The sequence below is a fragment of the Parasteatoda tepidariorum genome, chromosome X2 (assembly GCF_043381705.1).
Source record: "Parasteatoda tepidariorum isolate YZ-2023 chromosome X2, CAS_Ptep_4.0, whole genome shotgun sequence".
In the NCBI taxonomy this organism is placed as follows: Eukaryota; Metazoa; Arthropoda; class Arachnida; order Araneae; family Theridiidae; genus Parasteatoda; species Parasteatoda tepidariorum.
Genome location: NC_092215.1, coordinates 27,429,706 through 27,573,884, shown reverse-complemented (window position 1 = coordinate 27,573,884; position 144,179 = coordinate 27,429,706). Strand labels below are relative to the sequence as shown.

The window sequence follows — 144,179 nt, the reverse complement described above, 5'->3', positions numbered from 1 at the left end:
GGAGCTCCAAAATGTCTAGGGCCGGCCCTGGCAGTTATGAGCAAGGCAGGTATTAAAAATATGTGTGATTTTACAGATATAGTTGTTTGGTAATAGTTTAATCATTTTATTCTTTATCCCATCCTCTCCTGGAGCTTTATTGTTTGTCAGTTTTTGTATAATGTTGCTAACTTCTTGATTATTTATTGCTGAATTGTTCCTGGGATGAGGAGTTTAGTTTGAAAATTATTAACTTCTTCTGTGACGATATTGTGAAGATTTTTGCCAAAGTTGATACTCGGGAGAAATTGATTTTGAAGTGAATGTGCGAATATTTCGATTTTTTCTGCTTGTGCCAGATGGTCCATTCATTGATCCGTCTATTTGAGGATTTGTTTTCAGTTTGTTGGCCATTTTCTGTATAGAGTTGTCGGTGATACAGAGAGGCGACTTTTGATTGCCGCAATTGTTTTTTATATTTTTTACTATGTTTTTGAATCTGGTTATTGAGTTGTTTTATTTCGTCTAGGTGTGCTGGGTCGTAAGTTCTTTGGTACAACTTCCTGTGCGAGTTCCTTAATCTTATTATGTTCTTTATTTCAGGTGGTAATCAGTAATGATGGGCAGCATACTTGGCTTCTGTGGAAGCATTTTTGAAAGTATCTGTTATTTCATTTTGGATTTGTTGTATATAATTTTCTATTGCAGTTTCGTATCCAAGATTGGCAGGTCTGTTCCATTGATTGTAAGAATGTTTTGATAATAGTTCTAGTCAGTTTTATAATTTGGTTCTTCATATTGTTCTATAGTTATCTATGGTTCCTGGTTTTGCTAGAAGTGCAACACCACCCCCTCTGTAAATTCTTACACCTTCTATCTCTTTTAACTGCTTGTTGTTTTCCTTCGTCACTGATTGTTTTTCGTTGATTGTTATTCGTATTGGCTTTTGTTGATAATTTCTTTGGATTTTTTCTTCTTAACTGGAGTATCTATGGAAATCGTTTGTTGATTTCTTATAGATTTCTGCTCTCTTTTCTTAATTCGGCATTTTCAGCTTGGAGTTTATCGATACTTAGTTGTAATGTGATAATCTTAGTTTCAAATATTGTTTTGATGTCATTTAATTGCTGAAATTGAGGTTTATTGATTTCGGTTTGTTGTTTTACTAAATCCATGGTGTCCATTACCCAGCTGGGAACGGCACTTTCACTGATTTTGACAGTATTGGACATTATAATGTAATTGTAAGCAAAGAGTAATTAAAGAGTAATTGTAAGCAAAGAGTAATTAAAGAGTAATTGTAAGCAAAGAGTAATGTAAATTTATGAATTATAAAATTTATGAAATACAGTTTATCTGCACTTACTTGAAATAAATGTAGCTACCGCTTCTCAAAAAATATATCCAGTAATGTAGAAAATGAAATAGTGATTTGGCATACACTTTATGATGATGAAAAAAAAAATAGTCTTAGTGCAACTCGCACTATGCAGTTGTATTTGTGGATTTGTTTGGAAGAATTACGCGTCGATGTATCACCGTTGTAGCACAAAACACAAATACATCAGTTTAAATAATAGTTCACGGCAATATATTGACAATTTCAATTTTTTGTAACGCAAGGATTGCAAAATTAAACACACGTCATCAACACTCCAAATCAAATGGTCAATAAATTATCAATGAATAACATATATCAATAGCAATTCTACTAACACATAAGAGCAGCTTGCGTTCACGATCAATTTGCATTTTTTTAAAGTATTGTCTTGTCTTGCTCTTGGATCACGAACGCGAAGCGATCCCTATCCCATTCATCGTGTATTATTTGTCATTTTGTTTGGTTTCTTTGAGCTTATCAGGCTTTTTTTTAAGTAAGTGAAAGAAATTTATCATATATACAGAGATGCCAACTTGCTCCGGACAACAAATATATATTTTCAAGAGGTTGTTTATCAATTGTAATTCTTGGTTTAATAAATTCAATTTAGTAGATTTTTATCCACCACTATTTCTAAATAATTCGTAGGCTTAAATAATACACCACTTTATAGTATTTATGTTATGTGATACCTTCTAAAAAGCAAGGAAAAATAGTCTAATATTTGCAAAATTTACTTGTTTTTATTTACCGTTTTTCTAATAATTTAGGCGTGTCCGGAGCAGTTGGCATCTCTGTATATATTCGAGAATTGAATCCTCAGTGGTTGACAAGTAATTAAGAAAATCCTATCATATTCATAAATTAAACAAATTTTAAGCATATATTTTCTACCACTTTCTTCGTTTTATTAGATGTTCCATTAAATGGCTCGTTCGTAAATCGAACTGGTTACTCTCTTGTCATACGTGCAATTACTTCAAAAATTTTGATTTTGAGCTCATCAAAGACCAACATAAAATATAGTCCGGCAACCGCCTTTTTCCTATCCGACGGAGTTTTGTCCCGTAAATTTTGTAAATAGCTGTAAATACTTGTAAATAATTTTGCGCATTTATTATGTATTTCTCCTTTTCTCTAAGGCTATGTGGCTACTGTGCACCTGCGAAGCTCGGGGGTAATACCTCGGGGGGAGGCGAGGCANATAGTACTAATTACATGCTTTACATTTTTAAAAGCAAGCAAATATTGTCAACTATTTGCAAAATTTACTTTGTAGTTATTTACTGTTTAATTTATTATTTTGGCATCTCTGTAATAACATAACGTTAACTTGCGAACTTGTTTGCTCCAATATTGCTTGATAGGCCAGCTGTGATAGTATAGGAGCCTTACGTGTGAAGGCTTTCAGTTACAGGAGACATTGATTTCGTCCACTTTTCACATTTTAGTCGCTTGCGGCATCCTTGTGTCTAAGCTTTGCCAAATATGAATTAATATTTCTGCTTACTGTTTACAAATGCAATTTGATTGTCAGAAGGTTGCTAACATCTCTCCTTTCTGAAGTACTAATATCAATAGAGTAACTATCCACGTTATCGGAAATCTTTTTCTATATTGCCCTGCAAAATTTAAATGCTTAATTTATAAAAATCAGTTGTATTTTCGAACAAAACATCAGAAACCGACATTTTGAAAATGTTATAGCGAATAGAAAATATGGAAATCTGATGGTGTAAAGTCGAGCACTTATTATGAGTGATTGAAATACTCCTACCTTATTCATTAAATTTTACATGATAATTCAAGATCCCACTAAGCAAAGCAATACCTGAAAAAAACACGAATATGGGTGGGGGGAAAAGTCAGGTGAATAGAATAATAGAATCTCTAAGGTGAATATAATAAAGAAATGTGCTGATATTCATAATAAATATTTTGCAGTGAATTCACTTAGTGAAAAAACTTATGAATGAAACATCTGTATACATCTGAATAACTCAACGAATTTTCGCAATATTCCGATCATGTTTTGTATTTTGGCAAGCTGAAATATGAAGTAAAACAAAATATTACCCCTTATTATTTAATTGCTTGCGTTTATATTAATTTAAATAATTTCAAAATATAAAAAGAGAGATTTATTTTCGTATCCAAACAATACTTTGTTTCATTTAAGAATACCAGACATAGATAAGTAGATAAAAATGTAAATTTGAAATAGGTATCCAATATTATGATTGCTGTTCAGAAATTACTATAAGTAGGGCTTTTCCTCTTCTTTTTTTTTCGTGCTGCTCTATTTGAAGGAGAATGTTTAGCGTCCTCTGCTGTAAAAATCACCATCAATAACTTTTTTTTAATTCAAAAAATATCATCTTTTTGTTTTCTTCTATTATCATTGTTTTTCTTCTTAAGAATATGGAAGTATAATGTGCTAGCTCTTTTATTTAACCATTCAGTATTTTTAAAATGTATTTTAAACTAGATACTTTGCTATGTTACCTTCCCTGATTTATAGCAAGGTCCTACCTAATTATATCGTAAGGTCTTATTGTAAGACCTTCGAAATATTTCCTTAGCACTTTACTGATTGAAATCCGACTAACAGTTTAAAAGTCAAATGGTGATCGGTTTCTTAACATCCCTTACTTCATCCCCTTGCATACATAATCACTAGAAAATTCAAAACAGGCGAAGTAATAAAGTGCATAGTGAAAACTTCGCACGCTTAACGCTCAAGAATTTCAGAATAAATGGCTTTCTCTGTTGAGAAGTCACAGGTTTGTCTAGTTCTTCTTATTTCTGCTAGATGGCAACACCTCCTTGACACCGAAAATCCATAGAGCTTCATTTCGCACTGGTACCTTGTCAAAATCAACAAAAACAGCATTAAACTGTAACTGAAGAAAATAAAACAATCTTTGAAAGATAATACTAATAACGTTAATTGGTTCTAATTAGTCACAACAAAAGTAAAAGATAAATTTATTAGACCTCCTTTACAGCTTTACTGAAACTCCAAAAGATGGCGTACTTATATGGGGAAATAAGTTATTCATATCCTCATTGGTTCACTTTGATAGACTTCATTGTGACGTTATGGTCGGCTGTGGAGGCAATTACTTCTTAAATATCACTAGAGGCAAAGCTGAAATATTTGTCTATTGAGCAGTTAATATGACGTCAGTTTTCAAAAGTTGCCGTCACATGTCAACAAAAGTTTAAATGCCCGTCTTCTATGATAATTTAAGATATGATAAAGGAAGTTTAGGAGCAGTCGGCATAACTTTGTAATTTACGTATCACTTTTGTTGAACTTTTAAAAAAAACTGAAAGCTCTATTTTGTTGAGGTAATTAGTTTTCTTCTGAAAAGTATTTTTCTTTTTAATCTCATACGAAAATATTTCTGGTATTCATTTTTCTGTCATATTTTGTAGATATTTGTGAATTGCTTGTATCTGATAAATTATTTTATCTTTATGTTATGTGATAGAACTTCTTAACATGTCAATAATTTGATTCAGAAGTGAGGAATTTTGTAGTTCTGGAGTAACTCGTAAATATTTTATTCTAATTTATCTTATAATATTCGCTAGTGCACCAAGATAAAAAACATGCTTTACATGCTGTTTTTCCGAGAAACATGCTTTTGTGAGAATAGATGGCTACATAGAATTTTTTTCTGCTTTCACTTAAGACTCTTTCCTATTTTTTAATACACACGGAAGCATAGCTTTTAAAAAAAAACTGTGCTATTAAATGTGCTCATTTTGTTTAATATTCGGGAAGCTGTGTTGAAGGCAAGAATTTCATTTCACAAAGAACGACAATAGTTTCACTCTGAGTATTGCTGACTAAGAACGTAATGCAAGAAATTGCATTATAAAAAAAAGAAAACTATAAATATCTATTAAGGAACTTAAATTTCACATATTAAATTACATAAAAAATAACTTGGAATGGTTTTAAAAATTATTACTATAAATTGATGCAATTTTGATCTTGACATGTGTTTAAAAAAAGCCAAAAATGTGAATAAAGCACAAATAATGACACAAAACTGATCATTCAGTAAGTACATTATTTGAGCTTTATTCTTGTTCAGTTTTTTTTCTTCATGCGTAAGACAAAATATGCCCTGTTTTATTTGATTAATGTGTGTTATTGTGTAATTAACTTAGAGATGGTTATAGTAATGCATATTTTCACCCTTATGCAACTGAAATGCAAATCTATAATTAGAAACTCTTATTCTTCGATTGCTATTCTATCATAACTGGTTATTTCCATTGAACTGTAATATTACATCATAATCAGATTGCAACGGTTATACATTGAGAAAATGTATCCTTTTTTTATACGTCACACATGCAATATTCTTTCTTTACCGAAATTTATAAGTATTTTAGCAAATGTGGTTTGGGGAAGATTCTCTTACTGTGACTTTTGGATTAGCGTCTGTGTGCTCATAGTTTTGGTGTTATAATATATATATATGTGTGTGTCTGTAATTTGTGGAGATTCAATGCCATAGAGTAATAACTGCGAACATTGCGTCATCCACCATCATGAAATACTTAAAGATAGTTACATCATCCTCCTTGTCATTGAGAGGTTCCAGCAATTCCCGATAGGAAACTCCTGAATTTATAATTAACTCTTGACTTTATACCATAGAACAATCTAATGCGGCACTAACTCCCACAAATAATGGTGGCTTGCGACTGGAATATGAACAACGAGCTGTAACTATTTCTGAACTTTGAAATCCCGAACAGGGGATTTTTCAGCCAAATAGCTTTTGAAATCACAATAAGGGGATATTCACCGAAAAGTGAAATTCTACTCTCGTGTAGGAGCTGTAGATTTTGTTCCTGTTTTAAATCCCGTGTAGGGGAATCACCAAAATTCTACGCTCTAGTGGAGGAGCAGTTTATCAAATTAACATTCACTCAAATGTTGTTCCTGTGTAAAATTCCGTCTTGAATCCGCCGAGTAGGCCAATTGGAATCCACAAATTTTCCAGAGTCATACTAATCGAGAGCAGAGAAGTGCAGACAAAAAATCAGCGACTGGAGAAAAGCAGCAGAGATTTTTTAACACTCCGAAATTAGCAATAACTGAATCTGTTGTGAAGGACAGCGTTGCTTCAGAAACATTCTGAAACCATTGGAATATTTTGTGCAAATCATAAGGGCAGTCAACTTTTTCGGGAAGTATAGCAATCGGTGAAATCCTTGGACTCACCCAAAAGGGAAGAGAGATAAATCATCTGGTTTGAATCAACGAAATATTGGATTACCATTGGACACTGGGAGTCTCTTCAATCAAGGTAACTGTGTCTGAAAATGAGGACATTCTGCTGGCAGGATGGCCGAATATTATGGATATTCAGTGCCATAGAGTAATAACTGTGAACATTGCGTCATCCACCAGCTCCTGTGAAAATCGTGAAATACTTTAAGATAGTTACATCATCCTCTTGGTCATTGAGAGGCGCCAGCAAGTCCCGATGGGAAACTCCCAAATTTATAATTAGCTCTTGACTTTATACCATAGAATAGTCTAATGCTGCACTAACTCCCACATACATACATGTGTCTGTAATTATGTGATATATTACTTAAACTCTTCAAATATTATATAGTATGTATGGTAAAATAGAAGTAAAAAATTATTTTAATTTAGAATAATTATATAATCATCTTTGGATAAAGTGAAGATGAGTTTTCAATTTTAAGATTTCCTTTATTAAAAATTTAAGCTCTCATAATTATTTGTTTTAAACTTTTTATAATGTGATGAAAATATTTTTAACATTCATCTTATATAATAATCCGTAATTCTCAATATTTTGACTACTTCAAAATATTTATGCATTTAAAAAGGCTTAGCTAACCTGGTAAAAAAAATGTGAATTTAAGTCAAAAATATTTTGTTTGTAAGAATTATATTGATATAACACAATTTTAATTTCAGTTCTCTCCGTAAGCATTTTTAGAAGGGCGGCCTGCCCGACGTATGATCTCCATAAATATGCCCTATTTGTAAAAATAAAGCCACCATTCCTTAAAAACACTGCCTTTTTATTTTATTTTTTCAGGAAAAGGTTATTTTCTTAATTACCTGTTTCAATGAAAAGTCCACTTCTGATTTATTTAGTTATTGATAATTATTTAACTTAAATTTTTAATTTCTTTATATTAGCAAACTATTTCTTATGCTATCTAGTTATGTAGTTAAAATTTGCTTGATTTTCAACCCCAGAGATAATCAATTCTTTTATTTGGAGGTATATTGATGAATTATTTAGTGATTTTTGAATTTTACCATTTTTTTTATTAAATAAAAACCTTTTATTTAAAAATGCACCTTTTTTTAAATATTTATTTTCTCATAATTTTCAGTTTCAAATAAAAAGAAAGCTTTAGAGTTTATCAATTCATCTTTTTTTTTTAAAGAAAATTTCTACACAGAAATTGTCTTCTAGCTTAACTTTAATTATTTTTCAAAAGCTCCAAATTTTTCTATTTCAATAATTAATGAAAATTATTTTGTGACATGTGCACATTAAGTAGTATAAGAGGGTAATCGAATAATCTCAATTTATTTTTTAAATTGGTAATTATTATTAAATTGGTAGTAAATTACCAATTTAAATTAATAGTGACTACCAATGAAGATTGAATTGTAATTTTGCATTTCTATCTATAAATTATTTTATAAATGTCAATAAGTAATGTGATACATTTCTATCTCTTATATTGAAATTTATTACATTATTGAACTAGCACATTATTTACATAAAATTGTCTCTGAGTTGAATTAAACATTTTGCCAAGTTTTTATTTTCTTATCACTTGATTTTGTCCTTTACTGCCATTAAAAGAAGAGTATCTGCCTTGTGATTGGTCAGAAACAGTTAAACTTAGTCATCAAACTCAAGCTTGTCACATGATAAACATTTATAATGCTACAGTTGTATCAAAAAGGACATTTTTTTTTTTTTAATTTTTTTTTTTAGTGAATCAAGTGAAAACCAGAAGTTAGATCAAATTTTGTTTCACTTTCATAAGGTCCTTTTTTCTCTTCAAGCTTGCATTAAGTCATACAATTTTGAATATTTTTTTCTTCTTTAAACATGGTGTTAAAAAAATATTTTGCATTTTTAAAATTGAATTCACTCATTAAAACTATTTTTTAAGTGCTCAATTTTGTGTGTTACTTAATAAATTTATTTATTTTCATAAAACTTTGATAATTTTTTCTAGTTCCTTTTGAATAACAAGATCCTATGGCTGCTCTACTTCGAGGTATGAAATTTCATCAAAATATATTTCTTTTTATTTTAACCCTCTGAGTGTAATTTCAGTGCTTTTCTTCTGGTCTTCTCTTTAAAAAAAAAAAAACTGGTCTTTATGAAATCAATCTCTCTTTTTCTAAATCGGATCTCTATGAAAATCTGGTCTTCTCTATGTTATTTAACAGGCAATATTGAATATAATTTTACTTCACTGTCCCAAATTATACATTTTTTCAAAATACATATTGGTGTTTTTACAATGGCATGATTAAGAACAAAATGTTTATAGTAATTTAAAAAAATTATATATGATTTTTTACATTTTATGAATAATATTGTTTTCTTTAAAAAATAATTTACTTTAGTAAATGTTTAATTTAAGAGTTTCTTATTGAAATATTGGGTTAGTCTTGTGTAACTTGTGGATAGTCTTATAAAATAAAAAAAATTAAAACCAAGCTAACTTTTAAATTTTTTATAGAAAAGAATTTTCAATGTATTAAAAAATATTTTAAACCAAAATTATTATGAATTTGTCTTTATTTCATTGTTATTAATTTTTCAGGTGTATTTATTATTGGTGCTAAAAGAACCCCATTTGGAACATTTGGGGGTAAACTTAGAGATCTTACTGCCACTCGTTTAGGTGCTATTGCTAGTAGAGCTGCATTAGAGAATGCAGGTATAAAGCCTGATGAGGTTAACTCTGTTACCTTTGGAACTGTTCTTCAGGTATTCCATACTTACCTTTTTCTACAGCACTTGTTACAGAGTGCATAGCGTTTTCAAAAAGTGCTTAAAGGTGCTTGTTTTTTATTTACGTCTTTTAAAAGCCCTATTTTTATTCTTGGTTTGTGAAAAGTGCTTAATTTTCTATCTTTTAAAAGAGATTTTTTTTTTTTTTATTGTTGTCATAAATTACAAAAAATGCATGAGTTTCACAATTTTTTCTGCAATATTTATCAGAAACTAGTTATTTTATCATGATTATGTAAAGTTTTTAAAAATGTTTTTGATTTTTTTGTTGAAAAATCTGGCTACGCACCCTGTTATTATATTATATGTTATTATTATTTACTAGACTAAAATTTTTATTTTTTTCAGCATTTCTATGCAAGCATGATTCTTACTTTTTGATATTTCATGACTAAAGTATCAAGTTAATAATAATTTTAGATTAGAAAATAAATAGTTAAGCATTCATTACTAGAAGTGATAATTTGTGATTAAAGAATCATTTGTGTTTGATCCTAACAAATGTCAACTACATCTTCCGTTGAAATTTCAAAAATTTAGTATACAGGACTGTGAAAAACTTATGCCTGCAATAGTCTTTCTAGTCTCATCTCTAAAATTTCAAAATTAATTTCCAGCCAATTAATTAGTTTTATTACTTTCAGATCAGATCCATTGTATTAAACAGAATGATAACAAGAAATCAATTTATTGTTTAAGCTAAGAAACTTACTAATATTTAAAAATAATTGACACTATTTCCCTGGACCATTATTTTTTTTTTTTTTTTTTTTTTTTTTTTTTTTTTTTACAATCTGTATTTTTTCTTGACGTTCTTCTGCAGATTCAATTTGTATTATCATTACATCATTTCTTTTGAAAAATGTTTCTCTTATCTTGACTTTATTTCTGAAACACTGATTAATTTGAAATTACGTAGTGCAGCATCCTTCAACAAAGTTTATAATTGAAAAGTTTTAGATTATCTTAAACATTGAAAACCAAATAATTATAAATATTTTTTGCATGAAATTATCCTCGAAGCGAATATAATAGTAAAAAAAAATTTATTTCTGCATAGAGATGTTAAGAAAGGGGTAAATATATCTTTTTAGAACCATACATACTTAAATACTTTTTTTTTTTTGCTTAACTAATGCAATCTTTTCAAGTTTGAGGCACTAAATTATTTATTTTGTGGACTAATAATCTTGTTGTTGTACTTGGTTTTATATCTTTGTTTACAATAGTTGACAGATACTAATACAAACAATTCTAATTTTACTACTTTATTCTAACAGTTCATATAAATTTCCTTTACAGGCTAGCTCTAGGGATGGTCCATATATTTCTAGACATGTTGCTCTAAGTGCTGGAGTTCCCGAATCTGTTCCTTGCCTTACAGTTAATCGACTTTGTGGTTCAGGATTCCAGTCAATCATCACAGGTTCTCAAGTGAGTATTTAAACTAATTTACATTTCTGTAATAAACTGGATATTATTCAATAGGCCTTTAAAGTAGATTTTCTCTAAATGTATGATCAAAAGCCTTTAGAAAGCAAAATTAAATTTTAATAATGTCATAATTTGCCTCTATCATTGTATGAGCTATTTTATAACCGACGTTAGGAAATCTACCCAATTTTCAGTTTACAAATAAGAATGTTTAACTCCGTAGCCTTGTAAGTTTAAACCCAATCCAGAAAATGTAAGAACTCCTGGATTCAGTATTTGGAGAAATTGCCCTTCGTGGAGGACTTTTTAATGGAACTGACCCGTATTTGCTTTACATGGATTGTATGATTTAGTTATTTTATAACCGTCGTTGAACAGCCGACCCAATTTTGAGTTTAGGACTACCAATGTTCCTCTCTGTAGTCTCATAATTTTGAACCCAATATCCTTCATTGAGGACTTTTTGTTGGAACTGATCCGCGTCTGCATTATATGGAGAGGTAAACCTCCCACAATTAGCTCGATGGCAAAAGGATTCTTATCCAAGATACATCGAGGATTAAAAGTATTTTATGTCTGCACAGTTGTCAGTCAGTGTAAGTCAAGTGCAAAATTTGTAATGTTTTTTTTTTTTCAAGAGCTTAAATGTAGATAAGATTTAATTTCATATTTGAATGTGTTCTATGTAGTGTGCTAAATTTGCTGTTTTATTTTCAATATATTACAATTATACCCATTTAATTTTATACTCATTTTTTTCAATACAAGTAATTTTAAAACTTATTAAGTATGTAGTTAAGGTATCTACTTGTAAATAAGAAATAAAGACTTGTTCTGCCAAGAAAAATGTATTTTTAAAAATGTTTTGTGATCTAAATTAATTCATTTTTCATTCGATGTGTTCTGCCTTTGCAATTAAATGTTTTTAGTTTGATAAAAAAAAATAACTGACTTCTTTTATTCAGTAATTAGTTTGCAATAATTATATTAACCCTTAAATAATTATATTAACCTTTTTTTATTAGTGATATTAAGAATTTTAGTTGCAGTATTATTATTAAATAATAAGTATCATTTATACATTTTGTCAGTTTTAATCGTAAAATGCGAAAACAATAAAAAATAATTCTGTTTGAAATAAAACAAATGAAATGTGTAATACATACCTTGTCAAACAAAACATGATTTTTATTAACCATGATAAAATGTCTCAATGTTTTGCCCAGGACTTGTAAGACCCTGAGCACGTGTCTGACACACACATAGGAGGTTTGTCATTTATATTAATTAACAAAATTAAAATGTCAAAGATATAAATAATTAATCTTTGGTAAGAACTCTTAATGCTATGATTCGCCACTTCTCTATACTTCACAGTTTGCATGACTCATTTTTCCCCTTTCTCTTTTGGAAGCATTCAAGTGTGACAATATATTCTTGATTGTTTAAAAACAGGGGTGTTTTATTGTTGTTATTCTCATTGTAAGTTTTGCCTTTCTATATGATGTTATATTCAAATCTGAATATGTTGGCAGTAACAGTATTCTGTCCCACTAAATCATGTTATTTATTCTTAATTTTAAAACACTCTTTTCATGGATTGTTTTTTTCCTTCCTTTTTAATTTAAGAGCTAGATTTGTACTTTTATTTTCTATTCATATGCATTGTACAATTATTTTTTTCTTTCGTGAAATGAAGTTGAAATACAAAATAAAATGTTTTCAATTTTCTTTCTTATACTTTGTAAGTAAAGTCTGAATCATGCATACTTATTATGTGTCATCCGATGTTTTTATTATTATTTTATCACTTTCCTTTTTCTTGAACATTTTTTCGTTCCTTCTCTTTTCCATTCTTTCTTGTTTTAACTTTTTTTCAGCTTTTTCTGCTTCTTTAAATTTTTTCCATTTTTCTGAAGTTATAGCTAATAGAATTTTTTTTCTTCTTCTGATTTGACCTTTCTCCTATATTTGGTCAATGTACATGGTCCTTCCAAGTTTCCTTTGGTTTTCCAGTTACGTTTCTAGTTTTCTGCTTGGGTAAAGAGATGGGTTAAATGAGTCTCTCTAAATTTGAGGGAAATCCATCTCTTCTTCAGCAGTGCTTAGTATTTTCTCCCTTTAAGTATTTATTAGAATCATTTGTTTCTTTAACTATCAATGCGTCAAAATTGTTTAAGTCAACATTTCTGACATCAAATGAGAAGCCATGCCAAATCATAGTTCACACACATTGTTCATTCTCTATGAAATCTATTTCCAGTGAAAGCACATACCTGCTCATTTACTGGTTTTAAGATGCTTTCAATATTTTTATTAATATTTTGATGTGTAATATGACTAAAAGTACGTAAGTTTTTCTTTTATTTTCATTAACATGGAAAAATCCCAGTTAGTGAGCATGTGTTCTTTTGTTGGTTTTTCATCATTTGGTAATCCAGTTAATTAATGCTACCAACTCTCAGTATTTGCTTCTACAGAGTTCTCTGCAGGAATAAAAAAAAAGAGCAGGAGGCTTCTTAACAGAAAAGGGCACTCACTTAACACTGTAAAAATTCATCAAAATATGTAATATTATGTAATTACTGAATTTGATCCTCAATAATTTTTAAGTTACCATTTGATGTGGGTATTTCAACAAGTAATTCTCGCTCATTATCAAAGTAAATGAAAAAAATTTAATTTATAAAAAATAATTAAAAGCATGCTAAAAGCAGGGTGCGTAGCGTTTGTAAAAAGTACTTAAAGGTGCTTTTTGGGGGATTTCGTTTTTAAACGCTTTTAAAGGTGCTTTTTTCAGCTGGCGTTTTAAAAGAGTGCTTTTTTTCCGAAATTTTTTTTCTTTCCCTTCAGTGATATCTGGTGGATCCCATGCATTTCACGAAAAATGGGGAGTTTGCTACGTAATCATTCACGCGGACTTCATGTCGTACCCACGTTATGACTTGCGCATGCGCGCACACTTGAAACCGAAACCCGAGTGCTCCAATTCGGATAGAGAATATCAGATCCTTATGAAATGTTTTTCTTTTTAATTTATTTTAATTTTGTTCTTGTTTATTTTATTTTACTTCTAACACTTTTTTTGACGTAGGGGGTACGGGTACTTTTGTTCTGAGTTCAGGGTCAAGTTGAATTCACTCGGTGATGTGGGAAAGTACTGATTGTTTCGATTTACGCCCGTTTCTTTTTGGGGTTTTTTTAACGCTATAACTGTTTATAAAAAATTTTTGTTTTGTCAATTTTGTTTCAATTTTTGTTTTGTCATTGATTGAATATGAATTTTTTGAGTGCTTGAAAATTTTTGTAAAGTGCTTGAAAAGTTTTTAAAAAGTGCTTATTTTTGATTCAAAGATTTGGCTACGCACCCTGTAAAAGGCAATCTCTGCATAAATTATTTTCAAAAAAAGTAAACTTAAAAAATAACTAATTGATAAACAACTTGAAAGATTTTTTTTCTGTAATTTAAGCTGAAAATTATAAGAAAATGAACATTTAAAAGTGCCTTTTTTTATTTAAAAAAAAGGTATTTATTTCAAAATGTAATTTTTTATAAAAAATAAAAAAAAGGGTTTAATTTTAAAATCACCTAAAAAAATTCATGTAACCCCCCCCCCCCCAAAAAAAGAGAAATTTATAAAAATTTAACCAGTTGAGAATAATCCTAACGCAGTAAATATTTGTAATAGTAATCAGAATTAAACCTATACAATTAATTCTACTCTAAGCAGATTACTACAAATAGTTACCTTATTTTGTCAAAGAAACAAGGTGCTGCACTGACTCTTAACAAATTCAAAAACTTTTCCAGAGAGGACCATGAGACTAGGTAATCCAAAGAACCAGGCAGTGTTAAATGACTTCCTAATGTTAGATAGTAAGTTTTGTTGCCAATCAATCTAAAGAAAAGCTTTTTTTAAATCTTATTTTTGAAGGATATCTATTAAATGTTTATTCACTGTTCAGTCTTTAGTTGATTTACCCTACAAAAGATTTGATTAATTACCTATAATATTTTTAAGTGCTGGTGAAACTAAATTGTCATTTCACTTCCACAAAAACTTAAAATTCTACTGTTATGTCTATGACATGATACTATGTATATGTCATGCACCTTTATTAAAATTGTACCAACAATTATTAGAACCTGGTTCCTATCCTTTTTAAAGAATTTTGAAAGTCATCACCTAGTTTCATTCTTTCCTTCCTAATAGCATTGAAAGAAATCATTTTGGTTTTCCGCTACCTCTTGTTTGCTAGTGCCACTCTTTTCTCCCACAAGCTGGCTTTTTTCACCCTTTAGTTTCATTTCTCTACCTTTTCATCAACCTTTATCATATTGGTCTAGGATGACATAAATATTTTTCTTCAATTGCCCAATCAAGAGCAACACTAGGAATTCAATCAGTGTATATTCTTATTGTATGGCCAATAAAATGTCATCTTTTCCCTGTTCTAATCTTGTTTGGATCCATAATCAACCTCAAGGACTACCATTGAACAAACTCAAACTTTCCCCTTTTGACATCCAACATGGGTTTATTTTGAATAACTATTGTATCTTAAAAGATTTTTATTAATTTCCAATAGTTTGCTTTGGAAAGAAGCCAAGCTTTAAAACTCTTCAGTTTAATATAGTGTGTGCAGATTTTGTGTGATTATAAATAATACTTTTTCAAAATTTATTTTTCAAAAAAAAAATTATATGAAATTATTTTGTCTTGGAAAAAAGCTTCTGCGACATTCCCTGTGGTAAACTATTTTCTTACCATGGATAAAACACAGCAATGAATTTAAATTTGTTCCCCCCTTAACCCCTTAATATTTCTGAAAAATGGAGAGAAAAAATTTACTGTTTAATTTTGTTCTTTATATTATTATAAAAGTTAGAAAATGGTTTTTATTACAAGAATAAAATTTTTAATGCAATAACTGCTGTATTTATAATTTTTACATACACATAAAAAAGTAATGGATTACACACACATCTTATTCAATTAGAGCAAATTAAAAAAAAGTTTTGAAGCTAAATATAATATAACTAGTGTAATATAATATAAAAACACAACAGTATGATTTTCAAAACATAAATTTTACAATATGGTATATCCCAAAATCCCCATCCACATTTCCCCTCCTCGACTGAAGTCTTAATCAATGAATAACTAAGACCACTAATGCCATCTATTAGGAAAATAGTGAATAAAGTATCCTAAAGTGGAAACTAACTCAGCTGAGGCTTCACAAAATAGAAACATTAATTTTTCTCCTGCCCGAAGTCAGTTCGGGCATCACTAATACTGCAACTATGTAGTACTTGCCCGCACTGGATTCGTGCGACACTGGCAAGGTGCTAATATTACATGGTAAATGGTGTTTGTTCAATAAATATTTCTGTTTCAATTTTTAATTCTTTAAATATTTTTGGATACTAAAAATTTACTATTGTAAGTTGCTTAGAAAATTTTAATCTATTTGAAACAGCAAGCATCTTTTTTCTCATTCCTGTGATTACTTTTTTTCCCCCAGGAAATATGTCTACGGGAAGCAGAAGTTGTTTTAGCTGGTGGGGCAGAAAACATGAGCCAAGCTCCTTATGCTGTGAGAGATATCAGATTTGGGACTAAATTTGGTACTGACTATAAGGTAAAAATTGCTAAAAAAAATTTTTTTTCTAATTTACTGAATTAGTGATTATAATTATCTTCCTTTTCTAAAATTTAGATGCTATGAAGGAAAACACCAGTGTGTTGATGAATATGTTAAAATTAAGTCCTTACCAAATCTTCTCCAAGAAAAATAAAAAATTGCAGCCTTTTTTTTTTATATTACGATTCTTTATTAAATGTAGGTGCTGGCTACATCAAAAAACTAGACATTGCATGATAAAGATTTTTTTTAGCAGAGAGTTGCTAGTAATCTTTATTAAAAGAGGATATTTATCCTTTTTTTAATAAAGATTACTAGCAACTCTATTAATGTGTTATAAAATTTAAATATCCCAATAAGATATTAGGCTAATATTAAAGGATCGAAAGATTTAAAATAGATTTTTAATAACTAGTATTGTGTCTTAATAAATTGCTTGAAAAAAAATTATCTCTTGAATAAAAAAAATATTAGCTGTTATGGTAAAGAAAGATTAAAAAATAGAATTTGACTTCCACTCATTATGTGAGATTGATTAAAAATTTACTCTTTTTATTTATTGAGAAAAGAACTATTGAACTATTAATACGAAGAAACTATTAACTATTGAACTATTAATAAGAAGATTAGAATATTGAATAAGAAGAAATTTAAGTAATAAAGAAAATTAAAATGCTGAGAAATATGTAATATTTATAATGCTATATTTTATGTAATATTTATAATGCTATATTTTATGTAATATCTATAATGCTATATTTTATGTAATATCTATAATGCTATCTGTCATGCTATATTTTATAGCATGACAGATGCTATAAAATAACCTCATAATCAAAAAATTTTATTCTTTAAGAAAAATTCATTTCTCTCTTTAAAAAGCTAGTCTTAATCTTTAATAATTGAAATTTTAATGTAACTTTGAATATTTATCTTTTGTGCATTATACATTGTGTTAAAAGTAAATGGTTTGTAAGAGCAAATAAAAATCTTTTAACTCATGAGGTTTTGAATGTATGTGTCAGTGACAAAAAAAATTTCTTGAAAATGACAATGCACATAGATTTAAGAAATAGCAATTGGTGTTAGTTTTTTTGGAACTGGAGTATTTTTTATTGTGTTATTACATTGTTTTGATAAAAAAAATTTGTAACAATTATATTATCTTTTTTAATATATGTAGCTTGAAGATACACTATGGAGTTCTGTTTATGACACTTATGTTGATATGCCAATGGCTATTACTGCTGAAAACTTAGCTACAAAGTATAAAATTTCAAGAGAGGAATGTGATAAATTTGCACTTCTCTCACAAAACAGATGGAAACAAGGTGAGAAAAATTTATTTCCTAAGTAAATATTAATGTTAAATTTAATTCTACAGTAGGGAACCGATTATCCGGAACGATCGGGACCATCGCTATTCCAGATAACTGATTTTTCCGTTTTTCTGAATCGCTACAGAAAGCCGTTTGTTTATTCTTAAACCCAACAAAAAAATTTTTTTTTGGAAATAATCTTAAAAAGAAGAGAAAACGATGAAAGAATACACTAATAATTTCCAAAATGATGGTAAGGTAAACATCTTTCAAAAAAAGAAAAAAAAATCCTAAAATCTTATGAGGAAAAAAAATTTTTTTTTTAAAAATAGGCGCNAAAATTTTTTTCTTCAAAATGGCGCGAAAATTTATCGAATTTTGTTCCGGTTTTTTGGTATTCCGGCTTTCTGATTTCCGGATAACGGGTTCTGTACTGTATTTGTTTTAAACTTTTAGTTAATTAAGAGATCTTACTTAAGAATCTGAAAACATTTCGTACAAAGTTTTTTCCTATATTGTAATAGAATATAATTTGAATTAGTGCTAAGCAAAGGGAAAAAAGACAATAGAAGAAAGAACAAAAAATAAGCAATTTAAGAAGGAATAAAGTTTATTTCAATAATTAAACAAGAATATGGTTTAAATTTACAAAGATTAATTATAAAATGAATTGGAATAGAATTTTTTTTTCAAATAGTCAACAATATTTAAATTCAGGATATCTGCGCACCTGGAACGTCATGAGAAATCCTGGAAAGTATTGTCATGATTTTAACCATTTTTTTAAAAAAAAATCATGGAAAGTCTTTGATTTAGGCTGCCGAAAAATCTAATTTTTAAAATGGAATTTATCCCCCCCCCCCAATTTCATGGTGTTCCGAATATCTGAATTTGTTGCAAAATTCCCACTCACAGTCATATTTTATTCAAATATAAAATGTTTTGATCATGTTCTTTAAAAATTATGGTGTTCTTTCAAAAAATAAAAGAAAAAACATCATTTCTAGAGCGAATTATGTTTTAAACTTCTGTGATTTCAGAATTTTTGTTATTTATTTCATCAATTTAAAATTCTAGCTGAAGCAAGCCAGTCATTGGCGAATTTTTTTTTATTCCGAAATGAGAGCAGAAAAATTGGGACTATTTCTTTCCTTTCCAATGAACAAAAAAGAATCTTTAGAATATAATTCTGCAGGGAAAAAAATAATTTGATTTTTTTTCAGCTATTTTATTGCTTCAATTTTTTCTTTACTCTGTTTTTTTAATTTAAAATCTATAAATATGAAGGTGCAGAGTATAACAGTTTTGGTTATACCTATCATTTCAATTAATGTTATTATAATGCTTTTTTAAATTTATTGTTGCTTTTCTGTTGGAGAAAGTAACTTCATTAAGTCATGACAAATTCTTGGAATTAGTCATGAATTTGAAAATCTAAAATGTAGCAGTAAATGTATCCTGTAAAATATTTGCTACAGAATGACAAAATATTTCATAAAGTTCAGTTGCGAACAGAATTATTATGCTGATGCAATTTAAAATTATTATGAAATATGTTAGCATAAAATTGATTCAAAAGTTTTTATGTATATTATTTTCCTAGAGCTGTGATGTAAATAGGGTGAGTGTTGCAGGATGATTGTCTCAAGAATGAAACCATGTGACTGGTGGACAATTAAAGAAGGGGGGGGGGATTTTCCACCTTCCATTTCTTGTTAGTTAGAAATATAATCTATGGACAGATTTTATCTAAAAAAAGTCTTAAAATATGATCTTTTTTTTTTTATTCTGCATTTGGTTGTTTAAAAAAAATTTGTAAAGGGAGTACCTTATACATTTCATAGGTAAGTTACTTAATAATTTAAATTTTAGCATGTACTTTTCCTTAAAACAACATTTTAATCTAAATTATTCTATTTTATTCATTTTAATATCCAAATTTATTTTATTAATTATGAATATAAAAAGGAAGAAAGCAACTTACTTAATCATAAAGTAGTGATTATACAGAATTATTCATTGTTAATATATCATTTTTTTTTTAAATTTCCGTTATAAAATGTACAAGGCATTGTTTGGCAGCATCATTGTTTTTATTTCCTGTATTTACCTTTTTTTTTTTTTTAAATTATTTTTTAACTTTCTCTCATCTGAAGAGTTTTTTGGCAACTCTGCTTTTGAAAGAGAAAAATCCTTCAATAATTTTTAAATTCAGAAACTTGTGTTGGGTTTGTTTAGTTCATAAAATACATTAGTTCAGAGAAAATCGAGACTATAAATGATTATCAAAAAACTATTTGATAAATAGGGCTATGTTTTTTAACACTTATTAACTCTTTGATGAAATTGTAGATCTTTTTTTGAAATAGTGAGTTTTTTTTCAATTGTAATAATATGGGGAAAAAATCATGAGTACTGGCTGATTAACCGTACTTTAACAAGTGTAAAGTTTAAATAAGATCAGAAAGTTTTAAAGAGGAAGGTAGTTTATTTTTTTATAGGTCATGTTGGACTTTTTTTATTCTTAATTTTAATATAATTCTTTCACTCCCTGGCATGTCTAAAGTCATTTTTAGAGTATATTTTCAAAAATTCTAAGTATCTGAAAAAATATCTATGATTTTACAAGATGTTGTACTATTGTAAAGTCTATGTTTGATTTAATTTTAAACGCAATTTTTCATACCATCCTTCATAATTGATAAATTGTTGAAAAAATTTATGAAATAACAGAGTTATAAAATAACTTCAGGTGCTTGGTGTTTCGAGCCTTATTACTAGAATCATTCAAAAATTAAATTTTTCTTAATTTTGTAAAAGTATTAAAATTTCTTACAGTGATATAACTATTAAAAAATTTTAATTCTAAAATACAGGGATGTGATTCTTTTGCGAATTTACGCTTTTTTTTTCTTCAGATTTTTCTATCTTTCCCACTAATTTCTGCAGAAAGTTTATTTTTTTTTTTTTTTGCACAAGTTAAAATATTTTATGAGGAATTTAATTTTATGTGGAGCAAGAGCAAAAGTATTGAAATCCTCATCCCTCCCTCTGAAGTTTCTCTAAAAATCATTTCCTTAGGATAAAACTGGTTGACCTTTATGAGATTTTTCCTCTTTTTAGCGGATTTTGGCTTTTATCACTTGAATTTCAGCCTTTTTATCAAAAACTCCGATTCTTTAAAAGTTTTTTTTTTATAAATATCCCGCTTTTTTTTGTGAAAATTCAGTTGAACATTGTATATGGATTAATCAGGGTTTCCGCTACGGTAGCTTTTTTCGCAAAATGCGANTTTATGAGATTTTTCCTCTTTTTAGCGGATTTTGGCTTTTATCACTTGAATTTCAGCCTTTTTATCAAAAACTCCGATTCTCTAAAAGTTTGTTTTTTTTTTATAAATATCCCGCTTTTTTTTTGTGAAAATTCAGTTGAACATTGTATATGGATTAATATTTCCAATAAAGCCATATGTAACAACAACAACATATTTTAGGGTGGCCACCCACCTTGAAAACCTGGAATTATCAGGGAATTTTTTTATACTAGAAAAAACCTGGAAAAGTCAGGGAAATTTTGGCAAAAAACTGGAAAGTCAGAGAATTTTAAAGAAAACCTGGAATATTTCTCTTAATTTGAATTATTTTACCATCTGTTTAATCCACTTTTATTTAGACGTAAATTTATCGTAAAAAAAGTTGAAATAGCATCAACTCAGCAATACTTTTCTTGCATTTCTGACTCTTAAGTAAAAAATTTCAAATTAATTGTGTACCATGTTTCACAAACAACTGCATAGAATTTTTTATTCAAATGACAGCTTCAAATTTCAGTCAAGTTTGCATCTGAATTACAAACAAATTCACAGAGTTTAGACAATTTGTAATTTAGTAATAATTTTTTGCTTTCTTGCGATTTACATCCGACATCAACAATTTAATCCATTTAATTTGAACTTATAATAATCAGTTTTTATAAAACATAAATTCTTTTTCCATAGGTTATGATAAACTAAATTTTTAAATGTAAAAATTTGATGGGTTATGATAAACTAAATTTTTAAATGTAAAAATTTGATGATTGTAAACTTTTGTTTTATAAGATAGTTTTTCTAAGAAATTAGTGTTAATTTTTTCCCCCCAACATCATGGAATTCCCCAGGTGTAAAAACAAAAACAATTAACTCATCTAAGCTAGGAAATCATGTTAGATTGGAATTCTTAATATATTCTAATTTCTAATAAGAAAAAAAAGAATAACATTTAAAGTATTTTATCTAGTTTTTTTCCTATAGAATATGCAACAAGAAATTTGACAATTTTTCCTTTACGAATAATGAATATCTCTTATAGTGCTAATTCAACACAAATAACATTATTTAAACATATGACTTATGATATTGGTTTAAAGAAAATTATTTCAATGAATTTTATAAAAAGCACTGTTTGAATAAAATACAGTATTGGCTCTATATTGAAATTTAAATAAACTTAAAAATTTATTTGTTTCTAATCACCTGGAATTATTTTTATTTTGCTTATAAAAATATATTAAACCGTACTTATCCAAGTTTGTTTTGGGTCATTGCTATTTGGTACATTTTGTGCAGAAACTATTTAACACTTAAATTTTTATTCATTGAAAGCTTATTTTCTGCAAGCTAAACATATTGTTTCCTCCACATCTATTCAAAATGATATATTAAAAAAAGAATATTTTGAATGAAATACTACACTATTGACTAATACACTAACTTTGCCCCTTTTCTTGTATCTATACTACACTTTAGCAGAGAGAAAAACACACTGACCTGGAAATTTTCTGATTTTTACTGGAAAAATCAGGGAAATTTGATCCCTGATTTGAGTGGCCACCCTGTATTTATTTACAATTTTCAAAGATAAACACAAAATTCAAACTACGTCCTAGCTGCTAACCCTTCCGCCTTTTTACTTATTTTAGCTACAGAAAATAAGATTTTCCGTATTTTTATCCGTCCGCCGGATAGCTCGTATTTTCTTATTTCAGACGTCGCTGCTTCCTGTTTTTTGGTGTGAAAGCAAACTATAAAAAAAAATGAAGGTGGATTTGCTGCGAAAATATTTATTTGCTCATTCAATTAATCTTGTAAATTTTTATTTATTATGTCTAAACAAAAACAATACAAACAAGCCTTTTAGAAATCCCAAGTTCAGACTCTGCGAATATCTTGATTCTTATTCATGCAATTTTAATATCAATCATCGATTTTCGTATTTACCTGAGTTAAAAGTTGTGCATTGTAATTCTTATCTACGCTATTTAAATATCGTACATTATGATTCTTATTTACGAGATTTGAAAATCTAATATCGCGATTTGTATTTATGCATTTTTAAAATCGCGATTTTTTTTTCTATCAAGCATCTATTTTTGTATTTATTTATCTGATTTTAAAAGTTGGATGTTGTGATTATTATTCAGGTGATTCAAATATCCTACATTGCATTCTTATTTACGAGATTTAAAAATCCAATATTGTGATTTATATTTACGCGCTTTTAAAACCCTGTGTAGCGATTCGTATTCACGCATATTTGTATTAAAATCCAATGTCGTGATTCGTTTTTGCGGTTGTAATATCAAACATAGATTTTCGTATTTATACATGCTTTAAAAATTAGACATTGGCATTCGTATTCGCGCAATTTAAAAAGTATGCATCGTGATTCGTATTCAGGGAGATGTATAAGCATGTCTTCTGTTTAACATAGCCTTAGAAAAAGTTATTAGAGAAGCTGGCATAAATACTATAGGTACTATATTTAATAAATTAGTGCAGATTTTGGCATACACCGATGATGCAGACATCATCGCAAGATCTAGGACTGCACTGAGTGAAGAAATTTTGGCACTGGGAAAATCAACTAGTAAAATGAACTTAAGAGTAAATGTGGAGAAAGCAAAATATATGTATTGTAGTACAATGGAAACCATCCCTGAATTGTTTGAAATAGATTCTTTTAAATTTGAATCTGTAAGAAATTTTACTTATCTAGGATCAGAATTAAACTATGAAAATGACATTAATCCTGAAATCAGAAAAAGAATAATCGCACCCAATCGCTGCTTCTATGGTTTAAGATTATTGTTGAAATTTCACTTAATAAAAAGAAAGACGAAGATTCTACTTTATAAGGTATTAATCAAGTCAGTTTTGACTTATGCTTCAGAGACATGGACTTTAACAGAAAGGGAAGAGATGTTATTAGCAACCTTCAAAAGGAAGGTTCTACGAACCATCTTTGGTGCTATCCTTGATAACAACTGGAGAGAGATATATAATTTTCAAATATATAAGATCTTTAATAGTGATGATATCATTAAATCTATTAAACTAAGTAGAATGAGATGGGCCGGGCATGTAGTGAGAATGAGTCCTGAACAAAGAGCATTAAGAGTCTTTAATGCAACCCCGTCCAATAAAAGGCCAAGAGGAAGGCCCAAAAAGAGATGGAAAGACTGTGTCAATTAGGATTTTAACATCCTAATTGTAAAGAACTGGAAATCAATTGCTGGAAGAAAGGCAGAATGAGGAAGACCCAGGCTCACAAAGGGCTATCGTGCCAATGCTGATGATTCGTATGATTTGTATTTTCTCATTTATTAAATTCAATATAGAGTTTCATATTCACGTGATTTAAAAACCTCTTATCTGGAATCATACTCTCTCAATTTATAATCATGCATGTGATTCTTATTCATATATGTAACATAAAAAGCTTCTATTAATCTTTTTATGTTAGTTTCTTCACTATAAAACAACTCCTATTTTATTACTAATTATTTATTCAAATCGAACTGCTTTCTCACACTTTTAAGAGCCATATCCTGTTTCTAAATCTATTTTTGGCCTAAGTATGCATAAATTTAAATAAAAACATTTTTCCCTTTAAACTTCGTGAGAATAACTCGAACTATTTCTTAAACCAATAGTAATATCTAAGATTTACCTCTTTTCCTTAAATACAGACATTTTCGGATTTTTTGCAAGATTTTCCCTACCAGAAAGACTGATCGCTCATGGACTTTTCTCTTGCCACTCAACAAAGTATGACATAAATAAATTTCTTTCGCTTTCATTAAAATCCTGTGTCTGTTTTCCTGCTCGGTCCGACTGCATCATTTTACATATATATTCATACAATTTTAAAATTAACCATCGGGATTTATAAGCACATGGTTTACAAGTTTTAAAATCGCACTTTTTCTGTCAAATTTTTGAATATGTATATATATGTTGAATTTCCTCTTTTTTAGTTTCTGACTAGTCTCATCCCTGAAAATAGTTTTTAATTTTTCAAGATTTTGCTGAAAAATGATCAACTGTTGCAAGACTGCTTATTTCCTCCAAAATTGCCAAAAAGAAGGAATTTGATTTTTGAAAGAGATAGTAAAATAAAACAGCGTTCTTGCTCTACCTACTATTACAGCTTATATAACTTTTTTTTTCCATGTTAAATGATGCCAACAATTTTTAAATTCAGAAGCTTGGTTTTCTTAGTTCATAAAATAAATTTTTTCTCCGAAAATAGTTGATATAAAAGATTATTAAAAAACTATTTCATAAATTGGCTAAGCTTTTTAACACTTAATTATTGACTCCTTAATAAAATTGTAGAAAACAATTTAAATTATGAAGGTTTTTTAATTGAAATAATACAGGAAAAACAATCACCAAAAAGGAGTCTAATGTTTGGAACAAAGGGAGATAATAAAATTAAACAGTGTTCTTGCTCTGCCTACTATTACAGCTCTATGGTTATTGTGCATTAGAAAAACAAATAATTGTTTAATGAATAATTAATCTTTATATGTTTTATATCTTTATATTTTTAACATCTTTTTCATATTAAGTGATGTACAAAAAAATATTTTATTTATATTGATATGTAGCTCAAGACAATAACCGCTTCAGTGAGGAATTAGTTTCAGTTGCAGTAGTAGTAAAAGGTAAAGATTCTCTCTTGGAAGTTGATGAACATCCTAGACCACAGACAACAATGGAAGGCCTTGCTAAGTTAAAACCAGTCTTCAAAAAAGGGGGAGTTGTTACAGCTGGCAATGCATCAGTATGTAAAAAACTTTTTTTAATTATTTGTATTTAAAAAAATCAATGTACCAAATAGTTTGTGCAGCATTAGCACTTTTCATGTTTCTCTATTTTATCAGATTATTTTTTTTTCTATGGTATATTCTTATATTAACTAATTGTGATTGTGTAAAATTGATAAATTGGTTTGAAAAGTGGATTTAAAGCACCTAATCTAATTAAACTCTCTCACTTCTTGAAAGTGCTTATCTTTGCATCAAAAAAATAGTTCTTTTTTACTTAGATTTTGACCACAATTATGTATAATCAGTTTAAACAAATGTATCAGATCTTTGAATAGGGCAACAAGTTCTCTAATGTTGGCAGATATTAAACAAATTAAGATTTTATTTGTAATTTTGCTACCTTTTTAAACATTGTGAGGTGTTAGAACTTCGGGCTTAACATCTGTGTGTGTGTGTGACTTAACACAGTAAAAGTCTTTTAAAAAAAAGTTTTTATCGTCTGTCTTCGTTTCTTTTCTTTTTTTTTTGTTAGAAATATATTGTGTCATCCTGTTTCTTTTTAATTTGAAAATAGCTAATTGTATCTTCTGTGAGTTGTGGTCGAAACATTCTTCTTATAAAGATTGGCTTGAATCAATTGACAATATAAGGAGAGCAAGATGCAAAACTTGTAACAAGAACATTGATATTGCTCAATATTCTTGTAACCAACTCTAATCATCTCAATATGAGAAGTATTTCTAACCATTTGATGGAATGTGAGTGTTTACCTCAAAAAATCCTTGACAAGATCATTTGTCAATCCATGAAGGATTTTCAAATAACGAAGAAAAAATATTGCTGCTATATCTAAACCAAACCACTATAGAAAGTGGTTTTTCAGTTAATGAGTCCCTAAAAGTGGAAAATTTAAAGGAACGTCTGATACAATAACATATACAATAATGATATGGAGAAAAAAACTGATTAAAGATTTCAAAGTTTAGTGGGGGTCTTCATATCAAAAAGTTGTTGCAATCAGTGGGATCAGATAGACAAAGATACATGTCTTGAAGAAGAAAAGAAATAGCTTATTTATAGCAGCTTCAAAAAGTAGGAGCTTCAAAAGGATTTGAAGGCTTCAAAAAAAGAAAGTTTGAAGTGGAAGATGATACAGCTCAACTAGAGAAATCTATTGATAAATCCACTGAGATGGCAAAAGAAACAAAAGATTTTAGAACTAATGTAAATGCTCTGAAAAAAAGTGCCCATATGAAAAAAAAAAATTTAAAAGAATTGACAACATAATTAAGAAAATTTATAACCTTAACTTTTAATTCTTGTTTATCGATATTATTTATCTTTTTGTCTAATATAATAACTTATATTATTCTACCTGAGATTGCATACCTAAGATCTGCAAAAACTGGTTTAAATATTTTTATGTTTCTTTAATTTTTTTGATGGCTTGCTACGTTTTTATGATTAAAAATTATCTAATTATAATTATCAATGAATACTGCCTAATATCATATTTTGCCACGGCTTAGTTATAATAAAATAGTTATTACTTCCACATTGAAAGAGTGCTAAGGAATATACACCAGAAAGTGTAAATTAGGTTGAATTGTTATAAAGGTTGTTATAATTGTTTAGGTTGAATAAAAAATATTTGATTTTAAATAGTCAGAAGCAAATTTTATGAGATCAAAAGCCATGAACGAAAAAATTAAGTCTCCTTCAAGTAAATTTTGAAACCAAAGTAATTATTTAAAAATATGTTCATTAATTAAAAAAAAACTTTGGTTAACTTTTATTTTAAACAAATTTCAAAAGGATTTTAAATTTTTTTTTATTTAGTTTAAGATAAAACTAAAGTATGTTAAGAGCTTATTTAGGGTTATCAGGGAAATATTATTGGTGTTTGAAGAAATTACTATTTGTTGATTGGAGAAGATTTTTTTTATCAAGGAACTATTTGATAAAGTTGATGATTACTATTAGTTTGATATAGTTGGAGGAAAGGCAATATTAGTAAAAACATTTATCTTGAAGATGTTGATGTAAAGTTTCTGTTGAAGAAGTTGATCTATTTATTTTCAAATGCCGATAGTTAGTTCTAAAAATCAGATTTGATAAACAATAAAGAAAAATGTTTTCCTTCAGAATTATTTTTAAAAAATACATCATGGCCATGTGCAATGGATTACAAAATAAAAAGGCTGCTCCCTTTTATAAGTATAAAGAAATGCATTATTTTTAACATGAAGATTTTTTGTAAAGTAAATGGTCAAACCAATTAGCGAACTCCCCTCCCCGGTCCTAACGCCAAGAATTTAAAATTAAAAGTAACTGAATTGTTTCCAATGGACAGTTAGAAGCATGGGAAGAGATCCTTAGTTGGCAATTTGTGGAAAGATAAAATAGCCGAAAACAAAGCCAACGCCACATTATTAATATTAAATTTTAAATATTGCTTAATCAACAAACAGATCATGAGAATTGATATTACCCTGTAACTGAAACATTTTTGTGGTAAGAGAAATAAAGTAACTTAAGGAATAAAAGATTAAAAATAGATTTTGATGTTTAATTTAGTTGTGAATTAATGAATTATGAATAAGTAAGTAAATTTAGAATTATACATTTGTATTGAATTAAAAAGTTAGCCTTTACATTGATTGTTAAGAAGAGAATAAAATATTTATACATTACAGAACCTCTTATCCGGAAACCAGAAAACCGAAACAAATTCAATAAATTTTCCAACCATTTCTAAAAAAAACACCTGACTCATTGAACACCTGTTTTCTTATCAGCTCAGCCTTAAGCAGGCAGAGTCATAACTAGGGGCTTCTCCCAATAGGAGTCTTCACATCTGTTCATTGCTTAGGGCAGGAGAGTTAAAACAAATAATTTTATTTGTCTTCTTTGATTCCTAGAAATCTCTTAAAGTACTCCCTAACTATTCAGATTATATAACCTATAATTCCTATTTCAGATAAAAAAAAATTTAAAAAATTTCATTAATAATCTTTAAAATTAAAGAAGTGTAAAATTAAAATAAAATTATAAAATTCTGATGCGTCTAAAACAAGTTAAGAAACAAAAAATTTATCATTCTGATGGTAGAAAACTTTTTTTATGAGTGAAATATAGAGAATTATTGTAAAGGTGTAAAATAAAAAGACACAAATTAAATCTTAATAATTAAAATCAAAATATAAATAAGTGTTTGCAGAACAGTACTCAGGGTTGCCACAGGCTACTAAAATGAAACTATTTGCTACTATTTTCGGCTTTAGGCGACTACAGCGACTTTTTTTTTGCCTGAAAAGGCTTAAAAAAAAGCAACTATTTTCAGGAATAGGCGACTATTAGGAGACTTTTTTTACTCTTGGCAAAGTTTTTTCGCAAAAATTAATGTTACTTTTCAGAGCATTAACAAAAGAAAGCAAACTTTTATTACAATCATTTATGTCCTAAGAGCCATAAATTTAAATTTCCATTGGATTTAATAAAGTACTTGTTATATTTTCTCTCTGAGCGGCAGTTTTGTTACTTTTAATTGTTTTTTCCTTCTATTAACATTCATATTTTATTGTAATACGACTTTTATTTAGGTACCTATTTTCTAATATGTATACCTTTTATATTTGTGCAAAACTTTTTTTTAATTGGAGCATAGTTAGGACTGGGCAATAAATCGATGTATCGCAAAATATCGATTTAACGCATATATCAGTAGGCCGGTGTAGTGAGTTTCGTTTTAGGCGATGCATCAGAAATCTGATTTAAGCCGCCGGACTAAGAATACAATTGCGGTTTAACGATTTAATATGCAAGGATCCTTGACCAGGCTAACGCTGTTACCACACTAACGAAGACAATTTTGATTTCGTCTAGCTGCAGAGACATAGATAGCGTTTTGCTATTAGGATGATGTTAGTTTCGTGATGTTGAATGACGAAGAGCGAATTGAATCAGAACTCCCGGTTTCGTGCGAGGATCATCGTTGTAATATAGAACGCAATGCATAGTTTCTTTATGTCCATTTTTGTCTTTGGGATTTTGCGTTTTTTGAAGATTATTTTCAATGGGACTTAAGTCATTTTGCGATCGTTGTGCATTTTATTTCGTCAGAAATAATTGTCTGGTTTCTTGTAAATAGTTTTCAGTGAGACTTTTGCAGCGTTCGTTTCGTTCTGCATTATTTCATAACGATTATTGTCAGTTATTTTTTAGAAACCTACTGTTACTTTGCGATTGCTGCACAATCGCTGTTATCTTAAATTTTCGTTCTGAACTCAATAGATCAAATCATTGATTTTTTCAATTATTGTTTATTTTAAGCGAAACAATTTAATAGGGGTATTTTGTATTTAACTTTGTTATAAAAAGTTAGTTTTTTTAAATTTATTAAATGTAGGTAAGTAATAATTTGATTGTTTTTCAACCAATAAATGCTTAGTCGTTTTTAATTATAAAAAAATTAAAACGAAGCTTACCTTTATTTAATTTGCTTTTATTTTTGAGAAAATGAAAACAAAGTTTTAAAAAAATTTGGCTATTAGTTAAAACAAATTTTTTTTAAAAATTAAATAAAAAGTTTAGTAATGTTTTGAGGTTTCTAATAATTTTACATTAGTACTTAAAGTATTTTTTTAAAATTTTTACTAAAATTCTTTCAATACTTGTTTGTTTTATAATTTGTTAGATAGTCAGTATCATTTTTAAACAAATAGATCTTTAGTTGATTTTATTTTCAAAAATTAAAATAATAATAAACAAGTAAAAATATTTGTACATTTATTAAGTACAGAATTTGACCATTAGTTAATACTACTTCTTATTATTTTAAATAAGTAAATAAAAAAGGGTCTAATGATGTTTCAAAAGCATGTTTTTTTTCAACAAATAATAAAAAAATTTTTTTTCTTCCTAAAGTCAATATTTCTTTGGTTTGTTTTCCACTTCCCTTTTTTTCCTTCTTTTAATTTTTAATGCATGTACGTAAAATAATTTGTTACAGTATTATTATTTTTAAACCAATAAATCTTAAATCATTTTTAATTTAAGAAAAATGAAATAAAGCTTGGGTTTGCTTTTACTTTGACTTCTTTATTAATTTAATTGAAAAAATTAAGCAATGATATTGATGTCATAGTAGAATATGTTTAGAATTAATATTTTCTTTTGTACTAGATTTATTCCTTTTTATTTATTTTTGATTGATTTAAAGATTTCCCATAGGTAATTTTTGAACATATGCTAAATTGCGATACATTACTATATCGTGATGTCTAACTGACGATGTATCACGATTTAAAATTTGACATCACCCATTCCTAATAATAGTATTTGACAATTAAACTATAATTTTAGTTATTTGGCTACTATTTTTGATAAATTTTTGTTCCTGTTCAGGCAACTATTTTCATAGTTTGAAGCGACTATTTTCATGCTTTAGGCTACTAAAAGCAACTATTTTTGTTCAATTTTTACTGTGGCAACCCTGAGTACTCCATCAGGGGACACACTGCCTGCAAACACACAGGAGCCTTTCCGTTAGTAGATTAAACCAAAACTAACAGTGCCCGAGGCCCCTTAATGAAAAGACAAAAATATAACTTTTACCACAATTTAAAAGCACTAAAAGTCTGAAAATGAATCACACCTAAAAGGTACTGTTTGTCTACGATAGGTACTCTGACCGCCACAAAGTCTGTGACAGTCTGGTGCTATTTAAACAAGAAGAGGGCATTTTAGGGAGGGTAGCTTCGATAATAGCTTGTATGGGAAGTATATCAGATTGGCTGACTCAGCCACCAGTAGGAGACTTATTTTATCTGATTCAATAACTTTTTTAAAGATTCGCATGGATATTTCTTTCCTACTTAAAAAGATTATCTTTACTCAATCTTTTGCTATTTTTTATATACAAATGAAAGAAAAAGAAAAAAAAGTGAACAAATTCTGACGTTAAGGGTATAGCAGGTTTTTTTAATGTTACTTTTTAATTTTACGTTTATTATGAATGATCATTGATTGTTAGATGGTTTAATTTCTAAACTTGCACATTTTTTAAAGCAGTTAGTTTCTGTTATTGAGTTTTCTGGAACTTATTAACTCTGATTTTAAAGGGAGATAAAACTTTTGCTGAAAATAGAAATAGTTCATGTTATCTGTGCTGAAAAAATATTAAATATCTTTGTTTTTATTATTTATATTTTACTTTTTTTTAAACTGAAAGCAAGTTACTGCAAATAGGATGAAATCTAAAACTATCAACGATGATTTTTATCAACACCCATCAAACCATCTGAAATTATCTAAGTTTTTTTTGTTGCTTAAATTACGTTTTCTAAGTATATATTATGCAAAACAATAGCCCCAAAGGATTTTTTTTAAATTTAATTTATTTTAAAAGATGTTAACAATTAAATTTTAAAGCTCTTTTTAATTAAAAAAATTAAATATCTAAGGATAGAGTAAATGGATTTTAAGAAATTGTATCTCATTTTACGCGGAAGTAATTGAAGTTTTTGATAAAATAGTTATAAATAAAATATATTCTTTTAGTTCCAAGTTTGAACTAAAGAAAATATGTAAATAAATTAAAAATAACTAATTATTCATAATATTATTCACCTAAAATTATAAATTTATTATTTAATACAATGTTTGCTATTTTGTGTAACTTTAGTTGAGGTTTTTAAATTCCCTCCAAATCAACTGATACAGAGCGATCAACGGAGTGGAGTGGCGGAGTGCACCGCAGAGCAGCATTTCGCGAAAAGAAGCTATAACTTTTTATTGAATTAAGATCCATTTTTTTGGAAAAGCCATTTTGTTCAGAATAAAATTTACTTTAAAATGGGTTTTGTTTGAACTTTGTACGACATTAACAACATTTTTGTTTTTCATTTTACAACTTAATTTTGCAATAAAAATTAAATTTTTTAAACATTTGTTTTATTATAATTATTTTATCAAAAACTTCAATTATTTCCGCGTAAAATGAGATACATTTTTTTAAAATCCATTCATTCTATCCTTAGATATTTATTTTTTAATTAAAAAGAGCTTTGAAATTTAATTGTTAATATCTTGTAAAATAAATTAAATAAAAAAAAATCGTTTTGGGCTATTGTTTTGTATAATATATACTTTTTAAAAAACAACAAAAAATGTAAAAATTATGATATCAAATTTTGGGTGCAATCGCTATTAAAATTTTAACTCTTTTAAAAAAGAGAAAATCGGACGATCTAAACAATGTTTCAAGTGCGAATACTTAATTCTCTTCACTTTAGAGCTAACACAGTAGACCGAAGAAAGAGGGGTCATTTTCTCTCGCCGAAACCAGTCTTAAAGAAGGACCAGCACCCCTGCTGGAAATAATCATAACTCGTTACCATAGTCACCACCACACCTCCAGACGAATGTCTGTCAGAGTACCTATCGTAGACAAGTAGTATAAATTTTAAACCAATTTATGAAACGCCCCCCTTCAAAACACGTTATAAATACAAGTAAGTAAAATGAAAGTTACAGTTAATAAAAGTAAAAAAAATATAAAAATATTCCGAATCAGTAAAAGAAAAAAAAATCAAGTGCTGCCATCTGTTTTGGAAAATGAAATCCTATCTGTTTTGAAAAATGAAAGGTGTATTCTCAGAAAAGAGAAATCGTCAAAATCGCGAGGCGCACAGCATTTATTAGTGTTGAATCAGTGCTTACATGAAGGGACCTGGAATAAAAAAAATGGAAGATTTATTTATTAAATAAATAGCATTCCCTATCATTTACACGCATTTACGTTGCCTTGGATATGTCAAGTAAGAAGTCCTGAATTTTAAATTTTGTTTAATACCTTTAGAAAGATGAAACTAAAACATCGGTTTCGATTTTCTAAAGGTTAATTTTATATAGTGTTTAATAAGCATATTTTGCATTGTGACTTTATATTTGTGGATTATTTTTCTAAATCACGCCTTCCTTATTTTTACAATTAAAAAAAGTATACAAAAATAATGATTATAAATAAAAAGAACAGAAATCATTAAAAAAGAAAGCGGGGGAGAGAGAAAGTTCAATCCTCCTAATTCTTACTTAAGTAGCATTTGTTTTTAAATTAATTCTTAAATTATTATCAAGCAGACTATTTTTTTTCCTTCTTTTTATTCAAGTGTATCCAGTTCACTTATTATTCAGTATTCATTTTATTTTTCAAAGAAATATATTTCGAAATATGGTAATTAAGGATTCAAAACAAAATTAATTACAATGATCAAAACTTTTCCTTCATTGTTTTTTTTTTTTTTTTTTTAAAATAATTCAGTAAAATCCCTGAAATTTTCCATTAATAGTTCAAAATGCACCTAATTAATGTTACTTATAATCAGAAAACCTTAAAAAATTCTTCAAACAGGACAGTCTTAAGAGAATTTCCTGTAATTAAAGTTATCTATAGCACAGGAAGTCTGGTGCTGATAAGGCATTGGGAGCGGAGGGGGGGGGGGNTAGTTCAAAATGCCCTGAATCTTTTCCATTAATAGTTCAAAATGCACCTAATTAATGTTACTTATAATCAGAAAACCTTAAAAAATTCTTCAAACAGGACAGTCTTAAGAGAATTTCCTGTAATTAAAGTTATCTATAGCACAGGAAGTCTGGTGCTGATAAGGCATTGGGAGCGGAGGGGGGGGGAGACTTGCTCTATAAATTGTATATTTCCCATTATTCATTCTCTAGTCATTCAAACTCTAGCCTAGCCAGGCTAGAGTTTTGAATGGCACACCTTCAATTGCTGACAAGAAAGGGGAACAATTTCAAGAAGGGGGAATGTCACTAAATGGCCTTCATGCTGATAAGAAGGCTGTATTCTTTCCTGCATTATCTATTACCCCCTCCCTTTTTTTCAAAGCTTTAACATAAGTTATTGATAAAATTCCTCAAGAATAATAACCTATTTTGAGAACCTATGGTAAAACTAATGATTTATCTACACTTGGTCTAAAGAGCATTTTTGCTACTTTCTATGGTGGTCTTCTATTTTGAGGTAAAAAAGGAAATCAGATTAAATATGTTCTCTTCCCACTGAGAATTGCAAAGACAGTGAGAAACTCCCTCACTCAATCTCCCAATGACATATTTTCTGAGATCTTGATCAGAACTGGGGGGTTTTCCATTAAGTCCCAGCTCTTCATATAATGAATAATATATATGTCTGAGCTCTTCATAACTGAGTGCAATCATTCAGAAAAATTTGTTTCGCTTTTACTTACTTTTTACGTGCTACGTAGGTCTTATGTCTTAGTCTTTCGCAAATTTCTAAACTAGTTGCTGCATCGTCGTCTAAAAAAAGAAAACTCTTCAGTTTATCTGTAAAAAAATAATTTAGAGATTTTGAAAAAGTTAGATGAAGGTTCATCAGTAAAATTGCTAAGCAAGTCTTATAACGCCTGTTATCAACGATTTATGACATCAAAAAAAGGATTTAATGAAGTTTTTTTCCAGTTGCGAGCAAGTAGACGCATTGAACTCTCAAAAAACATTGCATCAAGCTCAAAACAAAGATCTCGATAAAGTGCTGATCGAGTGGATATGGCAGAGGAGATCTGAACAATTCCCATTATGTCGGCAAATTATAATGGCTCAGGCTAAAAATTTCCACCGGGATCTTGGACTGGAGAACAGTTGTGAATATACCACTGGATGGTTTGCCCGTTTTAAGTAACGCCGTGGTCTTCATCTTACAAAACTTTGCAGAGAAAGAGCAAATGCGGATACAGAAGCGGCAGAAAACTATGTTGAAACAGTTTTAAACCTTGTTCAAACTCTAAATATAAGGATGGATCAGATTTTTAATGCTGACGAGACTGGACTCTATTATAAATTTCTTCCTCCTACAACTTACACATTAACAGGGGAAACAAACCCTAGCGATTTAAAAGTTGCTAAAGGCAGATTGACGCTGCTAGCTTGCGCCAATGCAACTGGTACGTGCAAATTAAGACTTACTGTAATTGGCAAGAGCAAGAATCCTATTTGTGTGAAAGGAGTTAGTGTTCCCAGTTTGTTACAAAGCTAACAGAAAAGCATGAGTGACACAGGAACTATTCACTCAATGGTTCGAAAATGAATTTGTTCCAAAATCTCGGGCACTCTGTAACTCAGTGGGGTTACCTGATGATTGCAAATTATTGGATAATTGCACAGCACATGCCCCCGCAGCTGTGCTAAAGGCAAATAATGTAGAAATTGAGTACCTCCCCCCAAAATATGCATCAATCAGCCTTTGGATCAAGGTGTGTTAAGAAGCCTCAAGTGCCACTACAAAGTAGATTTCCTAAAAAAAAGATTGATTCATCTAATGAGGGGAAAACAATACAAGATTTCCAGAAATCCTTCAATGTAAAGGAAGCTATATGGTTAGAGGAAAAAACCTGGAACTCATTTACTCGCGATACTTTAATGCATGCATGGCGCAAGCTGATTCCTTTCGATGAATCGCCTTTTGAAGTTTTTGAATTTTCTAGTGAGAAAGCCCTACAGAAAGAACTTTTAGAATACAGTAGGGGGTGGATCAAAAAGAATATTTTCACGGAGTCTGAAATTGAGGAATGTTTTAACATTGACAGCGATGTTTCGATTGTCAACAAACTGTCAGACGTGGAGATAGTTCAGATGGTTTTAAATCCCGGCGCAGACAACGACCAAGCTGAAGAAAGCGACGAGGTAGATGAAAACCAAAGAGCCTTTATTTTGAACGAACGATGTATCGAGTTGACGAAAGAACTCATTAAAGGGGTAGAGTAAAAATTTGTTGTAGTTGAATCTCACATTATGTCAATTTATAAAATTCAGCAGTTGTTTATGCAACAAAAACCAATTTTCCATCAAAAGAAAATGGATGAATTTTTTTAAAAAAATGCTTATACTTTTTTTTTCATTTTACCTTTTTGTTCATTTTGTATATATTTTTAATTTCGTTATTTTTTTTCCTTTTGTTATCTTATTAAACTTATGTATTATGCATGACTTAATCCTTTCTTCTTCATTTTAAAACTATTTCTAAATCATTTTTAAATTAGGTTTATAATCAATTTTAAAAAAAAAGTCTGTAATGAATCAGAAAACTGGAAAAATCAGTTATCCAGAATAGCAATGGTCCCGATCATTCTTTTAATCTGTTTTCTACTGTATTTGCTTTTTATAAAAGGTTATAAAAATTTAATAATTGGTTTAATTCAGTTAAAATTAGATTAAGAATGATTAAAAATTAAATTTATAAAATTAAAGAAATTTTAAAAGCAAAAAAATATGCTCTGCTTATTGTGTCATCACAAGAGTATATTCATGTCTATAATTTTTAAAAATCTCTATTCTTTATTAATGACCAATCTAATAATTTTTGAAGTTAAAAATTTCATTACTATTTTAAATCTGTATGACAATCTATTGTATTGCTGCATAAAATGTATGTTTCTTAAAAAGTTACTTATGGTTTTAAAATTCATAGTTGCGTTAACATTGTAATTAATAAAATATTTCCTAGAGAGTGGATAACTTCTAACAGATTTTCAAGGATTTTGCACAGTCAGTTTCTCTTTTCAAAAAATTGAATATTTTTTCACTTGTTTTTCTAGTGTTAAATCGAAAACTTATGAAACTTGATAGGAATTTTTTCACTGTTTAAAAACTGCATTTGAATTGTGTTATTATCAAAAGATTAACTCAGAAAAGGAATGTTTTGAGTGTCATTGCTCCTTTTGCATATTTTTAAAGATCAATCTATTCTTAACCTTCAGAAAAAGTGATTTATTTATGTGATACAATACCAATTCATGTATAACTATAAAGATGCGGAATAAATTATGATTTTGACCAAGTTTAATATTTTTAAGCTTTTTCTTTTTTAGAAGCAAAGTAAAATGTGATCAAACTATTTATTTGGTGTCTTATTTAAGCTGTCTTTAAACAAATAATGTACAGTCTTAAATGTTTTTGTTTTGTTTTTCAAAGAGTTCATTTTCCAAATGTAAATTTAATTTTCTGTCTAAATATTTTATTATTTTAGTTTTATTGTTTAAAAAATATGTATTTATTATTCTTTTAGGGAATCTGTGATGGTGCTGCAGCTGTTGTTTTGGCCAGTGAAGAATACATTAAAGCTAAGTCACTTAAACCATTGGCCAGAATAGTTGGATATAGTTATGTTGGTGAGTTTAATAAGAGATTTATTTATTTTTTCATGAAATCTAATATTTTATCTAAAATAGTGAAATATATACTTAGCCATAATTAAGCTTTATGCAACATAATCTTTGAAATTATAGCTGTTATACCATGGTTATGCAAATTTAAAAATATTAGAATAACTGCAATTTATAAAATTACTCAAAATTTATGACATGCAAAGACTAATAAAATTATTGATTGAATCCTTCCTGAGAACAGTGATGTTTATGGACATACGTTGGATTCTGAAATGTATATTTTCCACATTATCGTTTCATTTCAAAAAGAAATTAGAGTAAAATCTTGTCCATTACTTACTCATTAGAAAACTGTAAAATTACAAAATTCTTTAAATCAAGAAACATTTAAATTCTTTGAAAACTCATGAATAAGCAGTGAATTCAGATAGAAGTATTTGTACAAACATTTTGCCAAACTGTAATTTCAGTTTTTTTTTTACTTAGTTTTTATTTTAATAAAATTACTTTAAACATACTAATGCACTTTTCTAATTCTCTTCTCTTTAAACAAACACCTTAAAATGCATTTAAATGAAAGTTGTGCTACTAATGCATACATTAGAGGATGAAGATTTTGTGTAGATAATATTTAATTTTTATATTAAATATAACTGCAACTTTCACTGATTTTCGCAAATTTTTATACAACAATGTTATTAAGATTAAATTTTTAAAACTATTTTAGGTGTTGATCCCACTATCATGGGAATTGGTCCAGCTGATGCTATTAGAAAGTTGTGTGATAATACTGGCATCAAAATTCAAGATGTTGATATTATTGATGTAAGGTCTTCTCTTTTTTTTCTTTTTTTAAATTTGTTTCATTAAAATTCTCATGACTTAAATGATAACTAAAGACTGGCAACTTAAAAAAAATTAAACTTTGATGTTCCATGATGTATCAGCTACTTCAAAATTGTAAGTCTGCCATCATACGTAGAAATACACCTTAAAAATGAGCATGTTAATTTTATCTGTGCTTTATGTTATATAGATCGTTAACCAGGAGTTGGCACTTGACTCCGCCTTCATCACATGGTATCCGAGGATACCATGTGATGAAGGCGGCACTATTTTTGGGAGAAGGATGTGAACAAGGTTGATATTTGGCGATCATATGACAAATATATTTATTTCGCAATCTTTATGTGCATTTTTTTAACATTAAATATTTTATGGTATTTCTCTCTTTTGAGTGAATAGTTTGTCTTTTTCGAGACATTTTGCGAGGAAAACAGTAGTTTTTAATTTGAACATATGTTTAATTAGCTAGAGTAACGAAAGGTATAATAGCAGATGATAAAGCGAAGTAAGTGAGTGAAAAAGAATTTTGCGTTTGGCACGTTTAATGGTTGTCTCATTTCCAGATGTGGAGATGTTTCTCCTCTTACTCTCGCACTGAAATGTACTCTGCATCCGAGAAGGTGGAGCCAAGTGCCAACTCCTGGTGAATAAGCTATACTTGTCGACCTAATTGAGTAATCTGTATTAATTTTAAAGCCATGCAGTAATGTATTTATTTTTGGGCCTATCTTACACCAATTTTGATACAAACATGCTATTTGCTGTGTGAAGGGAATTAGTTTAGTATGACTTTACATCATATTTACTTTCATTCTTTAATTTTCTTGTGCTGTTTAATCATTTTTTTTAATCCAAATCCAACTAAGAAATTAGTGAACTAATGTATTAATGGAAATTTTCGCTTTCAGATTAACGAGGCATTTGCTTCTCAGTTCCTAGCTGTTCAAAAAGAATTAAACTTAGATCCTGCTAAAACTAATGTTAATGGAGGTGCAATAGCCTTAGGACATCCTGTTGGTGCATCTGGTTCCAGAATTACAGCTAATTTGGTTTATGAGTTAAGGTAAGTCCAATAAATCTTGTAGCATTCATATTTTACACTGTCAAAAGTGAATGCGTTTCATAAAGATAGTATTTTCTCTTAAGGTTACCGAACAGAAATGCCTATTGATCTATTGATTAGATTTTCATGCACAATCTAACTGAAGGCTAGTTTTAAATATGCATCGTTAATTTGTGTTGGTAACACATTTAAGTTTTTTAAAAATCAGACATAAAAATGTACTTTTTCTGAATATATATAGCTTTGTTTTCAATAAATTCAGATCCAAGACTGTCAAATTATAAAGTGGTTACTCTCAATCTGCAAAATATCTACCCAATGATTTAAGCAGGAGATTGGTCGCAAATTTTTTCCCCTTATTGCGAATTTCATCATATCTTGGAATCGTTTAATACTTTTTCACACTCTCATGTTATAAAACTCATCTATTCTGAGAAAATTTCATGCAAAATATAGTTTTTATCATTTAATTTGATTTCAACCATTTTTTTAAAATAGTAAAATTCATACTTAATTGTAACTTTATAAGTCATTTTAAACTAGATAATAATTTTTTTGTTGTTATAGTATACCTTAAAATTCAAATTTATTCTGGCCAGTATCAAAAAATAATTAATTATGGTAAAGGGTTACCACGGTACTTGAAAGTCATTGAATTTTGGTGAAAAAAATCAGAGCCCTGAAAAGTCCTTGTATTCTGCCATAGGGTATTTGAAAAGTACTTGATTTTTTGGAATTAAAATAATACTAATCTTTTTTACAAAAAAGCAGTTAAAAAAGTAATAAATAATTTCAAACAAAAATTTTTGAGATTCTGGTAGATGCAATTTTTGATGCTTAAGTGAAAAGAGGTTTTAGAAGATACAAAATTTTTCTCTTCTAGATTTTTCACTTCAAATTATTATCTCTGATGTTTGGAAAGCTAAAATTTCTAACTAATTTTAGTTTTTGTAGTCATAGTTTCTGAATGATAACGAGTGTTTCATCGATTCAGAAATATGTTCAATGTGTTAACTTCATTATTATGACTGTTATCCTATTAGTTTTTTTAATTTTTATAAGAAGGATCATTAATGTTATCATATAAAATCAAAATCAGATTTTTACATTAAGTTTCTACTGCTAATAAATAAAATTTAGTTCTAGATTTCACGAATTATGAATAAAAATCGTGATTCACATTAAACTGATTTTTGATTTATGGGTTGGAATTCATATAAAATGTTCTATGAATTGGGATTCGAATGAAATTGATTAATGAATCTTATCGAATGTTGCTTTAAAGTGATTTTCAAATTACTCATCAGAATTCGTATTAAGGTATTTTATAAATCACACATTATGATTTCAATTAAAGTTATTTCTGATTAATGTAACTTGATACATATTTAAGTAATTTCAGAATCGTGCATCACAATTCTCATTCAAGTAGTTTATATGGTAGAAGGATTTAAGAATTACGCATCGTGATTCACCTAAAAGAGATTTAAGAATTAATGTTTGCAATTCTTATCCAAATGATTTATGAATCACACAAGAGTTTTTCTAAATTAAGCAACTTTTGAGTCACAAATTACAATTTTCCTCATAATGATCACTATTCACATGAAAATTATTAACTAATCATGCAACAGAATTCATATTAAAGTGATTTATCTCACATCGTGATTTAAGTCTTGTTAGCTCCTGCGTTTTGTAACATTTGCGATTCATATTGTTCCGCAATTTGATTTCAATTTACAAATCGCAAATTGTGATGCGTGATTTATGCAATCTTCGAGACTTACTTCACCTTTCTTATAATTTTGATTTACATATAGTATATCTAGATTTGCATAAATGTGAAAATCATGCATGTTCATAAAATTTTAAAAATCACTCTTTTAGTCAATTTATGTCAATTAGAATTTTTCAAAGTGATTTGAAGCAGCAATATAAACTATCAATCATTTGCATTAGTAGCTGATAAATTAAATTATTACAGTATGGGACCCCTAATCCGGCATCCCGAAATTCTGCACTTAATCCGACCTAATTTTTTTTTCTAACTAAATTTTTATTGATACCAGAAAAAATAAATCAGTTATATTATCTTTTTATTTGGAATTTTTCTCTTGAAGTAAGTTACTATATTTTATTTTTAAAAAAGCATGAAAAAAATAAATCTGTCAAACAAAACATTTGTTCCTAAAGCAGTTTAAAATAAAGTGAAATTGAAAAGTAAAAACATCTGCATTTCCAATGTACAAAATAAAGAAATGCAATTTGGGAGAAACTGATCAATCAATCTTGACAGCTGTGCAAGTGCTTTACTGGTTTGTCCCTACATTTCCCTCTCCTGTTTGACCATAAATTGGCCACAGCCTGTTGACATTGAAACTACCAGTGGTGTACAAAATGAATTCTATCCCTTTTGCTTTTTTTTATTCAATTTATTTATCTTTTTATTTGTTATTAATTGTTACTTTTATTTGTTAATTGTTAACTTGTTTTTTTCCTTCTTAGTTGTTTGCTTCTTTTTTGTAGTTATTCACTGTCTGTTTCTTAGCATTAATTGTTACTTTTTTTGCAGTTCCTTGTTAGCTTTCTTTTTTTTTTTTTCTTTTTTTTTTTTTTTTCATTACTAACTTTCTACCCCTACNAGATAACTAATTTTTTTTTTTTCTTTTTTTTTGCGAGATAAGCGTCTTTTGTTAAAACAAAATGTTATGTAAAGAAAAAATGAAAACAATGATCTCACGCGGAATAAAAAACGGTTATTTCTTTTTTGGAGGATTCGGATTATATCATGTTGAATTATTTCTTCTTTGGATTATTTCTCCTTGATTATATTATATAGATTATTAATGAAATTTCTTAAGATGGGACAGTTTTAAATTCACCCCATCATAATCTACAATCGGAACTTAGCCAATTTTATTGGTTTTTCTGAAATTAACAGCATAATTGAATTATCGTAATATATGGGCGCCATATTGGAATTTCCGGAAGAGATCCGAAATTCGGCAGTCGGTCCCGTGAGTGCCGGATTTCAGATCCTATACTGTATTGATATTATTATTTTGTAAAATAAGCATTGTGCTTTGAAAATATACAATTTCTGCTTTGACGAAATTATTAAATCTGGTTGGCATGTACTTTTGTATATTAACTGTAATACTAAATGGGTTCTTGAATAATTTGAGTTTAGGTCCTTGAAAGTCATTGAAAAGTCCTTGAATTGTTTTTCGAAAATTGAGTAGGAACCCTGATTGAGATATAGAGAAATATGCAAAATTAAATGAAGAAATTAACATTAACTTTGGAGCGCTATCCTGACTAAACTACTGGGACCATCTTTTCCAGATTGCAACTACTTCTCATATTTTGATTGTAAAAAATCAAAATCCATTGAAAAAAAAAAGTTTTGTTTATTCAAAGGAAGAACATTTTTGTGTTTGATTTTGTAACTTAAAATATTTTCTGCACGAACTACACATTAAGATAAATTTATGCAATTACGTTATGAAGAAAAGTTTTCTATATAATTTTTAGTCATATTAATAACTTATTTTTCTAAGCATACTTTCTCTTGTAATTTATAATGCCTTTTACAGAATTTAAATCGTAGATTCAAATAATCAAATTTTACATTACTTTATGTACCAATATAAACTAGGCAATATATAGAGATAAATGTATGTGCAAAAGTAATGGCTCTAAATAGTTTACTTATGTTCAATTTATTTTTTCTCTTTTCAAACTTTCATAATTTTTTAAACTAAACAAATATTTTAACCTCAAATCACTGATATTTATTTATAACAGGCTCTGTTTTAAGACATGTTAGGATAAATGTTTGAAAATTGTCTGATTTGCTTAGTTAAGACTTGGCTCATTTCCTCATCGACATTTAAAGAATAATTAAGAAAATATACTATTTGATATAGAAATTGGTTAATAACCATAAAATATATGTGTTTAGTTTTGTAATAATGAATTTAGGTTACATATGTATTTCAAAGAATGACTATTAGAATTGCTATTCATGTAATGTTTAATTTTTTTTAGAGCTAGAAAAGCAAAATATGCTATAGGATCTGCGTGTATTGGTGGAGGTCAAGGAATTGCTATCATGTTAGAAAATATCAACTAATTTGTTAAAAAATCAAAGATGAACAAGTGCCTTGCTATTACATAAGTTTCCAAAGATGCAGCTTGTGCCAACATGGAGAATAGTTTTCATACTAATATATCATTTAACACAAAGTCAAATCTTAAAAGAAAACTATAATTTTATATTCCTTATGTTTGTTCTTTCAAGATGTAGCAAGTTTCATGAATGTTTTATTTCAACAAAGCTCAAAATATGAGATTATGATCACTTCTAAAAGTATTTTCGTTTGTAATAAATATGAAGAGAATTTATTGATAAACTTTTTTACATTTATATCACATTTTTATATTTCCATTTACAAAAAAAAAAATATTTTTGTTAATTTTCTTCTGTAACTTATCTCACTCCATTTGTATAAAATCTGCACAATAAATTGTTTTAATATTGACTATTTCAAATATTTTATAACTTAATATATATATATTTGTAAGATGACCATTAACTAAGACAATGGAAAAATTAGTAAGGATGATAGTTTTCCATTAATAACAAAAGCTCCTTTAAACACGAGTCACACAGACTTATTTTTAAACCACACAGGTTTGCATATACATTTCCAACTGCCGCTTCCTTTACATCGAAATAGTTCTAACAGTTTAAATACATAGGCAGCGACATCTATTGGTCTTTGCTGATTTTCACACACAGAGATTGTTTCATTTGTCACAATTATATATATATATGTATATGAATTCTTTATTAGAGCCATTTAGGTTTTTTTTTTTAATGAAAATAAAAATATTTGAATAATGCTTATCAAGTTTTGGAATTAGATGGCTCATATGTTACTCTGGTTTCCAGTATTTAAATAAGCCTTGGTGTACGTCTAAAATACTTGTTAAATATTGTTTTTTAACATTTATACATGTACTAATAGTAAATAGTTTCTTTTTTATTTCTCACAGACTTAACATTGTTTGCTAGTTTGATAAATGACATTCAATAAGTATTTTGGATATAAAATCAAAACAACCAAGTGAATTCTGACATTTTCTGGAGGAAGTCAACATTTGCCAGTCCTTCACAATATCACACATCATGAACTGAACCTTATTATTACACATTATTAAGTTTCAATATTACATGATTTAGCAAATATTTTCTCCTAGGTAGAAAAAAGTAAGTTTTCTAATAAGTAATAATCGTTGAAAGAAAAAAAACATCTTATCTTAATATAGGACAACATTCCTTCAACAAGAGAGGAACTAGATGGAACAACAGATAAGAATGCTACATGTTAATGAAACCTTATTGTTTGTATGTAAAAATCTGTCGACAAATCTTTTGCTACAAAATCTATTCGATTTGTTTTTACTGGGCAAAAGTTTGTTCTGCAAGATGTGATAAACATTTGGATTACAAATACATAGATTTCCCTTTATATAAGACCTCTATTGGCGACTATTTGCTTCTAGAATAAAAGCGCGGCTACTATTTTTTCAAAAAAAATCTAATAAAAAGTCACTATTTTCAGGAAGCCTACCAATTTTATTAAATGAGACTGCTTTAAACGAAATTTGTAGCCTAACTAGCAAATCGTGACAAATCTAGTTATCGATAAATAGTTGAAGAAAAAATCTATCAGGAAACAATATGGAATCAATGCTTAACAAGCTCGTGAAAAAGTGATTTCTCAGATTTAAGTTCACGTGCCACAATGACATCGTATTAAAAATATCAAAGATTGCAGAAAAATCAGATTATTGCCATAAAACAGATCCTAAGTTTGATTCAGCTGCAGCAAAGTGCTCAAAAATGTACATTTTGTAACAACAATTATACTTGCAACATTTTGTGCCAAAACTGCATAAATGTTACTAAATTAAAACAAGATCAAATAGGGCAGTGCTATAAATTAATAGGCAACAAGTGTTCACATTCAAAATTTCTCAACTCTGATTAATATTTATAAATATAGACAACTCTGAAAAAAAAACTTTTCTATAATCCTATATTTTGAGCTATTCAAAAATATTAAGTTATTACTCTAAAAGAATTAAAATGTAACTTTTTCAGTGTTTTTAAATGAACTTTATAAAATAACATTTAAGGGTAAATAAAGTCAAGTTAATACAACGTATTTCGGAACTTGTATAAGGATGGATGCCTAATAGAAATGTGGGAAAATGTGACTTTCTACACATAATCTAAACTCTTTAAATGTATTCTATAATATAAATTCTTTGAATCCTAGATTTAAAACATGTTTATATATGTGAGAATACAATTTTTATTTTTCTGCATTTAAAATACAATATTTTATAAAAGTTTCTTTTTAAGGGGGAGCAAAACAATTGAAGCTTGTAAAAAAAGGATTTTTAATGAATTCTACAATTGTGATATATTTTTACTAAATTCATTTTTTTTATCTAACTACATATTTTATCCTTTAGTTTATCATGATACAAAAATTATAAATATGTGTCATATAAGTGCTTCCCAATTTCCAAAGAGGGCATCCAAATTTGATTCCATTTTGATTTTTTTTAAACTACATTCATGTAATTTTCATAGCATGTAGGATTTTTTTTTTTTAAATTCAAAATAGTTTGTAAAAAAAATGACAAATATACTATTTTTTCGCAGATTACTCAAAACCAGCCAATGCAAAAAAAAAACTATATTATAAACATGTGTCCAAATTTGAAGTAAATCGGTTAAAAACTGTACTAACTTAAGTTACAGCAAGTAAAAGAAACATCGTTTCAAGTAAATTTTTAATTCTTTGAAAGTTTTCTCAGTTATTCCCCCGTAAGGAAAAAATCATCAAGAAAGCTTGCTATAAGAGTAATTTGGAGCTCATCTTAGATGAATTAAAGCAAGAATTATATCAGTGTATTAAGGTGTAAATAAATAAAAACAATAAAGTAAGACAAATTCATTTTATTGGAAATAAAAAATTTCATTAAGCTGCCCCAACACCAAATGCAGTTATACAAAGACATAAGTGCAACAAAGACTAGCAATATAAAACCCAATATGACTTACAACACATGAAAATTTTTCACTATAAAAACTACTTTGAATCAATCATACGTGATACAATTTTCTTAAATAATGAAAAATCAGCAATGCATTTTATATTTTATAACATAAATTTTAAAAGAAACCAACATTTTCCATCATTATCAACACATATATAACAGCTTAATAGAAATTTTGAATATAAACTACCAAAAGAATAAGATAGTTTGATAATTTATTATTGTATATCAAAATATATCAATTCAGTTTTGCTTAAAATAATTGCACTTGAATATAGATATATATTTTTAAGCACTATTATGGAATGTTTTCTTCAAAATATAAATGTGCGATAAAGCAGCTGGAAATAAACAAATCATAAATAAAAAAATTCTTTGGAAATATCAGATTTAGGTTTAACACAAACACACATATATATAGACACATAAAAATTTAATTTTTATAGTATACGATCTTCATTAAATATTGAGTAAATAGATAAGTTCTCGATAAATAAATATAAAAGCATACTTTGACAAATTCATTGGGAAATTTTCAAAGATAAAAAATAAATATACATGAAAAAAAAACGTCAGAACCATAGATCTAATGCTATAAAAACCTGTGAAATAAATAATTTTATTTTAAGTTATATTAAAAATATGTAAATTATAAATAAACAAACACTAGTATGTATACATTACTTAATAAAGTATGCTCACACAGGAACTAATATTTCTTAAAAATCACACAAATTTAAAAATATTACACTTATTAAAAATAGTATGAAATATTTCCAATATTAAATCATTCATCAGTACTTAAAAACACAAGATAAAATGACTCAAAGGAGAAATATAAGAGTTTAGCATTAAATTTAAATGAAATTATATAACTTTATATTGAAAGGATATAACTTATTAGATTAGAAAAGTTTGTGATAAAAGATAGTATAATAATCTTAGAAAATTTACTTAAATGACCAAGCATTTCACTCTTAGGCAAGTCTGCATATATATTACTCATTAATGAGCAGCATTCATAATAAATAACAGAAGAGAAAAAGATATCTTTAGGTGTAGCAAATGCTCAGTTTGTTAAACATGATTCTGAAATCCAAATAAAATCAGATTATATATTATATAAACCCCTCATTACAGATATCGAATCAACAAGCCTGAAACAATTTATCTGGCACTTGTATTACATTAAACAACAATTATTTAAAGCTCCTTCAGAAAGTAAACATGGATTAGAACTTTGTTTCCATCGAATGTATGTAAGTTAAGACAGCTCTGAATAACAGAGTGCTTTAAAGATGCATACTCTACTATGCTTTACAAATACAGTAAAAAAAAAATTCCTTATTAAAATGTCAACATAATGACTTAAACAAAAAAGAGAAAATTTTAAAAAAATCATTAAAAGCAATTTCGAATTAATAAGAAAGTAAATGATTTTCAAGAAGCCTTTATCATTTCTCAGATGAAGCTTAAGTAATTTTCACTGGAAGTAATTTTGCAATTCATTAAGTAATTTCTTAATAAGTATGGATATTTTTTGCTTTCTAATAAAACAATAAGAAAACAGTTATAGTTAATGCATGTTTAATTTCAAAATAAAAGCATACAATAGAAAATATCTTATCTTTTTACACAAATAATGAAACATTTCACCAAGAATTATGATACTCAACTCAACAATAAAATATTTCTCAAAGTCAGCAAAAAAAAAATTTTTTTTTGCTCAGTTTTTTAATCTTCTAAAATGTATAATTGCAAAAGACAATTTTTAAAATAAAACATCTGTGGTAAATGCATTTTTTTTTTTTAAAAAAATGAGTGTAAGTTAAAATATCTGAAAATAAATAAATAATTAATTAATATTTATGAAGTTTCTATCAAATATTTTGTGTAAGAAATCTATTTTATCTTTGCTAATAGATTTGCCAGTCATAAAACTTACATTTATTGAAAGAAAGAGAGTGAATTAAGAAGTGTATAGTAGGAATGGATTACAAGTATACATAAATTTTATTTATAAATTTTTTGTCTTTAAAAAATGTTACATATAAAAAAACAACAGAAAAGTTGATTTTGACATAGAACATCTAACTATATGTGAATAATCCTTTAAGTATTTTTTTATCACAGAGAGCTCTTTTGTAAGTATAAAAATAATAGGACAAATGCTATAAATCAAGTAAATATAAGACAAAGTGAGACAAAAAAAAATATTGCATACAAAATTATGACTTGAAAACTGATTCAAACAGAACATATTTTACTAATTCAAAAGTTATAATTAAACTAAAAGAATCAACAAGAAATAAAAAGGATACTTCAGCAAATCATTTTAAAAGTACTTTCTTCACATAAACAGTCAAAATGAGTTATGGGACACTGAACTACCATACATCCCAGTGCATAAGTCGACTTTTTCAACCCCCAAAATTTTACAAAACTTAAGGAGTCTATTTATACACGGGTAATAAAGTTCAACAATCATTGATCATGAAATATCGATACATTATAAACAATGAAATAGCTATGAATTACTCTGAATCACTTTACCTCTTTCAAAATCTGTTTTTAATATGTTTAATACAATTAATTTTGCATTTTCTCTTATTTTAATTATTTATAAAAATTTTTTAGAAACAACACTAATTGTATTCAGATCAAAAAATAAGAATAAGGAAACTTAAGAAAATTTATTCAAGAGCATTTTAAAAAATATAACACAATGAAAACTTTTAAAACAAACCATAAAGCTACAAATATAAATCTTCGAGAACATCATATGTGTTGAATTTGATAACTTTAGCAGTGTCGTCTTATGGATTCTATTTCATTCTTATCTGCAAAATGGTCTTCACAAAATTCAAAATCCCACAGTTTTTAAAAGATTTTACAATAAAATAGAATTTTTTATGTTTGTTTTTTCAGTGGTCGACAATTCACTCGACATACCAGAAATTCTTTAACTAGTAATCAAAAAGAAAAGGGTTGACTTATACACTGGAATATACAATATTCACTTTTGCTTTATGTTTTTAGAAATTCAAGCTCCAGAAGAAAAAATTGAATTTAAAATACTTTAAAAAAAATTTTAAAAGTGTGTTTGAGATTAGTATGTGCGATTTTAAAAAAAAAATAGAGAATAAGTTATGATAAAAATTCTGTATTATCACTCCATTTACTTAACAGTCATCATGCATAAATATTAATTATTCATATAGCTATGAACTAAACTAAACATTACAATAAAATATGTCAAACTTGATTTTTCACCAACTTAAAAATGCTAGTTACCTTATTAAAAAACCACACACAAACAAAAAGAAGAGTCTTTCAAATTAATTAAGAGAATAATCACAAAATATTTTGAACATCTTCAAAGATATCAACAAAATTCAAAGGGAAAACAGACAAAAAAAAGTCTAAACAAAGTACTAGAACTATTTAATTGGTATGCATTTAATAAGTAACTCATTAAAAAATGCTGAAGCATTTAACTATTTTAAATTTAATAAGTTAAAATCAAAGAAAAGTCTACAAAAGTAAAAACATTTTTCACTACCTAATTTTCATTTTACTTTTGTGGCAGGCTAAAAGACCATTGTTAGATGATGGGACATATTTTCAGTCTATCAAAACTAAAGGTTTCAGAAATCTTATTATTTTGATTTGATTAAGAAATAAATATTAGGAAAAATAATAATTTAATTTATTCATCTTGAATTATCATTAAGAAAAGAAAACAAGCTTCCTTACAAATTATTGCACCTCAAATAAGATTTGTTTTCAAAATAAAAAAAACATGAAAGTATAATTCAAATAACTTAAGCAAACAATTGAGTTTCATTTTTCATAAATCTGACTCCCAGCACAAGATCTTAAAATAATAATAATAAAAAAACTATAACAACAATCGTAAGACAGTTTTGAACATAAAAACCCAAATTTCAAATGGATGCTTCTCTTTAAAGTATGTTAATAAATAGAGAAACAGTGCACAGGGAAGAAACATTATGTTCATCGGTGAATGCACCTGAGGGTTAAAACATATCATAATAAGATCACAAAAACTGCTTAATAAAATGGAGAAACTTCACACTTCAAATCAACAGATCAAAATAGTACTTTGATAAAATATTTTGAGTACAAAAAAATTAATAATAGCTTTAACTATAATTATTTCATAATAGTAGTTTGAAATATACAAACTACTTATGTAAAGAAGAATTCTAACATGGTTAATGTGTCAAGAAATTTAATTTTTTAAAGCTCAATATTAACAAAATACAAAATTTTGATTAGCAACCTAATTCAATTTTCACACAAATTATTAGCACTACTATGCTTGTCCCAAACAGCATTGAACTCCTCTTCAAGTATTTCAGCTCCCCTTTTTCTAGTTAATCCTGTTTCATCCAAACTCAACTCACACATTTGCATGTCATCTTTACCTAGAATTAATAATAGATGTAGAAAATATATAAATAAATAATACAGAAGAATAGAAAATAACAAGTTTCTAAACATTCTCCAAATTACTGACAAAAAATACCTGCAATAAGTTGTATAGGAGGTTTGTCAGGATGTAGTTCCATTTGACGTGCAATCCACTGACCATGAAAGTGTGCATACCACCACCCTTTCTGGGGGGAATTTTGTCTCACAAATGGAATACGAAAATATCTATGTGTAGCAGTAGAATTTAGAGATGAATTACGCTTAGGAGGCATTGGTGGTACAGCTTTAGCTATAACATAAAGCATTTTTTTTTAAAATTTATCATCAGAATATATAAAAAGAATATATTAAATATATATATAAAAGCTATTTCTAACAAAGAGGAAAAAGAATTTTTTTTTCTACAAAAAACTTAAAATGTACAAGATTTAGGTTACTAAAGTTTTTCATTTTGAAGTAAATAAAAAACGTTCCAAAAGCATACTGCTCAATTATTTGTTTTGCAAATAAAAAATTACAAATATTTATGTACTTTACTGAAATATTATTGAAAAAAACTCAGTAATATAATTAAACAAATAAGATTAGTTCTGCAAGTATTTTTATATAAATAATTATTTTGCTTGATAAAAACTAGTATAGTTTTTAAATGGATTATTTTAAAGCTTTCGTATTTTTTATAAATTTTTTTAAGTCCATGCCTCGTTGTTAATGATAACGTCAATTCAATAAAAATTCACTCTAGTATGCTTTACATAAAACTATCTGAATCATTAGTTAACAAATTTAGAAAGAAAATTCATATTTACCAGACTGCATTATGGAATCTGGCACACGGTTTTGACTTGGCCCTCCTTTTTGCATATTTTTTACTTTCCAGTTTTGATAATTCTTTAATCTGCGATGAAATTCTTCTCTACAAGCTTGAAGAAGTTCTAAGTCTAAATAAAATAAAAAAATAATATGATTTTATATTTAAATAAAGATAAACTGATAAGAAGACAATAAATCTGAAATCAATAACAAGTTTTTTGAGTGGCAGAATTCATTAAAGCAAATATATTTTGCCATACACAGCAAGGGTGATACTAATGCTAAACAATAGTCATAAGCCTTAAATGTGGTCATTTCTTCAGTAAAAATTATTTTTCACAACGACAATTTTAAATTAAACATGTTAATCAATTAAAATAGTCAAATTAGAAGGAAAATCTGTGAAGTAGAAAAAAAACTTATAACTGCACTTTTTATAATTTTAAAAACAAAATTTCACTTAATCAAAAATAAATGAAAAAGTAAAACTTCAGAAATTGTTTCAATTAAAGAAAAATTTTAAAAAGAAAAAACTCACCAATTGATGTATTAATTGTATCTCTAATTTCAGAATACTTCCACTTGGATAAATCATATTTCTTAGAGGCAAGCTGTTCTTGTTGTTGCATTACATATGCAGACCTGCAATGTCAATATGCAGATCAGAAATTTGAGAGAAGAATTTCTAAGTACATTTCCTACTTTTACCAAGATTCAAATTTAAACAAACTTGAAAATACATTAAAAATTATACCAACATATCAAACATTCCTTCATAGATTTAAATATTCTACTAGCTAAATCAAACATTCATTTAATAAGTTAGATAGAAGCAAAGCTAATTGCAAAATATTTAGCTTCTATTTTCATTTTTGGGTTCATTCTATTAATCGGGTATTGGTTTTTATTACTACTTTTATCATGCATTTAAACTTTTTTCATTCGTTTTTTATAATCTTAGTTTTATCACCTGTTATCTTTGTTAACACAATAAATAATGAACCCAGAAAACTTCTATATTACTGCAATCAATAGTGCTTAAAAAGTACCACACATTAGAAAACTACTAGAATGCCTTGCATGCAAAATTTTGAACTCCATAGCACTAAAATAGAATCTGTGAATAATTTGGTAAAGCACAATATCCCAATTATTATGTTACATTCTAAAATCCTATGATCAACAGAGGAAATAACTAAGACATTAGTCTGATCTTTAATGTGTTAGTAGATTTTACAATGCTGCACAGGTGAGTCTTACATCAACAACATTTTTGGTGATGATGCTTGCTTTGGTATTAACTGGGTGAACTTGAGTAAACAAAACATTTTAAAATTCAAAATAACCATAAATTTTAATTAATCATAGATCCAAATTTTCATTGGCAGGAAGAAACATATTTTAGTACTCTAAAATTCCTAAAAAAAAATTTAATATTACACTTTTTATCTTTCAGTAAAAACTCAATTAATAATCTCAATTAATAAGAATGGCAAAGATCATTTACAATACTATAGCATGTTACTATAGTGGTTTAGGAAAACGAGCATACGTATAAATTCAGGGACCAAGCAGCGGAAAATTTTCGTTGCTCAAGCTCCCCTCCAGATAGGCTAAAGCTCCACTAAGGCTCTGGCAGTTTTACTGTATGTATCTGCAAGCTTTTGAGTTTTAGATTTTAATTTGAAATTTTTATTATAAAATTGAGCATCAAAGAATAATAATTATCCGCTCGCACAGAAAATACAAATTTAATTCACAGTTGAGTTATTTGTTCAATCTTAAGAAAAGGATTGAATTTAATAAATCCTCCTTCATATCGTAGTAAATATATTTTAATGCCGAAAATAATATTGCTATACCAAATTGGCTAACAGACGATACAATTACAATGTGGAAGGGCTCTTGAATGTTTGTAGGATACAATGAAATTGCTGGAGTCTTGGAGCTTGGAAAAATTTAGAGCCCCAGATCCAGGGAAATCACAGCTCTGGAGTGCTCCAGCTCCAAGTCCCTGTATAGGTTGAAGTAAAATTTACCTAGGTAATCTAGGTGGAGTCACAACTTCATCAGGAATCCCATTCATATCTTGAGCTAATCTCAAAGCAAGTTCATGATCACTGTGTTCTTGTAGTTGCCTAAAGGAAAGTTCACAAAAATTTTAGTTAAAAACTGAATAAGAAGCTTATTTATGCTCTACAGTAATTGAAATTAGCAATTTTTTGTGGCAACTATAGTTTTTAAGCTATAGGCTATAATTTTTTTTTTGAAAACATAGTAAAAAGACTGATCTGTACTTAAGAGTATTTATTAAATTAACTGTATTTATTAAATTAATCTATAAAATATTAAATCTTATAAAAATATATGAACTTATAACGAATTTTGTGATTAAGTTAGATAATATTAAATATTTGAATATCCACTTTTTTGAAATCATTAAACTAATTTATAACTTATTATAAATTCTCTCAAAAATAACACAGTATAAAAAAGATATTTATAATTGTACCTGATATGTATGCCATGTAATTAGTTATACTTTTGATTTTTAACTTTATGAAAGTTTACAAATGTTCAGCATACGAAACAAAGTTGTATTTCTACAGAAAGGAATCAATTTTAGTGTCTAAAACCTTTTTAGCTAAATAATTAAATTTAAGAATAAAATCACTAAAATCAGTATACTTTAAAAAGTAACACTAAATAATATTCTAAATAAAAGCAGAAATAAATATGAGTTCTTAAATATATAAACATTCAAATTTTTTTAACTTATAAAGTATTGGTAATTTTGAGTAACCTTGAGTAATTCTGAGGAATTGTCTAAAAAATAAAAGCTTATTTTACAGATCCTAAGTGCTTTGAAAAGAATAACTCTTAACTATAAATGAAGGGGTAAAAGTTAGAATATTGTTTACTTTTTCATCTCATCTTCTTCCCGCAGAAGTAGTTCAGCCCTGAAAGCTTCCTACATTTCAAAAATAAGAAAAATTTAAAAGAAAAAATTGATTGAACAAAAATACAAGACAGAGATATTTGCGAAGATATTATACAGAAAATAATAAATAGACAGAAAACTCTCAATTATCTTCAGAAACTGAATGGCATTGCTACAGTAAATAAATGAATTTTATAGAATAATGAAAAAGAAAACCTCTTTAAAATTGATAATGCTGCTTTGTCTTTTACTGAGTTCTTTTGAGTTTTAAACACAAGACTATAATCATGTAATCACTTAAATTTATGCATGCAATCTGTTGATTCAAAAGAGTACAAGAGTGTTAAGAACCCCATAAATTGATGCAAGAATTGTGAGCATACGAACAATTTAATGTAGGAGGAATAATGTAGTATACAAAAAGGGTGGACAAAATTAGCATGCAAGATTTATTTCTAATCAAAACTTATGACACTTTGATGTTGTTCCACTTTATATAACATTGTTATAAATAAAGTGGCATTGTTGTATATAAAGTAAGTATATTTGTAGACATTACTGCAACCTAACAGAATACTTATTGCCAAACAGCAAAAGAGTCTAATAATAATAAATTTTTTTTAATGCATTAAAAATTATGTGTAATATACATTTATGTTTTGAAACCCTAGAAGCGCTACATGAAAATTAAAAAGCAATCTTTTGATTTATTCCCTCAAGCATTTTTAAAAGGTGGATTGATTTATTATAGACTGTGAAATCTTAATTCACTTTAACATCTTAAATATCAAATTTTCAGCTGTTGCAATATTTTCTACAAGAAATGATATAATGAACAATTTCCTCAATTTTACTAAAAAAACTTACAAATCTCAGTTTTAAATAATGTTTTAATAATGTATATTTACTATATTATGTAACACTTTAGCACATTAAGAAAGAAAATATAGACATCATTAAATTAGTTTTAGCTGCTAAATAAAAAAAAACTATTTATTTTACTAACAGCTTGTTTTTGGTTTGCTTTTTCTTCTTCAATCCTTAATTGCTCTTCAAGTTTCCTCTGCAGCTCTAACTCTACTTTCCTAAAATTTAAAAATAAACTAATAAGCATTAGCTCAAAATTAGAGGATCAACTTTTAAACATTTATTAAATGAATAATTTATATAATAATAATTGAAGAAAACAAAGGAATGGTTGATTCAACTTTCATATGATAAGAAATTTCTTGCCACCCACAATAAAAAGGTTGAGAGATTTACTTGGTTCTGAAACAGTTTCAATTTAAAATTTACTATTTAAAAATTGGAAAGAAAGGCTATGATGCTTAAAATTAAAAATAAATTGCTACAAATTACATATGAGTCCACAATTTCAACAAAAAAATACAAAACATAACGAAAATAAATACTTAACGCACCTTCGTTTCATATCTTCTTCCTCTATTTTCCTCTTATTTTCTTCCTCTTTCTGTAAACGCTCTTGCTCCATTTCTTTCTGTATTTTTCTAATCCGCTCTTGTTCCTCTTCAATTTTTTGTTGATCAAGTTTCTTATGCAACATCACCAATATTCCATCAACATCATTTACAAAAGTTGCATATTCTTTTTCAAGTTTCTCAGCACTTGTATGATTAACCTACAAAATAAAATACAGTAAAAATCAAAAATTGCATCTGTTGCAACACTTTTAATTTGTTAAATTGAAAATAAACTTACTCTAGCATTTGTCATACTATTCTGCATAGCATTATAAAGATGCTTTATTTTTTGAGCTGTTTCTTCTTTTCCACCCTTTAACTGATTCACAGTTTCAGTCATAGATTCTAACCTTTTAACCAGTTTTCTCATTTTGTAATTATGCATATATCTAGAAAGGACAAATTATAAGATAATAAAGAGTAAAAACAATGATTCAATGATTAATATTTAATTGAAGAAAATTATCCTAATTTAAGAAAAGACTATATTAATAACTTTAAATTAAATACATGTTAAAAATTGTAAGTACTTAATGCAAAACTAAATAACATGAGGAGTGAAATACAGCACAGCTAATTAGAAATTTTGTATCAAAATTTCATTAGTCTTTGAAATAACTAAAGATAAAAGATTATATAAAAAAGCAACTTTAACATGCTATAAAAATTTTGATTTTGTGTAATTAAGTATAAATTTCTTTGCCTAACAAATACATTATTGGATATGCTGTTACTTTTTTTGTAGTTTTTTTTCTCAACAAAAAAAAACAAGAAATAAGCTATGTTCCCATATTTTTACATGCAATCTTCAAAATAAATAAAAATCTGAAAATACATAAATTTTTAATAATTTAAAATATACTTAGCAATAAAAAATATATACATAAATTGCCTAAATTAAAGTGTTACTGGCTTTTTGACCCATGGATGTCTTCAACAAAAATTTCAATTTGGAAAAGAACAAAGAATGGGGGGAAGTGCAGATATTATTATAGGCTACCAATATTTTACAAATTTTCGAAATCCTGTCCAAAGGAACATGCAAGGTACACATGTCAGTAGTTATCTGTACCTCGGAAATCATTGCAATACAATAGCTCAGTTGGTGCGACAGTTGACAGTTATTGTCAATCACAGCTTTCCTCTTAAATAAGATAACTATATTGAGCAGGAAAGAAAAGGTAAGAGGAAATTAAACAGAGACATCACTACAGGCCAATAGTCTTGGCTTCCAAATTTAACCAAAGTAGATAAATAAGCTATATGAATTTAACAAAACACAGATTTAACATTTGAAATAGAAGAAATCAGACAAAATGCAATCTTTTTTTTAAAAAAAATAAGATTTTGGTAATAAAATATAATTACAAAATGGAATATTTAAGTTTTCTAATTTTAACCTGCCATAATGATTGTTTTTCTAAACAAATCTAGAATTAAGCAGTCTATTAGTTAGTTTATAATGAAAAGATAAAAGCATCTCAAAAGGATAAAATAAACTAAAATTTGTAAACACTTGAGAAACAAAACATTTGATACCTGGGTCGATACTTCTGACGGGTGAAATGCATGCGCACGTTCTTCTGAATCACAAGGAGATGATCTTTTCGGTATAGAATTTTATTTTTCACTAAAAAAATTAAATCATAAACAATTACCACTAAAAAACATTTTTCAGACAGTCAAATTGTTTTAAATAAAATTAACACTTTTGTAGCACAACTACTACAGAATCAGAGAACTTTGTCAAACACATTCAATTAATCCTAAGACTCTACAAATTAATTTGAGAAAAAAACAGAGATTAAGATGCAATTGAAAAGCTTTCACCACAGGAAATAATAATAATATGACAAGTGAGTTCCATAAACAAATATGCTGCTATATTATGAAAAATTAAGCTGATTATATTTTTGAGCACTAAGGTTTACTGCCATAATTTTTTGGTAGATTTATCACATTGCTCTAAGATAAAAAATAAAAAATTGTGTCTTTAAAGTTAGTTTGGTGTAAGAGATATTTTCATTCTGTATTATTTTACAATTGAAGTGAAGCAATATTTAATTACTAAGTGATACACCTTTATTTTAAAAAAAAATTCTATGTAAAAAAATAATTTCATAGCAAACTGCTTTACATACTTTTTCAAATAGTATTTAAATGATAGTAATGATTAAATGAGTTAAGAAAAAATTCTGTTCAACTTTTANCACCTTTATTTTAAAAAAAAATTATATGTAAAAAAATAGAGTTTAATTTTTTGTTGACTTATAGAATTTTAACTATTTAAAAAAATAATTTCATAGCAAACTGCTTTACATACTTTTTCAAATAGTATTTAAATGATAGTAATGATTAAATGAGTTAAGAAAAAATTCTGTTCAACTTTTAAAATAAATTCAACTTATGATACAATTCAAACAAATTAACAAACATTAGCTAAGTAGATAGGATAGTAGGACTAGCTAGAACTTAGTCCTACTATCCTATCTAAATCAACATTAGCTAAGACCTTGGTGACAGACAGAATAAATCCTGATAAGTCTATAGATTTTAGATAGCTAAACAAAAATAAGAAGCAACAAAACTAACATTAGGCGTAGACATGTTTACTTTTAGGTAATACTTACGTTTTATAACAGCTAGGGATCCCCAGATTGCTTTTCTCCATCTAGACTGTATCAACCACTTCTTCACTTTCTTAATTAAGCTTGCCAAATTTTCTGGATCAGATTTCATAATCTGATCAAACTCAGCAAACTTTCCTGGTCTGAAGAATACTTTATTTACACCAAAGCAAAAATCTTTCTCATCTAACCCCAGTGCTCTGAAGAGAGACTGCAATACAATATAATTTAATATAATTAACAATATAATATTATGATGCAGCAATAAATTTTTATTTTTTCTTTAAAAGATAACAGCAAAACTTGTGATAATAAAAAATATTAAACCATTAGGATATTTATTATGACAAAAAAATAACGGATGTCACAATTAAATAGAGTAATTAAAATAATTGTGAGCAACTAAATTTTAGAATTATAACATATATATATTAATGTGATTGCATCAGTACCAAAAGATTTTAATACCACTAACAGCACTCACTAACAGAATGTCTACTTCCCTTAGGTGGAAAAAAGTATTTGGACACTGTTTCACAGCATTGCCTGTATAAAGAGTAGGATTTTATTTAAAAAAAATTAAAGTAACTTTAAAACGTTAAAATTTCAATTACAAATCATAATTGCGAACTTTAATTCAAGTTTAACACTAACAAGGTTAAAGTTAAGCAAATTAAAAAAACTTATCTTCAAATTAAAGTACCATATCGTTATGCTAAAGAGAGTGAAAATACTCTGCTATTTTTCATTTTAAACAGAATAATAAACAACGCAAACATTTTTTTATTTTCATTCAAATGAAATATTTACATCAAAATACAATCTCTGACTAAAGGGCTTTATCAGACTTTTAGTACATTTTGATAATTGTCTTAATAGTTTGGATTTAAATATCCTATGGTCATGAATCTGAAAACTGATGAAATTTCAATATCTTACATAAATGATTTTGTTAATGAAACTTCTATGATAATAAGCAACTGATTTCAATAACCAACAAATTTACTGACTGGCATGCACCATACTAGAAAACCATCATAAATAATAAAAAGTCAATTACAGAAAAATTTCATAACAATCAGAATTTTGAAAACTGGTTTCTTACCTTGCAAAATAAACGATGGTCCAATCGAGCTAGATCAGGAGGTAAGCTCTTTTTGTACATATCATATAATTCTGAAAATTGTGCTCTTGATGGATACCCCTGCTGCATTAGTTGCAAAACAGATGTCATACCTAATATAAATAAATTTAGTGAATATTACGAAGTACGAAAAATTAGTTATTAGAATTTACAAAGCAAAAATTATATTTCACCTGAGCAACGAAGTTGTACAAGAATCTGATTTCCTTCAAAACAATGATCAACCATTTTGAAATTAGGTTTTATACATCTCACAAAATGAGTTCCAGTATTTCTCAGTTTTGTCATTAATTCATTAAGTTGGCTTCTGAATTTACTGCTAACACTGTTGAAGTTTAATTTTCCTTTGGTATTCTGAGAAGATGATTCACTTTTAAATAAATTCTGAATAAAGTTGTTTTCAGACTCCAATATTACACTTTCTAATGATGCATGGAGGGCATCATTATTTTTTTCAAGAAAAGAAACCTAAAAAAATACATGAATTACTGAGAAAAACAGAAAAGAAAAATCTAGATTTAATCCTCAAACATAAACTCAGAACTTAAAATTTATTATTATCATATGGCTGTTTTCTATTACAAAATTATGGCTGGCCAAAGTCAGAAATAAAATATTTATTTACAAAATTAACTATTAAGTAGAGACAATATTAATTCTCTTGAAAATAATGAAACTATTTATTTTTTAAAATATAGAAATGACATAATACAGGCTTCATAGTAAGATAAAGAAAAAATCAGGACATTTTTCATTAAAATCAGGAAGTTTTTTAGAACAGTAGATGTATACCAGACAAACTAAAACTTCTAAAAAAGACAAACTAAAAAAATTTTCATTTGCTCTACTAATAACAAAAGAAAATATGCCATTTTTAATTAGAGATATACTTTGTTTAAAACAGAAATTTTTAACAGTTTCCAATACAATTGTAATAATGGAGAATTGAACATCTCATAATAAATTGAGATCAATATATATAGAAAGTTTTCATAAAACAGGTCTTTTAAAAAATAATCGGTATCAATTGGTTAATATTCCCTTGTACCAAAATTTATCTAAATTCATAATCTAGCTCAAGACTTCCTTAATCAAATAATTTTAAAGTACAGTTTCAATAATCTTGAATCTAAAACACAGTAAATTTAAAGCTAAAGATTTTTGCACTTAAATAATTTAGTATATGATCCCTTGACTCAACATTAAAAATTCTATACAATTACTGTATTGTTGATTAGGATCAATTATTTTCAAAATGAGTTGAAAAAGCAGAATCAATAATTGTGAAACTACTGAACTCCAACCAGCAAGATCTGTTGCTACATCTGCTAAATATTATAAATAAGCGTATAACCCATGAAAATTTGATAAGAAAATTTTAATCATAAAAATTTGATAATGTAAAATAGTTAAATTTTCTTTTTCGTAAAATAACTGAATTTCCGAAGAGTGTGAAATAGTAAGTCCTATGAGTAAGTCTATGTGTCTGAATCATTCATAATTAGTGAACAGTCACTAACTTTAAATTATCAATCTTTGCTATTCTTACAAGCATTATTAATTATAATAAAAAGATATTGGATCAAAAATCCAAGTCCTTCTACTTTTTTAAATGAATGATTTTTAAATCCACATTAATATTCCTAAAAAATAGAATGCGCTTTAGACACAAAATTCAAGAATATCAGGCTAAATATCAATACAAAAAGCTAAATATCAGTACAAAAAGCTAAATATCAGGACATATAAGGATAATATTAAATAATTTTCAAACATTATTTAAAATTGCAATGTGTTTCATCATTACTAAAAATGAGTATCAATGCACAATAACCATTAAAAAATAATTGTTTTAATATTTTTAAATAATATGGCCTATAATGAAAAAAGGGAATCTACAGTAATGAAGCTATTGTTTACAAATTTATGCATGTTATTTATATATAGAAAAAGGTTATCCTTTTGGCTCTCTTAGCCAAATATGAAAAGTTTGACCTTAAAAAAATGACTTAGCAACATTTTGCTTCAGGCAAATAGAAATTAAAGAAGATATGCTGCACTTGTCAGCATATAAATAAAAAAATGGAATGGTCACATCTTTCTCTTTTAAAATGTCAGATAGGGAACTTTATAAGGCAATATAAGAAAAAATGTTTAGAGATTTTGTTAAGAAGCATAAACTGACAAAGTTATTTTTAAATCTATATTTAAAAACCAGCTGTTGATTTATGTTAAATATTTGTTTACCCATTTCTAAGCCAATTGCCAAATTTTTTTTTAAAAAAATGAGTTAGAATAGAATGAAGTTTGATGTAGTTACTAAATAATGAAATTGATATTTTAATATGAACAAGATTTAGATTGGACAAAATTTCTTCTTATTTGACACAGTTCAGTACAGCTTATGACTCCAGTAAGTAGAAAGTTCTGTTGAAAACAATCTTGATAAAAATAGCAATTAAAGTATTGGAATATCACAATTTTTAATTATAATAAATATACTTACAGTTTCATAGCAAACAGCACCAGCAAAGTGGCGAATCAAGAATCCTTCATTATCTCTAATTTCCCTATGATACTTAAGCTTTGACTTTCTAGGAAAGTCTAAACGGAAATGGCCACTATTTTGATTATGAACCATACTTGTAAAATGAGTATGACTAGATTTAGGTAGTTTGCTTTCTTCATTCAATAGATCAAAAATACCAGATGCTTTATTTTCAAGAAGTTCTGAAATTGAAAAATAAAATTATGAAGCAAAATGATAAGAAAGTAACAATGTTAGTTGTATTATTTTTGTCAATGTAAATTTATCAGAAAAGGAGCTTTTTTTAATAAGTTAGCAAAGTTAATATTTGAAATGTTTTACAAGATCTTACTGTGCATAAGAGCGTTGTATGGCTAAAAAATTTTAGATGCTAAAAAAAATTTTTAATCAACTAAAATGGCAGGTTTTGTATTCAAGCAAGCAATATAGGATCTTAACATGACTTAATGTAAATGAAAAGTTTAGTGAAGCAGAAGATTAAGAAGATATTGAAAACACTCAAATGTCTGTATTTAAGAACATAGTATGATCCATTTTAAGTTATCATAAAATCTTGTTTTATTCAGCGAAATCTTAAAATTAATAGGTTCCCTTAGAAAAAAAAATTTCTGGAAGTAACTTTACTGATGTTCATACATTTTAAAGCAGATTCTCACAAATCACCAAAAGTATCATAGACGAATTCTTTCACTAAGTTTTTTAAGCATGACTAGCTATAATTATAAACCAACACTGCCACAATTTGATTTTTCTTCAACATTCTTTATTTACATAGTTGTTTTCAGATTTATGTTTTTTTTAAATAACCACTCATTACATACACACACATCTGACAGGATAGACACAGCAGTTTGAAATAAAATAACAGATTCATAAAATAGAAAGATAGATTCAAATGAAAGCATCTTCCTCAAAAGAATACTGGAATGCTGTACTCGTGCATTCTAGTGCCAGTGCATACCTGATAATGAGTGACCAGGTGCAAATTTAGGTGAGATAAACGAAAAATTTTTGTAAAAAAAAAAGGATCTTTGACAAAAATGTAAGACAAAACAAGTTGCAACAGTTCTCTTACACATTATTCCAGTGGGAATATTTCACTATTAATACTACTTGTTTTTAATTTAATGTTTTCCCTAAATCTCGACTTTAACAAATAGGAAAAAATACAAGCAAAGTGGCTATTTAAGTTTTTAATATTTTATTGTGTTGACACCATGCTGAAACTGTAAATAGTGCCACTCTTTAATAAGTTAAAACTTTTAATTTGTGTTAAAACTTTTAATTTGTGATATAACTTTTAATAAGTTAAAACTTTTAATTTGTGATATAACTATTTATTTTTGGGATGTTTGAGTAACATGATACAGCCATTCACGAAGTTTGTTTAAAAATGCTTAGTTATTTTGGTTAGATGCTAGGCCACGTTTTTATACTAGTTGATCTAAAAGAGATGAAGAGTTGCTGTAGAATGAAGATGCAAGATAAGATTACATATTTTGAAGATTGGAGAGTGCACTGGTTATGATGAAAAAAGATGGTGGTTTGGACTACAGATTTCATCAATAGCCTATACTTTTAGTTATTTATTTACTATAGATAGAAATCACTATTTACTCCATCAAGTAAAAAAAGATTATCAAAATACTGTTTAATAAACATAAAACTTATACTACATATGTATTACTTTAGTTCGCGTTGATAAGATATACTTTTTTATATAATGTGATGTTTATTTGCCTACGTATGCAAATTGGCTACAGTTTACTCACTTAGTCAATTTTTTTAGGAAATCATTACAATTATATAATTATTACACAGGAAATCATTGCATCCACATCTTAAAACAAAATTTGTTTTAAAACCTCAACATAAATTCAAAACTCTGCTACACCTACTCCGTGCCATATTTTAATAACATTGGATTGAAAATTTAGACAAAAATTCTCGAAACCTTAGACTATCCACTTACCCTATTTATAAAAGTCTTGTTCCAAATTTTATTTAATATTACATTTTACAAGCTATAGAACTACTACTATACTTTACTAAGGACAATGAAAAATTGGTTTTATAGTTTTAAACTTTATTTTATCTCTATTGTGATGAAATATCAGTCATTTTTTTATTATTAAAATGTGAGAACAGAAAGGAAAAATGTGAGAACAGAAAGGAAAACATTTAAAAGAAGGGCATGCTTGCTAAGGCTTGATATTTTGTCACTCTGGATGCAATTTAATGAGTATACGCAATACTTTAACAATCTCTTTTTAAAAAATCTACTTTTGGGTGAATAATTTCTAATGTGTTTAAAAAAAACTTTTTTTATGTAAGCTAGAGAGAGAAATAATTTCCCCAAAGAAATGTTACCTTTCTATTTCGAAATATTTCCTTGTGACATCAATACCAAAAATAATAATCAATGAAAATCTTAAAAAAGATAAAACGTTTAACATACACAACATTGCTCCTGTGACAAAACAAAATAATAAAAAGAAACAAACATAAATATATTTATATGAAAAGCTATAAATTTAATCCAGATTTGATTGTTTTATTTTGCCTTAAACTCAAAGTGTTGTGCTATTTTGATGATATATACATGTTTGTAATCAATTAAAAAAAAAAGACTTTAATTATGATAAGAAAACAACCAAGACGCATACATTTAATAACATAACATAAAAAGCAATAACAATGTATAAAATTAACATAAGAATACTTAAAATACTTGCCTATACAATCTTGATTATCAATATAATCAATTTTTCGAACATTCAAATGTTCTCTTTCATAAAGTGCCTGTTCCTAAAAAGAAAAGAGGAACAATATGAATACAGTAAAATTTTGCTAGAAGAATATCTAGTATAACAATAACTCTCTCCACAACAATATTCAGCACTACAGATGAATTTATTAAATTTCATCTCTCAAAACTATACTCATTGTTGTAACTGACTTCTAAACCTGAAAAGAAAAACCATTTTCTTATTATATCAACTCATGCAATTTCTTTATTACTGATAAATGAAAGCTCATGTGTTTTTTTTTTTTCTTTTTTTTTTTTTCGTTTTTATTTGAATCAGGGTCTTTTTTAATACTAAAATCTAGTTTATAATACAAACTAATCACTCACAAACCAAAAGCTGCGTTTTCTTTCAAGGAAATTAACCCAACAACTAATTGTTTTAACCAGTTTTTGAGTTGTTTTTTTTTTTTTAAATTCTCTAAATATTATGGTGACTAAGGTTTTCTTTATTTTGTTACCTAATATAAAATGAAACCCCAAACATCCAGATCACTATAAGATTTTAAAAAATGCAAATAATGGGTATCTATAGAGTTTCAAGCAAATCAGTAGATATAGAGAATAGTAATCAGCTAACTGATGGGCAATAGAAAATATTGTACGACGTTAAAGTTTCATAGTCATTGAGGTACAATGAATGCTATCAGAAAAATTTCTAAAGAAATAACTATTTCAAGATATTTTATTATTTTAATCATTTTTAAATTTTAAAAAAATGACAGTGTATATACAATGAAACTGCACTATTTATCATTAACTAACAAATTGTTGAAAGACTTGGTGCAAAAAACTCCAAATCTTCAATTTGACTTAGATAACAGTCAACCAAATATCTGATCCTTTTTTCAGAATAATAAATAACTTATACTTGAAATTGCATACTTCAGAAATAGAATTAACACTTTGCTTTTACTACAGGATGATAAATAAAAAATTAAGTGACAAAAATTAGTACTTTTCCTAGAAGAGTTGTAAAATAAGAAGCATATTTTAACACTATTAATATAAAATATACCACAATCAGATCAAAAATTTGTAATCAATGATAATAAAAGAGAAATCTGATTTTTGACTTTGTTCCTGTTAACTTATTAATATGTAAGTAAGGTCTATGTAAGGTCTTAAAATGTTAGTAACTTTCACATGATTATTTAAAACTATTGTTATTCAACAAGTCTATATGTAAGTATGTTTTATTATCAGGAACTAGAGAGCAAAAAAAAAGTAATTATATATTATAAAAATTACACCGCAATGATTAGCAAAAAGTTATAACTGAGTTTAAATAGATAGTCATATCAATTTTCAACTCAGCTTTTACGTTTTCTCTAAAAAAAATTTAAAACATTACATTTCATGAAACACTTCAAAGATAATACAAGGGTTAATACTTACTTCTTTTAAAATGCGTTCATTAAAAAACTGTTGAAGTTTTTCATTACAGTAGTTAATGCAAAACTGTTCAAAGCTGTTTACTTGAAAGTACTCTAAAAAAAACATTTAAAAAAAGTTATGTAAAAAGCTAAACTACACAGAAATAAGTAATATGTTATTTGAATAAAATTACACAAGGTGAATAAAACACAAATAATTTTTTGCTTTTATTATGTTTTTAGCTTTATTATATAAAGCACAAAGTATACTCTTTTTCAATTTGGATTATATGTTATTTCTTTAGAGTAAGTATACGCCTTAACTCTGGCAGTCTTCTCTATGAAAAAAATGACTGTGAATCCAGCCAAAGCAACAAGAAATGGCAACAAAAGAATATGCATAATATTCTTTTCTGAAAAATTCTACTATGACAGTTTGTTAATGTTACTTTTGAATTTCTCTTTACACATGTTTAACATATGAGGCTACACAGGGAAGTCGACAGTACACATGGCCACAAATGAGTTTAATTGCATTGGTTCCCTAGATGCTGATTTATAACCTTCTACATTATTCTTCTAGCTTTGTTTCAATTATAAGAAATTATTCAGCACAAGCCTTAATAAAATTGTTCATTACTTAATGCATAATGATTTTCAATAATTATTTTCTGATTTTTAATAGTTACTTATCAACGCTTTGAAAAAAACTAAATAAAATTTGGAAAGGAATGATTGTTAAATATTATTCATAAAATGACTGTGTGAATCAAAAATAGGTATACCTTTGATAAATATGTGACTAAGCTCACTTATTAAATTAGTGATCTGAGTTGTGTGTTATTTTGATTCAATTTTGCTACGTTGCTAGTTCATTGGTGTGCGCTAAGCAATGCAATTTCGTGGACAAAACAAATTGTTTTGGAGAATAGAAGTTTGTGTTACATTAATTTAGGACTTGGGAACAAAAATATCTTTATTAAGCAGGCCTCAACGTTTGAAAATTATTTCATTCATAGCAAAAACTAAACAATATTGCAAAGGTTAAACAGAAAGTGTGGAATTAGTCTCCTAATAGAAAACAAAAAGTTACTTTAAATCAGCTAAGTTGATACTAATCAGTGATTTGTAAAGTATGTGCATGAAATTCAAGCTAAATATTCAAGAATATAATAAGAAAGGATTCTTAAAAAACACATGTTTCAAATGTCTACTTACTAAGTAAAATATAAATACACTGTTAATCAAAAACTAAGATAATAAGATGCCAAGGACAAAACCATAAATTTATGGAGTTTTCTGTGAACTCTTTAAAAGTGTAGCTTTTTGAATTTGCACTATGTAAATTTGTACTTTTTATAAATAAATATACCAAAATTATAACATTCTTGCATAATAGTATACAAAAAAAAACTCTAAACTACAAATAAAAAACTACAAGTTTAGTTGTGCAAAAGAGCATGTGAGAAAAGCAAAACTTATTTAATATATTAATTAATTTACCATGCATTAGTACAAAGTGAGAATGTCATTTACACAACTATGCTTTCATAACAGCTTGTAAAACAAAACATTCATAACATTATAAACTATTAATATTGAATACGGGTTTTCTCAGTAAGATTCAGTACTCACTCCTAGAGTGGTGAAACCGCAATATTTCTAATACAAATGCACATGGAAATTTGTCACATATTTACCATATTTGAATCCTTTAAATGTTTTCACCCAGACAATCATCAAGAACAAGAAATATACAACTCATCACAGTTAAAGAAATAAAGGAATAAATTAAACAATGAATATCAATGAACAGTAGACCTTGGGCAATGTATTTTTAATTGAGGAGAAGTCTTTGTGAAATGCGAGAGGACTTTTTTGAAATCAAATAACCTTTTGTAATCCCCATGCTTTGAATAAACGAGAAAAATTTAAGCTTTTTTCATAGCTTTTGGTAAATGCTGTGAATTTTTTGGCACAACCATAATTTAACTGCCACCTGTAGTGAATGATTTCATTGCAAATCTTGAGTTTACATCTATTTATATATATAAAAACAAATAGATATTACATTTTAAATTTTTTAAAGTCAGTAGAACTGTACTTAATTTAAAAGTACAGTTTTAAAGACTTACACATCTTACTAAACACATCTTTATAAATTTTTTTTTTTTAAATTTACAATCTTTGTTATTTTAAAATTGTGAGTGGTTAATGAAGTTTTTTTTTCTGGGTTACAAAGATCAACTGAATAAAAACAATCTAAGCACTCAATATAAATTTAATTTAGACTTTAGGAGAATTCAAGAAACTGATGGCTGTATAAAACTAAGTGCATAAAGAAAAATCTTTAACCAATTACACAGAAATATTCATGGCTGTTTAAGCTCTTTAATAGCCTGGACATCCTTGGTTAATTAAAAGCAGTTTAATTATTGAATTCTTGAAGAACTATCAGAAACTAGGACAATTTAAAAACAGAATTTTACTTGTTTACTTAAATGTCATAAAGTAAAAATGCTTTATGGGGTAATGGTAATAGTTCTCAAAATTATATATTTAAAAACATAATTTTACCTACCAAAACCAGCTATATCCAAAACACCAATATAATATGAAGATGAACTGAAAGGTATGCTTTTGTTGATGCAGTGAACTATATAATCAAACAATCTGGAATACAGTGCTTTAGCTAAAGCATCTCGAGCATTTTGAGCTTCATGAACTTTCAGTGGGACCCTACAGCAAATTGTTTTTAAAAAATGCATGCATAAAATCATAACTAAAATATCATGCAGTGAGAATAAAAGGTTCATTAGAGTACAAAAAAAACTGAATTAATTAAAATTAAGAAAATAAAACTATTATTACAACTTTCATTTATAAGATGAGTAAAACCATAAAATTATAAATAACTATTGACTACTACAGTTTAAACTGGAAAAAAAATTATTTGCATGTATTAAAAATTTATATTTTAACATACAGCTCATGCAAATGGAAATAAGTTAGTCACAAACAAAACAAAGGGGTTAATAAAAAATATTAAGAAAGTGCATTTTATGTTATTCATTATAGTAAAATGGATATGAGATCTTGTGATTTAGAAATAACTTTAACTCTGTTAGGTAATCATAATTTTACATATGTAATGTGAACTTTCAGAAAAAACAGCACTAAGTTGCACAAGAATATTTAAAATCAAAAAATTTTATTTGTGATCAAAAGAGCTATTTTGATGGACTAAGTGCTTAAGTTTTTAGTCAGTGGGATAATGTGAAAAATAATGGTCAAGGAACTATCAAATGTTTTTTATCCAAACATGCTCAAAATCTTTAATGTCTTTAAGTTATAAAAAAGTTAATGTCTTTAATTTATAATAAATTTTAAAAATAGATAGCAAAAGTAGATAACTTACGTTAAAATAGATAGTTAAATTAAAAATAGATAACTTACATTAAAATAGATAATTAGATTAAAAATAGATAACTTACATATAAATAGTTCCCTTTGCTCCTCCTTTACTTGTTTGCATCACTCGACTTAATAAACTTTGCTTGAGAAATTCAGAATCAACTTGTAACAGCGATCCAACAATGCGCAAGTTCTCAATAGCATTAGGTGCTAAACGACATCCCCCTTTACAGTCATCTGGATTATCTTCAAAAGCAACATTGCCTAGATGTAAAACTGATGCTACCACAGTGTAAATATTCAGCCGATCAGAATCTGTCAAACCTGTCAAAATTGAGTTATAAATTATATTAAAAGTCAGAAGAAATTCTAATGAATCAATTTTTTTCCTAAGAAAACTAGCAAATTTCTACAACAAAATGCATAGTGACAATTTTCAAAAAAACAATAGCCAAAATTTAAAAAAAAATCAAAATCTTACCCATATTATTTAGAGCTTTGTCTAATGTGCGGAAATTTAGAATATCATCCAGCATAGGGTCGTGTAGAGAGCCCTTTTGTTTCTGGTCACATGATTTAGAGTCCTGATTCAACAGCTTCTCAGTTTCTGATGATGTAAAATACTGGGTACAGCTCTTTTTTAAATACTTAAAAAAAAAGAATTTTTTATTTTATTAAGTAAAAATAATGTTATAAATTTCAAATGACAAATAAGAAACGTTATCACAAATAGTCAAAAATGTCACAAATTAATGTAATTTTAAAATATTATAAAAAGAATATTTATCATTAGGTAATCAACTTTTTATGAATAAGATATATCCATTTTATTGCAATAAGTAGTATAAATACTGTAGTAATTCTATGGAACAATGGTTGTCTCCAAACAAAGGAGCATTTTTTTGTGTCTTTCTCATTAGTGCTCTTTTTATCAAAGAATTTGAAAACTAGAATGAATTATTTATTGCATAATTACAAGCGTCTTTTCCAAAAAGAAAATTAAAGTCTAAAAATTAAGGTGTATACATATTTTGAAGATGCTTAATCAAACAGATATGGAATTTGAAAATAATAAATACTTTACCACAATTTTAATTTAAAATGTTAATAAAATAAGTTTACACACAACAACACATATAATACTGGTATTATGTTTTTGCAACAAAATATTGGAAAAAAATTAAAATAAATAATTGCAATAATTCTTGTGTTAATTCTAGTTTTTCCTTATAATAGAAAATACAACTACAAATGAATAATTGTTCTCACAAGATTAATAAGAGAAAAATAGTATTCAAAAATAAATAAAACTTACATGAAATTTATCAGGACTAGACAATTGCAATTTTTTCTTCATTTCAGCTGGGGCCCCAGCACATAGCTGGTAAAAGATGTGATAATTTCTTTCGCCATCATTTTGAGAACAAATTCTACTTTTCTCCAACAGGTAATGACTTATAAATCCACCAACAACAGAAAACTAAAAAAAAGGTATTTATTTAATTAAAAAGTCAAAGCCAACAGCTTATTTTTTCCATTTATTTAAATGTAAAAAGCAATTTACCTTGCTACTAAAATGTATTTCAATAAATTTGCCAAAACGAGAACTGTTATTGTTCCTCATGGTCTTGGCGTTGCCAAATGCTTCCAAAACTGGATTAGCTGTAATAATTCAAAAATTTTTATCATTTATTACATCCCACACAAATTATGTAATTGATAACTAATAATCAATTAAATATTTTAAACTCTTACCATCCAGTATTCTTTGCTCAATTGGTCCTGCATGGCAGCCCCAAGATTTACAAAGATAATGTAAGATATACTTGGTAGACTCAGTTTTGCCAGCTCCAGATTCCCCACTGACAATGATTGACTGGCTTGATTTCAATGCACGCATATCACGGAATGCTTTGTCAGCTAAGTGAAAATATATAAGATTCTCTTTAAAAAAAAGCATATATTGTCAGCTAAGTGAAAATATAAGATTCTCTTTCATATAATGCATATAATAATTATATCCCAAGGAACATTTATAATTTGATTATTCTAGTTAATGTCAAAGAGAAAAAGCTATGGACTATTGTTTTGAGTTTTGAAACTTTATCAAAGATTTATCACATTCTCAAACCTTCACTCAGATTTAATATATTCTTAGATAAATAACAATGTCTAAGATAAAGAAAAGAAAACTATGTAACAGTAAGATTTTTTTCTTCATAGAAACACAATAGCTAAAAGTTTATAACCAATATAAGTTTAAACACTTTTAAAATTGCCTTATTGGAATTTTTATTTGATGTTATATATTAATAAGACATCAAAAACATTGCCTTGTTTTAAATTTAGGTCAATAACTACAGCTATCTCTAGAGAATAGTTTACATGATCTTAAAAGGGATTTTTATGATTATTTTAAATTTTTCAAGGCACAAAATCTTTAAAAATTCATAAAAATGAATCTTACCTATAGCAAATACATGAGGTGGAAGTACTCCCAAACTTTTCCCTTCATATTGTGCAATAGTATTAGAAGAATACAAATTTTTGATCTCAAAATATGGGTTAACAGCAATAAGAATGTTGGCAACATAAGTCTAAGAAAAAGGAAATACCAAATTAATTGTGATAACCTACAAAAAAAAATCTGAGAATAAATGTATCATTTAATTTGGCAAGAGAAAACATTTTTGCAGCATTATCTACACTAGTTACATAAAAACATGAGCCAAATGATAACAATATATACAGCATTATTCTGATATTGCACTTAGTTTTTTTAATGCTCTCTTCTAACTCATATCAAGATGTTAGCAATAGAGGACACACTATTCAAATAAAAAATTTAATCAGAAGTCGGTAAAATATTACTTAAGCATATTTTTGGCAATTTTTTACTTTCCTCCCTCCTTGTCATAAATAAGCAAATTTCAACCCCCTTTCGTGCTTACGTATTACTATTGGTGTTGAGAACACTAAAAACAGTAAGTTAGAGAAATACAAAAGAAACTTGTGAGAAAAAAAAATTGAAATACATAAGGTTTATTTCTATCTTAAAATAAATAAAAAGAAAAGTTAAGAAACACAAATAGAAACAATTAGAACATATAATTGCTCCAAAACTAAAATAACTTCCTCTGTGCCAAAGCAGACAATGATAAAAAATAAAAAAAATTAAAAAAACAGCTGCAATATATATCTTGGAAAAAAAGTGAAATTCTTGTGCTAAATGAAGTGATGTGCTAATGTACTAAGTATAATAGCCCTGAAATGACTGTTTATAATATTAAATTCATTGTGCACTTCCAACTCTTTTCTGTATTACTTTCAATTTTATAAATACAAGAACGGGTACTTGTTATAACCAAATAATGAAGAGTAATCCAAAACTGTACTCTTCATCTATCTAATAAGTAACTTTAATGGCTGCCAAAACAATTAACTTTTTAATAATTTTATTAAGAAAAACATATTTATGTAAAAGTAGATGTATTCCATTCTTGGGAGAGGTGCTAATTGTTACTTAAGAATTTAAATGTTAACTATTGACAAATAATTTACTTACATAAATTTTATCTTTTTCATATCGAAGTCTTATGTTGTTAAGCAGAGTTGCTTCATTTAAATACATGAGACTGCCTGTAGAAATGGAGAAAAAAAAAAACATTTATTTTGAAGTAAAACATTAAATAATATGCAGGTAACAAAATGTTTCATACAATGTATAATTTTTAAGATAATATCAAAACAACAAAAAAATTAAAACAATTTTTCTATCAGTTATTTATTCCAGTTGATGAAAATTAATAAAGCTTAATTTTTAAAAAGTTGTAATCCCAAATAAATTTAATTACCTTAGTCACAACTGTAATTGTGTATTAGTTTGATACACAAAAATTTTTTTACAGAACTATTCTTTATCTTTCAACAACAAATTATCTTACTTATATTATTACTTCTCTAATTCTCACAATAATGAATAAGAAAATACCATGATTAAAATTCAATTAACATGTAAGTAGCTGCTATCCCTAAGCCATTTAGTAAACTTTCTCCTTAAAAAAAAATAATAAACCTCAAAAAGAAAAGTTTTATTTCATTTAATCTGTCATGTAGTTTTACAACTTAAGTGTTTTTACTGCAAAAAGAAGGAACTGCCACCAGGAAAATTGTTTTGAGGTTATCCACATATCCAGAAATAACCTATTTATAATGGGAAGACATTGGTGAACTCAATGAATGTCTTTCAATCGGGAAGTTCATACATATTACTTGTTCAATATTTTTTTATACTGCTTTAAAGATTCGGATAATAGCCATTTTAATGTTTATTTCCTTCTTCATGCTTTTGCTGATCAACACGTAAAAAAAGTCCATATTGATTCCCTTGGAGGTTTGCCTACTACAAAGTTTTCAATTAGTGTTGTCTTAAAAAAGTGACATTTTTATAATCATAGTAACCACTAGCGTACGAGTTTGGTGTCTAAAACATTTATTCTAGCAGCTGAGCAATAATTCTATCTTTATGTTTAAAATGTTTTTTGATTTTAGAATGCCAAAAGCTGTAAGATGTTTTGGAATTTATTTCTTAAACTAAGGTAAAAGCAGACAGCTTCAAGCATAAGAGCTAGCATATAGCTTAGACGAATCAAAAGATTTTGCTTGAAAGCTTTTGATTCGTCTATACAAGCCTATATTTAATATTTTATTAAAAGAGGGCTGCATAGAATATTTTTAAATTCAAACAAAACCGTGTGGTATTCAACTATCTGTATCATGTTATGCAAAAGTATTAATGTTAACACATATAGTTTCTTTTTATTAAACAACTGATTTTTTTGTTTGAAATACTTTTTTAAATCATTAATAAATGTTTATTTTGTTTTAATAATAGAAATTTTTATTAAAGAAAAAATACTTTACTCTTCTATTACTGCTCAGAAAAGGCTGTTTACATGATTATATTAACAATATAATTAAGTACTTTTTATAAATTCATTTCAGTGGAGAAAATAATGATTGCTTTAGGTCTCAGTAAGACTACATTAACCAGCTCATGTTACATATTTTTAATACTACTTGAATTGGCTCCAAAAATTTAAGATTTGTATGAAAAATGATCAAAGAGCAAACAGAAGGAAATTATATGTAACAGAGTCAAATACAAAGTTTCTGAGCTCATTGGAATTACTAGTTAAATTCTTGATAATGAAATATACTGCCGTGATAAAACACCAATACTCGTCATATCGATAAAAACATACATTCTACAATAATATTGTTAAACATTACCAATATTGCAGTATAATTTACAATTTGTTATGCTCCTAATAAGAATAATAAATCCTCAAATGTTATTAAGTGTAAAGTCCTGGCATTTACATGGGGAAAAGAATGAAATTGGTTCGCATGTAAAATGAATTTGAAATTGACAAATCTAAAACAATATTAAGCAATTCAGAGTTCAGCTGTTATAAAGTAAAAGAAACCTATTATTTGAAACAAATACTATAAAAATAAGAGTTCAATAGAAGAAAAAAAGTTCTATAAATTAGCTTCATTATAAGATAAATGTATGGAAAATATATACATACAATTATCATCAACATCCTTATTTTCAATTTCTTCAGCAGCTAGAGTACTCTCATACAGCTCCTGACGAATCTAAAAATAAAATAAAACATTATGCAACAAACTAAAGTAAATTCCCAACATTAACCACAAAAATTGCCTTCAAATTGATCCAGAAATAAACATTTAATCATAATTTAAATCATCAGCCGACTTGGCGAGCTTAACAAATATAAGGAGAAACAGAGTCACAAAAAAATCAAGATAATATCTTCAAACAGACCCAAATGTTATCGTTCAAAACTTGATGTTATAGTTGTCAATATTAAAATTGTAAAAAAATCAACTTAAAGTATGGTAATCTGATACAGGCTGCATAGCCAGATTTTTCAACAAAAAATATGAACCTTTTTAGTACTCAAAAAATATTTTTAATCAGTTTCCAAAAAATAATCATAATTAGGATCTGTGCAGTAATAAAAAGTATTTTTTTCTATCATTTAAAGTTCTTAATTTATAAACATAAAATCAATAAAATTTAAAAACATTTTCAAAAACTTTACATAATCATGACAAAGTTACTAAGATAAATATTGCAAAGAAAATTGTGAAAAACATGCAGTTTTTGTAATTTAGAATGACAATCGAAACGGCAAAGAAAAAAAATCTTTTTAAAAGATAGAAAATTAAGCACGTTTTACAAACCCCGAATAAAAAAAAGCACCTTTAAGGGCTTTTAAAAAAAGAAAAACAAAAATAAGCTTTTTTAAGCCCTTTTTAAAAATGCTATGCACCCTGTGACAGTAAAAAAATAAAATTCACCATTAATTTTACCTCTTGCCTTCTTTACAAAACAGTCATAAATGTTAGGATTTTTATGCACATTTTATAAGCTAAAGCCAAGTCATTCGATCAAGATTTTAACACAAAATATTATTCAGTACACTTACCTGATTAGATTTTAAAAGCTGTACTGAAACTGTATCAGCCAAAATGTCTACAATATTCCCTAAACAATAGCCATCAACTGGATCAGGAACCCAAACTCTAGGGAACTCATCTTTACCTTAAATAAAATTTAAAAAATAAATATATTAATACATAAACTCTCAAATTTTAGCAAAATTATATTTAAAAATTACTACATCATAATAAAATAGCAACAGAATAGCTCAATAAAAAAATGGAACTTATTTCCTAAGTATGATGAATAGCAATTAATACAAAACTAATTAGTAAAAACTCCATTTGTAAAATTCATACCTCTCTTGTTTTCCATGGAATCTGCCACAACCATTGTTATTGAAGTTTGTCAACCCTAAAAATAAATAGATGGATTATAAAAATATTTATCAACATTACTTGTTGAAATACAAAATTTATATGATCTTCGAAAGCAGTATTTTTATACATAAAAGAAATTAAATTGATTAAATTTATATATAAGAAGCGTAACATCACAGTGAGTCAGCTAAAATTTACAATCCAAAACTACAGAAGAAAAAAAAGCCTGGCTCATAGAATACTGATAGGATACATCTCGTTAGGCATCACTATGAATTAAAGCTGTGTGCAAAACTATCTTTTAAATAAATTTCTTTCTTGTCATTTATTATTTAATTTTTAAAATGAAGATTTCGTATAAGTCTGACTATATTTTTTATTAAGAAAAACATATCAATGTTATTTTTCATGTTCTAAAACTCTAATTTTTTTTTTTTTTTAATAATTTAAGCAAAACAAAAAAGTTTTCAAGCAGGATTTCCATTTTAAGTAATTGTAATTTGTCAGCTGTTTATTATTTATTTGTCTAGAAGTAGCAATCTCAAATTAATGCTGCATAGCGATCACATTCAGGGCTTCACTATAATGTTATTAGTGGTCCTTCAAATATTATGTAAGCATATTTTAAGTAATTTTGGAACTCCTACCCCCTAGTCCACAAAAATAAGCAAATTGCTAACCATTCCTTTGCTCACTTATGAAAGTTATACACCATCTAGGTTTTTGCTTCAATTTTGATATTTACTGTAGGGTGACCTGGGTTAATTCCTGATCAAAAAATGCAAACATCTATTTTGTGAAAAAACTATTCAAGATAGAATTTTAATATTTACTGGAAGTTTAAGGCTATATGAGATGAGTCCTATGCTACCTTCTTTTGTTTCAAAATCTATTTGGAATTTAAAAGATTTTAAATTTTTAGTGATCAGGAATTACTCTTTCTCTTGATCATTTCTGGGGTAATTACTGAGCACCAGTTTCTATAGTAAATGGACTGTTTAAAAATAATTATACAATGGTAATTAACAAATAAGACATTAAGATCAAACAAATAAACCAAAAAGATATGTTTAAGCAGCTATTAAAACTGTTTATTTAAAATCAGGAATAAAGATTAACACTTCAGCTCTGGCAGCAGCTCTCACACTGAAATTTTCATTTTCAATCATTAAAAGAAATTCACTATTTTTGCTTTCTAGAAGCTTAGTATCCTTTTTAAGCTTATAATTTCTCACCATATTTATATTAGGTTAATTTATCAACTTAAAAATTATTCTAACAATGTACACACATAAATTTAAGATAGAAGCAAGGTAAGACAAGCTAGAAATGGTGCATATCAGAACACATTTGTCTTGTATACAGTTAAAAACAAATTTTGTGATTATAGTTAAAATATATTTTATAGTTGTTCCACTTAATAAATATGAACTGTTATTTAAGAAAAGACAATTAACTATTTATTAGCTATTTTTTATACTATTTATAAGAAGAAATAACAATGATCAGAAATTACCCCAGTGATCAATAATTACCCCATCTGTAGGAGGCAAGATTTGATATAGTTTCCTATAATCAATTATAATATTTACAGTAGATGTGAAACAATTAAACAAAAGCTTACACTATTTTGATATCAAAGAAAAAGAAAGTAACTCAAAATATTTCTTAAGAATTATCTTTGCAGAAATGTGCACATTTTGAAACCTATCTTTGAAATGGAAAATACAGAAAGCATTTTAAAAGATACTTATCGTGTTAGATTAAACAAAAAACTATTATTAAGTAAATGTAGTTATACTTTAGTAAAGTGTACAAGCATTCTTGTCCATTTCTCAAATTTAAGAAAATATAATATTTTTAAAAAATAAACCTCAACCCCAGAAACAGAGTGATCGTGAATTATCCCGGGTCACCCGAATAATCTAATTTTAAGATTAAATTCAAATGAAAGATGGATCATTGCACAATATAAAAAAAAAAAAAATTCCTTTATAAAATGTAAAGAAGTTTAGGAATCCTTTGTGTTTTCCTTTTGTAGTCAAGAATTTTTAACTCTGAAATTCTTCAAAGAAATTATTTTCCTTTTTTTTTCTTTCCCTAAATTCAACTTTCACTCCAAATTCAAAAATTTCCCACATATAATTTTTGTTTTGCTTTAAAAATTTCGAAAATGGAGATTTTAATGACTTACATAAGCATTGCTCACACCATATAGTAAATCCAAAATCGAAAAAAATAGGCATCCCAAAACCTCGCTTCCGTTAGGTGCTTATGTAATATTTAAACTGCTTTTTTACTTAGACGAAATTAGAATTTTAAAAAGTTAACTTAATAGTTGTTTACACACAAAATACTTCATTGACAACAAAAATTATTAAAAACAAAAAGAACATATGAATAAAAAACATGCTTAAAAAATTTATGGGGAAATTTTTTTCAAGTTTATTAACATTAAGACAAACATTAATATATACATTATCTCATTTATTATATACACTTAAAACGTGGTACATATTGATCAGTTAGTATATTTTTTTTAAAGAAAAAAATAGAAAAAGAAAATTTAAAAACTTAATTTTCATAATTAGAATTAGGAGAATTTTTGGAGAAAAATTCATATAGTACTAACATGAAACTGATTTAAAAATTGTTATGACTTTTATCAAGTTTTAAAGCTGTGATTTTTAAACAGTCTGCACCGATTTTTTAGCGAAAAATTGTTTTATGAACAACAACAATAATAGCATCCAATTTGGTGTTTGAACTGAACTTGTGTTCACACAGACAAACATGACTTACGATCACAAGAGTGGGAAGATCAAAGTGATTTTTTTTCTTTTGTTAAGTCTGGTATAACTTTGACCAAATTTCAATTAACTTTTTTTAAGAATAATGAATTGTTTGGTTGATTTGATTACTAATGAATTTTCATAATTATTTTGAAGCATCCACAAAATCTTTAATGTTGAATTTTCTTTTCTTTTTTTTAAGTGAAAGTGCAATTGCCCAGAATTCATTACACCGTTTTTTTTAAGGTAAAGTAATCAATATTGCAGGAAAATTCAGACTACTTTAACTCAGATTGTAAGGAATGTTCAAATTACTTTCGAAGCACTGTTTAGAATCTTTGTCTGTCAGCTTGTGGCCATCAATTTTAAAGGTACTTTGTTTTAAATTAATCATAAGAATGTTGTATTGTTTATAATTGAAATGAGAAGTACATTTATAATATGTGAAAGGAATAAAAATGGTTGTAGAGTTGATTTTATACTTAAATAAATTGATTACTGTGATGAATCAAACATTGATGATTTTTTCAAAAAAAATTGTGTAATCCCGAGAACCATTTTAAAGAAAAGAAATAAGATACATGATTAATATATGAGTTTTCATGTGTTTATATTTCGTAGGATACATGCTAAATATGTGAGTAATACATGTAGGATACATGCAATTATATTTCATGTGCTTATAATTGTATCATTTTTTATTACTAAAGTTTCATTCATTATGCTTCAATATTAGAATGAATTAATGCTTCATTGATTAGAAAATGAAATCAAACATAGCTTAATTGATCATCAAGATTGGCAAGCCAGAAAGAACGGATTTGGGGACGGTTATTAACTTTTTTTATTCAGGACCAAAACTTACTGCCTAAATTCTAATTTAATGAAATAAATACAATATTTAACCCCATAATCTCTGCATTAGGAATTAAGGGGGGATATAAATTTGTGATCCGAATTATATAGAAATTTTACCTCATATTTAAAAAAGATTATAATTTATATTGAGAGTGGTGAATATCTATAACGTATGGGAAATTCAGATAAATATATTAAATAATTGACACAATTAATTTAAAAAATGAAAATTTAGAAATGTCAGGTTTACTTTTTGAAAAAAGTTTAGATTCAAAATATCAGAATTGATAAAAATATTGATTTTTGAAAGAAAAAAAATGAAAAATATCTGTTATAGTAGAAATTGGTTTTAATTGTATTTGGCACTTCAAAATTCCAACATATTTAACTTTTTAATATAAATTGTTTCTATTGTTTACATGCAAAAATAAAATTGTGTAAGAAAAATTTTACAAGTAGGCACAATAAAGAACGTTCATATTCCTCAAATGTTGACATTTGATGAATATAATTTTAACCAACTTCCTTACATATAGAAGCATTAAAATATCGAACTAAAATTAAAATTATTTCGATCAACAAGATGCACAACTAATTCTATTATTTATTATAAATTTCGTAAGATGCAAGGAAATTCGGGGGGTAATACAGAAACTGATTAAACTAAACATAATGACAATCAAAAATTAAATTAAGCAATCTGGAAATTCACTAAATAAATTATTTAACTTGTAAGTTGTATTAAAAGAAATAGCTTAGTAATTGCATGATTCATATCGAAAGTTAAAATATGAAACACATGATTCCCTCTTTTCGACGAAAATAAAGGACTACATTAATAAATTAATTTTGCTAAAAAAGCCCAAAAAATTTATTTAAATGACAAAAAATAAATAAAGTAACACATTCGTTTTATTCCAATCATCATTCAAACTTACATCAGACATTTAACTTCAACGATGCTTCTTGAATGGTTTCTAAGAACAACAACAATACAACTTGTCAGAGTCAGTAAACTGTTCCGAAACCGGATGTAGGTAAGCAGCAGCTTAACTTTTCCGTTTAATAATACAGTTAACTTTAAATAACTTCAATTACTAAATTAACCGTGGAGGAATTCTAATCACAGATGGCGTTCACAATAGAGATGTACCGTTATTTTGTCATATTTTTACTGCCCTGGATATCTAAGAAGCTCACAGCCTTCAAACGTGGACTGCGAAGTCACTATTCATCGGAATCCACAGTCTAATAGTTAAACAAAATCCTAAACTCGCAACCCCCGATGTCCGAAGTAAGCGGTGAAGGGAATCCCAGTCATCGTACCAAGTTTTGAACTATCGATAGTCATAAGAAAGTGGTCAATGGCTTTTTTTTTATCCTTTAATCGTTCTCGCTTAGCTAGGAGTCATGACCTCTTTCTCGAAGTTCACAGAGGAGGGAGTTTTTTCTGAAAGGGTATGGGATAAATTATTCCTTCCTTTCCACAACTACGCAGTCTGAAATAAAATATTTATTTATTTTTATCTTTGATCCTTCTTCATTGATTGATTGATTTGTTCATTTACGTCGCACTAGAGCTGCACAATGGGCTATTGGCGACGGTCAGGGATACATCCCGGAGGATGAACCGAAGACATGCTATCACAATTTTGATCCTCTGCGGAGGGGATGGCATCCCCGCTTCGGTAGCCCGACGACCTGCGCGCGAAGTCGAGCACTTTACGGTAGCACAGTTCAACGAGGACCAATACCGCTCACCCTCGGTCCCTACGCAGCCTAATCCAAGTGGTCACCCACCCGCACACTGACGGCAGCCAGTGATGCTTGACTTCGGTGATCTGCTGGGAACCGTGTCTTAACGATCAGTCCACTGCGGGACTGATCCTTCTTCAAGAATTTCCAATCGATCAAAGAATTTCGATCGAAATGGGCTGCAGGTGGCGTAGAACAGAACTCTCTACCCATGGCAACACTTTGCATGCTGTCCACATTAGCGTGTGGAGAGTCCATAGATATAAAGGCAGAAAGATCAATCACTCGACCAAACGGACGTCACGGTGAACGTTGACATCTCTGGTCTAGTAACTAGTTTGTACTCTATATCCACGCCCTCTAGTGAACTGCGGTTTTTGTTTATTGTAGCTGTACATAATTTGTTCTTTTTTTATTTGACTTTTATAAGTTGTAATGATTAATAATAATTGATAACATTCAGTCTCTTTGCCAGAAAAATCTGAAATTCGCAAATTTTATGACGCATTTTTTTTTCCCAGATTTTTTTAAAGATTTATAACTCGTGAATTTTAAAGTTTAAAAAAAAAAAAAAAAAACTAATATGTTCTTAAAATTTAATTCTTTATATCATTCTGAAATTCAAATATTTGAAATAAAATAAAACACACAATTTATGTACTTACAAAAAATAAATAAATAAATAAAATAAAGAACATTTTAGTAAACATTCCAAGCTAGTCAAAACATTAAATTTCATATAAAGCACAAGAAATAGGAAAATGATAATAATTGCTGAGATATAGTCTCATTATTGCCTGTTAGCGTACAATTAGTTTGCTAGTAAAACGTTTTCTTGGTTTTCATTTGTGTGTAATGGAAATTCTAATTATTTTCATTCAAAAAGTTTTTCAAAATATGATTTTACTCCTCTATTTCAATTACAAGGTACTTTGATATCTGGGTCGTGATAAAAGTTAAAAATATAAGAAAGTGTTTCACAACATTTGCTAAGATGACAAATTGTCTGTCAAGGATGATAAAAAAATATTAATGGTTAAAAAAACAATTCATTGCGATAATGAACTGTAATGTTATTATTGTTCAGTTATCTAAAAGACTTTTTCGTTGTTTTCCTTGGCATTTAACGCAACATTTGATTTGTCTAAATTTTAAATAATATATAGGTTATTACAAAAGCTTTTATAAGCATGATTTTCCTCTGATATTTAAATTGCAAGTTACTTTGATTTCTGGGTCGTGTTAAAAGTAAAAAATATAAGAAAAGTGTTTCACAACATCCACTAAGATGACAAATTGTCCGTCAAAGAAGATAAAAAAAAAATTTATTGTTGAAAAAATAATTCATTGCGATAATGAACATTTAGCTAGAATCCTATTACCGTTCAGCAATCTAAAAGACTTTTTTGCGGTTTTTCCTTGCATGTAACGCAAAATTTGATTATTTCTATTTAGTCTTAATTGAAATAAGTTATTTTCATAACTTTAATGATTATGATTGTACTCCAAGTAACTTATGAGTAATTTTGATTTCTGGGTTGAATTAAAAATAATAAGGACGTTTCCTTATATTCACAAAGATGTTAAGCCATCTATCAAGGATGGGAAGAAAAAAAATTATTGATTATTTAAAAATAACTTCTTTTAGATAATGAACATTTAGCTGGAATACCTATTACCGATAAAAACAATCTGAAAAACGCATTTGTAGTTTTCTTTAGCATGTAACGCAAAATTTGATAATTTAATTTTATTTAAAATAGGTTATTTTTATAACTTTCATAAGTATATAATTGTAATTCGATACTTAAATTGTGGCTTATTTTGTTTTACTGGTTGAGTTAAAAAGAAGAGCTTTTCGTTTATATTCAGCAAGTTGATACCTTATCTATTTCATAATTTTATAACCGTCGTCGAACAGCCGACCTAATTATGTGCTTACGCCTACTCATGTTTAACTCCGTAAATTCAATTTTAAATCATATCCAAAAGACAGGGAGAGTCCTTTATAAAGTATTGAGAGAAATTTGCCTCCATATTGGACTTCTTGATGGAACTAGCCCGCATTTACGTTACATTTTGAGGAAAACATCCCACGGTTAGCCTGACTTCAAGGAGACTCCTGATCTTCTGAACCACAACGGCTAGGCCTGATTAATAATAAAAAATGGCTGCTTATAAAAAAATAATTTCATTGAGATAAAGATGAACATTTAGTTGAAATCCTATTACCGCCAAGCAATCTGAAAAACATTTTCTAGGTTTTCCTTTGCGTGTAACGCAAAATTTTATTACTTTAATTTCAACTTAATCTTGGTTAAAATAAATTATTTTTATAACTTTTATAAACATTGTTTTACTCCGATATTTAAATTGCACGTTACTTTGATTTTTGGAATGAGTTAAAAATTACAAAAAATATGAAGAGCATCTCGCTATATTCACCGAAATAATTGACTGTCTGTCAAAGACGCTAAAAAAATGATTTATTATATAAAAAAAATTCATTACTATTACTGAGCATTTCACTGGAACTCCTTAAGCGTCAAGCAATCTGAATGATATTTTCATGGTTTCCCTTTACGTGCAACGCAAAATATGATTGTTTTCTTAAAAAAAAAAACATTCATAAAGGTAGTAATGTTTAAATATTTACATAAATTATGAGTTATTTTATCTTTATTGCTTGTTAAATCAAAACAAAATGAAGAGCATTTGATTGTGGGCAATTAATTAGCAAGACAGATAGTCTTACGCTGACATTAAGTAATGAATTGAGAGATTTTGATACTGATATACATATATTATAATAATTTGAATAATTATTTGTGCAAAGGTATTAATAAAGATCGGGAATTAATGGATAATACAATCGAATTCATAATAAATGCTACGAATAATTATTTTCATGAAAAAGATTTTTATTTTTAATTCTCATCGGAAAATTTAACAAATTTACGGTTACATAACTTATATTTTGTTGAAAAAAATGTGTCATCAATGTGCATTTTTAATTATAACGATTTAAAACAATAATAGTGAACTTATAAAGTTCAAAGGATTTTAGTTTTAAACTCGTTCTGTTAAATCATATTTTTAAATATTAAAAAATGCTAATATAAGCATCTATACTTCAGTTATAATGGAACCAGAAGCTTCAAACTAATAACTATGGTTGAATAAGCAAATATCCCTCCTTCGGTTTTAATTAACCCAAGTTCTGAAAACCGAAACTATAGTATATAATTGCTCGTAATCTGAATGATCTCTGGTTTTAAAACTTCAATAAACAAACAAATAAATTATGAGTAATGAATAGACATCTTTAAGCAATATACAAAATAATATACTGGTTTACGGAAATGAAAAAATTTTAGAATTTAAATTAAATTGCTTTTTAATGATCAACACTGATTACGCGCAATGCTAAGGTACGGCGGGGATGTCAGAAAATAATCCCTAGGACGACGCGAACGCCACTTTTTGTTCGTAAAACCGGCCTGTCAAAAGCGTGTTGATTTTCTAAAACCCCCCGGGAAAAGTTAAATGTCCTTATCCCCTATATTAGTCCCTGGGAGAGTCATAGAGGTAAGAAAAACGTTAGTTAGAAAAACTGAAAACTACATTAAACATAATTCGAAAGAAAAGCATCATGGAAAAGCAATAAAAATATTTTTTTAAATTTCCGTAATGCTTTTTTTTAGAACTACGTTTAATGTAGTTTTCCAACTTAAAAGATTTTAATGTATATGAAAATCAAGAGACTTCCGTACTTCCTACCTCTATGACTCTCTACACTCTAATGGGGAAAGCATGTGAAGTGTTGCCATAGGTAGAGAGTTCTGCTCTACGCAACCTGCAGCCCATTTCGATCGCCAATACTGTTTGAGTCCTACTAGAATGTGAAGTTCCTATAATTAGATCGAAAAATTATCAGGGTGGTCCGTTTATTTTTTGCGCACTGTACATACAACGTTTAAAAGTTTCCATTTAGTAAACCAAACAAAATTCATTTAGATGCACATTATTTGCATTGCGTTAAAAAGTAATCAATTTCTCACAATTCAGATAATAATGTGCTCAAAATTATTTAAAAGTTAATTTAACCAGGCTGTAATTAATATACACTGGTGTAAGAAATAAAGAGAACTTGCAGACTTGGTCGATTATCTCTAGAACTACAGATCGTTTTGAATGAAATTGATTTGTACATACAGTGATACAATACAAATTACCATTCAACAATTGTAATACGCAAGCATGAACGTACGTAACACTCATTGGATGGAATCGGAAGGCATGAAATAGCCACAGGAAATGATTAACTGCCCCATTTCAAGTATGAAATCACGCAGCAAGACCTGTATATTTCTGTAAGAGGGGACCATAACCCTGATTAAACAATTTTTTTGTTTATTCTACAACCACTTTTTTATACCAGTAGTTCTAGAGATAAGAAAATTTTGTAAGCAACTAATTTTAAGAGTTATTTTCTGTATTTAACACAGGACTTAAATACAGAAAGAAAAAAAGGACATGGAGACGGATTCGTAATTCTGACCCCCAAAATATAAAGGGGTAACCGCAGTCTGGGAAATATAATTCCCATAGTTTGATCAGGAAGACAAATTAATGTTAATTTTACTTTGCGAATTTCACCATATCTGGAGAACTTTTTAGGCGAATTGAAAAAAAAATTTTTTTTGAGTGAAAATGGTTGAATAGTTTCCCAGAAATCAAATTTTAAAGTTGTCTATTTAAAATTCGATTTCAGAGGAACTATTCAACCGATTTCGCTTGAACTTTCTGTTTCGGCATGTAAACCATCAGTTCAAAACTTATCAAACTAATACTAAATAAAAAAAACTAACTAAAATAATTATTTGCATTTAATTATTTTAGGATAAATTTTATAATTGTGAGAAAAATGTTTCCATTCGCTTAAAAAGAGGGCTTTGGAGGTATGGCAAAATATGCAAAAAGTAAAATTAACATTAAGGGGTTTAAGCTAAAGGGTCCTATTTTCAAGACTGCAGCCAACCCTTATATTCTGGGGGTCAGAAATCCAAATCCGTTAAAAATGTTGTGTCTGATTTCGTAACTCACAACAATGCATTAATTTAGGTAACTCCCTCAAAATATTAAGAGTGAGTCCTAGAACGTGAAGATCCGATCATTAGATAAAAAATAACGCAGTGTGGGCCTTTTTTTAGGGAATTGTACAATCTTATTTTAATGGATATAAAAATTCAACACTGCCCGGATTATAAGTGTATATTTAAACAATAAGAGTAATATGAATAAATTAGATTATACTTGGGGCAATTCAGAATATAAATAACAAGCTGGAAGAAGTTTAAGGCTATAAGACAATAAAGTCGGACAATTCTAACAGCTTTCAACAGTTACAAAAAGAAAATATATGTAATAATTATTTCACTATGTTAATAGAAAATGCCCATAATTCAAAAAATTCAAGAGCATAAATGAAACTAAATAATTAGCAGCCACTGTAATAAACTATTGTTGAAATCATTAATAATTTTTAAAAATCTCTAAATGGTTTTGAAAAGTACCACCTACAGAAAAGTGCTAAACGAACTTTGTTCAAATATTGATAAACTATCTAAAATTATTAGCTTTTCATTTAAAATAAAAGATTTGAGGGGACAGTCACCTCCCCCATTAATGCTACACCAATGTTAGCAACAGCAAATGTGAAGTTAAACCCTTGAACCAGTAAGTACTGGATTTTAGTAGACAGAACCCAGATCATTAGAACGCAAGTTACTCAGGGTGATAATTCTATTTTTGATCACAGAATATTCTGAAAAAACTTAATTCACTCTAACTATTCATTTCAATTATGTCAAAATTGCATTTAGATGACTAAAACAGATTGAAATTAGACGCTGCTACACAAAAATTAAAAAAATAATAAAGGATTAAAAGTCAAAACAAATAAAAATTATCAAGTTTATTGAACAAGGATAGAAAAAAAATGAAAGAGCTAATTAGGTAAGTCTAAATACAAAAGAAAAAATAAACTTTTCAAAAACAATGAGATTTCTAATAAAAAGTTGCACAATGAAAGACAATGATTTAAGTTTATAACATAATTAATTAATGCATATCATATACAATTTTCTTAATCTAAAAACATTAATTACAACATACAATAACAGATTTCCTTTATGTAAGTTTGGAAAAAACAGGATTTACATAAAATGAAAATATTTTTCATAAATTATAAAAATCATAATTTGCATTTTAAACATCTAATTGCATACTTATTGTGTTTTGAAAGTAAGTGATTTTCGTAAAGAATATAACAATTTTAATTTGAGTTGAAATTTTAATTATTTTTACCTTACCAATAAGAACAGCAAGTCTATCAATAAGTTAACTTTTAAAGTTTAAGAAATTAACTCACAAATTGTTTTATGACTTTAACTGTGTTTAACTTGTAAATATATACAAACTGCTTTTGTAACATTGAAATAAAAACATAAGGATACAGCAGATAAATACTATCAGGTTATCAATAAACATTCACTTCAGTCAAAATATTGAATCTTAGAATAACCATGAAAATCTCATTCAACGACTTATAAAATTGCAACTTCTTGGTCACAAGTCTTAAGTCAAAAATGTTAATACTTTAATGGTAAGTTTTACAACTAAAATTTTTTTTAATCCAGTGAATGATAAATCCTGACCAAATTATTGGATAGAAAAAAATCATATATTCTGTTTAAAATTTATTTCTACTCTAATGAAAATGGACATAAATGTCGAATGTATTTTTATATTGCAGTTTTAAATATCTAAAAATCAAAAACATACTTTCCAATGAAGAAAGGTCAATTGAAAACAAATAACTGATACAAAAATGACAAACACATATTACAATAATTGTGCATTTAAAACATATCACAAATGATAATAAAATTGTCAAATTAAGTGAAATAAATATACGCTATGGTTTAATAATGCCAAATATATATGCAATATTCAGAAAATATGCCAATTTTGAGGTAACAACGCTGAGAAAAAATTAAACAATGAAAAATAACCAGCTCTGTTGAATAGTACATGTTAATAAAATTTCCTCAATTATGTTCTATTTTTTTTTATTACATTTAACAGCAAAGAGAAAATAAGTTAACAAAACACAAATTAGCATAACTTCTTTAAGGATTCATAAGCCTATTTAAAACAGAAATTTTAGCTTCCAAAATTTTAAATACAAAATAGTTTAATACATATTTAGGTCTAATTCACACAGCAAAAAGAATAGCAGAATATGTTACAATATCTCTTCTTTCTCTGTAGAAAAAATTCACATCAGAAGGTTAATTTTACATTCACCAAGAATTGGGACTCAAAGCATTTATATCAAAATTTGATAAGCAATATTTCTTTAAATTACTAGATTGAACAGAAGCATTTTTCTGCTTATCGAGTTCTTGGGTAGAACAGCAAACTTTAAAATTTGAGGCAACAGATTCATGATCACTTTTGGATTTCCAAGGTGAAAAATAGGACTGTGCTGCTTTAATACATCCATCATTCAGCTCTTTAACCTGCTTTCTCAAGCACTCAACAGGGTTACACACAGTAGACATAATTTCTGATTATTGATTCTGATTTCCTGCAAGAAAGAATTTAAAATTAGTAAAAAGTAAAAGTCTTCTGTCCTTCACATAACCTTAGATAACAACCATCTAATACAACAGCCAGCCAGCTAGTTTTGCTAATTTGAGATGTTCCCCTTGAACTCACAGTACCTTCATAACTAGTAAAATGAGTTATCTGAAGGTGATGAGCATAGCTGCATACCCGTTACTTTTTGAAATTTACTTCAATCAATATAAAAATACATCAATACAAAATACAAATACAGCCACTGCAACAAGGATATTTGTAGAGAGCACTTCTAACATCTGCCAAGAGTGCCAACAATTTTTATATTTCTATTGTTAAATTAAAAAATATATTTTTAAGTTACGCTAATTTGTTGGAAATAATAAAAAATACACTAAAAAAATATATTTCATTGTCTATAAGTCCAATAATTAAGCTATTACACTGAACACATAACAATTAACACTGATTTAAGTTTAGTTATCCAGAGTCGAAAAGGAAGAAAATTTGAATTTGGAACAAAAATGTTCTCTCTAAAAAGAAGGAGTAATTATGCATTGAAAAATTCCTCAAATTCTTGAAATAAAATAATTTCATTGTTAATGAACAATTAGTCATTTTTACACTTTGTGGTGTACCGAAGTTAACTATTAACAGAGCTTACAGCCAAAATTTTAATATCCGTCTCAACTTATTCCGAAATTTTAACTAGAACCAGTTTTGAAATATGCATGCTATTCTCTAGGCAGTGCTTGTCACGTAACAAAACCAGTAAAATCCCTTCGCTGGTTTTAAATAACAAATCTTGAGGCAAATATTTACAGAGAACACAAATAGCTAAGAAGCCCCATCCCATTCCAATAGTCTCTTATAAAAATTTACAGATCATATTTAACAGTTAATATATATAAATATATTCCATAACCACTTTATCTAGTTTCAGACCTGCAACCTTACAAAATAAAAAAACAGGAGACTCTTTCTGTATCACGACATAACGCAATATTGAAAATTAAACCTTATTCACATTTCCAACAAGAAGTTTATTTCAAAATATATTATTTACATTACATAAAATAGATCACAATAAGATTCTGACACTGACTAATAAAGATATGCGTTCTTACTATAAAATATAAGGTTTTATAGAATTATATTTAAACACATCTTGATTTTTTCAAATTTAGGGAGAGGTTCAAAATTCCGCACATGCCAGCTGATCTCGCCCCTTAAAGAGTATTTGATTGGCTGAGAATTTCTTTATTCATGATCACAACACTCTTAAGATTTTTTTGTTAATATTTTTTGTACTTAACTGTCAAAAATATTGTTTAAAATTTCCATGACGCTTTCTCTTAAAACTAATTTCAATGTAGCTTCCAGTTCCATATAGTTTCCTAACTTTAATAAAGTTTTTAATCTATTTGAAAATCAAGACAAACTAATGTACTTCCTTTTAAGACTTTCTACAGGCTAATGGTGAAAGCAGAGGAAGTGCTGCCTTAGGTAGATAGTTTTGCCCTAAGTTACCTGTAGACCATTTCAATCCCCAATAAAGGGTTTTTGACAGTACTGAATAATTCCATTCACTCTTTCTTAAAAGTTAGCTTAAAATTTGGTGATTCATCATGTTTGACAGACAAAAGAGAATATGTTATGAGTAGAGGTTACTAGATAAGATACAAATGAGAACATCTGTCAATCATTTTATCCTCTTTCTCAAAAGAAGTTTGCTTAAATTCTTTACTAGATAAGAGATGAATGAGAATGTTATTTTTCATTTCTATCTCCTATCCATTTTACCCAGTCTCTTCTGTCTGTCAAACATGATGGATCTCCAAAATTAATTCAAGCTCAGGAAACCATCCTGTATTGTATTTGTTGTTGCATTTCTTTAGCCCTGTGGCAGAATTTTTCCAGCTATCTGTGACAAACACTGTAGCACTAATATCTTTCTGCAAGATACTTTTAACAATAACAAACATACACGTCACTAATTTAAAATAATAAAAGTGTTGTGTATACATGTAATAAATTTTTATTCTAATATTATGGGTGATATTCTCGAATTGTGTGTGCGGGGGGGGGGGGGNCGCATGTTGTTGGGGGCACAGAAATTATTTCCTTCTTCGCATATTGTAAATAATTATCATAATGAAAAATGTAATTAAAAATCATGAAGTCTGTATTTGCCGAAAAAAAGATTGAGGACGAAATCACGCGAATCGGGTTCCTCAAATTCGCGTTTCGTTTCGAGATTACGTTGTTGTAATAAATAATAAATCATATAAAAAATATCGGACTTAAAAACTATGGAGAAATCAATAACAATATTGTTTCGAATTTTCCATATAGTTTGAAATATATCAGGATATTTAATATCCACGTGAAAATCAATATCAACAACTGCCGAAAATATAACAGAAACATTACATCGATTTATAATACTATCGTCATAAGTTGAGAGCAAACATAATAATTATACGTACTAATTTTTAATATTTTTTTCAAAAGAAAAATCTTTCTGCAAGAACTCTGTAACGTTCTGCGACAATGTCGCTGTGATTCTGCCACGGGTTTCTTTAGTAATGAGAAATAGATGAACAGAAAAATTTTAAGGGATTTCATACTTATCTTAAATATATTGATTCTGGAATATTTATATGGAAGATAACTATAAATATGTAATTTAAAGAGTAATTCCTAAAACTACTAAAAAATTGTTAAATAAACAGTTTTGCACTTTGTTGGCCTGCAAAAAGCTTACTTTATAAATGTTTAAAAATAAATAAAACAAAAAAAAAAAATTCTCTGATTCTCTGATCCCAATTTATTATTTTTACTCAAGGAAAGAATTTATTAAGTCTTTCATTAATACCAGCATGAAAAGATAGTACAACATTAAGACTCTTTAATTCATAACGTAATTATTTTCGTACAAAAGTTTTCCTTATTAAAATTGTTCTCATTTGAATTAAAAATTAAACCTAAAAAGCATTAAACTAGGTAATATCGTAAAAAAACCCACCCAGGTAGGGCTTTTTTTAAAACTCTGCATTGCACAGACTGACTAACCAGAATGAAATGAAATTTATCTTAATATGAGGAAATAAATCACAATAACTATATTCAAAGATAGTTATAGGTTATTTTTATTCTTCAAGTTAATTAAAAAATTTTAATATAGAACAGAACCCGTTATCCGGAAATCAGTAAACCGGAACAAAATTAGATACATTTTCCTGCCATTTTTTTAAAAAAATGTTTTCTTCCTCATAAGATTTTAGGATATTTCTTTTTCTTTTGAAAGATGTTTACCTTACCATCATTTCGGAAATAATCATTAGTGTATTACAGTAGGGAACCGATTATCCGGAACGATCGGGACCATCGCTAATCCGGATAACTGATTTTTCCGGTTTTCTGAATCGCTACAAAAAGACATTTTTATTGTTAAACCCAACTAAAAAAAATAATATTTGGAAATAATCTTAAAAAGAAAAAACGAAGTAATACACTAATGATTATTTCCAAAATGATAGTAAGGTAAACATTTTTCCAAAAAAGAAAGAAAAATCCTAAAACCTTATGAGGAAATATTTTTTTTTTTAAAAATGGCGGTAAAATTTATCGAATTTCGTTCCAGTTTTCTGATTTCCGGATAACGGGTTCTGTACTGTACTTCGTTTTTCAAGATTATTTCCAAATAATTTTCTTTTAGTTGAGTTTAACAGTAAAAAAAAACTGCTTTTTGTAGCGATTCAGAAAACCGGAAAAATCAGTTATCCGGAATAGCGATGGTCCCGATCGTTNAAAAAGAAAAAACGAAGTAATACACTAATGATTATTTCCAAAATGATAGTAAGGTAAACATTTTTCCAAAAAAGAAAGAAAAACCCTAAAACCTTATGAGGAAATATTTTTTTTTTAAAAAATGGCGGTAAAATTTATCGAATTTCGTTCCGGTTTTCTGATTTCCGGATTCTGTACTGTACTTCGTTTTTCAAGATTATTTCCAAATAATTTTCTTTTAGTTGGGTTTAACAGTAAAAAAAAAACTGCTTTTTGTAGCGATTCAGAAAACCGGTAAAATCAGTTATCCGGAATAGCGATGNACGGTTTAAACCATGGTTTAAACTGTCAAAAACTGTCACATGTCAAAAACCTGCCAACCCTGGCGATCGTCCCAGATAATCGGTTCTCTACTGTAGTAGGATGCACAATCTTCTTGAATGAAGGGCTATGTACCAAAATATCTAGATATGTTGACGGATTTTTTGTTGGAAATTTCTAATTATTCATTTTAATTTATACCTATTAACTTATAAATTTTAAAACAATTAAACACAGTTCGTTTCATTGGTCAACTTAGTAATATATATGCATGAAATTATCTTAATTTAAACATTAAATTCAACCAAAATGGGGGGAAAAAAAACAATCTATACTTTTAAAATACATATATATTTCCTTTTTATAAGAAAATAAAATGAATTTATCTAAAAATATAAACAAGGAGAAAAGAGTTTTATTATTTATCTCATCCAGTAATACAAAAAGTAAATTTTAAAATGAACTAACCGTAATGTTCTTGAATGAAAGTAAGAAAAATATACTTTATTGAGCAACATAAATGCAAATTAAAGAAATTGCATGGCATCTAAAATTATTTAAAATAAAACAAACACATTATAGCTCAAAATTAGCTTCACCATTCAGTTGGGACTAAGTTTCATATATTTTTAACATTAGGACACTTATTGTTAGTGAATTATAAGAGATTTTATGAATGTTAAGTTTTAAAACAGTTTTTTAAACTACCAAAAATTAGATTTTTGAAACCGCACGGAAATGCCTAGCTTCCTAGGCTTAAATGCCTTCGAAACAGCGATAAAAATCTCCGGCTTGCAATGAAATTGGCACAAATAAAGCTGGTCAAAAGTGATTATATGCATGACACAAAGTCGCGAGTCTTATTTGTATTAAAAAGTTCGGGATTTTAAGAAACACATGAAAATCTAAAAATAACCTCCGAAAACTCACTTGGATAAACTATAAAATGGACTGAAAGAACTTCAAAAGTGAAAAAAGCAATCGGAAAACTGTATTTAGATTTACAGTGTCAAAAAATTAATATATAATGTATTATTTCTGGATTGTGGACTCTCAAAGTTCGTGCACCCTCGTGTCATGGTGCAGAGTGGTTTAATTACTCACACCGCTGATATAGAAAATACAAGATTTTTCAAATTTATTCCGTAATTCTATATATTGCAATAGCAATATATATAATTGTAAAGCAATAATATGTATAAAAAAATTTATGTGTAACATTGCCCACCCATTGATTCTTATTCAATTGGAAAACTATTAACACTCAGCTTTTTGAATAAAAAACAAATTGTTTGCTACATTGGAATGAATGGATCAGCATGGACCTTCCAATGGGAATAGAAACTGCAATTATACATGCATCAGGTTAATATAAAATCAATGAAGAAAGCACAGTTCTCCCTAGGAATAAAAAAAGGGCAGGGCACTTCCTCACAGAAAAGGGCACAGAGTTTTGAAACCATTAAAATCAAAATATGACCATACTATTAAAATTTATCAAAATATGTAATTATTATGATAACTGACTTTGATCCTGAACTTTAAATTACCCCTTTATGCTATTTTATTTGTACATTTCACAAAGTAATCCTCACTCATTATCAAAATAACAAAAGTTAAAGCAAACCAAAATAAAAAAGATTATCAACTTGAAAGCTTTTCCTACATTTTAAGCTGAAAATTACGAGAAAAAATTTAAGTTTATTTTTTAATAAAAAGTATTTACTTAAAAATATAAACTTTAAAATCAGTAAAAAACTCCAAATAAGAGATATGAATATCCCTTGGTCCGAACATCAAGCAAAATTTAACTATAACATAAGAAAAATCTTACTAAAATGAAGGAATAAAATGAGACATTAATGTTAAATAATTACCAATAACAAAATAAATCAGAAATGGACTTCTCATGAAAATAATTGGTTAAGAAAACAATCTTCTCGTGAAAAAATAAAAAGGTAGTATTTTTTAGGGATGACTGCTTCTTTTAACAAAAATGGCAAAGAGGAGAACACTGAAGTACCTCCCATACTTAAATACAACAGGACCAAGTCATTACCTGATATGCCTGGATCTTGTATTTCCAACAGGGTATGTCAATAATTAACAGTACTTAAAAAAAATACATTCCTTTGGATAAGTATATTAAGATTAAAAAATTGCGCCAAAATTTAGTTGACAAATACAGCAAATGAAAAAATTAAGTTATTTTTTATTTTATTTCCCAAGCTATGCTTAGCTTTATTAATAAATAGTTGTTCATCCCAAACGTTGCAATAAAATAAGTAAAAACATGAACATAAATAATACTCGATCCCTTAATTTTACTTCTGATTAATATTAAGTATAAATTATTGATACAGTTAATGTTAATGCTAGTCTTTAACAGAATTATAGGTAGACAAATATGCCATAGAAAGTTTTTTAGCGCGCATTTTGTAGACTAACAAGCCTTGAAGACCATGCATTCATTTAAATTAAACAATTGCAAATAAGTTAAAATGAATTTTACTTAAAAATACAGGGAGAGCTTCAATTACAGTAATTTCAATATATTAATCTCTTTTAAGAAATAAAACATCAATAAAATTCACAACATGACATACATAGAACTATTCTTACCAAAATTATTAGCAGCCAACCTCATAAAACAGAGAGAATAGATTTAGCTATACTTAAATTACTAGTGTTATATTTAATGCGAAATTTCACAAACATTTTAGGGGAATATAGAGCCATAGACCTTAATTAAATTATTTAGAAAAAGCTTTGCACTAAAATTAAACAGATATCTATGAAAAACAACTTCTTAGTCTGTTTTGGACAAAATATGGGTTAATGAGATTGAAAAATCTTTTCAAAGAGAATTATTCAATATTCCCCTAAATAATACACGGCGATGCTCACATGTCCCAGCAACAGCAGCAAGTCAGACTGGTGGAGGTCTTTTTTTTCTGGAATTCGTCCGCAATTACACGCTTTAATGGCACTTTCTAGAAAATATTAATTTTCCAAGAATCGCCTATAGATGACGCTAACTAAAGTTCCTGACGAGAGCAAATCATGGTTGCGGGACGAAATCCTTAAGAGCCATTCGCAGTGCTTAGAAATTTCAATAAAGCGCGAATGACATTTACGACGCGCTATCTGAATCATATGCAGTGAGAATGCTTCACTGTAATGAAACAGCTTAATGGCCATTCTCTTTAAATGTGGATTATGCACTTCCAATCGTTGACGGGAAGGAATGAAAACCTGATTGGTAAAAGATATTTTCCTGTAGAAAAATAAAGTTGAAAAAGAATGGCACTTTTATAAACACAAATAGTCATTTACCATATACAGCGCTACCTATATTACCAAATAACTATCAGCTGTTCTTAAAATTGCGATGTAGGAATGTTTAGGTTTGACGTTTGTTGTTTAAAAGGTATTTGTTTACAATTGTGGTCTGGTGATTTAGTGCGGCTGCCGTCTAGTTTGTAGAATAACTAATAATAATTAATCACTTCTTCGTGTCTCTCTCAAAGCTTTCATTGAATATTAGGGTAAGAATTTGCTTTAATATTGATTTATTTGATATCAATCAATAGTCAATTAATTCAGTAAGAAGAAATGTTTGATTACTAAGGTAACAATGTTTATTTTCTTTGGGGGCAGTCACAAACTATTTTCAAGTGAAAGAAAGCTACATGAATTTTTTCAGCCATAATTTCTTAAAAAAAGACCACTTCTGAATTTTATATAAAAGAAAATGAACAAAAAAGTTTATTTCCGGCATAGTTTTGTTTGAATTGTTTCTTTCATATTTTCTCCTTATTTTAATAAAGCGCACCTCTTTTTGGAAAGCAGTTCAAGTTATATGTATATATAACTATGATTTACAACGTTAAATAGCTTTTTTCTACATATCTTACCGATACTATTATAAAACTACACAAAGATGAGATTTGGTCACACATGATTTTAGCAGGAAGTAAAATTAAATTGAAATTATGATGCATGCCTGTTTGTCTTTTAGCATAAGACAAACAGGCAAAATATTTAAACAAATCGGAAGCAAAAAAATAAAATTTACTTTAAAACAATGAAATTGGTTTAATAGTAATATTTAAGTTAAAAAATTAAGAGTATGTTATCTTTAAACCTGTCTCTACTGAAATATTGTTGAAGCTTTTTTCTTTTTTGTTTCAGATCAACAATGTCTATGTCACCAACAAGTGTGGATGGAAAATTGTATCCCAATATTGGAATTGGTAAGTAAACCTCATTACATTATTCTTATAGAAAGTTTACCTAATTGAATTTGATGAATACTTCATTCTTTTTTCTCAATGGCTTAACAGCTCTTTTCAAAAGACTTCTCTTTGTTTGGCAATTCTTTTTTTTTTCCTCTTATAAAATACTATAATCCTTTTTGGCTAAATCAATCCATATGAAATCCATTTGGCTAAATATATCCATATTGTTCCATATTTCAACTATGGGTTTAGCAAAATAAATAAAATGGGTCTATTATCTTAAGGTATATTATCTTATGAAAGGTATATTATCTTAAGATATGGGATCTATTATATTAAGGTATATTAATGGCCAGTTTATTTTACTCTGCTATAGCCACTATTTTGAGTGTTTGCAACATTAGCTTACTTAACATTTTTGCAAACCAGCTTTGCACAACAGTGTGTATGAATTTTACATGGAATTGATATGCTGTGTAACACAACAGTTTGATAAGTCTTTTGTCTGTTAACAATGACAGAGAAAGAGAGAGAACTGAATATCTTAGCAAAACGAGTCTTTCAAATCATTCTAGATTGAATAGGTTGAATTCAAGTAAACGGAAGAAAAAGACTAACTTAGAAGTGTGCAAAATATTTAAAAATCATGCTGTCGTGAAATTAACATAGGTTCAAACTTTTGACAAAAGTTCACACTTTTTTGACATAAGTTATCAACACATCTACTATTTTATAGGACTAAGAACATTAAAAATATATAATAATTGCAGTTATCCTAATAATTTTTAAGAAACTAAAAGCTTTATTCAATTTTGATATATAATTTTTAATTATTAAGCTTCTTTGATTTTAAATTTATCTAACTTTTAAATGAACATCAATTCACATCATGTATGTGAATGCAGAAATTCTTAAGAACAGTTTTGTTAGCAGTAAAAACGGAATGATCAGCAGCCACTTAGCTAAGCACTAATACTTAGGTCCTAACATTTTTAATTATAAATTTACTTGTAGAAATTTAGTAATATGTTATAAATATTAAGTAGTAACTCTTTTGTGAAACATATACAAAACAATGTAGTGAATTATTATAATTGCTTTAATAAATTGCTTTAGCCAGAAATATGAATATACAACTTTTCACTTTTAGGTATCCATAACCAGTTTGATTTACTTTATGTTTTCCTTAAAAACTTATAACAAAAACATAAATGTTTGATCAGGATCATTGCATTGAGTGTTAGATGACCATAAAAAAAGGTTTGTGGTTGCAGTAAGCATTCGAAACAACATTTCCCCCAAACGTTTGCACATTCCAAAACTTCAATGCATAATTTTAGCATGCATAATAGTAAATAATTTTTATATCCAAGTAAAGCAATACATATATAAAAAAAAGTAGCAAAATAATAAAATTAAAACTATATTGGCTACTACATTATTTTTTAGGACAATGCATTATTAAATTTTATTTTTTTGTATCTAAGCGTTTTGGTACTGGAAAAGCCTTCAAATCAAAATTCCGTCTATTTTCAGACTAGCCAGAGGGCTTAAATTTTGACTGAATGACTATGAAAGTGTCAATCAAATTCTGGCTGTTTCAGGAAGAATTTGCCAATCAAACATTTTCTCACTTTCTGACATAAACAAACTTATAGATACAGACCTAAAAGTGAAAAAAGTAAAAAGTTTTAAACACCATATTTGTACAATGGACAAAATATTAGAAAATAAATTTAATTCTTTGTCAGATCTAAAAGAAAAACGTTAGAGGTACCATTTTCTTAATAAACTTATCTCACCATCTAAAATTCCAATTTTATGTTCATCTGTTTTTTTACTAACAATTTTCTGTTGTTAGAAGGATCTTTTATAGTAATCCATTGAAATTTATTTAGTCATTGCAAGCTTAATAGACTTAAATAAACTTTCTTTTTTTAGCAGGGCCAATTTTTTTTGCAAATCTGAACAAATATTTTTGTATAATTTAAGAATGCATTTTAAATTTTTAAATTTTCTCATTGACACAAGCACCAGAAAGGCTAGTGTCTTCATATTAGCACCACTGTTATATTGAGACTTAAGTCGGAGATTCTTAACCAAAAAGTGGTGGTGTAATCAAAGTTATAGTTTAAGAGTCTTTTTTTTGTTGTTCATTTTGCAAATTACATACGCACCCTTAAATTTATACAAATTTCATACATTTTTTTTATTAGTAGATTTTTTTTTCAAAACAAAATGCTAATGCTGGGCAAAAATATAGATACTTAAAACATAGAATTAAGTGGTATTGAATGACATAAGAAAAATGAGATTTTTCCGGCAATTTTGCTTTATTTTTCTAATTATATAATAAGAATATATTAATCATAGCGATATTTCATTTATAATTATGATGTATGTCATTTTCAGTGCAACATAATTTGGAGACCTACTTATCTGTTGTTCTTTTTTAAAGAAACTAAATTATCTTGCAGTATGCAGGGTTCATAGTTGTGCTGATATTCTTGATTAAAATTATTCTCTTCTTATTTGTCTTGATTCTTATCGCTTTATCCCGATTTTTTTGTTCAGAATGCACCATTTCAGCTTACAAAGATGATTCATAAGATTTAAAAAAAATTAATCGATATATATATTTTTTTTTTAAATATCTTTCAGTAGAAAGAAATGCAAGAAACTAGACCTATTTAAATTTGAAAAAAAAACTATATGTGTATTTAACAGAAACCTTTATCAAATGGAAAAGGAGATAATGTGAAAAAATGAAAATCTTTTATTTTTCTTAAAACAAATTTTTACTATATCACTTTTGGAACAAAAGTTTTCTTTTGAACCTGAACATTCTAAAAGAATTGTTTTAAATTTTTATCATTTTACACCTCTTTCCACCACAAGCCAGTCATAGGCATATATCCCAAGGTCATGTACATCAGATGTCATTCATGCATAGGATAGAGCAAATTTTTCAAAGAAGAAATCTTTCATCCACATTAAAATCTTTCTTCCACATAAAGAAAAACTTATTAAAATTTTTGAGTAGTAAATTTTTTCTCTTGTATGTAGAATTACAAAGAAAATATTGCTTTTCATTTTTTACACTTTTCATTTATTGTTATCGAAAGTACTTTTAAGTGTCCATTTACTTTGAGTCACTGGTTTAACATCTTAGTTTTTTTTAAACTTTTTATTTTGATGATCTTTTTTTCCAGATTACGATTTTCCTGTTTTTTTATTTATATATTTTTGTATGGATTTATTCTTTAGTATGTTGATTATATACTATTAACGTTTTGAAGTAATTTGTTGTTACGTGAAAATAACTGTAAATATCAGGTTTTTTTTATTTGAAAACTTAGAATTTTGCCCATGTTTTTATTTTTTTTAGATTGCATACAATTAAAGAAATATACTACACTAAGTGTAATTTTCAAAGAGGTGATAGTCTAGTATGTGTGTATTGCACCAAAAAGTTTCCTGATCTTGTCCTCAATTTTTCATAAATTGTTGTCCTAATTTTTATTTTGAACCACTACAAAATTTGCAGTGAGACAAAAATGACATTGCTTTTAGTACTCACTTATATGTATCCTTTTGTGTAGTGGAGGATAAGAACAGTATCCTGGCATATCTAAAAAAAAAAAAAAATTTTTTTTTTTAAAACATCAAAAATAGCTGCCCAGAAAAAAAGTATTCAGAAAAAACTGTTGATAAAGGAACTCTAGAAAAAAAAAATCAAACCATTCCTTTTTATTTACTTGTTTAACTGACCAAACTTTTGGGGTTGGATCCAAACCTATCCAAGATTAATTTTTTGTAATGTTTGAAAAATGTCCATTATTTCAAAACAACTTAAATAAGATTTAAATTTTCAATGCTATTTTGAATTTTTATAAACACAGGCATTTACAATTTAATAAAAAATTTTGAAAAATAAAAGAAGTGTTTTTTTTCTTATTGTATTTTTTACAGAACATACTTCCAAAAGTAAAAGGTAACAAAGGATAATTTTTTTACCTTTGTTTTCTGGTTTATCTTTATTACTTCTGGTGTGCTGTACATTAGGGATGGGTCTGTATCAATGTATCTAATATTTTGTACTTGAAAGTTACTAGTACAGTAGGGAACCGATTATCCGGAACGATTGGGACCATCGCTATTCCGGATAACTGATTTTACCGGTTTTCTGAATCGCTACAAAAAACCGTTTTTTTGTTGTTAAACCCAACTAAAAAAAATTTTTTTTTGGAAATAATCTTAAAAAGAAGAAAAAACGATGAAGTAATACACTAATGATTATTTCCAAAATGATGGTAAGGTGAACATCTTTCAAAAAAGAAAGACAAATCCTAAAATCTTATGAGGAAAAAAAAATTTTTTTTTAAAAAAGGCGGGAAAATTTATCGAATTTCGTTTCGGTTTTTTGGTCTTCCGGTTTTCTGATTTCCTGATAACGGGTTCTGTACTGTACTTGAAATAGAAACATTTTGAAATTAATTAATAGATTTTGTATAAATTCATTTTCAATATGTTTAGAAATAATACTGCTTAAACTTGTTTAAATAATTTGTCCTTAATTATCTTATTAATTTATCATCTAGAGGGCAGCACCATTAACTTTTATATTTGTAGTTAATTACCCATGTTCATTAAGAGGGAAATAAATATAAACTTCAACAGTGAGTTGTGGTTTCACTTGTATCAGCTAGTAGGTACTAACTCAAAAAAGAAATAATTACTTCCTCTTGAACTTATATCAGTTTGTGATTTCATATCAATCTGCATACTTGTATCAATGTGTGGATTCGTATCAACATGTATATATATTTTTTTGAAATCTGATTAAATCATCAAGAAATAAACAAAAAAAAATTGTATTTAGTATTACATTTGGTTAATTACTCAGCGGGTTTTGTGATAGATCTTTCTTATATAAATTTTTGTGGACTGAATAACTTAATTGAAAGTAACGACAATAAAAATTAATTTTTTTAATAAAATATTTTTGTTTCTGTACTTGTTTTAAATCCTCTACTGAAAATATTAAAAGGGAACAGAATTGTTACTTAAATTTTTTTATTTATTTATCCAGGGTCGACTGGTTTAAACCAAATGTTTTTTTTTCTTTTCTTTTTTCAAATAAAAATTAACCAAAAAAATTGCTTTTAAATAACGTAAGTTTTTATTATTTATTTTAAATACTTTTAGTTTAAATATAAATGAATGAAAATTAGCAAATTTTCCCTTAAAGATTTTTTTAATCTTTAGTTTAATTGCTAATGTCAGTCTGTTATTTTAAATAAACATCTGTAATTTTTAAATGTATTATTGCTCTTCTCCAAATCTATATTTATAAAATAAATAAAATATTTAAGTGAAAATTGAGTAAATTTAAAATTAGGTTGTGTCTCTAAAAATTCTTAAAATAATATTAAACATCACCTACTTCATGTTCTGACAGTTTTTAAAATTATTTATTAAATGCAATTTAATTACTTGTTGCGATCAAAGTTTATCTGTTTTATAATCTTGTTAAATAGTACATTATGCTTGTTACAATCAAAAGCACAAATGGCAATGAGGTGATTATCTGAATATTATATTTTATTTTTTTTACTAACTTGTAAACTAATTTTTATTTCATGTATGCAGTAAGTTTTTTATTAATGATTCTAATATTTTCGAAATATTATTCTTTTATGAAAAGGCATAATGCAAAATATTCAGAATTTATACAAAATTTTATCAATGTATATTATTTTATGCTGCATTATTTATAAGCATTTTTATGCATAAAGTTTCATTGTGTTAAAATAAATCTCAAAGTTTATTTTTTATTCATTATAAAATCCTTAGAACTAAAATATACCTTTACTTCACTATTTTATTGTATATATGTATACAGCCTGTTTGATATTTTTAGTATTCATCAATATTCCATTATCTCAAAATATTTTTTTAATTGAAAAAATATATTCGCGCTTCTTTAAGTCGCGTAAATAAATCGCGCTTCTTTAAGTTAAAAATTTTAAGCTCCTGTAAGTCAAGTTAAAAGTTTGTACTTACTCAATTGAAAGAAGAAAAAAAAAACTTGATTATTTTATTAAGTAAATTAATGCAAATGCTGTAATTTGAATAATTTTAAAGTATGACATTTTCATATATATTGACTAATAAAGGAGAACTCATTCTTTTACCTACATTACTAATATAACATTTTGANTACTTACTCAATTGAAAGAAGAAAAAAAAAACTTGATTATTTTATTAAGTAAATTAATGCAAATGCTGTAATTTGAATAATGTTAAAGTATGACATTTTCATATATACTGACTAATAAAGGAGAACTCATTCTTTTACCTACATTACTAATATAACATTTTGATATTAAATTTTTATTTGCTTGTTAAATCAAAATTAATTCAGTGAAAAAATCTCCCCCTTTTTTTTTAAAAATCATGCTAGCATGTTTATGGAAGCAAAGTAGATATTTTTTTAATTGTTTATTGATAATATCAATTAAAACTATAAAAGTTTCCTTAATTACATAATGATTATTAATTATTTTTATTAATTGGCCTATGATTATTAATTATTTTTAATTTAGAGCGTTAAGTATTATTTAACCCTCTGTTGTCTGTTTTTGTAGCTTACTTAAAAATTAATTTGTGACCTCTGACGTGTATACTATTTTTTTTATTTTACTTTTGGTAACAATTTTAAAAATATATAGTAAAGGTGTTTATTATAGAACGTCTTTACTGTAGGTTTATCCTTCAGATAGGGAGTTCACGAATCCAATAATCGACTTTTCGTGCATTTAAAATTAATAATAATACAAGTTTGAGGAGGACAACTCAAATATGCTAATTAACAAATGCAGACGATAAAATTCAACCAACCCTTTCTTTAAATAAACAAATCTTCTTTTAGGTTAATTAGTATTTTTGACGCGTCCTCTCTACAAGGGTTATTATATAGTGGGTTTTTCGTTTCATTTTCCGGGTAAAAACTAAGAACAGGGCATGTGATTTTTCCGTGAATTTCGCACAACTCCGCGTATCTCAATACCATTTTTTCGCGGACTCCTACGAATCAAAAACTTATATAATCCAACGAAATTTTCACGGAGTTCCGCTATCTAAATTTTGAAACTTTCGCTAAATCCCGTTAACGATAAGTTTACATACATGTGCTTCTTGCCAGTTTGATTTAAACTGATGGTGGATATTTATTTTGTTTACTATCTTTCGAAACATGTAGCAATTAGAATTTGAGATGTAAAGCGTGTGGTATTTTAAATTATCGATTAATTTTTCTGACAAAATTGTGCCAATACAATTCTGCAATTATCAGTTCTTGAAATGTAGTTAGTAGTATACCAACTCAGGGGATAGAGCGTTCGCCTTCCCATGATGTGAACCAGGTTCGAATCCCAGCGACGGCTGATCAATACGAATTCCGCTTCCGGCTTGCACCGACCATTGTGTTGATGTAAAATATCCTCAGTGGTTGACGGATCATGGGTTAGAGTCCCCTTGCCGTCGGACTAACGGTTATCGTTGTCTTTCTCTTCCTGTAACGCAAATGCGGGTTAGTTCCATCAAAAATTCCTCCACGAAGGCAAATTTCTCCCAATGCGTGATCTGGGTGTTCCCTTGTCTTCTAGATTGGGTTCAAAATTACAAGGCTACGGAGTTGAAAATTGGTAGTCGTATAAACCCAAAAAATTGGGTCGGTTGTTCAACGACGGTTATAAAATTTAAAAAAAAAGTAGTATGCCATACTGTTATCTGTTTTTAGATTTTTGATAAATATCTTTGTTTTTGTGCAATTAAGATACATACCTGCCAACTTTTACGCATTTGGCGTAAAATTTCATTTTCATATTAAAAGTGGTAGTAAATATATGCTATTTTTTCTTTTATAAACTTAATTTTTAAATGATTTTGATCAACACTATTCTTAAAAAAATTAAGCACATATATTAATGTGAGTTCCAATCATGGCTGTCTGCTTAAGTTTTTTCAAATACAACGTATTTTTTTGCTTAAAATTGAAATTTTAATTCCATTTTAATACCACTGGGAAAAATGATAATGGAGAGGATTAAAAGTTGGCAGGTATGAAGATAAAAGAATTTTTTAGCCCCATTCAGATCGGTTTTCATCAGTTAAAACAGCAAGAAAATTAAATTTTAAGAAAGCTGACAGATGTGTAGTTTTAAATTTCTTACTAAAAACCGCAAATGACATAATTTGTATTGCCTTAAAGTTTTGAGGAGAAATTCATTGAAATTTTTAAAAAAAATTATCAAGCGCTATCACTTCCAATTTAATAAAGAATAATTCACTTTTTTTAAGGTACTGTGCTGTCAAACAATTCCATATCGCCCAAAGTTTGTTAAAAACAAAAAATATCGAGAAAGCGAAAACTGAATTACAAGATGGCGATTGTCTCTTCAGAGGACGCCATACCTCGGGAGAAACTTGTCGTCGCAAATTCTCTTTCACTTCCATCAATAATTTAAAATATTGAAAAAGTGAATTCAGACAAGCCTAGAGTAAGCAATGAAGTTTCAAATACTGAAAAGAAATTTATAAAATATCAAAATGAAAGTAAGTTATGAGAAGATAACTTAGGATTACGCAATGGAGAAGTTCTCTTCCAATAATTTGTTTGCATTTTGATGTTTTGTTTTTTTTATTATTTTTTTCTGCTATTGAAACTACATGACTTACTCTAGGTTTGACTCAACTGACTTAAACTGACTGACTGACTCTTCTCAACTGACTGACTCTTTTAAAGTTTAAACTAGTAATGGAGTTGAATGAGAATTTGCAACTATAAGTTTCTCCCTTGGTAAGGCGTCCTCTTAAAAGTTTTGTCGGGAAAGGGTACGAATGTGTGAGCTGTAAAATGTTAATACAAGTTTCAGTGATTATAAATATAAATTAATGACTCCTTATGTGTATAATTTCTTAACTCCGACAAGCATTGTAAAGATATATATTAAAGGTGGTCGTTTTCAAAAAAAAATTATATTATTTAAGAGGAAATTGAAATTAGCCACAAAAACTTGCAAATATAGCTATAATAATTCTTAATTTTTTAATCGTTTTTAGCATATATTTCTTATCGTAACCAAATTATTAGCTGTTATTGTATATTATAGAAACGAGAAATAAATAAAATTTAACATAACATCCAACAGCATTCCATTTTTCAACATAACATGACATTCAACATAACATAACATTCAACATAACATAGCATTCAACATAACATAACATTCAACATAACATAACATTCAACATAACATAACATTCAACATAACATTCAACATAACATAGCATTCGACATAACGTAGCATTCGACATAACATAACATTCAATATAACATTACATTCAACATAACATTACATTCAATATAACATAACAATTCAACATAATATTTAAAACTAAATTTTTAATTGTTGCAATTTAACATTTTATTAGTTTAAAATTTGCTCGCAGGAAACAAATACCAGTGCAGAACAAATATGTGTTGAAAGTTAAATTATGTATTTCAACGAAGAACTTTTTAGCAACTGATCTCAATCCATCTCAAAATTCTGATTGCATAAAGTGCACAAAGGACTTTTATGCACATTAATGTATTTAAATATAAGTAGTGTAATAGTCAGAGTTTTTATTTTATAACCGTCGTTGAACAGCCGACCCAATTTTATGGGTTTACGACTACTAANCAGAAGACATGGAAACTCCTGGATCAAGTATTGGGAAAAAATTGCCATCGTGGAGAACTTTTTGATGAAGCAAACCCGCATTTGCGTTACATGGAGTGGAAGACCACGAGAACTTCTCACGGTTAGCCTGAGAGCAAGAGGACTCTAATCCATGATCTGCTAGCACTGAGGATACTTCACGTCAGCACTGTGGTCGGTGCAAGCCGATGCGAAATTCGTATCGTCTGGGATTCGAACCCGGTTCACCTCATTGGAAGGCGAATGCTCTATCCCCTGAGCCATCGCGGCTCATAGTCAGAGTTCGATTATTTCGTATTTTCCTTGAATTGACGGTGGGATTGGTAAACTGTTTTTGAAACTGTTTAAGATTTAAAATAACTAAATTTGGCCGACAATCACTGTTAAAACAGAATAAAAATCTTAACTTTCACTGTCCGAACTCTTCATGTACGCAGAAGAAAAAACAAACTGCAATCCATGTTTTTGTTTTGAATATCTGTTTATGGATACAAGATTATGAATACCCTGGTAGTAGTAGTCCTCAACGGATTAAACTAATGTGAGTTGAATTTCGAATGACCTGGGGCCACTTAGGCGAAATTCATTTCCAAAAACACGCCTTCACAGAACTTTTCTTTTGAAAAACAGTTAGTCGTAGTTTTAAAACTAAAACTCCTTGAAAGATTTGTTTTTTTTTTTGTGTGTGTTTTTTTATTCACATAACAGAACCTTATTCTCTCATTCAAAAAGTTCTGAGTAGATTTTTCACTGAAACGAACCTTTTACAAAAAGTCTGAATCGACCATTGGTTTTTGCATTTTTTCACGAGTGCATAAAACGGACCTTTCACAAAAAGTCTGAATCGACCATTGGTTTTTGCATTTTTTCACGAGAGCATAAAACGGACCTTTCACAAAAAGTCTGAATCGACCATTGGTTTTTGCATTTTTTCACGAGTGCATAAAACGGACCTTTCACAAAAAGTCTGAATCGACCATTGGTTTTTGGATTTTTTCACGAGTGCATAAAACGGATCTTTTACAAAAAGTCTGAATCGACCATTGGTTTTTGCATTTTTTCACGAGTGCATAAAAACGGACCTTTCACAAAAAGTCTGGAATAACCTACGATGAAACAAGTGCCGGAATCAACAACAGTCTGTCTATGGGAAGAACTCTCCTCGCCGTTCGTCATGTATAGTTCGGTGACTGTGGTTACGAGGTTTAACTATTTCAAGTAAAGGAGATAGGTTTTGGCTGGAGTCAGAGGGAGAAAGAGAATCAGAAGGAAGAAAAACTCCCCTCTTTAAAATGTGCTGTTTCTTGCTTCCATAGCAGCTGACAACCTCAGACTTTGTGGCGAGGGGAGTTCTTTATATAGACAAACTATATCTATATTGAGCTAAGCGTAAACGAGAATTCATTTAGTAGTCAAGATGATCTGGTGTCGTTAACTAAATGGGAGGAAAAGACCGCTGGAGTACTCAGGGAGACATTTATTTTTAAATGATTAAATAATTGATTAAAAGCATTAAATAATTCAGAAACTAGGCTTGGGTTTAATCTTAGGTCTGCAAAGTTTTTAATTTTTATTTTATTTTAGTGTTTTTAAAATGTTTTAGAAGCCCACAAAAACAGTTTTTTCTACGTGTCTCATATTAACGTTATTATTTTTACCATTTGTTTAATATTTATTAATTTAAACAAATGTATTAATGTTTTTTAAGAAAGTAAAAAGTAAGGAGGGTAGTATCAAAAATTAGAGATATACTTTGCTTTGTATAATTCAACCCGTTTGGTTTAAGAGGAGTTTTTAGTAATTTCCATATGAATACGATTCTGTTTTTAAAATAGCTTCACCCCTTCAGTGGGGTAGGTGGGTTGAATACTTTTGTTCGTCTTTTCTAAGCAATATCGATTGACGCATCAACCCCTTTAACATATTTTTCATCTATCTGAGCGATTTCAAAATAAATATTATCTTGGTTTAGTTATATTTAAAGATAAAAATTAAATTCTCACTTCAGATTCATGAAAGATTTTGGGTTTTTTTTATAAAAAAAGATTAAATACCCAACAAGAAAAGATTTGTTGCAATTTGAGTGATTCTGATGACGCCGCAGCGCCCTGACGTCAGGGTGAAGCAAAGGATCGATCGTTTGGGAAAGTAACGGCAGAGGCAATGGAGCACTCGGATGAGGAGGAACTGCCTGCCCGCAGACCCCTGTCTCTCGAATGCCCCCCACGCTATCAAGACTATCTACATATTGCAGCTTTTGAACCCGGTTAGAAATTCTGTTTTTATAAGTAGAAGTGTTAGTATTTTATATCTGAAAATCTGTGTTTGGTCCAAATTTAACTTATAACACTATAAGTTATGTTTTGACCGATAGGGGTGCTTCGAATTTGTTGACATTACCCCCCCCCCCTTAATGTTTGTCCTATGTTATGACAGTTTATCCTCTATATTTACTGAACTAAGAGAATGAAACTTTTGTTTACTTTCCCCTATTATTTACCTTTTGATCAACTTTTTAAATTTTTCGTTTGTGTTTTTCTTTTAACATTTTAATTTTATTACATTTGTTCTTGTTTTTAGTTGCGTCATTGGTCTAAAGATTTTCTTCCATTTCAATGTTTTTGTTAGAGCAAGTAACTTTACCTACTTTTATATTTGTCTTACTTATGCTATGAAAGTTTGTCCTACATACTCTATAGCAAGGGTTCCCAAATGGTGTTCCGAGGAACTCTGGGGTTCCACGAGTTAGTACTTTTTATGATCAGTGATGAGTTTTTAAATCTTCAATTATATTCAAATCGAACCTTTAGTTAATAATTTACTTTATCTTTCGGTTGCTTTTGTGAAATTATTTCCAGTAAAATGCCTCTGAAATAGAGATGATATTTTTTTATAAGAAAATAAATTAATAATAAATAAATAATTATTCTATAAGAAAATAACATATTTGCTAATAACAATATATTGAATAAATTATAAAAGAACAAGCATTTATGAAATATTGCTTAGTATTTCCTTTTGAGCTGTTCAAATCAAAATGAAGTTACTAAATTCTTTAATAAAGAAAGATGTTTTCCCTATAAAAATTTTTAATGTTTATAGCAGTTCTTTTAAGTTTTCAGTTAGAAGTAAACCATAATGCTGCTTATTTTATTAATTTTAATGTATATACACAAAAACAAATAAAACCTAATTTAAGATTATTAAGGATAAAACTATGAAAATAGTCCTTTTTAGGTTATAAAGTTCACAATTACCTCAATAAATTAATTAATAAAATGGGAGTTCCGCCTAAAGAAGGTTGATTATTTAGGGTTCCATAGATGAGAAAAATTGAGAACCGCTGCTCTATAGTAATTGAGTAAAACTTTTGTTTTACTTTCGCTTTAATTAAATTTCCTAATTATTTAATAATTTTGTTATATTAAATTTGCTGTTTCAACTTTTCTTGCGTCAATAGTCCAAAGATTTTCTTCTATTCTAATGTTTCCGTAACAGCAAGTTATTTATATATGCTTTTGTTTGTTCCGTTGATGTTTGTAAACAATTATTTCACTTTAGTTTCGAATCTTTCACTAGAAAAATTTCTTTTAAAAAAACAGCATTTCTAGTTTAGATGATTGCTCACATGATCGAAACAGAATATGAGTGATTATTCTTATCATGGTTAAATAAATTTTGTTTGATCAAAATAATTTATACTTATATCTGCTAATGTGCAAAATCTAAATGTTTTCATATTTAATGTGTAAAATGTAAATATACTAACTATATNACTCTACTTTTTTGAGTAATATTTTAGAATGTATTTTCTTCTTTTTAGAACATATTTAGTTCTGAACTTGTTATCTTGAAAACTCGTTATTACGAAATTTTTTTAGCATTCCTTCAACTTTGAGAAATCAAAAGTATATTAATATTACTGTGTATATATATATATATATATATATATATGTATATATATATGTATAAACTGACAATTGAGCCCTTTTTCAATTTGATAATAAATATCATTATTACTAATTCTATATCATTATTACTTTCTTATATATATATATATTGTATATATATATAATAATTTCGTTCAAGCAACCATAGCATACCATTTTTTGATGCTATATGTCATATCATTAGATAAAATTAAATTTTGTCTCCTATGCCTAGTTGTGTTTGTGTTATATCGTTGAACATGTACAGTGCGCAAAAGAAGGAAAAATAAATCACTCTGAATCACTTTTTATCAAATGATCGGATTTTCGCATGTTAAGATTCATTCTTTAAGGCTTAAGGGGTGACCTCAAATATGCTAGTTAGTGCAGAAGTAATTTTAAGTTACGAAATCAGACACAAAAACGTACTTTCTCTGAACAAACATACCTTTTTTCCGATGGATTCGGATCTCTGACCCTCAAAATATTGGAAGGGGGGGATTAACAACAATCTGAGAAATCAATGCTTTGGTCCAAAGGTTGGACTCCTTAATGTTAGGTTTTTATTCTTTATCCATTTATTTATTTATTTTTTCGTATTTTGTCATACCTCGAGAAATTTTTTAATGAATTGAAAAATTTTGCACGCACTTAGAATTTGCTTATCCAAAGATAATTCCCTGCTACCAATAATTTTTATATTTTATTTAATAATAGACGAAATTTTTTTTTATTTGTAAGGCATGCAAATTTTTTACAACATTTTAAAGAATATAGTTTTATATGACAAAATACAAAATTTGATCGAAATCGATCGAATAGTCCCTGGGAATTTGTATTTTAAAAAAGACATATATTTAAAACTTGATTTCTCTGGAACTATTCGACCCATGTCGGACAAATTTTGTATTTTTCCATGTAAAATTACCTTTTTTTAAAATGATGTAAAAATGTGCATGCCTTACAATTCAAAATTTTTTCGGCTATCATTAAATAAAAATAAGAAAATATAATAACTATTAAAAATTATTTTTCTCACGGAATGATATTGAGTACACGAATTTTATAATTGTGTGTAAATTTTTTTCAAATCGCTAAAAATTTCTCGAAATATGGCAAAAATACGCAAAAAATAAAATTATTATTAAGAGGTTCAAATTTCGGACCGCTCTCCCGACCAAACTATTGGGACCATATTTCCCACATTGCCGCTATCCTCTAATATATTCAGTCTCAAGAATTCAAATCCGTCGAAAAAAAAGGTATGTTTATTTAGGGAAGGTACGTTTTTGTGCCGTATTTCATAACTTAAAATATCGACTGCACAAACTTAGAATATTTGATTTCATCCTCTCGAACCATTAAGATTGAATCGTAGTACGTCAAAATAAAATCATTAAATCAAAAGTTATTCAGAGATTTTTTAATTTTATTTATTTATTTATTTTTGCTCGCTTTAATTACAATCTATGAACAAGCCTACCCTCAAATTTTTAACCTACCTTTTGTATTTAAGATTAGGATTAACTTACGATGGATTTAATAAAAAAAATGCAACATTTCCTTGGAGTTCTTTAATTAAATTATAAATTCCTATTTACTACCTCTATTTTTTATGCGTTGCTTTTGCCAATACTAAAATGTTTATTTATCTTTTATTTATTTTATTATTATTTTTTTTTGTATTTGCTTTTAGTTATTTTTACTGAAAAATGTTCGCTTTGTATATTTTTCTTTGAACTTTTTCAATTATTCTTAATTATACTTATTATCTTTCAATTATTATTTTTTAAATAAAACAATACTTTTTGTACCTATTAGCAGTCAATGATTTTTTCTCCATAACGCGTAGATAATCCACTTTTTGTAAAGAAAAAATATTTTTTTTAAAATTTTTATTTATTTATTTATTTTATATTTTTTGTATTCACTTGTATTTATTTTTACTGAACAACATACGTTTCGTATATTTTTCTTTACACCTTTTCAATAATTTTTTTCTTCACTTTTTTAAATAAAACAGTGATTTTCGTAACTATAAGCAGTCAATGATTTTTTCCTCCTAACACGACTTTTTGTAAAGAATTCTTGTCATTTCTGAGGTTATCTGTCTTTTTTTGTGGTTATTTTATTTATTTATTTATTTTTTGTAACAACTTTTAGGAGAAGGAACCCTCTGTAATACGATATCTTTTTTGTTTACTTTGATGGTGATAGTCGTTCATGCATTATTCATTTGCATATATTTTTTCTTTAAATCAAGGATGTTAGGTTGGTTGATTTCAACAGCATTGAGTCTCTATCTAGTACAGTAAAAATGGAATACAGTACAGTAAATGGGGGAATATATGTATATAGCATAATAAATAAATACAAAAAACACGAAGAAAATTAAGAAAAACATTTATTTTATTTATTGCGCATAAGCTGCAAGTAAATAGAACTCATAAAATAAGTTCAAAATGTCGAGAAAACAATGGAAAAATTACAGAACAATGAAAGAAGGGGAAAAAATAAATAAAAGTAAAATAATAATAAAAATAACAGGAAACCGGAAAAAAAAATCCGGAAATTTTTTTTTTATTTCCCAGATTTTTTTAAAATTTTTGTCCTTTTTTCGGATTTTGTTTCGTTTTTTTTCTTTCGGTTTCTTGTTATTTTTATTATTATTTTTCGTTTATTTTTCCCCCTTCTTTCATTGTTCTGTAATTTTTCCATTGTTTTCTCTACATTTTGAACTTATNTTAAAAACATTAGGAAAAATATCCTTTATAGATTGTTTTACTAAAAAAATGTTACGAAATAGTGGTGTCTTTTTTCGAAGCTTAATCCACTAATTGGTTGTGATGGATTATATAAATTGAATGGCAAAAGAGCCGGATTCGGCTGTACTGTCCCAATTATAAACGACACAGTACATATTTAAAGTACCGAAACCATGGTGTGTTGTAAAGAAAATTTGATGAAAATCTATTGATATTGTTGGATGGAGTTCCTTGGAGTCCTGGAATCCATAGTAATCTGAAAATCGAGGCTAATATATGTTTCTAACTTTTACTGTTTTTCCTAGGCTTAAGTTTATATTATTATTTTGCAAAATTGTACCTACTCTAGTAATATTCCAACATTTTGGACACGTTGCCGACCAAAAAAGAAAAAAGAAAAAAATATATACTAAACATTGATGAAGAAAAAAAATATTACGCTTAACTGAAGTTAAGCATAATAAAAGTTAAATTAAGCGTAAAGTTAAGCAAGAGTGAAAAAGCTTTTTCTTTTAATTAATTTGGTTTACATAGGTCACAACCTATACGAAAACGTAATGAATGACTTGACATGCTTTGCTGTACAGAGCTCAAAATAAAAAACAAAACAACTGAATAAATTTTTTATCATATTTGGATTGTCACTTACTTTAAGACGCAAGCTTAATGTTCAAGAGGTTGACTTTAAATATGCTGATAAATTTGAGTGGTGTGAACAATATTATAAGTCATGAAACAGGACACACACAAAAAAGATACTAAAATTTCATGAAATTTCGTTTTTGACAAAATCGTTTCGTGGTATATGCTCCGAGCAAACATTTCGTCAAAGTGACAAAATAATTGTTACTACTTTAAGGAAACAAGTTTCGTCAAAAGTATAGTAGTCATTTTTGTTTTGTTCAATTAAGATTTTTTTTTTGGTTAATGGCGGGCACTTGAGTCTATTTCTCATTGGCCTCAGAAATGCCAGAATTGCTACTCCCTTATCGTTACCCAGTGAGCACCTATGGCTAAGCCACGTCGGTGGAGTAGCTTCGCCCACGTCATACAACCACAAACCCGTTTATAGGGCGGGTTACATTCACACAATCACACAGAAGAAAGGACATCCATGCCCTGAACGGGATTCGAACCCGCAACCATCGGCTACGCAGTCAGGCACGCTAACCCCTCGGCCACCTGGTGGGCTTTCGTAGATTTGAAACGGTGGGATAGCGGTGAGGTTCCGAATTGAGAAAACATTTTCGTTATATATTTTAGAGTTCGCGTTTCATTACAAATCACGTGATTTTGTAACGAAATTATTATCATAATTAACAAAATACATCTGAAGGATTACTGAGTCGTTAAAAGTGAGCGTTTTATTTCTGTGAATGCACAATACGGATACTGAATAAACACACCATTTTTTCGCTGAATTTATTTTTGAATCCTCTAGGTTAAGTGGATAGTCTTATTCTTGAAAATATGGTTTGAATTGGAGAATAGTCTTAACTATTTAAACGAAAATTTAAGAAAGTTTTACTTTTTGCGTAATTCACTATATTTCTGAAATATTGGAGCAAATAAAGGAATTCTTGAACTCAATTATAGAACTTGTTTATTTTACAGTGATTCGGTACTAAGAATTATTTTGGAATTCTTATGTTTTGTTATTTCATTTAATCATTATCGTAAACTTTAATTGTCATCATGATTTAAAAAATTTGATCACGAGAAAAAAAGTTTAAACACGTGTGTAAAAATAGTATAAATAATTAAGGCAAGATATCATTCTGAGACCAAAAATGTAGATCCGTTAATTAATTTTTTTCCGTATACTTCACCACCTTATTTCTGTAACTAATTACGCGTGTTGAAGAATCTTTTCATGTTAATATTGTCACCCAAAAATAATTTCATTCGAAAATGAAAATTATAACTAATTTTTTTTTTCTTTTTTAATTTAATAATGACCGAAAACTTTTGAATTGTAAAGTCTCGTAGTTATTTAGATCGTTTGTTACATCCTTTAATCATCTCTTTTTTTCTTTTATATTCTTCCCTATCAGTCTTCAGTTCATTGGTTTCCAATTTGAGATTTTTCTCAAGTTTCTTTTTTTTTTTAATATATATATTTTTTTTATTATTACAGATACGTTGTTATTTAGATCGTTTGTTACATCTTTCATCCATCTTTTTTTTTTCTTCCAATTNTTTTTTTTTTTTTGGTCTTCCTATCCTTTTCCTATCCTTTTTTTTGGTCTTCCTATTTTTGGTCTTCAGTTCATCGGTTTCCAATTTGAGATTTTTCTCAAACTGCTTTTTTATTTATTAATTTATTTTTTTATATATAGTAGATACGTCGCGCTATTTAGATCGTTTGTTACATCTTTTACCCATCTCTTCCCCCTCCCCCTTTTTTTTTTTATCTTTCCTTTCAGTTCATTGGTTTCCAATTTGAGATTTCTCTCAAACTGATTTTTTTATTATTATTTAGATCGTTTGTTACATCTTTTATCCGTCTTTTTTTTTTCTTTTCTTTTTAATGGCCTTATCGGTCTTCAGCTCATTGGTTTCCAATGTAAGATTTTTCTCAAACTTTTTTTTTAATTACAAATAGTTATTTAAATCGCTTTCACATCCTTTAACCATCTCTTTTTTTGGTCTTCCCTATCAGTCTCCAGTTCATTGGTTTCCATTTAAAGATTTTTCTCAATTTTTTGTTGTTGCAGATAGTTATTTAGATCGTTTATCACAGATCTCTTTTAACCATCTCTATCTTTGGTCATTCTATCTATCTTAGTTCATTGGTTCCCAATTTAAGATTTTTTACAAACTTTCTTTTTATTACAGATAGTTATTTTGAAGTACTGATAGTAATTTAGATAGTTTGTTAAATCCTTTAACCATTTTCTTTCCGGTCTTTTTATTGGTCTTCTGTTTCCAATTGAAGATTTTTTTCAAATTTTTTTAAAATTTTTTGTTTTTATTACCGGTAGTTATTTTGAGGTACAGATAGTCATTTAGATTGTTTGTTACATCATTTAACAATTCCTGTTTTGAGTTTTCTTATCGGTTGTCAGTTTATTGGTTTACAATGTAGGATTTTTCTCAAACTTTTTATTTTATTACAGATAGTTATTTTGAGGCATCTGAAGATAAAGCGTATGATGCTACACCTGACAGCGGAATACATGAGTTAGGAATCACTGATCCTGAACAACGAGCAAAACTAGAGGATGACTTGAAGACAGAATTAGCAAAGGTTAGTTTTTGAAATTAATAATGGTGTTCCGTAATCCTTTATGTAAATTTTTAGAATCCCCGTCAAAAATTAAGTAAAGTTTGCATGTTCGAAACTACAAGTTAATATTTACGCAAAGAAGAAAATGGCATCAAAATATGAAAATTCGAGATAGAGGGAGGCGGAATTAAAAACATTATACCAATTTCATTGTCAGATAAAATCGCATATTTTTAATAATCTAATTTTCCTCTAGCGAGAAATATTTATATGGGTATGGAATATTTAAGCGAGGAAGAAAAAAAAAACGATATCAAAATATGACAAATCACTATTGAAGGAAGCAGGATTGAAAATGTCTAAACCAATTTGTTTGCCTGATTTATGATAGTTGTATTTCACTTCTCCTTTTCCTCTGGCAACAAAAAAAAAAATTTTCTTTTTCAATCTCGCCTTTATTTGTCCTCTAATTTGTCTAACTTTTACTTTATTTTTGTCAAGGATTATTAAAATGGACATTGAGGGAGTGAATGCAGAACACTCAGTATTTTGTCAGCATTATAGCTTTTTTTAATAAGTACTATTTATTGGATCAAAACACTTTTTTTATTAATTATTTGAATGGAATAGTTTTTCTCTGGATCAGAAATTGTTTAAAAAAGCATTTTACTCAAGTTGTTATTGATATCTTATTCACTAATTATATAAAATTTGATCACTATTATCTCTTTACAAGGAATTTTAGAGAATTCTTATTTTTTATCAGGGCTGTTATTATTCCGGAAAAGGTAAAATACCGGTTGGAAAAAACATACCATTTTTATTTTATTTTTTTCAAATAATTTACTATCCTTAGTTACCACTTATCTTACGCCATTTTAAAATATATATTTACTTGCAAAATATCTTACAAGTAAATCATATTATAACGCTTAATATGTAATGGTAGTTACGAATACTTTCATTCTTTTGAATAAAGTAAAAATAAAATTCTTTTACTCATCATCATCATCACGACAGCCCGGTGTGAGCCCTGGCCTTCTTTAGAACATTTCTCCAGTTCGAATCTTTTAAAATCCATGTTGACGGAGTCCAGCCATCAAAGTTTTGTACGTTGTCCAACTTTTCTTCCGATTTTTTTAATTTTGATCATTTTTTTTAATTTTGATAATTTTTATCAATTTTATTATATCAATGTCCTTAACAATTTTATAACCTAGAACTTTACAAATATTTTTACTAACAGTATTTTATATCTTCTGGATTAGTAGCAGACTTGTTTTATTCCTCTTTATTTAACTTTCGTCAATAAATGTTATATTTTTTTTAATTCTGATTTACATTCAGAAATATTTTTCTCTCAATAGTTGGATACAGTTGCTACTGAGCGAATTGGTCCAGTGTTGCAGCCAATTATATGCAGGGTGTTCCGTAAAGGCACCCTTCATGTGTACTTTTGGAATCTTCATCAAAAATGAAGAAAATAAACAAAACACATTTGAGGTAGCAAATGAATATTTAACAGAGAAAAAATCATTAACACTATCGAAATCTGACAAATCACAGTACAGGATGGCGAGCGTATCTATCAACCAGACAGATTTGATTGAAGAAGGAAACAGAGGAGTTGAAAAATGATTATTAGAATCACTTTTAAGTTTCAATCTCTACTTAAGCCCGTTTTGATATTTTATCTGCCTTCCTCTAATGTAATTGGTCCCATTTTTATAGCGTTTTTGCTTTTTCCTCTCTTAATTTGCTACCCTTTGCATACTTTTTTATTAACATGATAAGGATTTTAAAAATACAAATTAAGGGTGGTCTTTACGAAATACCATGTATATATGTACTTCACGTATGCTCTGTATTTGATTATTTAACTGTTTATTTCACTATGAGTTATTTAATAACATTGTTTTTTCCCCAAATTTTATACTTAAGAGACGCGTTTTTAAAACTCAATTTCTCAGGAACTATTTTAACGATTTAGCTCAAATTTTGTATTTTGCCATTTTAAATTGCATTCTTTAAAATGATGCAAAAATTTGTATGTCATACAATTCAAACTTTTTTCGACATTATTAAATAAAATAATTTATTATTATTATAATAAATATTTACTAGAAGTTATATTGTACATGAAATTATCTTTGAATGAACAAATTTTATAATTGCTTGCAAAAATGTTTAAATTCTCTTAAAAAGCTTTTGAGATATGGCGAAATACGCAAAAAGTAAAATTAACATTGAAGGATTCTAACTTAGGAGTGCTCTCTTGATTAAACTATTAGGACCATATTTCCCAAATTGTGGCTACTTCCTATATTTTTAGGGTCAAAGATTCGAATCCGTTAAAATAAAGGTATGTTTATTCAAAAAGGGTAAATTTTTTGTGCCTAATTTTGTAGCCTAAAATATCGTCTGCGCTAATTAATTAGCATATTTGAAGTCACCCCTTCGAACCATAAAGATTGAACCTTGAAGATCTGAAAAGTCATTTAGGGTGGTCCGTTTATTTTTATTGCGCACTGTACCTTTATTGCTTGCCAAATATCTATCAAAATTTGTTTTCTAATTTTCTATTAACCAAGTATAAATTAATAAATTCGATGCTGTGAAAAAAATACGAAGATTTATCTCTATTATATAATTTTTACACATTATCAATGAATAATTCTTATCCCGATTTTGAGTAAGGTAATTTTACAGAAAATGGCACTTAATTTTTTTTTATTGATAAGTGTAATGGCTCATGAAAATTGCCATAAAAAAGCATTTATTTCCATTTATATTTCGTAAGGAATTTTATGGCATTCTCAAACTCTGTCTTTCTTTGAAGACGCATTGTTCTGAATAAAAATAAAAAAAAAACATGTGATGGGCATTTTGGAACTAGTATTTTTCCTTGTTTTTTTTTGTTTTTGTTTAAATAATGATGAAAATTAAATAAAAAAAAAAAAACTTGCGTGGAATATTCGTTTTAACTACGTTCGATTAAGGTAAGTGTGGCTAATTCATGATTATAGTAAATTCGAAATAATGAGCGTTATTGAATGTCGAAGATTATTGCCATTTCTATAAAAATGAAAAGGAAGATTTAATCAAAGCAATATCTTTTGTATTTGATTTTTTTTCCTTTTGTTTGTGTGTGTTCTCTTTATCAGGTATTTAATATTACGCCGCATTTTTTTTCATCACGTAACAACACAAAAATTCATTAACTATGAAAATGAGAAGAAAAAAATAATTGCATGGAGTAACTTGTGATGGAATTATTTTACGATCGAATTTCACCCATTTAGAGGCTACACAGGGTGCCCAATAAAGTCCGAATCCAAATATCGTAACTTTCGAACAGTTGTAGCTGTGTTTATAAAAGTGACATCTAGGTATAATACAGTAGTCATGATCTACGAGATGAAACGGATTACAGCGCCACCTGGAGGTAAATTACGGAGATGGAGCCCCTGTTTTCGAAAGAAGTACGAGTTGGGGTAACGGGTTACAAAATTGTAAAGTGTCATCGATTTAGAGCAAAATCGAGACTTTGTGAGCATAAATACTTGAAAAAAGGCTTGAAACGCGCTTTTGTTAGTTAGCGATTTCGTACTTCGTGATGTAATAGTGTCGAATTTAAACAATTAAGAGATTACGTAGGGTACCCAATAAGGTCCGAATCCAACTCTCTTAACTTTCGAACGGTTGCAGATTTGATTTTAAAACTGGTGTCTAGGTATAGTAAAGTGGCCATGATCTTCGAGATGAGACCGATTACTGCTCCACCTGGTGGTAAATTTAAGAAATGGTGCTCCTATCTTCGAAATCAGTATGAGATGGGGTAAGGGTTTAAAATATTGTAGAGCGTCATCAATATAGAGAAAAATGGGCGTCAATACTTAAAAACATGGTGCTCCTATCTTCAAAAGCGGTACAAGATGGGGGGAGAGAATACAAAATTGTGGAGCATCTTCGATTTTGAGCAAAATAGACACCTTGTAGGTACAAATGCTTTACAGAAGGCTTGAAACGAGCATTTGTTTGTTAGTGGTTTNATTTTTTTCGTAATTTAAACATTATATATTAATTAAATAAATTAAACAGTGTATATTATGTTTAATTTATTGTGTGTGTTTTATTTATTATAATAATAATAATTAAAACACACACATATATAGAGAGCTGCAAACTGTCGAGAAAAGAACTTCTTAGTAGTTGCAACATAATAGATGTTTGACGTATTAAATCTTCAATTTAAAGTTTTTTTTTTAAAAGCATTTCAATCTACCACGCAAGTCAATAATTAAAAAATATGTAAATATGATCTATTTGTTAGCTTACTTAGCTTTTAAATTTTTAATTAGTTTAATTATTAAAAAATCTTTTTCATCAACTGTAGAAATTGGCAGGTGTGTATATATGCATGTCAGAAGGCGTAACCCCCTCCAAACATACAATAAAACTACGCCACTGATTGTGGGAAAAGGTTTATCTTTGAACTATAGTTAGTTATTCATTTAGTATTTAACTTCTTGAAGTGTTATTTTTAAACTGAATGTTAAAATTATTCTGTTTTCAGATGATACACCTGATGGGTGCACCAAAGAAAACCAAAAAAGAACTCTAAGTTCGCCTATACATTCAAAGCACAAAAAATTGAAATCGGACGCTTCCGTCGACTCGTCCTCACCCTCTTGTGAAGAGGAAAACCCACAGAATTCTATTTTTGACAGTTTTGACGACGAAGAACAGACTATGTTGAAAGTTCCTTAGTTGTTTTTTAAATTAAAATGTATATATGTGAAGAGTTCTTTCATCAGTCATAAACGAAACTCTTTTTTGCACTTTATTTTTTCAATTTCAGGTGCATTTAAAGCATTTTATTATTTCACTTATCATGATGGACAAACAGTGTAAAATAGTCCTATGCCTATTTTTGTCTATTTGCAATTATTTACAATTGTTAATTAAAATTGGAAAAACTTCTTTTATTTATAAGAAATGTTATTTCTTAGCAAATTTTTTAAAAAGAAAAAAAGTAAAATGAGTGTTTTGTCAGAATCTTTGTTAGAATTTGATTTTTTTTTTATTTTTAAATTTATCTTACATTTTATAATTGTTTAAAAAAATGAATAAATTAATAGTGTGCTTAATTTTATAGTTATAAATGTTAATTGTCAATAGAGATCCTGATAAACTATGTTTACTATTTTGCTTAAAATTCTATTACTTATGAATTAAAAAGAATTATGATTTATTACTAATACACTTATTATTGAATACAGTTATTTTATATTACCTTTTAAATTGATGTAGTTTTTATAAATGTACTGTAAAAAATGTTTTGACATGATCAGTACTAGCTTAATAGGTTGGCATTATTTGTTTTGTTTTCTTTTGGTTTTATTGATTATCTTTTGGAATTCCTCTGCCAATCTTATTGTCATTTATGACAAAGAGAAATTTTATATTGATGCTGTGTTGTAAATATTTTTTTAATTATTTTTGCCAATAATGAAAATTGATAAATATTATTTGGTAAATTAATTACTATTGACTTTTTTTATACATGTCTTATTGCATGTTTATTTAATTGTTTTTAATTTTTTCAGACTGAGGAAGAAATAGCTACTTTGCGACAAGTTCTTTCTGCAAAAGTTAAGCATGCTCAAGATTTAAAAAGAAAATTAGGTATTACACCATGGAAAGAATTAAAAGAAGATGTTGAACAAGGGTTGAAAAATATCCAAGAAACTTCTGCGTAAGTTACACGACTAACTCTAATCTGCTTGAAGTTAAAGAAGGTTTAATCTAGTTAAAGAAGGTTCTTTGTGACATTTCAGCAAATTTTGAAACAACAGCTTTAAAAAATGTATCAACAACAGGAAGCTGTTATAAAAAATTTTCTCATTAAAAACCATCTTTTATAATAATCAGGCAGGAAAAAAAAATTTCTATTCAAAATGTTTTCAAACCCAAAATTCATTAAATTTCATTTAGTACCAATTCGACTTATGCAACGTTCTTCAATTACCATATATCCCAGAGTATGGGTCTACTTTTCAAGCTCCCAAAATTTTACCAAATCAGGAGGTCAATTATTATATCGGTAATGAAGCCTGATCGTTGAATATCAATGTATTAGAAACATTGAGATATGAATACTCTGTATCTATTTGCCCTTTTTAAAAAACTATTTTTAATATGTTATATGGTTAATCTTATTTTCTATACATATTCAGGTTTTTTTAAAAAACAATACTTTAAATTACATTCAGAAAAAAATTAAGAATGAAATGAGATAATTTATTAAAGAACACTTCAAAAAATATAACACAATAAAAACATTTAAATCTTACTGTAAAACCACCAATTTATAGATTCCAAAACGTCTGTGTCATAAGAATGAATCCGACTCTGCAATGAGTTCTACTTCATCCTCATTTGCTGAGTCCCACAAAAAATCACCTTCACCCCCATCTAAAGAAATTGGAATTTGAAACTTTTTAGAAGATTTTACAATAAATTTTTAATCTACAATTTGCCACATGTTGTATCATTTGACATATGATGTGATGTCTATAGGATCACCATGAATATTGTAGGCTTAATAATATTTTTCAAGTCTTAAAAATTTTCACATTTGGTTTGCTTCGCCATTGACTTATATACTCGAGATACCAAAAATTTGACATCCCAACATAAAAATTGTTAGCTCAATAATATATTTTTTTTAATTTTTGGAAATTTTCATGTCTGATTTGTTTTGCAATCGACTCATACACTCGACATACCAAAAATTGATGTTTCTTAATTAAAAATAGACTTATGCATTGGGTAGACTTATGTAACAAGATATACGGTATATGGAAAATGTTTGGAATTTTGACTTTTTAGATGTATGCAAATTTCGGGTTAAACTATTTTAAGGAACAAAAAAAGCTTTGAAAAATTTAAATTATGTTTCTAAAATGATATATAACTCTCTTGTTATGATTGCCATATTTAGCCTATGTGTGTAAGCATAATTCCGTTTGATAACCAGTTCAATCTGCTTCAAACTGCCACTTACTAATATTCCATTGACCTATGTTGGATTAATACAACTAAAAATATATTTTGAATATGCTTAAAATGTTTTGTAAGTCAAAACAAGTTTTTCTGTGTGTTATATTTAGGAATGAAGTATTTGTTGGGTATGAAAGAAAAATATAACAAGATTGAAGACTTATTATATTGAATTAAATTACTAAGAATTTTTTTAATTATCCTAAATTGCATTTTTATTCATAATGATTGCTAAATCTCCCAATATAATGTTATATAACCCCTTAATAAGAAAATCCAAACATCTGCTTACCAACATGCAATGTGGATACTTCACTGCTGGTTGTGGCATTCAGTTGCTTCACTTGAGCAGAACCGGCCATAACAAAACAGTTAAGAAATATAAAATGTGAATGTTACTTTTTTTCAAATTTTTTTGTTGTTTAGAAACAAGTCAACTTGTTTCAAGATTTTAGGTCTTTCAATATTCAACTAATTTACGTTTATTAAAAAAATCATTTAAAGCTTGCTAGTTAAGTGTTTTAAGTTTTTGAAAGCACAATATTGACTTATAAATTATCACTGTTTTTTGATGTTAATATTAAAGCTGCAATTTCTAATTTTTGTAATCTTTTTAGAATGAAGGAAGTTGGTGGAAGGCTAGTAGAATGGAATAGTGCTATTACAAATGCACCTATGTTAGTAAAATTATTATTTATTACCTATCATATTTTTCGTTTTATAGCCTGTATGATGCTTACTTTTTTCTCATGTTTTTGAGCACTCTACTTGTCTTCTAGATCTTGAATAATTGTTTTAGGTCAAGTATTTTTTTTATTAACTTATGTATGTGTTTTGATTTAGTTAGAATCCAAAACTATCCATGTTCTTTATATTTCATGATAAATGAATCTATAATCAATCAATATTGTATTTTAATGTAATTTGTCAATTAGTAACCACTTAAATTAATAATCTATTATATTAATAAAGAATTAAATTTGTAATCAATTAAATTAATAAACAATTTGCAAAATCTAATATATTTAAATTTATCTTGTTTGTTTTTAGTTCAATTTGACCAAATAAAAAATTTTTTTATGATTATTCTATTTATATTGTGAAACTAATCCTTGATGTAGTTACTTTTCGTAAACAAACATAGTTGTAGGAAAATGTATATAAAAATATTTTTTTTCAGTGATATATTTTTATTTGAATCAAAATATATTAAAATATGATTATTTTAACATATTTTATAAAAATACATTTCCATAATTTTTTTTTATTTTCTTACTTTGCATTTTTAACTCGTGTTTTATTTTTTAAGTATTTTTAACAGTTGAGCATTTCAAAAGAAAGTTTTGTTTTTAACTTTTTTACGGTGCAAAGTAATAATATAAAGTAATTATTTTTAAAGAGCCATTTTTTGATAAATAAATATGTAAAATTTGCTTTTAAACCCTCTTGTGAGAATTTCTGTTTTGTTAGAATTTATAACTTTGATATCTATTTTTTTTACCAAAAAGTATATTTTTATAATTTGGTTCTTAAATTTTCTCTAAAAGTTATTAATGCCCTCTTTGCTAGTGAGACTATGTATTTTCTGTATTCAAAATTTGTGTTTGGCAATGCATTGAATCCTGCACGCATTATTAAATACATTAAAAGCATAAAATTCAATAAATTATTATTTAAAATGCTCTATAACAACATTTTTTTATTTGCTTCTGATTACATTTTAATTTGTTTAAAATTAAAACTCTAGCTACCAGAAAACAAGCCAGACACTAAAAACAGCCACTGAAAAGACATCATCTGTTCTTGGAAGTTTGGGTGCCACTATGAGCAAAAAATTGGGGGATGTTAAGTAAGTATTGTATTTATTTTTCTACTTTTCAATCTTGAATTGTTGTTTTAATATTATTTTTTTCTGTAATATTATTCTTAAGTGATGTGATATAATCAAAATTTAAATTCAAAGTTTAACCTTACATTAGCTTAGCTCATTTAAAATAACAAAGAATCTTCTAAATCTGTGACTAAAACTCTTTTTAATAAATATCTTACATTTACTGTGAAATGGGAGTTCTTCTCGTTTTGTAAAGATAATTTTTAAAACTACATAGAATGTTTTAAATGGAAAAGCACAAAATCATTTAAAATGCTACTTTTTAGATTTTAATTTTATACTATTGATATGCTTGTTATTAACATTTAAAAAAAATTGCAATAGTTTTATAATTCATTTTATTATCTATAATTTAAAAGCAAAATTGTTATAAAGGTTTACCATAAATTGAATAGTAAGCACTTCCAGCACATTACTCCTGCTCTGTCATTTCATGTGAAGTTCAGTTATTCATATGTTAGTTTTTTTTTCATTATTTGTAGCATTTTTATATTCAAAATCAAGTTTTATCATTAAAATTATAAAGACTAACACATTTCTGTCATTTGATCTATTTCATCTCTTTAAATCTCATTTACACTGCCAAAACAATTAGGGGATATTATAATTTTATCCATAAACTGTGTATGAAGAAATGCTTTGTTGACTGATATATACTGTATAAATGTTATAAGATATGTGAAAATAAAATAAAATAATGAACTAGTGATGATAAAATTTTATTGATGATATTTGCTAGTCAGCAAAAAGTATGCATTTCTAGCATATTTATTACACACAAGCAAACAATTTTATTTCTCAGATAAAAATGAGTTTTAATTGAGGGCATGATTTTCTCTGATCAAAAATGTCACACACCTATGAGGTCACACATCAATAAGGTTATCGACTTAGGGGATATTCTTTCCTACTCTTTATGAAAGGAGCATTCCAACTGCTTAATTACTAGCACTTCTTTTTCAAACGTCCCAAACATATTATATTGAGTCCATATCAGGAGAACATGCTTGCGAATTGAATCAAAAGATTCCTGCATCAAAAATTACCTCAAACTCTCTTTTCACTCCATATCTAAAATGCATAATTTTCTTCATCGCAAACAAAATTTTTGAATTCCTAACTTTGTAAATGTTATAGTTTTTCTTTTTAACCTCTTCTATTCCATTTTTTTTAAAGCAAATGTTGATTATCTAGTTGTGTCATACCTTACTCACAATATCCTCTTTTTGGTTTGTGCAGTGTATTAATACTTATTTACGCATTTTATAATAATATAGAAAAATACACTTTGTAATGTTAAAATATATTTAAAAAAATATTTATTCACAATATGAAAATAACAATTAATGTTTAAAAATATAATTTCATGATTCTTTTTTAATGAAATTGGTCCACTTATTCAGTTTAAAGCCTTCTAAATCTTTATAGTTTATATTTCGTAAGTAATTTTAATTGCTGTAAGTTTATGTAATCTACGCATGTTAAATGCAAGAAAATGTGTGTTCCAAATAACATCATTATGCACTGAAATTCGCACTCAGATGAATATCTCTATAAGGTATGGGTGAATTATAAATTTTATAATCAATATTATATAAAATTTAAAGCATATTGACATTTTTTAATCTTAGTTTTCTGGTACAACATAAACCTACTTATATTATTTTTATCATGAACAATTATAATTTCTATGCTTTTAAATTATTAGCTAGTTTTCTGTATACATTATTAAAAACCCTCACTGAGTTTAAATTATCTGTAGAAAGCCAAACAAAAATTGTTAAAATTAGCTTTAGGAAAATAAGTAAATTTGCTATTAAAATGTTTAACTATACTTATATATTTTATAACTTAGGAATTTTGTTTGATTTTTCTATTTTTTAAAAAGAAAATAATTTTGCTGTTTTGATTACTTTTCCCTCTCTAGAACTTTACTTTTTCCTCTCTACTCTTCCTTCTTCACCTTTTTTGCTACATGGAAACTTCAGACATGTTTTGAATTTTATTATGGAATTTTATGTTTACAAATAATCTGAAATAATGACAAACTTTTGTGTTTTCTGCCGTCATAATATATTTTAGTTGATACAGTTTTAAATTTTTTTTTAAATTTAAAAATCAGTATTAAGCAAAAATTTTTAATTTTTATAATGAAATTTTTAATATCAATCAACTTTCTTTTTAAATTTTAGTGCAGCAATCTCTGATTACAGTAAAACTTTTGGAAAATGATCACTCATAATATGAACAAAGAAAGTTTGCCTTTGGGGCTATTAAGCTGTGTTGGACCAGGAAAAATGTTTTGTGTTTGTTTTGTTTATGCTAGTTATTAATTTTTGAAATAAATACTATTTTTAAATGCGTACTTTTATTTATTTCAATTTTAGATTCATTTATTATTTATTTATTTTTTATAAAATGAAAATAGCTGTTTAAAAATTAGTTTCCTACAAGTTATTACATTTTTTAAAAACTTTCAGAATTGTCAAATTTCATTCAGAATTGTCAAAAAATAATAAAATAAAGCTTTTTATTGACTTCTTTTGTAGCTTTCATTCTAAAGTGATTTTGTCGTCTTTATACAAGCAGTGTATATCTGTCAGTTTACTTACTCTATTTTTTTTTCTAATCAGTTCAAAATAATCTCATTTTAGTTGTTTTGTTTGTAGTGAAGCCCAATCTAATGCTTGATTTGCAAAGAACTAATGCTTGGCCTTTCTCATTAAAATAGTTTTTTAATCTAATGCTTGACCTTTCTCAGTTTTATTTAAGAATGATATAAAAACGCTTTAGTGATCTTTCGTAGAGAAAACAATTTCAAGAAACAAGAGCAATCTTTGATTTGGGCGATAACTATAACTACTTTGCCTATTAAAATGAATCAAAGACCACACAAATAATTTAAACATATTTTTTTCTTTTTGTACTACATATTAAATTGGTTACTGTGCAATCATTTATAAAATGTAGGAATAATTCTTTATTACTTAACATGTTGTTGTTGTTTGTAAATACACAAAATTGCAGAGGTTTTAATCATGTTATGTTTATTTTACAAAACTTAAAATCATATTTCGAGTTCTTAAAGGAATAATTTTGTGTCCTTATTCCCCATACGGATTAGTTGAAGAATTTTTAAAACTCCATCTGTAAAAGATAGTTAGGAACAAAAAACTTTATTTCTTCTAAGCAGTTTCTTAACTCCAATGCAATAAATGTCACTATAGCTACAAGAAATACACTTGTTACAATGATTTAACAATGACTCAAAAATTTTTTTTTTTGGAATTGACTTTGCATCATAAATTACGAACTAATAAAAAGTAGAGACTTCAGATCAATCGCAAAGAATAGTTAATTGATGAAATTGTGACAGATCACAAAGCATTGTTTGTTTTGTTTTTAATGTTGTTCTTGATCCTAAAACAAAGTAAGAAATTCTGGAATAGGATTACAAAGAAGAATTAAAAATTTGCAAAAATTCTCCTCTGCTTTTGAATCATTCTGTCTATAATTTATTTGTTCTGCCTTGATAAGCAATCACTGGTAAATAATATCTAAATGTTTTGAGATGTTGAGTAGCTATAATTTGTCACTTTCATTTGGAGTACCAGGATAAAAACAATTGTTTTTTATTATTTCATGATAATGGACTCGTAAGTTGGTATATTTTTGATAAAATTGGACATTTGTGTCTTGAATAATTTACTGTATTTGTTTATTTTACCATCTTATAATTTATCTTTATTTCTAAATCTTAAAAGGAAGTTAACTGGTTATTATGGAGATATTTTGACTTGGCATTATTGCTTTTATGTTTCGGTGATAAATCTGTTCTTTAATTCAATCCCTGTTGTTTTGTACATCCAACTGAAACAATTTTCCTTTAAAATGTTTCTATCCATTATAGTTTTTGACCCAATTATAACATTAACGGTTTTATTTAGACCTCAAATTCTTTTAGGAATCAAGATTTTTTTTTTCAAATTTGGAGAAATCTTAAAAAAAGGTATTCATCTTAATATTAAATCCTGTAATCATGGAAGTTAACTAACACGAAATATTTTCCGGGCTGCCAAACATTTTCTACTACTAACAAGCTTATTTATTAAAGGCAATTAAGCTACTATTGTATTGAAAAAACTCTAAAATGAACTTTATAATTGATTGCAAAACATGTCCCTATTTCATCAATAACATATTAAAAGTCACCAAATTTTTGCATAATTGGCAATGTTGCATCAACAAAGTAATAGGCTTAAGACATTTATTACAAAAATATATTTAAAGTATTAATTAAAATAGCTAATTTAGTACTAAGCTAAAAAAGATAGATAGTTTATTGAAATAACTCATTATTATTTGCTTGTTTAATGGTTACTCGTTAATGTAAGAGAAATTGATCTTCTCAAAAGCCCTGGAAGAGGTCGATTTAAATAGTGCTCTCCAGAAAATTTATGCTTCTTCATAATTTTCTACCTCTGTAGTAAAAGATTTGTTTAAAATATATTGAAAATAAGAAATTTTTTTATAGCTCATTTTAAAAAGATAAAAATACAAAAGTTTTATTTTTATTAAAGAGTTGTTTAGACTTCAAAAAAGAATTAAGAATGCTCTCTATTGAAGTTTAAACCACCAGTTTGAGAGTTCTTTTAAGGATAATTATAGTGATTTTTCTCTAATTTTTTTGCATCTGGATTTTTAATTTTTCTTATTCTTTAAATATCACCCGAAATCATTTTAAATTTAAACTACCATACTCAATATAGTAAAATAGTTTTCTTGTTGAAATTTTGTGCTTGTCATGTTACCTGCTGAAAAGAAATGCTCACATGTAATTAAATTCACGGGTTATATAGATATATTTCAGTTTTAAAGAAAAAAAAGGCAGTTTTTACAAATTACATAAGAGGCTGTAAAGAATATAGTCTGTTGTGAGAAAATATTTATGATAAAATACTTGTTTCTGAAAACTTTAAAAGAAGTTCTAGTTGAGGAAAAAGCTTATATACCATCAACTGGTTAATGTGTTATCAACTTTTCTATCTTGTTTTAGTCACAATTAAATCTAAAGTACAAAATATTAGACAAAGCCATTCACTATATGGGTCTATTTCTATGAATAGTCAAGAATGAAACAAAATGTATTTTCAATAAATTCTGTGTTAAAATGAAATGCTTTTTACTTAAAATTGAAAGTTTTATACTTTTTTGCTAAATGACTACTGACCATGAAGGCTGACTTCAAGAAAGCTTACTCTTGTTGTACATAAAATCTAATGTTTCTAGTTGATCCAGATGGTTTTCAGCTTGATTCTTTTTTAGGAATTTTACGAGAGAAAAAACTCCTCTCATGTATGCATGTGAAATTGCACAAATATTTTGAGATAAAAACAGGTCAATGATTACTTAGTTTTCATCATTAAAAGCATAATTTTAGTTTTTGTGTAAATTAAATTATTTTTGATCAAACTGGTTTTGATACAAACTTATTGTTGATTGTATTGATTCCTAACATGTTGTATCTGAGTCAAAGAATATACCTATGGGAAGAAGGATAGCTTCCATAGACATAATGTAAACCAGTCCCCTAAGGTTTGGTGTGGTCCTTTTGTATAAAGAAAAAACATTTAGGGGCACAACAGCAAAAATTCTTGAAATTTGTTTGCACCCTCTTTCTCCTCGTAACCACTACAGGGGTTGGGGAGAAGTGATTTTTCTTTTTATTTATTGATTTGTTCTGCATTTTTACAATATTGATAAACAGTATTATACTATTAGATATTTCTTTGAAAATACATTGATATAATCCATGTTGATTAAATCTGCTAACACATTTTGACATAGAACGAAAGAATAAAATGGATGCGGGAGGCAGTGTATTGAACCATTCATGTAGAGTTGTCTAACAACTGGTTCATGATTGACGCACCTCCTGACAGTCCCTTTGTTTTTTTGTGCATGCAATGAATTTTTGTATATATGATGCTCTGCTATATCTGAGTATGTTACTCACCCTGTAAGTTGTCTTTCTGGTATAGCATGCTGCACTGAGTAGTTCCCTGCATTAGTTATGTATTCAAAGAGCTGGACTTCTTCTTCTTTCTATATTCTTTGTTTGAGTTTTATTTTTTTTGCCCTCTGTTTTTCTAACATGAGCCACATAACAGCATGAGTTTAGTAAATTTGCAATTAAGAGTGTGTATCATATGAATTTATGTTATGGTGAAGTGCACATTTGCTATACGAATAAATTCCAGAAAAATTAATTAAAATTTGCTTGCTGAGAGAAAAGTGTTTAAATTTTTTTTTTCGTGTGAGATAGAGATTTTTTATGTTTCATTCAATTAAAATTAAAGGGCATCTAGAAATTGGAAAAAAAGCAAGTCATATCAGCTATTCATTATTTAATAACTAAAATATCGAAACTTCATGCATTTAACTTTTTTGATCTAAATTTTTGATACGCAATTTATAAATTGTTAAAATCTGAAGAAGTCAGGGCAAGATTTTTATATTTAAATTTTTAAAAAAATCAAATATATGAAAAGACAAGCTTTGCATCTGAATGCTTTATGCATATAGTATTACCTCATTTCTATCTAGATATGAAGACATTAAATTCCTAAAAGAAATTAAAAACAAAATGTGGTTTCTCTGAATATTGTCAGTTTTTCAAAACATTCAAATAAAGTCATTGCTCTGAATTAATTAGTAAATATAAGTGTAAAAATATCAGTTTCAAATATAATGATGGGATATGTTATAAGCATATTTTTTAGTGAATTTGACTTTCAAGGTGTACACAAGAACACGAATCTTACTATTCCACAATACAACCGTAAAAATTATGTACACACTGCCCAATGACTATAACATTGGTTTAAAATCATTTCACAGTGTTAATGTTAAAAATTTTTTTTTTTTAATATTTGATTTTTTTGGTAGATTTTTATTTTAAAATTTGTCTATTTAAATTTTGCCATGCTACAATTATTTGTAAAAACTTTTATTTTATTTTTCAATTTGAAAAATTATTAAAATTCTCATTAATGAAAAACAATAAGTGGTCATAATTACCAAAAGATGGCTCTCGCTATTTTCTTTCAAGACTGTTTTTTTGTAGTTAATACTTTTTAAATTAGATTTTATCATATTTGAAGTATTTTACACACCTTTTACCTTATAAAAAAAACATGTTAAGTTTAAAATCAATAAAAAAGTGTGATGTGAAAGGATATCCTATCTCTCCAAAAAAGAAGCTGTGTTTTCCAGAAGTTTGTATCAGTAATATTTTTATATGTTTAATATTGGTTAAATTCGAAACTGCCATCCCAATTTCATTTCTTGTATTTTTTTTAGGAACTCCTCAACTTTTCGTTCATTTGAAGAGAGAATGGGCTCTGCGTACTCAAATGTCAAAGTAAGCTTAAATGCATTTAAGAGTGTTTATTTACATATTTTATGTCCTAAAATAAATTAAGAACTGTTTAACACTTTTTGATTCTGTTGAACTTATTTATTGTTAACTCAATACATTAAAGGTTCATAGGATATCAAAACTTAAACTCTACTAAGACTATTTATTTATTTATTTTTATAAAGTATAAAACAAAGACTGCTTATGATGGAGGAATTAAAATTGCCAAAAATTAGTTTATTTTTGTAGTGTTGCTAGAAGGCATTCACCTTACCTTAGGAATCACCTTTCAGGAATATCTGTAAACTAATTTTTAAGATTTTAATTCCTCCTTTGCTCTAGTACATCTTGATAACAATTGCTAAATGTTTGATACTGTTACTACTTTTTCTAATTTAAATATCAAGTTGCCCTCCTAATGTGAGTTTTTTTGGGCAGGTTTTTTTGTTGAGAAATATTCTAAAATTAGACTTTAAGGGTAATACTTTCTAATCATCCGATATAAATTTAATTAACTATATATTATTTGTATTTTTGCTTATATTTATAATCTTTTAAGTATTGTTTTCACTAACGTTTTTCAAAATTATTTTTCAAGACTCGAATGGGGACTCCAAGAAGTACCAGTTTGTATAATTTCCAAGAAGTTGTGAATGGTTCTGACAGACGTGCTGCTTCTACTGCAAGTACTCCAATTATTCCAGAAAGAGGACCTATCCCTTGAACATCAATAGATTTGTTGTACATATGCTTAGCAACATTTTTGTTTCCTATTTATATTTTAACTCTTAAATGTGTTTGTATATTTTGTGTATTATTTATGATAAATATATATTATCTGATCTGAATAACAAGAAATATTTCTGCTTCTGCTAGTAATTAATAAAGATCTGCTTCTATCCTTTCTTACTTGTTGTTTTATTCGTACTTGTACACTTCTTTAAGCATTTATTGCTGAGATTAAAGCCTGTCACAGAAGTTAAAAAAATTCATAATTTTGTATTTGGTGCTGCAGCTAATCAGTGGCATGCAGATGTGTATGGATGCAAGAAACTAACTCCTTAATTAGATGCCCTTGAAATAAGAAATGTTTTCTATGGAATACCTTATTCCATCAAACACATATTTGATTTATCAATTTATAAACCTATATACTATAAAACAGGGGGTGGAAATTTATCTATGATAAAAATGAGTTATTTCCAAAAAAATTATGCTAATTTTTTATCATTAAGAATATTTCAATTTTATTGATGGTATTTATCTTTATTTAGCCACCCTGAAACTTCATAATTAATTTTTTTCAAAATAATATTTTTCCCATGAAAATTTTCCCTGAACCAAATATTTATCTGTAAAAAAATTCAATTTCATAACAAAACAGCAATAAATTTAAGTTTTAGTGTCCTTAGATTCGATGCCACTTAGAGCTGTTGCTCCCGTTGGCACCTCTCTCTCTCTGCCTGCCACTGTTACAAATTCAGCACACAGCTATATAGATGTTTAATTGCTTTTCTGAAAATAATTATTGCAAAGTACAATTTACTCTTTGCCAGTTGAAAATTTTATACGCGAGGAATTCTGTCATGTGTCAACAGAAAGTGATGCAAATAAGTCAACTCTTCAGGATACTCTTATTGCAGGATTGCCTCAAAAAATAGTGTCTTTTAATATTTCTCTTATTATCTGAGCATAAGAGTAAAATTGAATGAATATGAAAGCTAATCTATGATGTCTAAAAATTTTAAAATAGTTCAAAACTACGATTCTATTTTTCCTGAGTGATACTTTAAAAAAAAATAATAAATAAATACTACATCCTGCAACCCTCAATAAACTTAATGAGCTCTAATGTGAAGAAAATACAATCATAGTATGACTTATGGGTGCCTCCTTCCATTCATAACATTTGCCTTTTCAACTGTCAACAAAAATACATGCAAGCTATATGTTTATTTAAGCAATTTTTTTAACACCATGCAACCCCCCTTATTATTTCATTTAAACACCTTTTTCAAATGACAAAATTAGCAATTATCTAGGCTAGCAAACACTTGCTTTTTTTTTTCATGAACTTGAGTGGCAGGACATGTGGGATATTTGGAAGTTAGATTATTGGTGGATCAATTGTATTATAAACTGAAAAAAAAAATAATAATTAATAGAGCTCACTTTTTTTTTGGCAGTTGCAGCTTTTGAAAAAACAAGACAAATATTTCAAGAAATGACATCACAATGTCTGCCAGTCTTATCATAAATGTGTTTTTTTCTAATTTTATGCTTTGACTCCAAAAGAACTAGATGGCTACAAAACAAATTCTTTTGCGAATATACAACAGTTCCCTGGCAGCAAAATAACGCGGGCCCTTATTGGGCCAATATTCATGAATCTTGGCGCAGTAAGTAAGGGTTCAAAGGGCCTTTATTTTTCCAATGTTGGCCCTATATAGAATTTTCCGAGAACCAATTTTAGAAAATCTAGACATCCTAATATTGGTCCCTCGGTGCATAATCTTATAGGACCCATATCGAGCCAATTTTGAACCCAACTGAGCCATGGTAAAATAGTTGCCTGGGTTGAGATGATCGGGAGGGAAGTGGCAGAGGAGGAGAGGGAACGGTTGGCAACGACCTTCTATATCCAAACGAAGACTAAGAACAGAAAAATTTTAAATTTACGTGAAACAAAGACTACGTTTGAAGGAATGTTCAGCTTCACTTTACTTTAATAACTTAGATAAAATAATTTAGTTGAAATCTTTACTATAACAATGAAAATTTTTTTATTAAAATAAGCGAAAAATTAAAATTACATAGATATTTTGTATCAATTTGAGTTTTTTTTTAGTTTGATTTTTAGGTCATCTGCAACTTTTTCGCATAATTTCTAAAAATTGTCAAAGATACATTAAAATATTTCTGTCTACATAAGGTTGTAATTTTGTTAATTGGCTAATGCAGATAGAGATAAAGAAAATGTCACATTTTCTCCAATGTCGACATAAAATCTTATGTTAATAACGAAAAATCATTAAATTAGGTGAGTGACACTTACACTTTGTGAACTTCCTTCTTTTGATGCAAATCGACTCGCCTAAATTGGGATGAGAATTAGCAGCACACGCGATTGAATGCAGAATTAATTATTTTTTTGTCAATTGTTTGAGAAATTTAAAAGAAAAATGATAATTGAAATCTAATGTTCTTCTAATCTTTTTCCTTCCCAACCTCTATTGCGTATCTTTAAGTTGAACTTTCCTTGAAATTGTTAAAAGCGAAACTTCTTTCAATTTTATTTGATATTTTTAAAAATAATACATTTTCAGAAAAATTGGTTCATATTATAATATCTATACCGTGATCAATAGTCGGTGTCAATTTGCAGCAACCTTAATAAACTGTTGAAACTCTTCAAGTTTAGTATAAACTTAATTACGCGATAATATGCTCAAGCTGAACAATATTATCGCATAATTAAGTAACGATTCTTCTGTGGAAAATACTTTTGATGTTATATGATCAGAGATCTACAAAAATGCTAAATTTCTACTATTAATTTTTTATAGCCAACATGGTATGGAATGGATTAATTATTATTATTTTTTTGTCAGTGAATGTTCGAAAAATTTTAAAAGAAAAGTGACAATTGAAGTCTAATGTTCTTTTTATTTCCTCTCCCTCTATTACATATCAAGTTAAACTTTACTTGAAATTGTTAAAAGCAAAATTTCTTTTTTATTTGATATTTTTTAAAGAAAAAAAAATTAATGCATTCTCAGAAAAAAATGGCTCATATTCTGATATCTGTAGCGTGATCAGAAATATGTGTTAATTTGCAGCAACCTTAATAAACTGTTAAACTCTTCAAGTTTAATATAACTTGATTACGCGATAATATTGTCAAGCTGAGCAATATTATCGCATAATCAAGAAACGATTCTTCTGTGGAAAATACTTTTGATGTCATATGATCAGAGGTCTACAGATATGCAAAATTTCTATGATTTATTTTTTATTGCCAACTTGGGTTGGAATGGATTAATTATTATTATTATTTTTGTCAATAAATGTTCGAGAAATTTAAAAAAAATGATAATTGAATACTAGTGTTCTTTTTATCTCCCCCCCCCCCTATTGCGTATCAAGTTAAACTTTCTTTGAAATTGTTAAAAGCAAAATTTCTTTCTTATTTAATATTTTTTAAAGAGAAAAAAATTAATGCATTCTCAGAAAATTTTTATCATATTATAACATTTATACCATGATCAATAATAGGTATTAATTTGCAGCAATTTTAATATTAAACTCTTCATGTTTAAATGTTTAATATAACTTGATAACGTGATAATATGGTCAAGCTGAACAATATTATCGCATAATCAAGTTATATTATAGCATAATCAAGTAATGATTCTTCTGTGGAAAATACTTCAGATGTCAGATGATCAGAGGTCTACAGAAAAGCAAAATTTCTATGATTTATTTTTTATAGCCAACATGGTATGGAATGGATTAATTATTATTTTTTTTGTCAATAAATGTTCGAGAAATTTAAAAAAAAGAAAGAAGCCATAATTGAATACTAATGTTCTCTTTATCTCCCCCCCCCCACCCTTATTGCATGCCAAGTTAAACTTTCCTTGAAATTGTTAAAAGCAAAATTTCTTTTTTAACGAAAAAAAAATTTATGCTTTCTCAGAAAAATGTTCTCATATTATAATATCTGTACCGTGATCAATAATAGGTGTTAATTTGCAGCAATTTTAATATTAAACTCTTCAAGTTTAATATAACTTGATTACGCGATAATATGGTTAAGCTGAACAATATTATCGCATAATCAAGCAATGATTCTTCTGTGGAAAACACTTTTGATGTCAGATGATCAGAGGTCTACAGAAAATCAAAATTTCTAGGATTAATTTTTCATAGCCAACATGGTATGGAAAGGAAAGAAGCGACCGAGATTTATAGACTCCTGCACAAGACGATAATAGGAGCAATAGTGTATAAAGACAGAAGATAGCTTTTTAAAGAAGTCTTGCATTAGGTTCTTTAAAAACAGCTCTCATAATAATTTTATGAGCAATAGTCCCGTGTTATATTGGAAACCAAATTATCGTCAACAAAAAAACAACCCCTCTTTCATTTACACTATTTTCTAATTTTTTATTTAATTTAAGGAAGAGAGTCCACAAGGGGGTCATTTGCACTCTTCTGGAAACATAATAAAATAAAAACTATGAACACCTCTTAAAATATTTTTAACATTTCATTTTAACTAATTGGAATTTTTTTCTTTTGTGGCAATGTTTTAAATATTTTTAAGTTTCATGCTATTATGAACTAATGAGTTTACCGCTTTTATTCAGTAAAAAATAATTAAATATATTCTTCAATACTTAATTGAAACAAACTACGGAAACTTTTTCTTTTGTGCTAACATTTATACATAACAATTTAAATTATATATTAAATGATTTTAATTATGTATTAAACAATTTAAATAAACTTAATTTTTAAAATTTTTTTAAAAAAATATGTTAAAATTTAAATTTTATGCCCAAAACTTTTGGTTTAGTAGCATTAAATAAATTACTGAAACTGCTTGTGTAAAATTCTAATGCGTGCATGTAAAATTATTATTCAAATTACATATGTATGCACCATTTTTAAAAAAATATTTTATTCTGAGGTCATTCCTTGAATTTAATATTCCGATTTCTTACAACGCACAGCAGAATTGTACTTCAATGAAATTAAAAATGTTTTTAATAGCAATGTTATTTTTGCAATATTTTAATTACAATTTTTCTATAACTATTTTTATAAAATTTATCAGTTATTAAACGCTTTAAACACATATTTATTTATTTAAATTCTTCAGAAAAATTTAAAAATATATGTTAATTTATTTGTTAAACAATGAACTATTATCGACTTTAAAACATATTAAACTGATTATTTTTATTTTTTGGTTAAATTATTACTGAGAAATCGAGGTTGCCACACACGATTATCAAAACATTTCCGAAGTAGACAGGTATTTCCGGTAACATTCTTTACCTGTCTACCTTGTTTAAAAATCTTTATCTTTTCCAAGAAGATGTGCAATATCTTCCTTTTCTCCTTTTTGGTTTCAAATCTGATATAATGATTTGTCATTCCAATTTAAATGGTGGTTATGTTGTTGCTTTTACTACAATTTATGCAAAATATTGCAGATAGCGTTTAGTTATCTATTTACATATATTTTATCTTATTTACATCTATTCTTTCATATATAGCGAAGAGAATATAAGGAAATATAGAAGGAAAATATTATATANTGGTGGTTATGTTGTTGCTTTTACTACAATTTATGCAAAATATTGCAGATAGCGTTTAGTTATCTATTTACATATATTTTATCTTATTTACATCTAATTTATTTACATCTATTCTTTCATATATAGCGAAGAGAATATAAGGAAATATAGAAGGAAAATATTATATACAAGGATATATATAAGGATTTCATATAAAAGGAAAATCTTATTTCCTAAAATCTTATAGTTAACTTATTATTATTTTATAATTTGCCAAAAAAAGTTCCACTCATCATCATTTTGAACAAATATTACATTATTTTGTATTAAAATGCGAACGATACTTTTGAATGACAAGCTAGTTTGAATGTATATATTTTAAATATTATTTTTTTAGTTGTTGTTTTTTTATTCACGCTAAGCTCCATGGTAGGGGGTAAAAGCAATAAAATCTGAATGGAATTCATTTTAGTTTAAAAATACAATCTTGAGAAAATAAACTTAGCAATATCCATTTTAATTAATGTTCAAATCTAATTAATATTAATTTATTATTATCAGTTGAACTATATTTTAATAATGTAGGAAAGTGTTTCAAAGATAAGTTAGTACAATTTATATTATTATTAAGTTAGTACAATTATAAAAAAATTATTTTATATTACTATTATGTTCATAATCATAATAATAAGTGAATAATATCTAAATAATAGTAAGTGAAGTATTATATTATTTTATTTTATTATTCGAAAGCATCTTTTGTTTATTACCCTTAATGTGCATAGTTTTTTCGATTCATTTTTGACAAGGATTTTAAAAACATATTTTTAGTCTTACAGAACACGTTGTATATTAGATAAAATAAAAAAAAATAAAAACTATATCTGTTAATTATGAAATTTTTCTTCATTTTATTATTTCTGAAATACGAAGGGAATTCAAATAAATACAAAATATGAAAATTATAGCTATAACGAGTCATTAAATTACAGGTTATTAAATTAAAAAATTTCGAAAAAGATACAAGTTTCAATTTTAAAATAATCGTTTTCTATTTAAAAAAAAAAAGATAAAGAACGAATGCATTTTCAAGCAACTTCATTTTTCTAAACTTTTAATCTTTATTTTTAAATTTAAAATTACTAAGCATAAATAATTTTAGAGTTTTTTTTTTAATAAAAATTTTAAAATTTTTTCGATGGGTTTATCTCCAGATTTTCGTAAATCATGAAAACTTGATATTTTGGCTTTAGTACACTTGAAAAATCTAGCCTTAGGTACTATACTTAACTTCTGATGTAATAATGATAATAATGCATAATAAAATGATTGAAATGTATAGACACTGAATAAAAAAAAATGATTACATTAAATTTTCTCGACGAAGTAGCTATAATTGTCTCGAAAATGCCAAAATAACAGACTGGATGACTAGAAATAAAATGATTATAAAAAATGATAAACTTCACATTAAGGCTGCACCATTAATTCTTGAAACAAAACAGGAGAAAAAAAGTGAATCGTTTAATGAGAGCAATTTTGCTGCAGAGTGAAAAAAAAAAAAAAAAAAAAAAAAACTCAAACCTTCAATAGAACCTTGATTGATTTTATCATCCAAAAAAGACATATAATCTTTAATGTTAGGTTGCAATGAATGAAGAGGGCCATTGAGTTGCTTATTTTTGGAATTTAGTAGCCTGTATTGAATAAAAAATATCTTTTATGAAATAATTAAAATTTTGTTGAATTAAGAAATAAATGAGTAATTTAAAATAATGAATAAATCATTAAAGGGGATCTTAATGACCTTTCAAGTATGCAAAATAATTAATTCTATTTAATTATCTGAATACTTAATTAACTTCGAATCATTAATTATCTATTAATTCATTTCTCAGTAATAAGGAGTTTGTTCATTATGGTAGTTTCGAATTTTGAAGAACCAAGCTATTGCAAAAATGAAGCCATTGTAAATAATGTTCATTTCAACAAATTTTATTATTTTTTTAATATGTGGATTACTGAGGCAGCTTTTAATTGAGTCTATATTTTGTGTAATGTATATTTTTAATTAAAAAATGAAAAATGTTTGTTTAAGTGAAAAATAAATCGTAATAATTGAAAATAGTTGCAATATTAAAATTATATCCTGAAATATTAATTGTTGAAATCTAAGTTATTTATGATTTAAACTTTTAATTGTAACTTCAAAGAGTTAAGTAAATTAGTTAATTAAAACCTTTTCTTAAAACTGATATTTCCAATGACATGTTTATTTTAATTTGGAAATTTTTTTCTAGAAATATCAATAATTCTTGAAAGATTTTCCATGCATAGCAATACCAAAATTTCTCTGTATTTCCATGTATAGAAAAAATGTCCATACACAGCAATACCAAAATTTCACTATATTTTCATGTGTAGAAAGAATTTCCGTACACAGCAATACAAACATTTCTCTATATTTCCATGTGTAGAAAGAATTTCCATTCACAGCAATACCAAAATCTCTCTACATTTCCATGTGTAGAAAGAATTTCCATACACAGCAATACCAAAATTTCTCTATATTTCCATGTGTAGAAAGAATTTCCATACACAGATATACCAAAATTTCTCTATACTTTCATGCGTAGGAAGAATTTCCATTCACAACAATACTAAAATTTCTCTGTATTTCCACGTGTAGAAAGAATTCCATACATAGCATGATGCTGACGAATTGAAATTATGCAAACTAAACATAACTTTAGAAAAGTGATTTG

At 27.5% G+C, this 144,179-nt stretch overlaps 3 protein-coding genes and 1 long non-coding RNA gene across 10 annotated transcripts; 2 read left to right on the top strand and 2 right to left on the bottom strand.

The window, feature by feature from the left end:
• Positions 1-4,188: 4,188 nt before the first annotated feature.
• LOC107445661 (yippee interacting protein 2) lies at positions 4,189-44,575 on the top strand. 3 transcript variants are annotated; one of them, XM_043041057.2, is made up of 11 exons: positions 4,189-4,714; positions 8,636-8,677; positions 9,233-9,399; positions 10,726-10,857; positions 16,387-16,503; positions 17,690-17,837; positions 25,758-25,933; positions 38,023-38,125; positions 38,850-38,947; positions 39,877-40,031; positions 44,082-44,575. In XM_043041057.2, exons 2-11 carry the CDS (start codon positions 8,659-8,661, stop codon positions 44,164-44,166), a joined length of 1,200 nt encoding a protein of 399 aa, XP_042896991.1. In that variant the 5' UTR covers positions 4,189-4,714; positions 8,636-8,658; the 3' UTR covers positions 44,167-44,575. The 3 variants fall into 3 exon arrangements, with proteins under 3 accessions (XP_042896991.1, XP_015915604.1, XP_042896990.1); XM_016060118.4 differs by lacking the exon at positions 4,189-4,714 and adding an exon at positions 6,853-7,010; XM_043041056.2 differs by lacking the exon at positions 4,189-4,714 and adding an exon at positions 8,280-8,440.
• A 4,590-nt stretch (positions 44,576-49,165) lies between these two features.
• On the bottom strand, positions 49,166-82,322 carry LOC107445684 (Myosin heavy chain 95F jaguar). The gene is made up of 28 exons (XM_016060155.3): positions 82,223-82,322; positions 77,614-77,668; positions 77,301-77,416; positions 76,374-76,443; positions 74,345-74,418; positions 73,247-73,376; positions 72,535-72,699; positions 72,344-72,441; positions 72,095-72,259; positions 71,261-71,426; positions 70,860-71,103; positions 69,947-70,104; positions 67,388-67,479; positions 65,919-65,991; positions 63,142-63,365; positions 60,809-61,103; positions 60,597-60,727; positions 59,495-59,702; positions 58,404-58,494; positions 57,103-57,253; positions 56,805-57,022; positions 56,390-56,468; positions 55,364-55,413; positions 54,482-54,580; positions 52,981-53,084; positions 52,439-52,570; positions 51,724-51,918; positions 49,166-51,622 (listed from the first exon to the last, which is right to left on the bottom strand). The coding sequence occupies exons 2-28, from the start codon at positions 77,645-77,647 to the stop codon at positions 51,483-51,485; spliced, it is 3,702 nt and encodes a 1,233-aa protein (XP_015915641.2). The 5' UTR covers positions 77,648-77,668; positions 82,223-82,322; the 3' UTR covers positions 49,166-51,482.
• Positions 82,323-89,001: 6,679 nt separating this feature from the next.
• Positions 89,002-97,762, bottom strand: LOC107445689 (uncharacterized). The gene is made up of 2 exons (XR_001584281.4): positions 97,422-97,762; positions 89,002-90,693 (listed from the first exon to the last, which is right to left on the bottom strand). It is a non-coding gene; the product is annotated as an uncharacterized lncRNA (long non-coding RNA).
• A 251-nt stretch (positions 97,763-98,013) lies between these two features.
• Positions 98,014-136,011, top strand: LOC107455114 (tumor protein D54). Of its 5 annotated transcripts, none has more exons than XM_043041059.2 (8): positions 98,014-98,347; positions 98,994-99,055; positions 118,621-118,751; positions 124,340-124,488; positions 126,413-126,472; positions 127,543-127,644; positions 135,049-135,109; positions 135,705-136,011. In XM_043041059.2, exons 2-8 carry the CDS (start codon positions 99,001-99,003, stop codon positions 135,828-135,830), a joined length of 684 nt encoding a protein of 227 aa, XP_042896993.1. In that variant the 5' UTR covers positions 98,014-98,347; positions 98,994-99,000; the 3' UTR covers positions 135,831-136,011. The 5 variants fall into 5 exon arrangements, with proteins under 5 accessions (XP_042896993.1, XP_071044451.1, XP_071044450.1 ...); XM_071188349.1 differs by lacking the exon at positions 98,014-98,347 and adding an exon at positions 98,407-98,430; XM_071188350.1 differs by lacking the exons at positions 135,049-135,109; positions 135,705-136,011 and adding an exon at positions 129,879-130,051 and having other exon boundaries at positions 98,036-98,347.
• Positions 136,012-144,179: the final 8,168 nt, after the last annotated feature.

Excerpts from the sequence above, each read along its gene's own strand:
- LOC107455114 (XM_043041058.2), top strand. The coding sequence starts at position 110,971 with ATGGAGCACTCGGATGAGGAGGAACTGCCTGCCCGCAGACCCCTGTCT. Across the intron at positions 127,645-135,048 it reads AAAAAATTGGGGGATGTTAA|GAACTCCTCAACTTTTCGTT; the intron begins GTAAGTATTGTA and ends TATTTTTTTTAG. Across the intron at positions 135,110-135,704 it reads CTGCGTACTCAAATGTCAAA|ACTCGAATGGGGACTCCAAG; the intron begins GTAAGCTTAAAT and ends TTATTTTTCAAG.
- LOC107445661 (XM_043041057.2), top strand. Across the intron at positions 10,858-16,386 it reads CAATCATCACAGGTTCTCAA|GAAATATGTCTACGGGAAGC; the intron begins GTGAGTATTTAA and ends TTTTTCCCCCAG. Across the intron at positions 16,504-17,689 it reads AATTTGGTACTGACTATAAG|CTTGAAGATACACTATGGAG; the intron begins GTAAAAATTGCT and ends TAATATATGTAG.
- LOC107445684 (XM_016060155.3), bottom strand. The coding sequence starts at position 77,647 with ATGGTTGTGGCAGATTCCATGGAAAACAAGAGAG. Across the intron at positions 65,992-67,387 it reads ATGAACGCATTTTAAAAGAA|GAACAGGCACTTTATGAAAG; the intron begins GTAAGTATTAAC and ends TTTTCTTTTTAG. Across the intron at positions 57,023-57,102 it reads ATAGTATGACAAATGCTAGA|GTTAATCATACAAGTGCTGA; the intron begins GTAAGTTTATTT and ends TTTATTTTGTAG.